General features: G+C 39.2%; 1 protein-coding gene across 1 annotated transcript; it reads right to left on the minus strand.

Moving 5' to 3' along the window:
* Positions 1-16,757: 16,757 nt before the first annotated feature.
* Positions 16,758-86,720, minus strand: CD96 (CD96 molecule). Its single transcript, XM_040980913.1, has 13 exons — positions 86,660-86,720; positions 84,406-84,762; positions 77,910-78,031; positions 66,360-66,567; positions 61,326-61,381; positions 53,788-53,878; positions 51,352-51,540; positions 48,803-48,892; positions 30,116-30,187; positions 21,828-21,893; positions 20,993-21,082; positions 18,791-18,914; positions 16,758-16,914 (listed from the first exon to the last, which is right to left on the minus strand). Exons 1-13 carry the CDS (start codon positions 86,718-86,720, stop codon positions 16,758-16,760), a joined length of 1,683 nt encoding a protein of 560 aa, XP_040836847.1.
* Between the last annotated feature and the right edge of the window lie 57,459 nt (positions 86,721-144,179).

Here is a 144,179-nt window from a genome sequence, read left to right on the forward strand (position 1 = left end):
AGATAATCTCCAAAAGACAACAAAAAATCCTGACTAATAATTTCTAAGTATGAGAGAATAACTTTTCTGTCATGTTGTGTAGTGGAAACCAATATCACTGATATTTTTCTGCTGTGCCACAGATATTTCTTGAAAAATGATTTTAAAATAAAAATCAATGGGACATAGTACATTTATGGGCACCAGTTGGATTCCACTTACATTCCAGCTTCCTGTAATGGCTTGGAAAAGCAGCAGAGGACGGCTCAAGTTCCTGGGCCCTGGCACTTACGTGGAGACCTAGAGCAAGCTCCTGGATCCTGGCACCTACGTGGAGACCTGAAGCAAGCTCCTGGGCCCTGGCACCTATGTGGAGACCTGGAGCAAGCTCCTGGACCCTGGCACCTATGTGGAGACCTGGAGCAAGCTCCTGGATCCTGGCACCTACGTGGAGACCTGGAGCAAGCTCCTGGGCCCTGGCACCTACGTGGAGACCTGGAGCAAGCTGCTGGATCCTGGCTTTGAATCTGTCCAAGTCCAGCCTTTGCAGCCTTTTAGGGAGTGAACCAGTGGGTGTCTTCCCTTCCCTCCGTAACTCTGCCTTTCAAATAATCCCTAAAACAAAGCATGTGGTAACTTTAAGACATTCTTTGAAAATGGAAATGAAAACTGAACACTAGAAGATATAAGCTTTGTTTCTCAACACAGCTCTAACAACTGGAGGGCCCTTCTGCAAATGATGACATCAATCTTGTCATGTAAAGAGAATTGCAGGCCAATGACATCCTCCTCTTCATATTAGCTGGAGAAAAACCGGTTGCTCTTTACAGACATTTTAAGACTGAGAAACAAAAAGAAACTAGAAGATGTTAAATCAGAACTGTACAGTGAATGTCTAGTGATTTTCCCTCAAAACTCAAATTGTCTTTGTTTGATGAGAGGAGTGAGTGGGATCGTCATTGCCCAGGATGCTTGAGAACTTTCCAGGAATCTCTCTCTCTCTCTCTCTTTTTCTGAAGAGCTGGATAACTTTCCTAAAGCACTCTTATAATAAGCAGTGTTATGATTCCTTGATCCCCCAGACAGTAAGAAAAACAATTGCCTTGAACATTCCAAAATACTGTTGCTGCAACGTTTGGTCTTAACAAGCCCGTCTCTGCTAGAGATGGCCCATTCCTGCCCCTTGGCAGCCGCTGCTTTGATTACACTGTGTCTCCAAATTATACTGATGAGTCCATGTTTCATCAGTTATAATTCTGAAGAAACATTTCAAGATCTGATCCCACTTGTTTAAAAGATTTATGTTGAAATTTCTGCTGTTGTCTACTGCTGATCTCTATGCCAATTTTGGCACCTGTTGAGGAGAAAGTTTACTTCAAATTAATTATTCTTTCAAAATAGTAAAAGCTGGGCCTGGCGTGGTAGCCTAGCAGCTGAAGTCTTTGCCTTTAATGCGCCTGGATCCCAAATGGGCACCATTCTAATCCTGGCAGTCCCGTTTTATTCCTGCTCCCTGCTTGTGGCCTGGCAAAGCAGTGGAGAACGGCTCAAAGCCTTAGAATCCTGCTCCCATGTAGGAGATCTGGAAGAAGCTCCTGGCTTCTGGTTTTGGATTGGCTCAGCTCCAGCTGTTGCGGCCACTTGGTAAGTAAATTATCAGATGGAAGATTTTCCTCTTTGTCTCTCCTCCTCTCTGTATGTCTAGCTTTCCAGTAAAAATAAAATTAAATCTTTGAAAAAAATGAAATGGTAAAAGCTGTCTATGATGGCAGGTCTTGTTCCTGCTGTTGGTGATTTCCCCTTCCGGTTAGGACACAATGAAGATTCATTTCTTCCCCCACACGTTGATGGTCTTCTGCCGTAGGCTTTATTTCACCATCATCTCACTCTTCTTAAAATGAGTTACTAAGTGTAAGCTTTCATCATTGTTCCAGCCAAGCTTAATATTTGCTCTTGCTTAAATGTTCAGAGTATTTATGTTGTTCTGACAAATGCTCTGACCAAATTGATGTCTTACATTTCTTAGTGTCTCAAACTGAATCCTGCTTAGAGATAGTTTAACAAATTAGCACTTTTTTTGATGAAAAATTGTTTTATAATCCATGCAATTTTTTCACGATGGATATGTTTCATGAGCATTTTGAAGATCTCTGGTATTTAGGACTTAACATTTCCCTATATACTACATTGCAAATTTATCAAAGGAAGAGGAGTCTAAATTCATAGGAGCAAACACTGAAATCATGTGATTTTTAATAAATAATTACAATCAGATGAAGTGCTTACTACGTATAGATCATTGTGCAATAAGCAAGGAACGAAAGAAAAAGTAAGCACCCCCCCCCAGATTATCTATAATCCAGCATAAAGATAGTCAAACAAATGCATCATACATTGCAATCTGAGACTGAATTAAGGAGTTACTGGTTCATGCAAATAGAGAAGAATACATCTTGCTGGGGGAAGAGCCAAGTCATGGCACTTAAGCAGATCTTGAATTTTGAAAAAGTTTTCTGCTCATGGGAAAGGATGGAAAACTTGGCTTGGGAAGGAGCTGTGCATCTGATGAAAGAGGCAGAGCTACGACAATGAGCAGTAGGCATGAGACACCAAAATTATACTAGAGTGACACATGGGGTAAGTGGAAAATATGCCATGTGGACTCCTGTTTAACTTTTAAGAGAATTCGACGTGTTAGCATAGCGAATTATTATTCCCATTTCCATAGGATACCAGGGTCCAGCGAATGCATAAACCTGCACAAGATCAGGACTAGTTAGTAAAGACACATGACCCCAAATAGCTCCATCACTGTGCCGGTGACTTCCTATTTTAGGTTCTCTATTATTATGGTTAATTAAGTGAAGGCCTTTATAACCAAAGCATATTAAAAGAGTTTGAACTGGAGGTTTCTGCAAAGTGAGGTGAGAACAATCTTCGTGTTTTAGGTGGAAGACTGTGGAAGGATGGAGAGTGACTGAGGAAAACAAGAGTCAGGAAAATCATTGGAATGAATCATCCATGCAAGGAAAAATGAGAAGGCGTGCTAATAATGAGTACCCCGAAACTGAGGGCATGACCTTTCTCAGCCCTGGCACTTGTCTCAACCATTGCCTCTGAGGATCTCTAATTCCGAGGCCTGAGTGGGCAGCTTGATTGCGCTGGAATTCGTTTTTACCCCTGGAGAGCTTCACCAAGCTGTTCATCTCTGTTCATTACGTATAATCGAATCTGTTTCTATGACTTCATCTACGTGTTTTGTTTTCATTTCTGGACATTATTGTTCCGCTCTTGATGTTTCTTCTACTTGATCAGGGATCCCCTGGATTCTTGTAGAGTTCCCTGCGGCATCTGTCTCTCCTTGGAAACTACATTGCATTTTGAAGTGTCTGTGATTTGAAAAGAGTTAGTTTTATTTGGATTCAAGTCATAAATGAGTAATGAGGGCCCCAGAGCAGGCGCCTAAACAGTTTACCATTCATGCATGTCTGGTTGTCAGGGTAAGCTGGCCTGAGTTTGCAATCCATTAGAGTACACTCAAAGAACCTCAAAGGAAACATAAGCTTAATGATGTTTGGGCTGGGCCTGGGGCTGAGGCTGGGGCTAGGGCTGTACCCAGAGCTAAGACCCAAGACACTTTACCCCCCAGGTTGTATGCTGGATAAGAAAGAAATAAACATTAAACAGAATCAAAGGACTCAGGCACCTCTGGTCAAGGGACTCAGCCTGGAAGGGAGTTAGGATATAGGATGCTCTGAATTCCACAGTCATGTCTCATCCACAATGCTTTAGTTTTATTTTCTGACTTGGGCTGGAGTGGGTGGAGAGATGGGAGAAGAGATGGAAATGAGGAGTCCGTAACTGAAAGCTGAGGACAAACTGCTTTGTTCTGTGGTTCCTCAGCAGTGTTTATTGCTAGACATCTCCATTTGCCCACCCCCAGTTCATAGAGCAAAACTGTGATAAGGATGGTGCTGTGGACATGATGCCAGCAGCAGTTACCTCCAAGAAGCATGACACTGTTGCGGTTCCTAGGGAGCTTCAGGGCCTCTCAGGGAAGACAGGCATCCAGGGGGTGCTGTCTTGTGAAGGGATGACTCATGGCACAGGTGACTCACATCTGAGCCAGGGGATTGGGTCCCCTGTATGTTGCTGATGAGGAGCCAGGGACCATTGTGTTGTCATTGTTACTGTGACACACTCCTTGCCCACATTCAGATTGTATCCTTGAGAATCTGAGAGGCAAACCAGCAGCAGTGACAGCAGGAAGTAGTGACACTGATGTTGCTTCATATCCACCTGCATTTGTGGTGAATTCCTTGATTCCCACAACTGGAATTCTGCTGAGACAGCTATGAACCTGCAGCGACCAGCCAGAAGTGTTTCTTTGAGATACGAAAGTGCAGTGTCCATGAAGACCCTAGTCACCTCTTTGCCTCTTAAATGAGTTGAGTCTCAACTTCTCCTGCCACTCATTGGAGACACATGTGTTGAAGACACAACACAACACATCCTTAAACAACACAATAGTACTCTACAATGCTTCACATAGAGCTACTGACAAATGATTATAAAATTCATTTTAATATTCATTTACTCCTTCTTGCCACAGCACAATCCTCTTCTCCAACCACTCTGGCTTCCCCTCCCACTTCTATCCACCAAAAAAGTATGTAAGCGAAAATAAAAACCTTATTTTCCAGCTTCTCAGGCAACTGTAGACTCTGATTTAAGATGTTATGATGCCACCTGCTGGTAATAATGGCACACTTCAGGCACACAGGAAATTGCCTTTCAGTTTTATTTGTCTTAAAAATATCTGTACAAAAACCAGCAGGAGAAACAAGTAGGAGCTTATGCAAAATACAGATTCCTCAGTCAAAATCTAGCCTAAAACCAAAAGCTAATATTACTAAATCAGGTCCTCTAGAGCGAATCTTTTAAAAATAAACTTCCCAGTGGATTTTTAGGTCTGCAATAATTTAAAAGGGGGTTTTAAAATGTCCATTTGTTTCCATAAAAAGTTAAGCTAGGTAGAATATTACAGTAAGCAACTCTTTCTTGTGTTATACATTTATTAAACTCTAGAAGACTGTTTTGGCAGAAACAGTTGGCCTCCACTCAACTGTCAGGAAAGCCAGCAGCTCTGCTCTTTTCAACAATTTTTTTTTCCAAGACACTACAAGTTTGCTTAACTTACGAAAATTAAATCAATCACTATGAGACCTCAATGTACTGATGTGCCTTTGTAATCACTTGAACTTAATTCACAACTAGAATGACCGCCATGCATTTGTTTTTAGCTACCAAATTTAATCTTGAAGAGGAATGCTTTCTGTTCTTTAAAGATTTATTTATTTATTTACTTATTTAAGAATAGAGCAATTCCTCCATCTGCTGGTTCATTGTCCAGATGGATGAATAGGCAAGGGCTGTGCCAGCCTGCAGCCAGGAGCAAGGAACTTTTTCGAGATCTCCCACGTGGGTAGCAGGAGTTCTTGGACCATCTGCTGCTGCTGCTTTTCTCGGGGACATTAGCAAGGAGTTGGGTTTGAAGTGGAGCAGCTGGGACACAAACTTTAGCTCATTTTGGATGCTGAAATTGCAAGCTGTTGCTGTACCCACTGTGCCACAGAGTTGACTTTGTTTCAAGGTTGATATTGTTAGGTAAACCACAAATTTGACCTTGTTACGTCAAACTAACAGTGTCATGGAGTATCAAGGTAACTGATTATATATATATATATATTTTATTGTTTCTCAACTTTTCAAAAAATACTTCATTTTATTTGAAGGCACAGAGACAGAGAAAAGGAGCAGAGAGAGATTCTCTAAATCCGAAATGACTGAAATAGCTAGGTCTGAGCTAGGCAAAGGCCAGGAGCAAGGAACACGATCTTGCTGACTCATGTGAGTAACGGGGAAGGATTCAAGTCCTGGGAATACCACTTGTTCTATTAAAGCGCTCACCAGGAGGGCACCGGAGCCAGAGATCCAGGAACTGAATCAGATACTCCAGCACAGCATGTATTCTGCTAGACCAAACACCCATTTCCTACCAACATTTTATATGTTACAATATAAGTTTGTGCAAACAACTTTGAGCTTTTGAAAATGAAGTGAATTCATTTCAACGTACATGGAGATGTTGAGTCGTTCGTGTTAGGTTGGGGCCGATAGAAACTAACATATTGACTTTGCTGATTGTGACTTTAAGGAATTCTGATCTGCTATGTCTCTGCGGCTACCCACCCAACCCAGCCACAAGGCCGGTACTATTGTTTCCCAAACTATGACAGGTTCTCAGGAAGGAAGTCATGGCTTATCTCAGGGACCTATTCGCACTCTCAACTTCCTCATCTTCTGGGTGGTGTGAGCAGAATCTCCAGGAGTCAGTGTAGGCAGCATATTGAAGCAGAGCAGCAAGTATGTTCCTGTTGCTGGAAGCATTCAAGACAAGCTGCGCAACAAGACAGCAATACGGGAGCAGGAGCAGGTGCTTTAGTGGAACACTAAATCAGATGAGCTTTGAGAGCTCCTCCACCATATCGCTTTTCCTCTCTGCCTGCTGTAGACACGCTGTATCTCCACTTGGTTAAAAATTTCTTTCCTTGCCTTTTTTTTACCTTTCCTCACTCAACCCTGTGACTCCTTTTGTTGGGACTGAGACGATTAGAAGTACTTTATATATATATGTAAGAATATAATATATTCTATAAGTATATAACATATAGAATATATATTAGAACATGTGTCCTAATTATATATACATACACATATATGTATATATAAGCACACACAAATATATAAAATATGTACATATGCATATATAAATATATGTGCACATATAAAGTATATACATATATGTAAATATATAGAGAAGTCTATTTTTTATTTGAAAGGCATATTTATATAGAGAAGAGGAAAGATAGAGGGAGAGAGATTTTCCATCTGGTGGTTTAGTCCCTAAATGGTCACAATGGCTGGAACTGGACCAGTGCTAAATAAAGATCCAGAAGCTTCCTCTGAGTCTCCCAGTGGGTGCGCGGGTTCAGGAACTTGGACCTTTTCCTGCTGCTTTCCCAGACTGTAAGCAGGGTGCTGGATTTGGAGCAGAGCAGCTGGGACATGAACTGACATCCACAGGGGATGTCAGCACCACAGGCAGAAGCCTAATCTACCACGCCAGCCCTGAAGAGCTGAAATACGAACACGGACCTGAGGGCGTGAGATGCTGCCACCCAAGTTTCTGGTTCCTTTTGTTGTTACACATTTTGGCTTCTGTGAACATCTTGCAGTTTTCTCTACCTTCTACCTCTATTCAGTGCTCAGGCTGAGACAGCTTATCTTCCAGAATGTAGCCTGGGAGTGTAAATTATGAATTGATTGGAGACAGTCATACTCAGGGCTTCCATACCATGAGAGTGTGGGACTAGCATGTGAGTGGCCCTGTCGTAGAGATCCGCAGCTCTTCCATCAGCGAGCCCCTGACTGGAGAGGAGCACGTACGTGTTATGCAGAGCTCAGTATGGCAAGCTTAGATCACATCATTTCCCTCAGCAACTTGAAGGAGGTTGTTGTTTTGCATAAATGTCTTGTTTTTACAAAATCATTCCAATTCTGTTAGCTATGTGAATGTGTGTGTTGCATAATAATGCAACCACTGTCACCGTGAGCGTGATGATGTTCTAGATGTGCTGTGTTTGCTTAGTAGCTTTGGGTATTTATGTGCAATACGTTGGTTAGGCATGAAAAAGTTCTCTTGGATCACTCATGATCTCACCAGTTACAGAAAGGAGAAAGACAAAAGGTGGGTTCAGATGAAGACTTGAAATAATATCCTTTTGCTCAAAACAGGTGACAAGGGGCAACTGCAAGTGAAGAATGAAAGATACAAGAGAAATTTCCTCCCATCTGAAGCATAACCACCTGCTTGAACAGAGCAGAAGATGCAAGAGTTTCCACTCAGGCTTATTTCTCTGCTCCTAACTCCACCAGGAGGAAGTTTAGCTGCGGGTTCTGTCTGTCCTCCTGGTACCATATGTACAATATTACAGCTGGATCAAGTCACAGGAAGGGGCAGGACATCAGAGGCCTCTGTTCTGGGTTCCTGGCTCCCAATGGCTTCTCTTTGACGTGCCAGACCTGCCCTTGCTCTTAGAGCTGTAGATCTCAGTTTCTTACCCGGCTAGGCTTGTGCTCTGCACCTACTGACTTCAGTTCTTCAATGCCTTGGCTCTGGATGTTTCTTTGCCCCTCTGGATGGTTTCCTGATTCTACCAATCCTTGCTAAACGTGGGAACTGATCCAGCAGCCTGTTCAAACCAGCTGCCAAACCTCCTAGATTCAAGCCCTGGCCTTTCCCCTAGCCTGACTGGCTGCTGCAATGAGGAGATTCTGAAATCGAAAATGGAAATAGAAGAGATGTATTGGTCAATGACATGAAGTCAGAAGATGCCTAACTCACTTGACTAGAGATTGTCACCACTGGCTTTTTGTTTGTTTGTTTGTTTCTTTGTTTCTTTGTTTTGGTGGTTAATGCTCTGTTCTGTGGTGTGTTTGCTGTGTTCTCTTTACTCATCCTTTATCATGCCGTGCTTAACCACTCACTTGTGCTGAGGGTGCTGATGTGCGAAAGACAACTTACCACCTGTAAGAATATTTGGGTCTCAAAGAGTTCACAGAGTACAAGTTTTTATTTAAACATATTCAAAACAACAATAGCAAATTAAAAACTTTCCTTGTTGTCATTTTATCTTTAACTGCTTATAGAACAAACAAATAGTCATGAAGCCATGTGTAAGAAACATGAAGTAATGGATAAATTGCTCCAGGAAAAGGGGAAGTGATTAGGGGGCATGCTGCCCCAGCTCCTGCTGTAAGCAGGGATACTAAATGGGCCCCTGCAACTGCCAGTGCTGAATATGTAGGATCCCACAAAGGGACTGATGTTAACCTCAAGTTTCCACACTTGCTGCAACAGTGGCACTGAGTCACACTGCCCCAGGGACTGAGGGAGGAACAGAGGTCTGCATCTTGGCAAAGTCTGGAAAGACACAGCTTAGCTGTCTTTGATAAGAAGTGGTTTAATAGTGAGAGGAAGTTTGCCCTGGAGTTTTAAGAAAAGTATTCATTTCTTAAGAAAAAAAATGATTAAAGTTTTGAAGGATTCCATCCAGTACCTAAGGCAAGACAAGATCTAGAAATAAAACAAAACAAAAACTTGCAGGACAAATCCCCCTTTACTTCCTTCTGAAATGTCGGATTAAGCAATGCTCAGAGAAGAGAGAAGGAATGCTTGCTCCAAAGAAACAGATCTTGGCATTTTGTCACAGCAAACGCTGCAATATTAATTAGTCTGGTTTTGAGTCCAATTTATGATCTTTAAATAAGCCTTGCTTAAGCAGTTTTTAAAAAAGATTTATTTTAATTTTTATTGTAAAGTCAGATATACAGAGAGGGGGAGAGAGAGAGAGGAAGATCTTCTGTCCAATGATTCACTCCCCAAGTGGACGCAATGGTGGAGCTGAGCCAATCCAAAGCCAGGAGCCAGGAGCTCTTCCAGGTCTCCCACGCAGGTGCTGGGTCCCAAGGCTTTGGGCCATCCTCAACTGCTTTCCCAGTCCACAATCAGGGAGCAGGATGGGAAGTGGAGCCTCTGGGGTTAGAACTGGTGCCCATATGGGATCTCAGCATGTTCAATGCGAGAACATTAGTCACTAGACTATTGCACCAGGCCCGCTTAAGCATTTTTAATTTGAACTTCCAATTTGGTAATAATTTAAAACTCAAAGAGACTGAAAAAGCAAAAAAAAAAAAACAAACTTCCCATCCATTTCTTTTCACCTAGACCCATCTGTTTTGAGCAGTTCACCCTCTTTATCTTCTCCATCCCTATTTATCTATAAGTGTGTGCACATATGTAAGTGTATAAACGATGAACAGAGGGTCTGAGCCTGAGAAAGACGCTGTGCTATTCCATGTACACACACACACACACACACACACACACACACACACACACACACACATCTATTGAAGAAATCCCCAACATACATTCAGATTTTCAATTTGAATACATGCCAGCATTCTTTGCTGTCTTCCTTAATTGTATACTTCTACAAGGGGTCTTAGATAAGTTCATAGAGACAGTGTATTATAAATAAGGCTAGGCACAGGATTTCCAAAATTTTTTTGTCCCCAAATAAATTTACCCTCTAATTCCAATTTTCAACAAACTTTTCAAAGTACCTTCATATATCTTGGCCTTATATTGCTAAATATCTCCATTTATATTTCATGGGAATATTATGTAATAAAAATGGGTTATCAACACTTTTATCAAATCTTTTCACACTTTTCAATGTTGTCAGAGGATCTACTGATGTCCTGTATAGCATTTTTTCGCTTCCAGTACAGGATCCCGTCTAGAGTCAGGCATTGCGATTAATTGTATTGTCTCTTTAGCTTCCTTTAACCTAAAATAACTTTAGAGCTTTGTCTTTCAGAAGCTGATGTTTTGGGAAAATGAACTGCCTTTATTTTTTCTAATTTTAATTTTATTTTATTTTTAATGTTATTTACATTGTTTAAAGGGTTCAGTTTTTTTTTTTTTCTGTGTCTCATGGGGAGGAGAGGGCAGGGCCTCTCCTTGCTGTGAAACTACATCAGCACCTGGGACCGGGGAACAATCATTTGATGAAGCCTTAGAGACACGGACATGGAGAAGAATGTTCCAAGATTGTCACTAGACTAGTTTTGTTACTTTTCAGAATTTCTTGGTTATGTTGCTCCAGGGTTGAGAAAACATTTCCAAGGTCAGCCAATTGACGAAATCCACCTTCGTGAATTCACAGACGACCCAGGAACATGCTTCAAAGCTTTGCCAGAATTGTCCAACTGTTCTGCTTCTCATCCTCTGAGGAGGCACTCAACATCTCCTGCTGGCCTGGATGAGCAGGCTGTCCTATATCCCATGTGCATCTGGGCAGCATGCTTTTCATCGCACAGGCATCAGCAACTGAGCAGGCCTGGTCCCGATACATGCACTCCAAGGCAGGGCCAAATAGTTTGTGATTTTCCCTGTGACCAGGTTTTGAGTCCAGTAGTCTAGTAGTGCAGTCCCCCAAGAAACCTCTCCTGGGTGACCTCAGACTTGATTCTTGTTGTGTGCCAGTCAGTGCAGGGTCAGGCTTAGTTTCTCACTTGCACCAGCCAACATATACAGTGGTGGATGCACGCTGCTTAGTCAGTCCTGCCTCAGCCCCACATCCCATGTGAACCAGCATGTGCTGTGGGCCAGCTCATACAGTTCACCACAGACCCAATCCTCATCTTACAAGTGGGTGCCGAGGCCGAGCCAGGGTGACCTCCAGTAACTCCACCAGACCTGCTCCTAGACCTGGCTTTTTATGCTGCAGCCCAGTCTGCATCCCATCTGAATCTCGTGCACACCCACAGATGCAGCAGCTTAGCTCAGTCTGACCCTCCCCCAGACCTGGGTTTCACATCTGCCGATGGGTGCCACTGTCTTGTCCAGCCTGGCACAACCCCAGCCCTGGTTTTCATGCTCACTAGGGATAGGTACAGCCGAACATGAGAGTGCCCCTTGTACCTGCCAGAGGGTATTGTGGCCTAGCCCGACATGACTCACATTAGATGTGCCTGCACCTAGCTTGTCTGGCCTGTACCCATTCTAGTTCTTGTGCATGCCACTCTTCAGTACGATGATTAGAAATTAGTATTTTCTGAATGTCAGCCCTTTCTCCATATTCCCTTGTTTGCTGAGCATCCCTGCTTGCCCTGCTTCTCCCTTTTCTCTCTCTCCCTCATGGTCTATCTACATACTTGTATTTCTATCAGGTATTGCTGGTTAGGGCTCATGAACTCCTATTTTTTCTTGGTTGTTTCTATTTATAGTATTTGTATTGTATTGTTTCTATTTCTTTGTTGTACCAGTGATATTTGGCATTCGAATTACGATAGATTTATTCAGTGGACGTCTCTCTAATCTGATTCTTGCATTTTTCAGACTTACCTGCTGGACCACATGGCCCGTGTTCTTATTTTTCCGAGGTAACAAGGTATACAAAGGCCATTTTAAAATAATTTTGCCCCTAACCGGGCATTTCTGGGAGAAGTAATGGTTGCTTCTGCCAGGGAATTGTGAGACTGACATCTGGATACTAGATGTATTCATTACCACTAGGAGATCTTTGCATCTTGATTCTTTGAAGACCCAGATCTAGGCAATCCAGGCATATGTATGTACAATGTAACATATACACATGCACACACATGTGTAGACTCAGAGACGATAGAAATTATTATCATCGGGGACAGATGAACATCATAGACCTCCAGATGTGATACTTGAGATGGATGCCACTTTAACCCATGCATATGTACACACACACACATGAGAAACCATGAGTTCACTGTGATACTTCTGGTAGGAATCCATCCCTGCATCCATTCAAGGTCATTCCTATACTTCAATATTCCACATTATTACAAAAGCTTTCCAGAAATGTCATTTAAAATATGTGCTGTGAAAAGACTGCATGAATTTCTTGGCACCAAAATAAACCACCTTTAATGCCATTTTTCTATCAATTGTTAAAGCTCCTTCTTGTAGAGTAAGAGTAACTGGTATTTGTATAGGTAGGCAAGCACAAATCAGGGATACACAGGTACTTAAGAAAATATGCCATTTTCTCTGAAGTTTTTTTTATAAGGAATATATTGTGCCAAAGCATCTTTGGAGGTTAATCTGCTTTTCCTTTTTTTTTTTTGGCCTCATCACATAAACAATAAAATATTCTTCTACCACTGATTTTTTGCCTTCCTGGTGAAATCATTGTGCAGGGTTTCCCATTCACAGGGGCTCTGCCGTGTGTCCTAGCCTCTCACGGCAGCTCCCTCGCTGCAGTCTTTTAAAGTCGTTCCTATACTCCCTCTTAGATGATACCCTTAATAAAAAACTTACTTCTTCATTTTAAAGTCAGGGCGAGGAAGAGAGAAAGACAGAGAATCTTCCATCTAATGGCTCACTTTCTAGATGGCTGCAAGGGCCAGGTCTGGGCTAGGCCAAAGCCAGGGGCCAGAAGCTTCATCCAGGTCTCCCATGTGGGTGGCAGGGAAAGGAATTGAAAATGGAGCAGCCAGGACAGGAATGATGCCCATAACAGGTGTTTGCGTTGTGATAGCTTTAACCAATATACTATGCCAGCCCCAACACTCTGTTTCTAAAATTCTGTTCTTTCTGAATATGCTTTTCTCTTTATTTGTATCACTCTAGCAGTTCTTAGATTTTTTTTTTAAAATCAGTTGTTGAATGTGGTCTTTCAAACCGTAAACTGGCCACCCATAAAAGCGTTCTTTTCTATTTTTCACTCCTCAAATAGCCAGATTTCTCTCTCTCTTAAATCTGCCTTCCAAATAAAATTAAATAAGGTGGTTTTCATTTTTTTTTTTTTAAGTAAGTGAATTCTTGTGCATGGGTCTTGGGTTCTCAGGCCCACTGAGTCCATTGCATTCATTTCTGTCTTCTTCGGACAGTGTATGAGAAACAGTGTGACAAAACTCCGAGCACACGGGAAGAGGTCTCTGTACATGGACCCTGTCATGTTCTTTTCTTCATGATGTGAGGCATCTTTCATGCAGTCACACCCTCACACAGCCTTTGAGCAAACTTGGGGAGCCTGGCTGAGCGGGGCCAGCAAAGAAGATCAAAGAGACAGAAAGGTGTGAAATGCCAGCTGGGGAGAAATATTTTAGATATTACTTTTCCCATTTCTCTGGTGACATGTGCCCAATGAATGTCAAGACTCCTCACTGACAAACTGGATCAGAATTAAGATTAATTCTGAACCTGTTCCTTGATCCTGACGTCACCTGAGGTCTTGCTCTGCTCTCTGCTATGCCTTCCTGGATGCAGCAGGCGGCTTGTAAGTAATCACCAAGTCCAAGAAGACAGTCCCTTTGCAGATGACAGGACATAAGTTGTTCTACTCCTACCATGTGTTTCCGGCTAGAACAATAGTCCCTCTTTGTCAGTTCATGTGCCGAGTGTCCCTGGTGGCAGCTTCTGTTCACTGTGTCTGTATTTCCTGCTGGATACTCACCCTTTAACTTTTGGTATAACTTTAATTGTTATTGCTAAAACCTTCATCATACTCAGTATTTTAGCCCTCATCTCAGATATATCGGGGGTCCTCCCGTCCCGCGGAAGAAATCACCCGACACTTGAGAGAGTCTCCAAGGCGCTTTTATTCTGCTCCTCCGTCCCGTCGTGACCGTTGTCCGTTGACCGTTATCACCGTTATATCCGTTACGCTCCAGCCCCTCCCCCGCCAAGCCCCCCGCTTAACTGTCAAACTTGACCAATCAACTTAAAGAGAACCAAGGCATACCAATCAGGGCAAAGGGCCAATCACAGGGCAGGAAATGGTCAGTGCCCCCAACAAGATAGAGCAAAGTGTTTGTGTCTCTGCAGGTTGAACCCCCAGGATGAAGCCAAACACACTCCCTACTTGCTGGTGCCAAGAGCAGTGCCTCCAGAACCTGCTCCCCAGCGCAGAGCCTCTGGGCACCCTTCTCTTCACTGCCTGCCCTTGTTACATTTCTCTGAATTTTATTGGCTAATTCTGAATTATTCCATTCTTTTTTCATTTTATAGTCTTTTTTTTCTCAACATTTTCTAGGTCATCACATCTCTAGGGGCCAGTCATTTCTACTTTTCTTTGTTTTCTGTCAAAAATTTTGGAAAGTACTATCTGAGCATTAAAAAAATCAATACTTATTTAAATACATGCGAGACAGCTCTTGTCTATAAAAAAAGCGACGCTAAAATAATTAGAGGGCCTGATGAGGTAGCCTAGTGACTAAAGTCCTTGCCTTGAATGTGCCTGGATATCATATGGATGCCAGTTCTAATCCAGGTGGTCCCACTTACTTTCTAACTCCCTGCTTGCAGCCTGGGAAAGCAGTCTAGAATGGCCCAAACCTTGGGACCCAGAACCCACGTGGGGGAACCAGAACCCATGTGGGAGATCCGGAAGAGGCTCCATCACTAAAGACTTAAGTCCCTAAGATTCTGATCAATAAGTAGGGACTTCCACTGTGTCAGTAATTCTTATTTTCAACTGAACATGAGTCATCTGAGAGTGCTTATGCCTGTCTTGTACCTCTGAGATTCTGACTGAATTGATCAAGAGAAGAGCAGCCATGGTAAATAAAAAATGTATTTAAACTTCTGCTCATGTGCAGTCAGAGGGAGTTGTGCTACAAGTGAGCTAAGGATTCTTTTGCAGACCGAAATCCATGCAAAAGTTGCCTATCATTTCCGCTGTCCATAACATCTGTTTTCCCTTCCTGTGGAAGAGTGCTTGGGGCTAGGGAGACAAGAGTGAGCAGTAATTTATTCACTGACAAACTATTGCTGAATACAGGGAATATCTAAGTTTCTCTGTCACTTGTACATTTTGCTTGAATTGCTTTGTGAAAAATCGGTTGGAGCAGGATTAATTTATCGGTGTTAGTCTCCTTTGAGTTTATCTGTTTCAAGACAGACCAAAACAGGCATGTTGGATGAACAGTGAAGTCCCCAGATGGGGAAAAAAAAAGAGTAATGGAAATTAAATAGATGCATTGAAATGCGGTTAGGACACCTGCTTGCTAACATAACAATTTGTTGCTAGTGTGATGCACATCACAAACATACAGTCCTACATACACAGAGGCTAAGCTGAGAATGAACTCACTCTTAGCTCATACAATTTTATTTTATTTTTTAAAAAAGTATTTATTTATTTTTATTGGAAAGTCAGATATACAGAGAGGAGGAGAAACAGAGAGGAAGATCTTCCATCTGATGATTCACTCCCCAAGCAGCCACAATGGCTGGAGCTGAGCCAATCCAAAGCCAGGAGCCAGGAACTTCTTCCAGGTTCTCCCACGCGGGTGCAGGGTCCCAAGGCTTTGGGCCTTCATCAACTGCTTTCCCAGGCCACAAGCAGGGAGCAGGATGGGAAGCAGGGCTGCCGGGATTAGAACTGGTGCCCATATGGGATCCAGGGTGTGCAAGGCTAGGACCTTAACCACTACGCTTTCACGCCAGGCCCGAGCTCATACAATTTAGAAACCAGCAAAATGTTGTATCTTCCAGGCTACTTCATTGTTGACTAGCTATCTCTTTTGCTCCTCCTTATTCTGGTCTGTGAGGTAGGAGACTGGACTGAGCACAATGGAAGAAAAAGTGAAAGGAGACTCAGAATATGGTTTTTGTCTGATGCATTCTATTTTCCTCTAGTGGCAATAAACAACAAAATCTCTGTTGAAATATTGACTGTACTGTTTCATTATTGGTAACTCTTGCTGGAAGTTTCAGATTTTTTCTTCTTGTAATTCTCTTGTGGAGTGCAACAAAGTTCCAAGATGATCATAATTTCACAAAATAATTTAGAATGCTGGAAGATGTTTGAGGCGGGTTGAGTAAAGCCATATAATTGAAACTATAATTGTTCCTTTAACTAGAAAAGTAAGTAAATCACTGCAGGCATTTTTAAATTGCAGCAGCCTAACATGCAGCTTTTACAAAAGCAAGGAAATTCATACAGATGGCTTTGGGTGTGAACATGACAGAGCCGCTCAATGCTGTTGGAATTTCAGGCCTATGCAGGTACAAGAGCAGATTATTCAGCTCTGAAATGGATTTCATCTGCAGCAGAGGCTTGGCTGGAGGGTGATTATGTTTATGTAACATAAAACACACCTTCTCAGTTGGATTGCAGGAGAGCTCCACTACATGGTGAAGTCTCAAAGGGGTAGAGCAGCTCCATCTCATGACAAGGCAGACCAAAGCTAATGGACTCTTGAATGCAGGTGTACTTGACAGGAGGTGGAGGTGGCTTGAATGGAGGAGGTCTTTCCATGCTAGGAACAAAATATAGCTGTTTGAATGCTAAATGAATTGAATGTGAAGTGTTATTTATTTTCTAAAAGTAGGAGATTGGTGAAAAACAGATATCCTTCCTAGTTCTTGCAGAATTAAGCTTCACACTACAGTCCTACCAGCCATTTGAATATCCTTATCATATCACTAATTGATACTGATACCCATTTTATGGTTTGAACATATTTATATAATATTTATTTTGCATTTGAGAATTGAGTATCACTGTCCTCATTCTACAGATAAAACTGAGGTTGAGCAGCAAAAACAACAAGTCTAAGAGAATCAGCCCAGCAACTGAAATTTCTCAACCTGTACCATTATTCTCCATGTAAGTGCCTCCTAATATCAGATGTTTTTCTCTTATACAAGAAAATATTTGGTTTTCCTTCACAGACCAAATTTTAAAGTCATTTAAGACTGAAGCTTTATAAATAGCCCCTTTGCCAAACCTATCACCAGCCTTGACCTACATGCTTGCTGTGTACTTCTAGGAGCTGGTACAGGCTGGAAGCAAAGCTCTGCTGAGTCTCCATTGAGTTGGTTGCTACTGGTGCAATAGTGCCAGAATCTCTTTTATCTGGATTAGAGAATATTCTCAAAATCATCATTGTATAAAATGCCATTCTTAACACAACTTATCTTTGTTGGATATGCACCTAGCACACAAGTTAGTATTAAACTTAGTTGTACAAATTATCCAGATGTCTTTTTCAAGGAGTATGATTTTATATGTGAGCATCTTACATCAATGACTCAAGCACCTATATGCCCTGACAGTTCAAAGTATTAATTTTGACAGAGAGAAAGAGAGAGAAAGAGATCTTCAGTTGGTATGTAGTACAGTTGAATACAGAACAATTCACAAACATCAATTGAAATAGTCGGATTCCCATTTGCCCATTTTAATATAAAGACCCTCTAAACTTGATCACTTTGTTTTGATGCTTTCACAGAGATTGGACACAGGGCAAAATGTGGATGAAAGTCTGAGAACTTGCACTCTTGTCTTTTTTGTCTTGTAGAGAAATAATGATTTTCATAAATGGTGACCAAAATGTAGTCCTTGGACAAGAATCCAGAATTTCCAATTTCTAACTCAGTGTCTTATTCACCAGAAACACTGCACATAGTTGCAGAATCCTCAAGGATACGTTCTAAAAGGCAGAAGTATTATTGTACAAGGTTAAGTGTTGTCTTAGTAATGTTAAGACGTGGACAATCATGTCTGTGTAATGTGGGCGCTCCTGTGAACATAGCCTAATCCAGACTAATCCACAATAGAGAGTCAGAAAAGTGAGTTTAACCTTACAAGCCATTTCTAAATGCTGAGTGGAGAAGAGTTTTGGAAAACAATTTAGTAAGACAAGCAGAATGGCGGTAAGTGAATGTTTAATTGCTTTACTTCTTGGAAAAAAGGGAAAAAAGTACAACAGAAGACCACTTTGATGAAAAATATGTTGGAAATCTCTTAAAATTACCTTTCTTACTCAATTTCACACTTGAGCATCTAAGCTTAGCTCAGCCAGAGCAGTTCAAAGATGCACGAAAATGAAAAAGATAATGAAGATTAAAAGAATAATTAGTTTTAGTTTTGAGGTAAGGTGAGGCTCAGTTCTCATTTCACACCCGCTGACTTGCTCTGCATTTTGAGTATTACAGCTCAGGCAGCCCAGTGCGGGCAGGACTTGTGCATTTCATCCAGACTGTGTGATGTGGGGCAAGCTAGAAGACCTCTCTGAGAGCCTTCTGAGAACATTGTTTTAAGGACAGCATAAGAGGATCTCACATTTTCTGCTCAGAAAACACTTTGTAATACAAATGATCAGTTCCTACGTATCTTATTGTTATACTCACATTTCTTTTTGGTATTGGCACCATTTTCTTATCCCAAGACCAAACAATGATATGCAGACAAAGAGCAGAACTGCGACAATCGCCGGCCAGGACATCCCATCATTAGGCCTATCAATCACAATGCCTGCAAAGACATTAAGAGAGTGAACTCATCAGGGTGGGCTGCTCATTGCCCACCATCATGCTCTGAGGGTATGCATCAGCCTTGTCAATGAAGTGTCTCACCAGAAATTTTTATAAATATAAGGTATCTAAATGTTTTGGGACCATTTTGTATCTATTTTCTTATAAATTGGAACATACTATTGATGCTGTTTTGCTCCTGGCCTCTTCAAAAAAGAATTATTGGAATATTATCCACAGCAATGCCTACAGATTTACAGCATTTATTCAATAATTGGATAATTTCCTAATGGATCCACCATAGGATTAAATTGTTTCCTAGATTTTGTTATTTCTAACTACACTCCAGTGAAACTTCTAAGGGCATTACAGACAAATCAAATCTGTAGATACTTAATTTACATAGACCATTTGGACAAATTTTATTTGGATTATCTTCATCACTATGTTAAATGGTAAGGTTTATGTATGGAGAGACAAGGTTTTGATTCTCTTTTACTCAGTTGTAATTTTTTATTATTAATTTGCTTATTTATTTAATGGAGGGAGAGTGAAAAACATACAGGAGAACAATATTACAGTCTGTTGATTCACTCCTCATATGTCCACACTGGCTGGGACGCAAGAGCCTAGACCTGAGAGCTGATCCTACATCCAAGCATGTGTTAGCAGGAAACTGGAGTCAAGACATGGAGCTGGGGAAAGATCTCCAGCACTCTGATGTGGAATATGCTTAGAAAGTTATTTGTTACACCAAATGCTCCACCCTGCCCAATTTTTATTATATTGTTTCTCATTACCAAAAAAAAAAAAAAGAAAAGAAAAGAAAGAAAGGTAAATAACTATTTTGGAGTATGTCTGTTTTTCGCCTGGTTTGTGTAGTTTAGATTGCAGCTATTTCTGGTTAGTGAGTGCTGAGGATCTTTTCTTTACTACAACACACATCCAGGGATTCATGGCCATTTTGTGTGCTTATCCTAACCCAATTCTAAGTAGATATCCATTTAAGTTCATGTAGTCCTGTTACACAACCATATGGCATTCTCATCAAAACACGAGGCTAGAGAGTTTACAGCTCAAGCCTCTAGAGTAGCGTGATTACACACACAAACATACATACACAAGCACATATCACACAGATGGTCATCACAAGAGTAAGTCTGATTTTTGGCAAGTCAACATTTCACTAGGCTCCACACTGCAAATGTGCTAAGATATAACATGTTGTCTCCAACACTCTAGAGAAAGTGAAGAAACAAAAGGTTTAAATTGATCTTGAGTCAATGCCTGTATTTGTCTTCCAATCAAATGAAAAAAGAGAAACATCGGCTTCTGGAATGTTCAGTGGGAGAAGTATACCTCCAGAGTTGCTTCCCCTCTAAATTGGACAGCTCTTTAATGCATGAGTATCTTAACTATGTTGGTAGGCCAATAGAGCCTTGGTTTGCAACTCAATTGTCAAGATGTGTGCACCAGAATGTCAGTGATCTGAAGCCCCTAAAAGGTGGGAATTTCATCACCTGATAGTGAGATTCCTATCCCTGAAATGAGAGCTAATTATGCCTGTAAGTTTATAATGCTGACCTGCATAACTTACCCAGTTCTTTGCTTTCTTATTGTAAAAAACAAAGAACTACATTATGCATCAGCAAATTTTATTAGTTAAATCGTAGGAATATATTTTTTCCCCAACAGTATCTTCCTTGTTTTGCTGTGATTTCTTGCTGCTTTTCAGATGGCTAATTGCTATTTATTTTTCAGATTTTAATTTGAATAACATATCCTCAGATAGTCCTTTCTCAGGCTTGAATTACAATCAAATCTTTCTGTTTGACTGTCAACACCTTATCATAATGATTGTCAAAAATAAACTTAGTTGTATGGTAATTTACAAGTAAATTTAATTATGTGATGATTGACTTATTATCATCTATAGTAGATTATACTCTTCAGAAGGTCAATGTTATTGCTGTACACCCGTTAAATAACAGAGTGTCTGGCAAGCGGTAGATAATCAATGAATAATTTTTGAGTAAGCAAAACATCACAATGGCAAAATAAACCTAATAAATAATTTACCAGTTATATGGGTGTGATTATTTTTAGTAGATCCACTGGCAGTTGTGGGAACTTCCGTAAATGGTCTGGTTGTGCTGGTGAAGATATCATCTGGGAATAGAGAGGGAATGGTTGAAGATCTGAAGAACATATCGCCTGGTCTAGTTCTATAAGGAGATGATTGGGTTTCCTGTGATGTTAGCAAGCACTGTATTGGAATGGCTAGAGGGTGTCTAAGATGTAAGTAAAATTTACTAAGGACACGTTTATATCAAGGCTGGTAGATAACAGCAAACTGAATGAAAGAAGTTTTATATTAGTTTAGAGAAATAGATAAGCTGCCAACTTCCAAACAATGCAGTTATATCATTAAAGGATCTTCATGGTACCGGATGATGCCACAAGTTTGAGTAATTGAAATGTAAGGCTAATCTATTCTCTATCAGAGTATCAGAGATACAGCTGAACAAAAACACTTGATCTTCCTGTCTCAGTGTGTTTGATATGACCCTTAAAGACTCCTTTGCAGTGTCAGATCAGACATGTCTACAGTGACTAATTGCTCCATTTTCTAAGAGATAACTAAAAATTGAAATTTCTTTTACAGATGTAATGTAAAAAGTGCTATCTGCTACATTTCATTTTGAAAAAGAATGGAGAAAACTCTAAGGCTTATTCTTTTTTTTCTTTGAATAGCTGGGAAGAATTCTGATTTTCATTGTCATTTCAACCATCAAGATACACTTTTAAATACCCATCCGATATTTGGATTATCATTGATTATTGCTTTATTACCTGGCCCAAATAGAAAAGATCATTGCTCTCAATGTCCCCAAATCTTACCCCAAGTACTCACCCTGAAGAGTTGATCCTGTGCTGGAGGAGGATGAACTGTGTGTTTCACTGGATAGCCAAGAAACTGCTAAAGGAATAAGAATGGAAGATTCAAACTAAGTAATGCTAGCTTTTTCATTTTATCTTCATGATCCCAAGTTGACCCTAATAAGTATGAAGATATTAATAAAGGCTCACAGCAAGATCATCAACTCAACTGTCTTGTGGCATACATTGCAATGTTCCACAAATGAGTGGTGGTAAAGGTGATACTGTGTTTCCAGATGTCTTTACATGGAAGGTTTCTGAATATGCTATGATTTGAAGGTATCTCCTCTATAATTCTGATAGTTTTGAGAAGTAGTTCTTTGTAAGAGGTTATTAGAACATAAGGACTCCTTTCATGAATGGTATAAAAGTTTCTACAGAAAATTATTTATTCTTATTAGAGAGGCAGATCAGATTTACAGAGAGAAGGAGAGACAGAGAAAGATCTTCCATCTGCTGGTTCACTTCCCAAATGGCCACAACAGCTGGAGCTGTGCTGTTCCGATGCCAGGAGCAGGTCTCCCATGCAGGTGCAGGGTCCCAGGCCACAAGCAGGATGCTGGAAGGGAAGTGGAGCAGTTGGGATACGAACCAGCTCCCATGTAGGATCTTGTCACTTGCAATGTGAAAATTTAACCATTTAATCCTCATGCTGGGCCATGAAAATTCCTGTAAAAGAGAATTTTTGTGGCATTTGGTGTCGGCTTTCTACCTTCCACGCTGTGAGGAAGCAACAAGAAGGCACTCGCCAGTTGCCAGATGCTCAACCTTCAGAACCGTTAGAAACAAATCTTTTCTGAAGAAACAGCACATATACACTAAGAAACTGGTACCAGGAGTGACTGCTGCTACAACAAATACCTAGCAATGTTGCCTGGTAGGTAGGTGCATGCTGAAACAGTGTTGAAGTGAATTCTGAAAAAGGTCTGTATTGCAGAGTGCATAGTAAGTGATTCTGGTGAGGGCTCAGAAGGAGAGAAGAGCTATCAACAGTGTTATTGGTGAGTAAGTGGTCAAGCCCAGAAGTTCTGGGCTTCAGCCTGGCCCAGCCCTGGTCTTTGTGGCCATTTGGGGAGTGAACCAGAAGGTAGAGAATGCACTCTCTTTGCTTCTCTATAACTCCACCTTTTAAATAAATAAGCAAAAATTAAAAAAAAAAAGAGAGAAAGCAAGGTGCTAATCAAACAAACATATGCTATGGAGATACCATGAAAAGAGGCAGCTAGGGGCTGCTCATCACAACAATAAAATAATGATACTGAATTCATTCTATAGATCGTCCAGGCTACGGCACACATCACAGACCCAAACTGGCAGGGCTTTAGCCCCAGGCATATTTCAGACTTCACATTGCTCCTTGGCAGCCCCAACTGTGACAACATTTGAAGTGTTTGAAGGCAATACATACATATTGAAGTATTTGAATGCAAACATATATAATGTAAGAAAGACATGAATCTGTGGGCCAGGGGTGGAATTCTATAGCTTGAATATGCCTCCTCCAAAATTCAGGTGTTGCTAATGGGATGGCGTTAAGAAGTGGGACTTTTGAAAGATTATCTGACCACTAGGGTTAAGAAATGGAAGAGTCTTCATAGAGCATTTATGCATTCCTTTCTGCTTTCTGCTGTGTGAGGAGGCAGTAAGAATGCCTTCCCCAGATTCCAGGGCCTTGATCTCAGCTCCAGAACTCTGAAAAAATAAATATCCCTTCTTCACTGATGATACAGTTTGAGATATTCTCTTTTAGTACTAATGGACTAAGGTAGCCACTTGGAAACAAGAATGACTGGATGACTAACACACAGAGACAGCATGTTCTAACTGTTGTCATGCATACCCCATAGATGAGCCAGCAGGATGAGCTGATGAAGGCTCAGGTGTCTGATGGCAGGCTTGAGTCGAGAAAGACATACCAACAGCATTTTGAAGCACTTGTTAGAACACCCATGAGAGGAAGGCAGTTCTGCCTGTAGGTCAGTTGGCATTCTTGCTGGACTATCAATACTGAACTGTGTCTGCAGTGAATTGTTAGAGCTCTGGGAAGCTAATGAGTTAATTTTTTGAAGCATTACGAGGCGAATCTTGAATTGATGGTAACAAACTCAGGCAATACATACGGCTTTCGAAACAATCCTGTCAGCTCGCATATTGCCTTATTTCAGCAAGAAAGTCCCACTTCTAGGCAGGTCACATATATATGTTTTTGATAATAGGCATCCAATGCAATACAAAGCAATGTAATTCTAGTATTTGACAGCAATCAGAAGAACGATATCGTGTTTTCTTATTTAAAACATTAGCATACATGATTTTCCTGGTTGAATACTTTCTTGATATCTTGAGTGTCAAGACAAAAAATGGAGGTGCAAAGCCAAGATGAAGCTCACACACACACACACACACACACACACACATACTTAAAAAAGTTCTTCTTTCTTGTTACATAATTCATTCAGGTTACCAAAGGCACAATAATTAAAAGTGTGTAAATTTTATCCCAAATTATTAAATTGTGCAAATTTAATAAAAAAAAGATTCTATAATCCTTTCTTCAAGCTTTTGTGGGGCAAGCTTTTGGTGCTGTGATTGAGACACTGATTGGAACATGTGCATCCCATGTCAGGAGCAAAGGTTCAAGTTTCTGCTCTACTTCTGATTTAAGATGCTTATTAACGATTGTCCTGGGAAGCAGCAGGTGTGGCTCAGGAGGTTGGATCCTGCTGCCTACATGAGATTTAGATTGAATTATGGGCTCCTAGCTTTGGCTGGAACCAGGCCTGGCTGTCCGGGGAGAGTGAACTAAAAAGCTTTTAATTTCTCTCAAATTTCTCTCTCTCTCTCTCTCTCTCTCTCTCTATCCCGATCTCTATCTCTCATTCTCTCTCAGTCTCCCCTCTCCACCTTTCACATGAATAAAACACATGAAAATGTAAAGAATCAGTTCCTAGTTAATGGATTCAACATATCTAAAAGTATGTGAAAGAAATATTCAATACCAAAAATATATCCAAAATAAGAGTTGTCAAGACAAAGAAATGTGCACTTTTTGTACCAGTTGCTCACATAGGAGAGATATTCCTGTGGAATACTGTCTAGAATCCTCTAAAATAGAGTTAGCTTTCTCCAGTGATCCATCTTCCATTAAAGCAACACTCTTCTAAAACCTCTCTACTCTTCCATTCAGATATCTAATTTTAGAAGGTGCTCAAAATTGCCATCTGCTATTCTTCAGTGTCAATTGGGGGGGGGGGTCTCATCAGAATTATGTTGTTCTTGCCTTTTATCTAATTGAAATGTTCTGTGCTCTTCAAGGTATTGTCATATTTTTCAAATACATAGGCTAGTTTTTTCACTCTTTCGAGTGCTCATTTTCATCAAAAGTGATGAATGAGACAAACTTTGTCATTTGGGTGGGAAACACCATTTCACTAACGACACCCCATAGAACATCATCAAAATCACCTGAAAATATGAACACGAGGAATTTTGTGCTGTTGGAGTTTCCTGATAATAATTTTGTATCCTTCCTTAAGCATAATTTCAGATCCTGTCAGAATTGCTTTACATTTAACTTTTGATAAAGCTCATCCAACAAAGAAGCAAATTATGTTACTGAAAAAAAATTTCTCTTGTATCGTAAAAGCGGGATGAATTTCAATAATCTGTTTTTCCTTTAGTTGCAATAACTTCTTAAACATTTATCTGTGACCACTTTTATCACTGCCAGTGATGTTATAACATGTTAGAAATCATCTTAGGTAAGAAAATTTCCTTGAGTGTCATATCAAAGTCCGTTACTATCTGACGTTTGGCTACTCTTCCCCTTTTAAAATCACAGATGATTTCTCATCCTTGTAGCATTCTTGAAGTGAACTGAATTTTCCTGGATTTCTGAGACTGGTTTTCTATAGCAGTGATCTTTATGTAAGCTTGTATTACGTGCAGTACTGTGTAGTATCCAATCAGGAATAGTATATTAATCCTTGCAAACACTGAACGTCTCTTTATTATGAAAACATCCAACATCTTAGAAGCTAGAACTTGAAGTCAGATGGATACGTCTTGAATTTGAAATCCACCTAACAGAAATCAGGTTAACAGAATGAGAGAACAGTATTTTAGAGATGAAGGAAATGAGGCAGATGTAAGCCAAGCCATGAGACTTTAGAAGCTGAGGACAAATATAGCAAATTAAAAGAAGCCATTTGAGACAACAAGCAGCAGTACTACAGGGATTATCATAAAGCCCTGAATGGACACAGTGGCCAGCACTGCTTTGCTGAGTTTTGGCTAGGACTCTTACCCTCTGCTTCAGCCTCTCACTGTCCTTCCACCTATGAAAATTACATGGGGTTTTAATGAAATTATTAGGCACATCTTTCCAAAGCCTGAGAAGAACCAGCCAGGATTAGGGACAGAATGATAAACTCATTTTTAGAATTTAAGAAGCAGGGTACATAAAATAAGGTATGCAGGGTCAAATAACAGAATAAATTTCCCTTGTGATGTCATAAATTGCATTGTGACGTGTGTGTGTGTGTGTGTGTGTGTGTGTGTGTGTGTGTGTGTGTATTGGTAGTGAATCTGAGCTGCTCAAATTGGGTAATGAGGTGAGCTGGAGTCATCGTGGCTTATGAACACACACCATTTTTCTGCTTGCTTAACGTAAATATATTGACTGGTTTGAATGCGGTTTTAGGCTTACTGGACTAGGTGAATGGCAAGGCAAATCAGAAAGGAAAAACGTAATTAAGACCCAATTTTCTGCTCCTTGGCCTGATCACCTGAATGTCAGGGTGAAATGTGTCCCAGGGTGGCATTAACTTTATGCATTTTGAGTATTTATGTAGTGAGACTGAACACACCATTTCAAAGGTGATTAAATTAAATTATCCATTTGCGTGTTTCAGATTGTAGTGAACTCAGGAAGCTGAATTAGGATGTAGATTCCGATATTCCCGAGCCCTAGTTTAAATCTCAAGTTGATTACACAAATGACAATGAAAGAATACACCAACACATATGCTCATAAATGTAGAAAAACACAATATGTTCAGACCTATGCACCAGTATACAGATATGAGTGAGGTGTGCAAAATGTGTGCAGCAAATTTCATAGAACATACTCACAAATAGCAATGGCCCCTAGAAACACTGATGGTGGGTATGTCTCACTAGAAAACCATTATCATGTTTTTGCTGCCTTTGAATATTTCATAACTACTGAAATAAAAAGACCAAGGGAAAATATCATTATCAATGCCTGTCAGGTACCTTGCCAAAAGCATCATCCAATATTGGGTGTCACATTGTAGACTAAGTCAACAAGTAGCAACATGTTTCAGAAACAACTTTAGAGTAGCAGTGAATACTAACTTGTATCCTAATGTGTTTTTGTGAACCACTAAAAATAGGATGATGAACTACTGGGGGGTTTCTTCCACCAAGCTTGTGGAGAAAAAGTGATGATGAGTTAATGAGCTCTTCTGATCCTTGCCTAAGCAAGCATGCATGTCCACCCTGTGAAGGAAAAATCCTTTGTTGGGCTTAAGCCTCCTCTCTTGGATTTCACTATGTCTAAAGCTACTGTTACAATAAGGATGGTAGACATGTCTAAGTGAAACTCTCACATGGTAAAGGAAGAAATGTGAAGGCCCACAGGCAATTTATTACATTATGATGGCTATCAATAAAACCAAAGCCATCCTGTGTACGCAATAAGCCCAAACCCTTTCAATTACAGAATTTTGGCAAGAAAAATACTTTGAGTAATCTCAAAGCCCCCGTGTTGACACACAGGATGGCAAACATTAATTTTGTCATTTGCAATACAAACAACATTGAAAGTTATACATAGTTTTTCATAATAAAAATATCCATTAACTTTTTGAAGATCTCCTCATGCATGGATTTCATTTTGATATGCACAAAATGAACATCCCTTAATTCTGTTTTCCAATAATTTTTGAAGCACCTTGTGTTATAACGTCAGTTTTTAATGAGATAAACAAGCCCAAAGTTCAAAAAAATTCCAACTAAACGTATCATTTTTTTCTCACTGTGTGAACTAGGACTCAAATTTAGACACTTCAGTGTGGGGAATGGTTGTCCCACTGAGAGACTTAATTGATAGGCAAATATCTGCTAGGATATTTACCTGTTTTAAACTCAAAGCAATGATATCAAAATTCATTTATATACTTATGTGTGGTTGTTATCTATTCTTCGTTGCTCTACCTTATACTATTTTTTGAGCAACACAATTTATTCTCCTGAACATAGTCATTTTGGTTATTTAGGAGTTTTTCTAAAATTGAGTGTTTTCCCCCAATATTTGTGCACATATGTTCTGTATACATTGTGTGTGTGTATAATTTTTGAGCTCTAAGTTAGGCACAGGTACAGCTTTACAATATAACACGAAGTGATGGGAAGCATGGTAATAATTCTGACTCCCACCAGCAACATGCAATGCATCATGTTGGTAGGACGATGAATAACTTCTACTCATCAGTTGCAAATACCAAAATTCTTACTTTTTGCCAAATGATTATGGGTAGAATGACTTTCTGATTCTGGTCCCTGTCTACAATTTATGATTAGAAGAGTGGCTGGACACAGATTTATTTTCTTATCAATTTACAGTTCATGAATTACTTTTGTACATTTCCTATTTTTTCATATTTTTGTTATAGATGTGTAGGAATTCTTTGTAAACTCTTGGTTTGACTATTTCTCAATTTTGTCTTCTTTTCAAAATTTTTGTGATATAAGCAGATTTCCATGTGCTTCATAGCTATAGTTCTAATAACCATATTTACTCCTTTCTCTTCTTCTTCACTCAGTACTCCTCCTTCTTTCTTTTTGTTTTATCTCTTTATTTTCTGTGAAAAAAAGAATTTCAATCCACTCTGTACTCACAGGATTAATTTACCACTAACTGTAATATTCAAAAAGTAAAATCCAGGACAGCCACAGTTCCGCAGGAATATAAACACAAATTATATGTGTGGCAAATTTCTTCTTGTAGGTTTTAATTTCCTTTCAGTCTTTTCTTTAATATGTCTTTATAAGCACAGATATTTTAATTCTGTTCTAATTTTTAAATCTTTTTGCTTGATGCTTGTGTCTTTGTTAAAATCCTTCCCTGTTCTAAATCCAGGATGAGATTCACCTTTATTTTATTAACACATTTTGCTGTTTTCTGTTGATATAACAATCTTAAAATATACGGAGTTTACTTTTATATAATGTGCACAGTGAGGACGCATTTTAATGTATTTTTTCTTATAAATAGCTAATATTTTCAGGTTTACTGCTCCAAAACTCCTTCAGCAACCTGTTGAACCACTGTTAATATACATTTCTGATCCATCAATATACAATGAAAAAGTACATGACAAATTTTAGATTAAGATAAATTCAACCCTTTGAGCCTGACGTCTGCCAAAGGAATAAGATTAATAATGTCACAAAAAACAGTATTAGACATGTGTGTTTTCTCCATCTCCCAAGGACGGGTTCCCTGTGGTGAGATGACTAGGCCAGTAGGTATAAAGTTTTTTTGATGGTCTTAAGTGCGTGACTTCAATGCTTTCCAAAGGGACAGATGCATTTCTTTATGACAAAAGGCTTAGCTGTTAGATTCTAACATCTACGCATCTGGCAGGAGGCATGCTGTGTCCTTTTTGCTACAAATTCCTCACTGTTTATGCATCACACAGAGCATTTTCTCATTACCATGAACAGGCAGACTATTTTCTCTTCGGACCTTAACCATTCCTGTGACCACAACATCCACAGACCTGATGGCTAGTTGGCCAATCACAGCATCAACAAAACCATTTTTGTCTTCCATTGGGCTCCCTCTTCCCATTTTCATTACTGTTTTCACTTTACCCTCTCCACACTTAGAGTTTACTCTTTGTGTTTCATTGCTTATATCTTTGCTCATACAGGAATGCTTGTCAGGAAGACTTTGAAAGACCATTCCATTTAAAATGATGACCTACTCCTCACCTTTGTTACCACCCACCTTCCCAATTTTGCTTTCCCTCATCACTATTTACCATTTGTTAGTCCTTCCTCCTCTAGCATTTGGAACTTGGATCTGTCATGCTCAGTGTTTTGCATGGATAGCTGTTTCCTCAGTATCAGCCCATTTGAATATGTACAAGACACATAGTGATTGTTCAGCACATGTGCTGAGTGAATGAATGTGACGCAGAAGACGCTGCAGGGCCCACGCTTATACTTAACATTTCTTGGCATCTGTCCCACTGGAGGTCCAGGAGTGGCTGATGTCTTGGGTAGTGACATGGGAATTGCTGGCTGAAAGACAAAATTATTTTCAGAAGCCAACTTTTTATACAGCTGTGATTTAACATTGCCTTGATGTGCTGAATTTTTAATCTATATGACTTTGGGGAAATCTGAAATTGAAAATGTCCTTCTCAAGCAGGAATGCTCTGTGGCATATTAATATCGAGCAAAAGCTCTGTAGTTTATGTTTAATGCCAGCTTGCTTCCCGATTTGCTCTCTTTCTCTGTTCTTGTCACCATCTCAGATCATTGGGAATACTGTGAAAATTACTTTCTTATTACCTAAAAACCCCTTGACAAATGAAAGGGACTGTGCAATAACAAACCAGCAACTCTTATTTTTAAGATCACAGGAATTGTCATATCAATATGTAGTCACTATAAAGTAATTTAAAGCAAAATATCAGCATAGAATGAACAAATACATCCTTTGCCCAAATCTTAATATTGTAGAAGGTAAAGATTGTGTTTCTGTCTCTTTGATTTTTTTACAAATATATTTTCATATTATTTGCAAAGGTGAAAGATTCTTCATATGTTCATTCACCCCCGCGAATGTCTACAACAGCAAGACCAGAAACAGTTCAAAGCCAGGAGTCTAAAATTCCACTGGGGTCTCCCACATGAATGACAGGAATGAAAGCATGTGTTCCATTTTTGCTGGTTTTAGGATGTGCCTCAACAAGACGCTGGATTGGAACTCAAGGAGCTGGGAAATTGGACCAGGTACTACAATATGGATGTGAGCATTCTCAGCAGTGGCTTAATTTCTGACACATACAACCAGCCATGTTTTGTCTTTGGTGAACCATGGGAAACAAGGTTTGTTATACTCACTATGAGAGATGGTAGATGCACTCATGTCTAATGGGGTCTTTGAAGATGTAGCCGGATATCCTATTTCAAAAATGAAATTGTTATAAGTACTTACATTCCCATGTTCACACTATGAGATTCAACAGGAACATGAATTATTAGGGTTGGAAAGAATTTTAATGGATTTATAATATCATAGCATCACTTTATAACTGATGAAACTGAATCCAAAAGGTATATGCTTGTGATTATCTACCAATATTCAAGACTATTCCTTTGCTATTAATCTATTTCTCTTAACTCCTAATTTGTTGCAGTGGCACTTTCATACTTTTTTCCTCCAGTGTACCACCCTTTACATGTTGGAGATTTTGCAATAAACAAAGTCCTTGTCCTCATTAAACTTACCTCACAGTGAGTTAATAATATAAAATAGACAGACACCAAATGCAGCTTTTCTTATTTATTTCTGTTCCTTCCCCTAGACGTTTTTGTAGAGTCAGATAGAGAAATCATTTACCTGATGGTTCACTGCTCAAATGCCCACAACAACCTAGTGTTGGCCAGGCCCAGGTCAGGTGCCATGAATTCAAATTGTGCATCCCATATGGGTGGCAGGGAGCCAACTATTTGAGCAATAATCCACTGCCTTCCAGGGTTTACATTACCAGGAAGCTAGACTCAGAAGCAGAGCTGGGACTCTGGTGTGCCGTGCAGATGTCCCCCAAAATGACTTAATTATTGTGCCAAATGCATACCCCTACTTTTTAGCTTGTAAAGTTATCTCTATATTTATACTATCCATAATTTTCCAGTCTCTTCCTTTTCCCACTCAAAACGAAATGCAAGTTTATGTTCATTTGAAATTTTCTTGGAGATAAACCAAGTTAGATAATTAAGAAGAAAAATATACAACTACATTCATCGTTTGAGTCTCCTCAAATGGCCATTTTTGGGTATATTTTATCTATATGTATCCTCTCCAAAGCACATTTAGGTTATCTTACATAAATATGCAACACAAGAATTTAAAGACACTGAATAGAAAGGGGAAACAAGGACAAGAAAAATAATTGGAAAAATGCTGAGTCCTGTTGCAATTAAGTGGGGACAGTATATAAAACGCATTTGTTGATGTTCTTTATTTTTTTCAGTGTGTATGGCCCCACATTTCTAGCAGTAAATACTGTGAAATAAGGAGTACATATTGTGTGTTTATGATCATCATAAAATAAAAGCAGTCATTTTTCGTTTTTTCCTTTTTCATTGCTAAAGCAGTTATTTTTCAAACCTATTTTTAGTGCAATTAAAAGCAATATTTTCCTTTGTCTATAAAAACAAGACTGTATGTGTGTTCAATGTCCTCAACAATCCCCTTTGAGAATGATAGGCATTATGCCTATTAATTTTCGAGTTTCAGTTAGTTCATGGTATCCCGCCTTACCCGGTTCGTGAATTCTTGGAAAAGGTATATCTTAAATTGCAAGCACATAGTTAAAAAATGTCCTAAATACATATGCATGGTAAATAAGTGAATTGGCATTGTGGTTTATGCTTCCACAAGCAGTTCCCTTCCAGAGACAATCACAATCATTGCTTTTGCAAAGCAGCCCCATAATGAACTCCAAAGAGACACTTTCACTCCACCATGACTCCATGAGAAATGTCAGATACGGAACATGAGTTAGAAGCTGCCTCATAAGCTGGAGAGGAGATATATAAATGGTAGACAGCAGAGGGAAAGAAAAAAGAGAAGTTATGTACAGTGATATGCATGAAGTCATGTATTCAACAAATACTTATTGAGCGCCTACTATATACTAGTTGAAGAGCAACAGAAATTTTGTTCCTGCCTTCACAGAGTTTATAGTTTAGTGAGAATTAAGAGTCACTGGGGCAGATGACAGGCTGATCACCAAACCCATTCCATTCTGGCACAGATAAATGTCCGTGTTCAGAATCACATGCTACTGGGTATGGTATGTGCTGTGTTCTATTTAATGGAATGTGAGTGGGTGTGGTGGTTTTCATTTTATGATCTGGCCATGAAATCTCCCTTAAATGACCCTACCAGTTACTCTAGCAGGGACTGCCATGGAGGGTGATTGGAAAGTCACAGCTTGAAGATGACAACGCTTCTTGAATGACCAGATGGCACAGAGCAGTCACCCACTGGCCTAGTTTTGACTGGTTCTTTCATTTAAGGATAAATTAGATTATATCTAAGTGCAATGAACAAAATGAATCATTATTGTAGTCTGCTTTTATTCCCTTACAAACATTAAAAAGTATAATTACAGCACAAGTGCCATAGTGGAGAAATTAGAAGTTTTGTGGCATTCCAAAGAAGGTGAGCTCAGCCAAGATATGGGAACCTTAGGAATGTTTTTCTGGCAGAAATGACAGTCCAATAGTACCTGATTGATAATCAGATAAAGAAAACTTGGGAATGGGAAATAAAACTTGGGAAGAGGGAAATAAACAGGGGGATATAAAAGATGGAAGGAAACAGTAATCCAGAGATTTCAGGCATGCTGAGGAAAGTAAAAGGGCAATTGAAGGTGAGAAGTAAAGAGAAGTGGTATTCCACGGACTCTGTGGAGAAAATGCCACAGGTAAGTCAGGAGAGGATCTGAACCTCACTGAAAACCATGGGAATGAACATAGGTAAACAAGCCATTAAAATTATGAAATTAACAGGCTTACAGGATGGTTAGATTTGAAAAATAAGGTGGAAAGTGATTTCCAGTTTTCTGACTTGGGAGGCTTTTCAGAGAAAGGTAATATTGATAGGGAAAATAAACAGAGAATAAGTTCTGGAAGGAGCTGGGAGAAACAAATTGACCTAAATAAACAGAATGGTTTTGGGGCATATGAGAATTCAACACAAACTTGACCATGGGAGTTTAAATCTTAGGAGTGCAAACTGGCCTCAAATAGTGTGAGGCAACAGAATGTAGGTGCTAATCACAGTAGTTGATAGATCCATGGAATTTGGGTATAGGGAGAAGAGAAATGGGCCTAAGATCAAACAACCAAGAGCTAAATTTCAGTGTAAAGAATGTGTGGAGACACAAGTTGAAAAGAGCAAGCAAGGGAAGTAAGAAGATAACCAGGGGTATACAGGGTTATGAAGTCAAAGTGACTCAGGACAAGTCAGTCCAATTCAATCAACACTTGCTGGTGAATGGTATGTACTCTATGGTGGGTCAATGCGGTCCAACGCTACCAAGGAGGCATCTCCACGTAGCTCTTGATTACCAGAAACCCACCTAATGAGTCCAGCCTGGAGCCAGTCTAGGAGACAGATTTCTAAGCCACTCGAAGCTTTGCAAAAGCAATACAGCTTAGCTATTAAAAACATGGATTTCAGAGCCAGATTTCTTTTGTTTGAACCCTGGTTTATTAAATTTGCTGTGACATTTGTTGACATTTTCTCTTCCTCAAATTCCTCTTTAAAAACTAACTTTTGTTTTTTACTGGGTGATACTCATGACTAAAAGAACCATATATTCGAAATATTTACAAGACTGTTTGGCATGAGATAAATGCTAAAAAGAATATCTTAAAAGCTGCTAAAGAGATCATCTGTAATTTAGGTCTGTATTGAAAATGTAAGTACATCCTAATAAAAGGCAACTTGAATCTCATTTTTTTTTCATGTAAGCTATTGATAGTTTATTTTTCAAATAATGATTGAGTACTTCTTTTTGGCTGGACACTGAGGAGAGCAGTATCAAAGACAAAGCCCCTGTCCACATGCAGTTTACCCTTCATTAGACAGACATTAAACACGGAGCTCAGCCACAGAATGGCAGATGATGTATGTAATATGGAAAACTAACAGGATAGAGGAAAGAGAGTGAAGCCTTGCCGGAGAACATTTTAAAGCTCAGTGCCAACCATGCTATGTGCACTGATGATTTTCACACTTAACTCCATTTCCCTCGGTTTTTGTAGGAGGAACCTGATCTAAAGTAACCAAATCCTCTTTCCTCAGGCTAGCCTGTGTTGAGAATGACATTCAAAGATGCTCTACTGGAAAGAGGCTAATTGTCAGGAATGAATTAAAAATAGCTTGCTGGAACTTTTGATATATGCTGGGATAGTTGCTTCTTGCTGGCAGTCACCTATCAATCTCCCTTTTCTTTTAAATGAGCCAATAGTACCAGATTCTTAAGAAATAATTGTAGCTTTCATCTTAATGTCTTTCACTACTCATCAAGGACTCCAATAGGAAAAAAGAAAGAAAAAACTGCACAAGATCAGCAACTTATGGATATAGGATGCAATTGCAGATTAACGGAGTGTTGGGATCACATTCCTCACCACTGCATAATGGCTTCTACAGCCTTCAGCACTGTCTTTCCCCACGGATGCACACTGCATTACAGCCTGGTTGCCTGGATACTGGGGCAGCCACTCTCCACTTGGGTGAGACTGTTGCTGGGGCTGTGCTCAACCACAGCCACAGAGGAAGACCCACACAGTCTCTGCACTAGAAGCAGCTGGGTTTGGGGATGACCAGCTTATGTCACAAAACTGTTGGATCATGGAAATGAATTTGACTTATGTCTCTCATTGAGATAGTTTTATTATTGTCTCTCTGTAGCAGTTGCTTTAGTTAAAATTTTTCTTGTTGCATATTTTAAAAGTTTTTTTTTTAAAAGTTATCCACATTTGTTATAGAGACAAGACAAGGGAGAAAAACCGCAGAAGAAAATAAACAACCCAATCATAAGCAATGTTTGGACACAGAGGCACTGAGAGACGTGATATGCTCATCATTGGTAGAGAGCAGGGTTTTCTCCTCTAGTTTTTTCTTTCCCTGAATGTCTTCAACAATATCTACTGCCTTAGGGAGTGCATGCAAGCAAATGGTTTCAACAGCTCTGAGATGATAAGGTTGGTCTTTGCCACAACAAAGAAAAATCTGGGAAACACATATGAGGACTTTGTGTTATTCACAATGATACTGTGACCGAGGAGTCTCAGTCTCACCCGTGTGTGGCTTCGGAGATTTCTCTTACCTAGAAGCCACAGATACTTCCCTTGGCACTGCAGTCACTCACACCGGGTGCCAGCCCTCACTGGCACCGTGTGATTTAAGTCTGGCAGGAGTCACATGAATCCTGAGGAAATTATATACAATTTGGGCATTTCATTTGTGCTAAAACAACGGATTAAATGTTCTCTTTTGGAGGTCGGAGAAGAATATGACATAAATCCTCACTCAAGGTTTACTACAGGGGAAGGAGCATTCATTATTTGGTTCATTTAACATGTTGTTGAGGGACCCCGTAGGGGGCACACCTCATGCATGCATGCTTCCTTGTCTGTTCCCAGCTAGACATCTGGGATGTGGTACCCGACAGCCCCTGGCAGGACTGTGCAGTGTGCTGAGGGCTGAGAGCATCCCAGCTGCTGGTAACAAAAAGATCAATGACACCCAGTCCGTCTCCAGGGAATGCCAGGTTATTTTGATTTTATTGAACTGTGGCTGAATTTTTTTTTTAGAATTTGACTTAAGGGTCTGTACCAACTTACATAGGTTATTGGCAGACCGATTCCTGTGCTATGGAACCTCATTCGTCATGCAGAAAAGTTGAAGCCACTGAGAGAATTATTAGTTCCCAGGTAAATCAGATCCATCCTTGCCAGTCCCATGACCCTTTTACCTTGTTTCAAGGTCAAGGCCCCTCCACATTCTATGGCCTGACCTCTAACAGTCTGTGTCATCGTCTTTTGTGACTCCCTACATCTTTTATTTGCAGGGTCATCATCTGGGAAACTGTTTTTCAGGTGTTGTGTTTAGCACTGGGAATACTGCTCTGCTGCAAGTTCGGTTCATACAGGCAAAGGACATCAAGCACAGAATTGTATATTCCCATCCAAATGTGAGAACATACACAAGGGAGGAAGGCCACTTCAGAGTCCCAGGAAGGCTTTGCCATGGGGTATAGTGGGAGAATAGGGGCAGGAGGGGGAGAAGTGGCAGTTGCCAGAAAGAGGACACTCAAAGTACAAAGAACCTGAGTGTGACCTCAGGCACAGTGGGTTAGAATGAGTCACAGCTGGCAGCTGTCCATCCCAGGGCTGGGCCTTTCTAAGTCCTGGGTGTTGAACTGAGCTGGGTATGCTCTGTGGGGCATTACCTGTCATGGTGAATTTCCATGACATCAGCAGTAACAGGAGAACAAGCAGGGATCAAACTGTGGCATGTTGGTGGCAGTAACATGGGCTGTTTATTAAGGACTTTTTTTCTTTGTAAAAAGAATTCTTTCCTAGAACTTAACTGGGAGATTCTGAATCTGCAAGAGAACAATCAGCCTGTCTCTTGATAACAAGTAGGCGATTTTAAAAGAATATTCTATTTCTGTTAGTTAAGTTTTTGAAATGTCAATACTGGCCATATATTTCATCATGTTCATAAGAAACTTTGCTTTTTGTCTTTTTGGATTCAAGGATATTTCTATTTTTTAAAAAGATTTATTTATTTTTATTACAAAATCAGATATACAGAGAGGAGGAGAGACAGAGAGGAAGATCTTCTGTCCAATGATTCACTCCTCAAGTGAGCGCAACGGCCGATGCTAGGCTGATCTGAAGCCGGGAACCAGGAACCTCTTCCAGGTCTCCCACGGGGGTGCAGGGTCCCAAGGCTTTGGGGCCGTCCTCGACTGCTTTCCCAGTCCAACAGCAGGGAGCTGGATAGGAAGTGGGGCTGCCGGGATTAGAACCGGCGCCCATATGGGATCTCGTTGTGTTCAAGGCTAGGACTTAAGCTGCTAAGCCACACCTCTGGGCCCCAAGGATGTTTCTATTTTGTAACACAGAAAAGTTTCTGCAATTTTACTAGCTACTGTTATATCATGGGATACTGTTATATAGGAAAGTAACATATGCTAGATCCATTAGAGAAGAGCTTGCTTGTTTGCTAGTTGGTTGTTCATCAATGAAACATTGTTGCAAGCATTAAGAAATAGAGTATAAGGATCCTATATCCTCAAAAAAAAATGCTTTAGGGTCAGTTGTTCTAGTGCAACAGGTTAAGCTGTCGCATAATTTACTCTCCAGGTGGCTGCAATAGCTGGGGCTGGGCCAGGCCAAAGCCAGGAACCAGGAGCTTCATCTGGGTCTCCATGTGGGTAACAGAGTCAAGTTCTCAGGCCATCTTCTATTGCTTTACCTGGGCCATTAGCAGGGAGTTCACTGGAAGTCTATCAGCTGGGACTCAAACCAGCACCCATATGCAATGCTGGTATTTCAGGAAGTGGCTTTATCTACTATGCTACAGCACCGGTCCCTAACACTAGTTATTAAATGAAGTTGAAATTAAGCTGAGTCAATCTTGACTTTATAACGGGGGAAAGCAAAGATCTATATGAGACAATTACTGTCGTCTCCACAAGACTGCTGATCAGAATCAAGTGTCTCTCGCTCCTTTCTAAAGGTTTGTTTATTTTTATTGGAAAGGCAGATTTACAGAAAGGAGAGAAGAAAAGGATAATAATAAGAAGAATAAAAAGGAGGAGGAGAGGGTGAGGAAGAAGGAGAAGAATGGGAGGGAGAATAGAGAGAAATCTTCCATCCACTGGTTCACTTTCCAGCTGACCCCAAAAAACCAGAGTTGAACTAATCTGAAGCCAGCAGCCAGGAGCTTCTTCTGGATCTCACGTGTGGGAGCAGGGACTTGAACCATTCTTTGCTGCTTTCCTAGGACATAAGCTGGGAGCTAGATGGGAAGAGGAACAGCCTAGACATGAACTGATGCCCATATGGGATGCCAGCCTTTGGAGGTGGAGGATTAGCCTATTGAGCTATTGTGTCAGCCCCCAGAATCAGATATTTTAATATACACTTTGCGCATCCTCCCAGTAACTGTCTGGCTACATTGGCAGACAGAGCCAAAAGCAGAGCCAAAAATCCGAATGGATCCGAACACAGGTGTCTTAACCACTGGGACAAATGCTCATCCTTTGGGTGTGTCATGGCTTTGCAGATGCTCTTTACGAAATTTCACATTGACTAAAAACCTTATGAAATAAATATTACTCCCATTTTTGTAAGATTAAGGAACAATATTAGAGAAGTAATATAAACTGTTCTGAGTTACATTTCTAGTAGCTGGCAGAAAGAGATTCCGAACCCACGCCTATTTATTCCTTTCTGGAAACCTGATAGACTTAGCCTTGGTGCACTGGCATCTTCAGAATCAGAGGTAGCCATGAAACTAACACGCAACCCACCCAAACAGAGGATGTCTGATAGCCTTTGTGCCTGCCCTCCTCCTGTCATCTCATCTCAAGATTCCAGCTGTAAGACTACACAGCCAGGAAAAGAGTGTCATTGAGGAACAAGAAACGCAGCAGCCCCCAAAAGGAGCTGACCTCCAGCAGCCGAGGCTGCCAAAGGGAAGTAAGAGGAAGACTGCTGGAGAGGCGTGGTTTGCATCAGAGATAGCAGCCCAGGGAGAGTCAGGGATCTCTGAGAACTCTGTCACCTGTCTCAGGAAGTCAAGGCAACCAGTTGCATTTTCCTCATAAAGAGGGCACCTAATTTGATTTACAGCCAACCTGTCAAGTAGGTCACACCTCACCTGCCCCTCTCCTCATGCTTCCTACCACATGCACCTCAAAAATGGCCCCAACAATCACTTGAGAGTGGAGGAGAGGATGGCACCAGGCTGGGGAATCATTCTGATTTGCTGTTTCCTCTCCACTTTGCCCACCACTGCATTGCTTCCTTTAGACACAGAACACAGAGCTTCACATGCCACAGCCATCTGAGATGAGACAGACCCACTCGTGGCTGGAGAGACATACAGGAAAGTTCCTGAACTGAATTAACTTTTGTGAGTTACATTGCATTTGACAAGCCTTTAAATTATTGACATAAGTCTGTTCTAGTGCCTAAAATAGACCAGACATTTATTATATGAAAATCACCCCAAATGTCAAGTAATCTGTCTGTAATTTCTTTCAGAGGCCAAGAAGAAACTATTCAATAGAGCTCATTTGAACAGGGCATGATGAGGAAAAGTAAAATTACTTTTTGCTGACCTTCCCAGTTCAGCTGATTTAATCAACTGAGTATGAAGGTAAAAGTCATTTGTAAGTTCAGGATGCTCTTTGAGTGATCTGGTTACCCAGGCCTCATTATAGAAAACTGCCTGTAAAATTGAGCCTCTTAATTTAGCTTGTTTTAGCAATATTTTCACTTGGCCTTCTGCTGTATCACTGTAACATACATTGATTGGCTTATCTTATCAAGACTTATCTACTCACTGTCCTTGACAAATGTGAAATTGCTTTCCATCAATCCATTTGCGCCATAAAAAAGTATTTAGAAGCTATAGTGAGGTGACCGCGTTGTGGTATAGAGGGTAAACCTGCCATCTGCATTCCATATGAATGCTGATTTGTGTGATGCTTAATTCACTTCTAATCCAGCTCCTGGCTAATGCTCCTGCCTAGGTAGTGGAGTATGACCTGTCTGGAGCTCTATCGCCTATGTGGGAGACCTAGGTGAAGCTTTTCATTTCCTCCTGACTCAGCCTTGGCCATTGTGGCCATTTGGCAGTGAATCAGCAGATGGAAGATCTCTTTCTGTCTCTCTTTAGCTCTTTTGAAATAAATCAATCAATCTTAGAGAAACCCTGTGATGATGTTAACTGGAGCTGTACTTACAAGAGGAAAGACAAGTGACTATTAAACACATTCTAATCAGGCTCATCAATTCCATGTGTAGCACAAGCTAACGATAGACTTTTGACTCAGCATAAAAGAGTTACATGGTGTGAAATCCTTCTCTGTTCAGGTGGGAGACAGATTGTTTGGGACCTGTTCTGGCTGAATGGGTAAGAGAAATGGGTTTCAGAGGGTTAGTGGTCGAGAAAATGTTTCAGGACTCTTGGGAATGAAGATCACAGTAAACAGGAGGTGGCTAATCATCCATCATGTAGCACATCTATAGACACACATTAATTATTACAGAAATGAAAAACAACTCATCTGATACTTTTACCCAGAGGTACCTCTTCCCAAGGGGGGAAAACTGAATAAACAAATGCCCAAAGTTAACTCATCCTCAAGAAGGCTACCACTGATTTATGAATGATGGGATGGGATAAAATGAGAAATTCTTTCAGTGTGTAATTGTACATTCCAGGTGAACATTTGTGGGAAAGCCATAAGGAACAAACTCTCCTGGGATTCAAAAGCAGTGCTGTTTTATATGGTCTCTGTGGATTCCTATCTACACAGACAATTATCATTTTGTTGATGGTGGGAATAGTAATGAAGGGAGGAGTGTCCCTTTCTCTAATCTACTTCCAGCTGAGGAAATGTGAGTCCTACACTCAGCGGTTGCATTGCTCAGGAATGCATTAAAAAAAATTTAAAAATTAGCATTTTTCCCCAAAATTCCCTGTGTAAACTTTATTACCTTGATTCCAATACATGTTGACTTTTTTTTTTCCTTTTGCCTATCTGGATATGCATTTCAAAGGCAGAAAGTATGACCAAGCAACTGAGCTGTCCTGCAGGCACCTGGAGACAGGCATGGTATGACCAGCAAGTGGGTCAGAAGCTGCTGTCATCAAATCGCCAGAGACTTCTCATGCCTTTGCAGTGTCTCTTTGGGTTCCCCCTCTTAACTCTAGAACCAAAAGTTTGAGCTATCATTGATCTTCTGATTGGTTTATTCTCCACTTTCTCTAGGGACTTCTTCCAGATTGGCTTGCCACCCATTTCTGACATGCTTATTCATAAGACAAAAATTTTACTGTATTCAAAGGGCAGTTACTTCCTTTACTTTGTCCCCTTCAGTGTCTGACTATCCACTTGCCAGGCATAAACTGTATTCACCCAGGGAGAAGTCAAAGCTAGAGTCTTATAGGACCTGATGTTTTACTCAAAGTGTTCAGATGCATTCTAAATGCAGCCAGTTTAACTATTAAAATAGTAAATCTTTGGATGATTATTATACTCAAGATTGGCATTTGTGAGGCCTGTTCTCTTAGGTTACATAACTAGCAGTCAACTCATAGTGAATTGAAAGGCTCAGGGCTCTCTCTAAGGGCAACTGCAGTACCACCCCACCTGAAATGTGTCAGATGTCTGGTTGTTCCATGTGAGTTTGTCTCATCTCGCCACTGAGCATGTCAGCCTCCTGTCTTGTCTCAGAACAGAGCTGAGAGTGCAGCTGGGACTCAGCAAACACTAATTGGTTCTGGTTGGTTTGAGCGAGGTCTCCCTGGATAACTCTTGGCAGTCTGTTATGAGTTATAAAGTTCTCCTCCTGTAGTTAAGGAATATTCATATGTCTTCCCTGACCATCTACATTTGTTTAAAAATATTCTTTCAGTAAAGATGAAAGAAAAAGAATTTGATGCAGCAAGATATATAGTTTAATAGTTACGACTGAATAGTCAACTTTTTGCATTCTAAAATTTGGAATGAAACCCTGGTCTTTTGAAGTTGGTTACCATAACATGTTCCATCAAGCTTCCTTTAATAAAGAAACGTGCAAAAGTGAATGTTACCAGCTTCTCAGGAGGCAAGTCACTGTGTGACTTTACAATTACCCTGTGCATTGCCTAGACAAAAATACGGATTTTTTTTAAGCAGCAATTCAGATAAACCTTATTTAGATACAAGCACCCATTCAGTTAGTATTATTTCTTTTTTTAAACATACAAATTCAGGCAAAGAATTGTCCCCAAAATGTAAGCTGCTGTGACCATCTTGACAGAGATTCAGATATGATTTTTTTAAAGTGGAAGCGGCACTTGATCTGCAACAGGATTCAGCATAATTAACATTTTGGACCATAAAATTCATTGCTGTCAGGACTGTCCTGTACTGTGCTATATGTTGTTTAGAAGCTTCCTGACCCCACATCTGCTAGATGCCAGTGGGACCATCTAACCTTCATTGTGACAACCAAAAATGTCAACAGACACTGTCAAATGTCCCCAAGGAGGAATATATTGCTCTGGGTGGAAACTTCTAACCTAAAATTTCCTTAGGTTCAATGCAGCAGCACCTTGTTTTAGAGTCTTATTTCAGAAACTTCCAAATTGTGTGCTATGTATGTTAATATGACAGTTGATTCAGTAGCATTTTTTTCCATATTTTACGCATTTTATTTACTTAAATACGTTTTCTTTCTCATATAATACTGGACCCATAGGAAGTTGTAAGCTACTTAAAGATGACAACTATACTTCCTGTTGCTTTGTATTTCCCCACAGAAATAAGAAAGATGTTTGGTCTAATGGACAGGCTAGTTTCATAGGAAATTCAACCACAAGACATTTGTATTTGTTTTCAATTAGCTGAATGTGCTGTTCATGAGGACATTTCCTCCCTTTTTTGTTCACCACTGACACCAAGTATCTCCAAGAGCACCTGATACAAGTTGATGCCCAACAGACAGCTGCTAAATGAAAGTTATCACTTTGTTTCTAAAACCCTGTTCACTGGGAGTCCTGCCCCATAGCCAAAGGTAACATAATAGTCCTCAGACATTTTTAAGACTTTCTTTATTCCACACTTTCCAATATTAATCCCGTCCCTGATACAGTTCTGCTTCTCAGAGCCAAATTTATCTATAATTGTTTTCTCAAATGCCCATGGGAAAATTGGTCTATGCACAAATGCTTGTTTTTTTGTTTAGCATTTTCTTGTCTCCCTGAGCCAATGACCACATACACTCTCCAGATCAGGCATCTCTCTTTTAGGTAGCATTTTTTGACTTTACAAATCCATAAAGCCTTTCCTAATGCAAACTTTTAACACTTTCTTATAAATACATCTTCTAGGGCATTGTAATTCTATAAAGCATTCTACCTTTACCCTTACCATTTTGAATTGTTATGTTTGATTGCATGCTATTTCTTTCAAATAAACTGAAATCTTTTGAAGGTAGAAAAAAACCTCATTGCCTTTTCATTCAATGTCATAGTGTACATTAAATGACATCTACATAGTGAGAAAATATTATCCCCATTCATTTTTAAAATCATTCATTTGTTCAGCTAATTTTTTTTGACTACACACTTTGTGTTAAGCATTTGCTTGGAGGCAAAATAAATATGGTTTATGACATGTTCAGACAAGTTGAGAATATGTTATCTAGATCAGTGAAAACCAGATTTATGGTCAGGGAACTTGAGCGTAAATGCTGACTTTGTACTTATTAGTTGTGCCATAATTTAAGGTATTAGTGTCTCATCCAGAAAATGGAACTGGCAATGCTCTGTCTACCGCTCAGAACAAAGGAGATAAAAGCACATGATACTTTATTTGCAGACATCTCTAAATGAAAAAATATAGTGACTTAATGACTTTAATTCATCTGCAAATTATTTGTTCCTTTTCCTTTTAATGGATGAACTCTAATTCCCCTCCACTTGCAGATAAATAGGACCAAATGACATCACTAGTGAATAAAGCAGAAGTGCTGGTGTAGAGTTTTGGAAATTAAGTAATAAAAATGCACCTGGCTTTCATCTTTGTCATTGTGCTTCTGTAATTGTTTGGAAAAAGCCACTTGTATTTTCTATGTGAACTTAGCAAAAGCCCCAAATGGTGAGGAATTATGGAGCCCTTAAGGTCAGGAAAAGAGTCCTCACCTTGGGTCCAGTCTTCAAATGACTGAAGCTTCAGCGAGAGATTGGCCTCCCCTAAGAAAGAACCTGCGTTAATGCCACTCAGCTAAGCTGTTCCTGAGATCCTGATCTCCAGAAGACATATGATTGAGTGTGTATCTTAAATATTGCTAAGAGTTGATGCTATTTAATGAATTATACAGAGTTATTTAGAGATTTGAGGTATTTTCATAGAGCATGCTACTTGTTGAATGAAGAATGCCATATTTGGTCTAGAATGTGCCGGGCTGGGCTAGACCCCAACACCTACTGCTGCTCGTGAGGACCAGGGTAGGTGTATGATGGGCTAGGCTAGGTTTTTGCCCTTGCTGAGCTGAGTGTGAGTTGTATCTGTGTGTGGACCAAGCTAGAATTGGCTGCAGCACCCAGCAACAAGAACCAGAATGGGTGAGGGCCAATCAGGAAAAGTCACTGTTCCTGTGGGTCAGGAGGTGGACTAAGTAGGGCTGGCCCATGGATGCACCAGTTTGGGTGAGATCTGGCACTGGGAGAGATCCTGATGGAGGAGCTTGAGTAACTTCTCTGACATGCTCTTTGCAGGTGAATGTAAGACCAAGATGGGAGCAACCCAAGCCAGGCCAAAATACAGTACCCACCAGCATACATTTGGTCAGGGGCAGGCCAAGCTGGATCAGTTTACATCACCTGCTTGTAAATCTGAGTGCCAGAATGGAGTGTGGGTCATGCCAGGTCGGGATGCAATACCAGCTAGTTCACATTAAAGTGGGGACTGGGGGCTGGCATGACTGGGCTAGGCTGTAGCCCCCACTAGTGTGAGCTGGAACTGGGGGTGGGCCTGGCCTGGACAGGCTAGAGCACCCACTGGAAAATGCTGAGGTGAGGCAGGCTGTGCCAGACTGGGCTGCAGCACCCAACCAGCACATGTGAAACCCATGGGGGCAGTGGAGATGAATCTAGTGGGTTGGCTGAGGGGACCCCTCTATTGTTCCACTACTCCCACTGGTGAGCATGAGAGCTGGGATGGGGACAGACCAGGCCAGATAGGGCTACAACATCTGATAGCCTACCTGTGATCTGGATCAGTGAAATCCAGGCTGGGCTGACTGTGCTTTCTGGTGCATGTGTAAGCCAGAGTGGGTGAGGGTGGCTTAAGCTTTGCTGCAGCATCAGCTGGCAGGTGCTGGCATGGGGGGGGGCAAATTCTGTCAGGCACAAGCATGGCTAGATTGGTAGTGATACCTGCTGGCACCGGCGTGGACTGGATAGTGGGGCTGGTTGGGATGAACTGGGCTTCAATGCCCATTGACATGTACAAGACCTAAATTGGATTTGGGACAGAACAGACCAATCTGCTGCACATATTGGCAAGCATGAGAACCAGAGTAGGGGGTGGGCCTGGTGGGGGTTATTGCTGGTTGCTCCAAGTAGGCTGCTGCTCCCACTGGTTTGCATGAAGGCTGAGTATGTGGTGAGCAGGATAGGGCTAGACTCCAACACCTTTCGGTTTGCATAAAACATGGTCCTGGAGGTAGAACTGACCCAGCAATTGCACACACCAATGTGTGCATAGGCTGATTTGGTTGATGGATTGTGCTGGACTCTGTATTGGCAAACACACACAAAAATTGTATCTGGGATGGCCTCAGATGTGCTTTCTTTGGTGATTCCATACCAACTGAACTGCTGGACGCAGAACCTAACCATGGAGAGATGGGCTGACTGTGGAGTGCATGTGTCAGAGCTGGGCCTCTTTAGTGGCTCAGATGGCACAGTGGACAGCATATCCAAATGCACATGGAAGATATGGCAGTACATTGGAGCCCCTAGAGGATACCTGGTACCATGGCAGAGGATGGAGGACAGAACAAATTGATCAGCTACTCCAACCAAGCATTGGCAGTGAATATCCAGGCAGATGGAGACTCTAAGGTGGACCATAGCAGCCAGTGGATTCTGGAGAGATTTCATTGTGACTGGAGTGGTGGAATCGACAACAATTCAGGACTGTTGAACTATCAAAACCTCTTGAGAATTTCATGGCATTATAAATTTGTTTTTCTTCCTGTTGTTGATTTTGTACTGTGGCTTTTCATTTAAGGGTATGTGTGGTAACTGTGTAATGGAGACTATCATATCCAGATTTGAGGATGCAATGCAGTCTGCATTTCTGCTTCCAGATGAAAGAAGGGCTACCAATGAAGCTGTTAATTATATCTTGACAAAAGGATGATAGACTCTCTGCCATTTGTCCATGCCCGCAATGATGGACATATGACTGTTCAGGAAGAACAATAATATAATAATAATATAGGGAAACTCAGGGGGAGGGGACTTGGGGTGTGGGTAAGGGAAATCCCATGGCCTATGGAACTGTATAATAAAATAATAATAGCAATAATAAATAAATTAAAAAGGAATGCCACAATCAGTTGTGACTTATTACTGAATGATGAATTAGAGTGGCAGAAAAATACACTTCAGAAAAACAGCAGTTAAAGAAAAATTACAAAACACTAACACCATAGTAAAATCAGGGGGATGTAAAACTTCTGATGAGTGACTTTCCACCTTTTGTGTGTGTGTTGTTGCCACTTGTCTTGTTTTCCAAGAGCTATCCACTTGTGACAGTGACAGCCAGATATACCCCAAAGGCTACCTGCTGAAAGGAATTGCTCATTTCTACACACTTCTTTAGTTTTATTTCATTTTCATTTCTGATTTTGAGCTAAAAAGGATGGTTTTAATAAAATAAATGAAAACCACACTATGCTCTACATAGAATGGAGAATTTTTATATTAGAGATGTCACCATGGTTCTTCATTAACACAAAGGCCATTGCCTGGGAATTTATGATTTGTTGGCATGAGCACCAAGTTCTGAGAGCAGTGCTGTTTCTTTGCCATAGCAACACTAACCCAGGCTGACCTCCATTATTAATGATACCACAAATGAGAGGTTTGAATTCATCATCCTTACCAGTCAACTTTGTCAAAATTAATTTGAGCCAGAGCTAATTTAAATTTAAAATGATCTAACTACATTTGGCACACAAGATCCCTACTTACAACTGAATTCTTAACCTCCCTAGTGAGAATATAGTTATAGAGGAAGACTGTCAATTTATTAATCTGTTTAATAATGGATACAGAATTTAAATTATTTACTGAATATTTATTTACCCTGATTTTCCTAGGGTTCCAAGTGAAGGAATTTAGGTAGCTATAAAAATGGCATTTAATATGTTTATCTAAAATGTTTTGGCAAAGAAAAGGTTAAGATAACTAAAAAAAATAGCTATCTGCTTAGTTAAAAGATTAATATCTCAGAAAAAGAAAAATGTTCAAAGCAGCATGTCCATGACCCATGGTTTTGCCTTTCACTCCAACCCAGCAAGAGCAGAACTTCCAGCTGTAAAGTTTTTAGTTATACTCTCAGGGTACATCATCCCCACATTGCCTTTTTCCTTTTTGGTGATCAATCACGACTTCTCAGATTGGTCTGAATTACTCTCCTGGGGCCTCCGTGGGCCATTTGCATTAGTGAACCTCTTGTGCACTCTGTCTCCTGGTATCTGTAGCAGACCGGAAGATGTTCAGCACCTCTTCCATGAGTTGTCAGAGGAGAGGATCCAGGATACACACAGCATCTCTTGAAAATGCAGAATCAGTACACCAGCTGTATCCTCTTCCCAGATGCCCTGGAGCTATCTCAAGATCAATAGGTCAAACCATGATACAAAGACACCACTGTAGCCTTAAAGAAGAACCTGAACCAGGCCTGTTATCATGCTCTGATTTCTGTTTGTTCAACCCCCATGTCTATGCCTTCCTGGAGAGCCATTCCACAAATGAAAGAACAAAACTCATCAAGAAGATGATAACTAACTGACTGGCCTCTGAACTAGTAGCCCCCAAGAGCAGCTGGATAAGTGCCTTTTGGGAAGGTTCACCCTATAGCCTGATTAGGGATTGACAGAACCCAGTGTGTTTTAGTGGGTGTTGAATGGCAGCTCTGAACTTTCAGGTATCAATTTTCTGCCCGAGTTGCTCACTCCAGCTACTTGACAGCTTTTAAAACTATCCTGGATCCTTCTCCCAAAACTTGCAATGGAAATAAAGGTATTTGCAGCAGCAGGGAAACATGGATAAAAAAATTATGGAAACATTCTTACCTGTAGGAGCTATGCTGTTGGTAGATTCTGTAACACTGAATGTGACACTGTAATTCTGTAACACTGATTCTGCTGGGGAAGTTGTAGACTCTAAAAGGAAAGCACATTTATAGTGAACAAAAAACTAAAAGAAGGATATTGAATTAGTTCCTTACTTTGACTTATACATCATCAAATACCAGTTATGGGCAAGGCAGTGGAATAGGATGGTGAATGAGACAGACATGGGCTCTCTGTAAAGACATAGATCTGAGTGTGACCACATTGTGAGCTACTAATTATGGTACCAACCCTTCAACATATATTGCTTTTTAATATGTCTTCATAAATAATAAAATATGCTTGGTAGTTTAAATTTAATCAGCTGCTCAGATCTTAAAATATGAAGGGGTTTCCTATAAAATTATGTGATAGACAAAAATATTTGAAAATAAGAGGATGGTCACTATGATTTGTTAAGGAGTTTCCTTTTGAACTCATGCAGATATCAAAGTTTAAGCCATAAGTAGTGAGTCAATGGCACTAACAGGGTGTAAGTTAAGCCAGTTATATCTAGAAGGTGCACCAACTGAGAAGTTTTAAGATCAGTAGGGATGTGCCTTCAGAATAGTTTTCATGAGGGTCAGTTACGAGTTGAACTCACTGCTCTGTTCTTTCTTCCTGGCTTCCCTTAAAATATTTGGGCATTGCACCATCCTTCACCAGACATGGATGTTTGATCTCAGGCTATGAATCTCCAAAATCAAGAGCTCAAGCTTTCCCTCAGTTTTGCAATGATAGCTTGTAATAGGTATTTTGTTATAGTAATCAAAATCTAACACAACAGTGGTCTGAGAGGTTGATTGGCCTGTGAAGCTGTAATACTGCCTTGCAAATCTATTGAGACTTTATAAGATTACTATACAACTATTAAATATGCAATATAGATGTCTTTTTGTGAGTATATATGCAGTCACTGTGTTTGTTGAAAGACTTCTTCTGATATTGTTAGTAAATCTCCATTATTTGATCTGGTTGTAGACAATCACTGCTGTGATTAGTCAAATGTTTTAATAACCAGATTGATCCTGTGTATCAATTTTTAATTCATAAAAATCTATGTGCCAGATATAGTGATTCAAGCTAGGAGTACTGATATTATTAAGATATAGTCCCTATAATTATGATACTTATATTGCATACATAATTTAGCCACTTAAAAAAGAATTATTTGAAAGGCAGAGTGACACAAAGAGAAAGTTAGAAAGCTTTCGATTCTGGTTCATTCTCCAAAAGGCTGCAGTAACTGAGGCTGGGTCAGGTTAAAGCCCAGAGGCCAGAACTCCATCCATGTTTCTCTTGTGGTTGGTATTTTACACTGCTTTTTCAGGCACATTATCAGGGAGTTGTACAGGAAATGGATTGGCAAGGAATTGAGTTGGCACTCTGTTATAGAATGCTGGCACTGGAAAAAACTGGCTTAATTCAATTTGGTACAGTGCTTGCTCTTATCCATTTTTTTAAAAAAGGATTTATTTATTTTTATTGGAAAGGAAAATTAACAGACAGAATGAGAGACAAAGATCTTCCATCCACTGGTTCACTCCCCAAGTGGCCACAATAGCCAGAGCTCCGCTGACTCAAGGCCAGAAGACAGGAGTTTCTTCTGCATCTCCCATATGGATGCAGAGTCCCAAGGCTTTGGGTCATCCTCTACTAGTTTCCCAGGCCACAAAAAAGTAGTTGGAAGGAAAGTGGAGCATCCAGGACATGAACTGGTACCCATATGGGAACCCAACTCATGCAAAGTAAGAATTTTAGTCACTAGGTTGCCACGCTGAGCTCTCTCAACCATTTTTAAGTATTACAATGATGCATTCTCTATATAATTTAACATTTTTAATGAATCCAAAGAAATTTTAAGTTAATTTTAATCTCTTGATTATCAGCGTTAAGTGCCATTATGTGATAGATGAGCAAAACCATTAGTTAATTACGAGTTATGGAGGAAGCATTTGGTGCAGTGACTGTCACACCATTTAGGATGCTTACATCTCATCTCAGATACCCTTGGCCAAGTAGTGGCTCTGCTTCCAATTCGAGTCTCTTGTTAACGTGTATCCATGGGAGGCAGCAGATGATGGGTTAACAACAAGGATCACTCCTGTGGGAGACTCTGATGGATTCCTGGCTACTGGCTTCAGCCTACTCCAACTCTAGTTATTGTAAGCACTTGTGGGAGTGAAGTATTGTATGAAAGATGTTGTTCTCTTTGTTTCTGTCTGTCTTTCAAATATCTAAGATGAAAACTCAATGGAACTTGAAAAACTTTGTTCAACAGAAATTCTCTGTGGAAACAGGAATCATCTGCTTTTTATTGAAGAAATCGTCTTCAGTAGAGTCATAATTTGTCAAAAGTATCTTATCTTTTGAGGTTTACAAATTTTGGGTTAAGTACAGAATTTTGTAAATTAAAACACTGTAGCAGTAATGGGTGCTTTCTAAGATGTGTTTTAAATGTATGACAAGTTTCACAAAACTTTGTTGACATTTTTAAGTAGAGAACTCACCCCAGGAAAAAGTAATCTTTTCTGAAGAGAGGTTGTATACACTATTGCCACGGGCTGAAGACAGAGCTTCACACCAAATGGTCAGGTTGTTGGACTGGGTTGATTGGTTACCATGCATAATTTTTAAAATAGACGTTAGTTCTAAAAGTTTATCTTTGCCTTTTCTCTCTTCATTAGTGATGTATATTCCTACAAGACAGAGAAGAACATGAGTAGTCATCAACATTTATGGTCAAACTATGAAACATACTGATTAATCATGCTACTTTGTACAAAAGGTTTTGGTGCAGATTGTCTCATTTCCTCAGCTTTGTTTATTGATAAGAGTGAAGAGTGACAATTCACACCATGTCTGAGTTCGACTCTGGGAAGTCTCTTCTGGGGACGGTGGTTAAGTATGTCCCTAAATGACACAAAATATTAAACAACCTTGATCAATGTACATTTGGGGCTTCCTACCTGGGAGCCTCCCTGTGCACATACTGGTGGTTCCTAATCTGAAAGACAACAGACCTCAGACAACGTGGACCTCACAGAGGGAGGACAACGGCGTCTCATTTGACTTCTCAGGACTCCTGGCCATAAGTGTAATATAGAAAATGTTATTTTATTTATGCTGCTACATTGTATCTTCTCCTGGAATTAGCAATAGATTTGTAAACATTGTCATGGAGGTTTTGTGACTTTTTAGACATCAGATCCTGTCTAATTGTCATTGTTAGTAAAATCTACAAATCACATATGTGACATCAGGTAATTAATGTAAATCCTTCTACCAGCATAAGCCAGAACCTTCTGAATTCTATAAGTTTCTTCACATTAAGGGCCATTTTGGCTGGCATTATGGCTCAGCAGGTTAGCCTACTGCCTGTGAAGCCGGCATCCCATATGAAAGCTGAATGAGTAATTGTTGCTCCACTTCCAATCCAGCTCTCTGCTGTTGCTCTTGGGAATGCTGCAAAAGACGGTTCGGGCATTTGTACCCTGTTTTCCATACTGGAGAACTGCATGGTGTTCCAGGTTACTGGCTTGAGCCTGGCGAGCTCTAACTGCTGTGGCCTTTTGGGGAGTGAACTTGTACGTGAAAATTTCTCCCTCTCTCTTTAATTCTTTCAAATAAGTAAATCTTAAAAAAAAAACCCTCAAGGCTTTTTTTTTTTTGCATTTCTGTTTTGCCAATGTATTATCCATAGTTATGTTCTAGTGGAATTTTGAACTCCGTGTCTGACTTATTGGTTGGGAGTGCAAAGGGGACATTCAATTTGGGTGCCTCAGCCCAACACTGTTCATTTGTCTAGAGAATACATTTGTAACCCATTTAACAGAGAGTTTAGACCTGGAGTGTGTCACTGTTGTAGGAAAATGTTTTTTATTTTTTAAGTGAACTAGTAATAAGGCCAATAAACAAAACCATCAGGTGATTATTGCAATTATTCTTCAATACAAGCTTTTAATTATAACAATTAAAAATAGTCTTGCAGCAAGAACTGTCTAACTCAGTCATTGTTGGAAATGAACTGACTCAGGAGAAAGGCTGTTGTTCTGGCAGGTGATCACTGTAATTTTCCTGTAGAAGCTGTCATGGTTACCACCTGTGAAAAACATGGCTTTGTGAGTTATCAGCTGAGCGGTGTGCTTTGATTCTCCCAGTGAGTATGTCCTATGTTATAGAGCCAAGTTATTCACAACCACTTCCCCTAGGGCGCCTCTCAACACTTGTCCCCCAATTTTTTTTTTAACCAAAAAGATAGAAATCCCTTAAAGACTGATTTAAAGCAGAGATGCTAAGTTAACTGATCACATTACAGTGAAATAAGACAGCAATGAGAATAGTTACATTCCAAAATCCTGGATATTAGTAATTGTATATTGAATTAAACATTTTTACTTTCATTTATAATATCTATCTAAGTCTTAAAAAATTTTGTTTGAGAGTCAGAGAGAATGACAGGAAGAGATTGCCCACTCAATGATTCATTTCTTAAGTTTCCAGGATAACCTAAGAGTAGGGAAGAAGCAGCAGGTGGAAGGAACTCAGTTATCTGAGTTCTTGCCAACTGTCTCTCAGGGTCTGCATTAGCAGGAACTAGAAAGAGAATCCAAGCTAGAACTGGAGCCAGACATCAAACTCACATTACCCAGGTGCATAGCTATGATCATCTTAACCATTAACCCACTCCAGGATACCTGCTTTCACAAGCAACAAAATGAAACTGTGTGGTTTCATGAAGTCAACTTTATTCTCTCATTCTGAGAATTGTTATCCTTCACTCCCTTGCAGGAGCCAGATGAAGTATTAGAAAATGGCATCTGGTGGGTAAGATGATATTTTTCTTGGAATGAGAAGTGTTCTTAGCTGCAAAGATCAATCTGGAAGATGATAATTGCCCAAGTTCTTTCTTTGTTAAACCAGTTTCCATTGATTTGTTTTCTTACCTTCTTTTTCAGCTTCCAGAGATCTTCCATCTATAAACCATGTGAGATTTGCTTTGGGAAATACATTCTTTAACAAGCACGTAAATGTTCTCTGAAGTAAATCGGATAGAGAAAGAATTATTTGAAAATCCAAAAGAAATTAATATTTTTCTATCTCATCACTATTCAGAAGAAAAATTGACAAAAATTAATTTATCCACTTGAGAGTATAATGCACATCTTTATTGAAAGACAGACGCACAGAAGGCAGAGAAATGAAGGAAAGAAGGAACAGATGGGGAGGGTAGGAGAGGGCAAAGGCAAGGGAGGGAGGGGGAGAGAGAGAGAAAGGGGGAGAGAGAGAGAGAGAGAGAGAGCTGCCTTCTGATTGGCTTCTGAAATGCCCATGATAATAGCTGCTGAGCCAGGCTAAATGTAGGAGATGTGAATTCAATCTGGGTCTCTCCAAAGGTATTTATTTGTAGACATGAAGCTGAAATTGGAAGCAGAGCCTCAACTCAAAGTCTAGCGCTGTGATTTGGGATGCAAGGATTTCAAATGCTGCCTTGACCTCTGTGCCAAGCTCCCTGTCAAACAGGATATCTTCAAGGTTTACCTTCAAGAGAGGTTATGTTCACATGTGGATTATAAATGTGTTATCTGCTCTAGAGATGCTGAGAGTGTATTGCTAGAATCCTACATTAATAATTTAGGACTATCTTGGTACTAAAATGTAGATCCTCAGCTATAGAAAAGGAAAATTATAAGTCCTTATAGTTTGAATAAAAGAGTACTGTGAAAACAAAAGAAAAAAATAGAAAGAAGGAATCAAAGAGGGTGGAGTTCAGAGGAGAATACTTGTTTAGATTAAATGCTGAAAGAAACCCACACATGAGTTCTTTCTCAAATGATGCTAAATACTACTTGTAAAAAGAACCATGGAAACTACTTAGTATAAATAACCCACTCCAGTTATTAAACTTTTATCATCTTGTTCCTATAGAAAAGATACAACATGACATCTTGCTATGCCTTATTATTGTTTCTTGACAACTAGAAAATTCTAGGTAGCAAAAGAAATGAAAAATAGTTAATGACACAATTAGGAACTATGTCCCCCTCAATCCTAGTCCAAGATATTTTCTGATAAAAACATATTGTTCTGAAATAAAAAGGAAATGGAAGAACAGGTATAAGCACTGAGATATTTATAGAGTTGGTTATTATTTTGTTTTTAAATCAGGACACCAAACAACCACCCCACAGTTATATTTTATTTCTATGTATGTATTATATATTGAAGTGCAGGTGTCCTTGAGGCCTGTGATTTCCTTTTTGTATTTCAGTCTCTCGCTCTCTAAATATCTTTGTTTAAGAGGACAGCTAATCTAGTCATGGGGCTTGACTGATTTTTTGGTTGCATGGCATTTGCAAGGAATACTTTTTTGACTATGGAAGGGATGAGGGAATGATTTATATTGTGTCTAAATATTGCAGAAAAACCCAACAGAGGCACATCCACTTGGAGAGGAACTCTTCTGGAAGTAAGAGGAAATAGGGATTGGAGGCACCCTGTCCTGGAGTTAGAAGCCAGTGAAGAGCCTTCGAGGATGTGCTGCAGCTCATTCAGGCTGCAGCAGAAGGATCGAAGACAAGTTCAGAGGTTTGCTTGCCTGCAAATACTCATTTGTGGCTAGGGGATAATTTTCTAACTGGGGTTGCAAAGCCTGATGGATAAAGTTTGCATTGACTGAATAACTGATGTTAGAAGGAGGGAAAATTGGCTTTTTTTTTTTAATATGCAGGGTAATTGTCCATTTGCATGTTTATTTTCAAAATGGAACAAATAAGCCACAAATCGGTCCTTAAACGGTTTCAGCAAGATTGCCTTGGTTCTTGGCTTTACAGGTGGTTGTGCCTGGAAGGTGGTGAAGGGTGAGCTGTCTGCTGAGCACAAAGCAGCAACACCAGGCCTGCTGCTAGGATTTCTTAGAAGGCCAGCTTTAAAGGGACCACTCTGCATATAAAGTGACCTCCCTTTGACTACCGAGCTCCTGGCAGCTTTTATAGCATCTGGACTGATCTTGGGAAGCAAGATTGTTTCCTGCATGAGCATCTCTGTACTCGCTTTTCATTAATCTCAGGAAGACCTACTGAGGCCCAGCCTGAAAGCCTGAACCCCGAGACTGTTTCTCCTTTCTCCAAATCAAGGCACACAGAAAGAACAGGATCAGTAGGAACAGAGCTGCGAGAGCCTCTAAAATGTTCAGTATTCAAAAAGGCATGTTTTGCTGACTGATGTCAGGGGCATTGAGTTCACCAAGGAGCTTTGCAATTGCTCAACACAGAAGATTGTTGCTACAGAAACCGCGTGTGGTTTTCTTTCTGGCTTTGTCAGAACAGGATCAATATGTAGCTGGAGCATGCCCCAAAACAAGGGGACCAGGTTTTCTGAAACACAGGAGTAGTTCCACCTGGCCCCTGCTCAAACTTGGCAGTATACTAACTGATATGCTACCTGTCATCTGTGTAGCAGGCAGGTGAGCCGTGGTCCTTGAGTCAATGTGGGCACCATGACCTTTGTGGAAGCACGGAGGGAAAAGGAGGTGCTTGGGAGAGAGAGGGCAGCTGCAAGGTGGGAAAGAGCAGAGGAGAGGAGGGAGTGAACTCTGGATGAGGCAGAAAGGGCCATCCTGGAGATGAAGTGGAAGGTGAGGGCTGGGAATGAGGCATAACACAAGGACAAAAACATACAAAGCTTGTTCTATGGGACTGCACTGGAAAGACACAGAAGCTTGGGACAGAGAGACTTAGATGCCTTTCCACATGCATTGGTTGCTCCTAGTGCTGCAGTATTGTATCATATGCTTAGATGAAAATTATTTCATCAGTGGAACCAGCCAGAGTTCTGTGAATTTGCTCACTTAATAAAGGCCATGTGAAAGCAAAGGGAAAGTTAAAGATTTAAATTCTTTTGGTTTAATCTTCAAGAAATGGAACTATTAGTGGTCATTTAAATTAATTGTTAGGATGCTGGTTAAGGTATACCTAGCCTATGTCAGAGAACCTGGGTCCTCTTCCCAGCTCTTCTGACTCGGGCTTGCTGCTGATGCAGACTGAGTGGGGCAGCAGTAATGGCTCAGGTGCTTGAGTTCCTATCACTACACGGAAAACCTGGATTGCATTCCTAGCTTGGAGCTTTGATCATTGCCCGACCGCAGCATTTGTAGGACAGCGAATCGCCAGACAGAAGCTCTGCCTTTCTGTCTCACTGCCTCTTTGCTGCCTTAATTAAAAAATAAATAAATAATACAAAAAACCTTAAAAATAGTCTACGTTCATATGGGGATCTGACTTGGGATAAGCGAGTTTGTGCGAAAGCGATGCATAAAGTCCAGCCAAAGTAAAGTAAAGAGATGAGGGTGAGTTAGGGAAGACTAGAGATGAGGAAGTAAAAAGGAGAGAAAAAGAAAGAGATCTGTGAAGATGGGGAAGAGAGACCGTGCCTTGGGAGGGAGGAGATCATAACTGTCTGTGTGAGTGAAGACCAAAGATGATTTCTTAGAGCTGGAGGTCAGCTTTAAATGACTGAAGTTGGATTTGTTTTGTAGCCTCCAACGAGCAGTAGGCTACAGATTTTACTTCTGCCTCGAAATGCTAACTGCAGGAAATTAATTGTTTTCTGACTCTTTTTTTTTAAACTATCCATCTTATCATGTTCAGGTATGCTTTTAAGAATGAGAGTCTAATAGTCCATAGGGAGAGGAAATTTTTCAAGACGTCTGAGGTTATTTTAAAATGTCAAAGAATGGAGCAAAATCTAACTGAAAGTATCTCTGGCCTATGTATGCACTGGCACTGACTTATATTCTGGGATATTGCTCTAGAATCTTTGGCTTTGTTTTTAGCTGAATTGAGAGTGGGTATGTGAGAGGGCGAGGAGGAGATAAAAACAGCCTCCCATATCTTAAGGATTACCCCTGCACCGTATGCGTGCCTGCCTCCCTGCAAGTTGACCCCATCCTGATGTAATAATGGCATCCGGTTTCTTTACTCCTCACCTCTGTGGTTCAGTGTCACTGTTTCTTAGTCACGCCAGGCAGTGCTCCCCGTCAGACTGCTCTCCTCTATAGGCGCTTATGAAACGACATTTGAGAAACCTCAAGCTATGCTGCTGTGCCGCGTGTTCTCTTAGAAATCTGCTGGCTATTGATGTTTTTATTCCCCTTGTTTCTCCCTGCAGGGATATGCTAGCTTTTAGATGCCTCTCCATTTGTAGTGAAAACAGAGGTGCTCACCAGCATAAGTGGTGATGGCTTGCTTGGGGGTCACAGAGTTACAACTTTGGAGTCAGGCCTTCTTGTGACACAAAAGATGCTTTTACAAAGAAGGATGTTATATTTAATACAAAATAAAACTAAACTAAACAAAAACTCACAAAAATGCACATATTTGAAAGGGGGCTGAAGAAAGTCAGGGAATCCACAAGAGTTCAAACTTTGCAAAATCAGAATCAAAGAAATTCAAGTAACTTAACTCTGCAAAAAGTTACCAGAACTTTGCTGTCAGCCTCCGATGCTAACCACACTGTGGTTTTTAGATTAAGGTGTCTGTTAAATGGTTATTATTATACTCTCTTCCTCCTCAGGTATCTTAACCTCAAACCAATTTGTCTACCATGTTTCATTTTAGGTAGTTGTCTTTCGTTTTTATTTCTGTCGTCGTCGTTGTTGATGTTCTAAATTTTGGCAAACATAATAAAAACAGAGTGACAAGGATATTCAAGAAGATTATTAGGGTATAGCATAAAGCACATGCGTGAAATAGAGATGCTTGTGTAAAGGCTGAACTGTTGAATCCACTTTGAAGTTTTTTTTTTTCTCCATGCCTTTGTTATATTATTAGATGTGAACGAGATGCGCTTTGGGCCATCATTTGCTCTAAAACAATAGTCTCATTTGGGGAGAATGTTTAGGTCATTGTCCAGCCCTCGCCTGAATGTTTAGGTCAAAGACTCCCTACCCATCTTAGCTGCAGGAATGAAACTATGTACTGTGGTGGAGTCTTGGTGAAGTCTTGCCCTGACAAATGCACATAAACATGACATGTGCATGTGTGACACTCTCTTTCGGTGTCTTTGGATGTCTCTGGCATGTGAAGTTTGAGAGGCATCATTATTAGAACAAACTCTTTTCCAGAAAATCTAAGTCAGTCATATAAAAAAGCCAGATTAGTCATATACTTTGTAAGTTTAAGAGGCCAGAAAGACAGAGCTTGAAATTGACCATGTTCTCAGACCAGTGAAGGCTGCCAGTGATGCAAGTAAGTAGCGGAAAGGAAGGAAGGGAGGTCCAGGGATGGACCTGTGCGGTTGCCAGGTAGAAGGTACCATGATGCATTTTCTTATTTTATCCTCACATAACTCTGGTGTGGCTGAAATCCCTGACCCCACTCACAGTGAGAAAGATTAGGAACTGAAGTCTCAGGTGCCTGTGAGAATTCAAATCTAGTTCTATCAGAACCCATATTCTGCTCTGGTGTTTTCATTATCACATACTGGCTCCAGAATCAGTGACACAGTAGATTCATGAATGTGTGTATAAAGGAAGCAAGGGATGAAATAGTGTGGGTGAATGACAAATAGAGGAAAGAAAGAAATATCCTTAAGATGTCTAACTGTGTGTCAGAGGCTCCAGTACGATGAATAAATTTAATTCTGAAAGCCCTGTGATATATTTATTTCCATCCCAGTTTTAGAGATGAATTAGCTGGGGCTGGTGGAAGTCAGCTACTTGATGATGATTAGCAAATGGTCAAATTAGGACTTGCCGCTGCTGCTCTCTGATCCCAAAGCAGGGCTTCCGTCTGCCATACCCTCCTGCCTGGTTAGTAGCCACGCAAATTATCAGAGATCCTCCAGGCTGAATTTCCTCATCTGTAAGTGACAGATGCTGCACCTATTTCCAAGGCTCATTGCAAATGCCACAAGATAAAACTCTGTGCAAGAGCTTTGAAGAGTCAGTAAATTATTAAACATAGAAAGGATTACAGGATGTTAAAGTGAAGAGTTATTAACATTTGGCAACATCTTAAAAAACTCAAAGTCAAGTTGTGTCCTGTAGCTGATAGTGCACATCAGGAAGGAGGCTGTTTACTAATCCCCTCGAAGGAAAGTTCTCTGATTTTCCTAGATGGTACTTATGCAGGCACAGGTAGGAAAAAAGAAATTTTATGGCACTTCAAGCAAAATACTTTTAAAAATGGGAGTTCTTGGGTCCCATGTATATTTCTACATATGGATCAAGCCTATTTTACCTTCAAACATTGGCACCAAGAATCTATAAGAATCTGTAGGTAATCCTTTTTAGAAACAATAGCATTGGTCAGAAGTTGCATCATCAGATTTTTTTTTTTTTTAGTTTAAACTATTAAACCAAGTAATAAATTTGGAATCCCAATTTATGAGAAAAATATTAAAATTTTTTTGCATACTCATAATAAAAGCAATAGTTACTTAAGAGACTGATAAATGAAATCAGTGAGACAGAAATATTTGGGCAACAAATATACACTGGAATAAAAAAAAAATCATCCCACAGATCTGAGCTATGATTTGTATGCATCTATTGTATTATGTGGCTGATATTCAGCGGGGCCAGAAATTATAGTTTGCTTTATGCTCTTGAGGTGAAAAGAAACTAAAATAAAATCACCTCTTACCGCATGTAACAAGATATATTTATTAGTTAATGAGGATATTTATGTGAGATTCTGAAACAGTTGGGTAAAGTCATAAGCCTCTTAGACAGCTGATTAAAACATATAATAGTAATAACAAAAGCAGCAACAGTAATGTTTATTGGATACTTAATATATGCCTCACACTCTACTAAGAACTTTAGTACTTCCATTTAAGCAATAATAATATGCAACTACAACTACCCCCTTCACATAGACAAACTGCTGCAATGATGTGAAGTAATTTTCCCAAGTTCAAGCCAGAAATTGAGAGCGGATCTTAATCCTGGTGACCACCTATAAGAAGCTAAAGAAGACTATTTTTTTCTCATTCTTCTCCCGCTTTTTCTTCCACTGACAAAAAATAGCCAGTGTGCTCCAGGAACACAAGAGGGCACCTTTCCTCTTGTCACTTTGAAGCAAAAACAATGGGAGACCAGATGGGAGAAATGGATTTGAGCACATTAAACTTCAGCCAACCTAAAGCTTCAGTCCTGCACCAGAACTCACACTGCTTCCTGCCCTACTTTCTCTTACCACTCATCTCAAATTTTTATTAAAGATGAGTTTAAATAATTGGAACTTTTTTTTTTTTTTTGCAGGGATTTAGGGACTACGGCTGCAGCACTCAAATTCTGAGAGTATACATCTGAAAGTAAGGATTCCTATCGGGTTTCCACAAGCAACTCAGCTTTCTTTTTTTCCTATAATCAATTCATTGGCTGAGGACCAGGGATTAAGGCTCTTTAAGGGAATAATCTTGGTACTAGGCAGCAACACAGCTTGTATTGTAGACTCTTAAAGGATTTATAGCAACTCACCTCTCCCCAAAAGCTCAAGGAGTTGTTTTCCATGATCACAGGCTTTTCTGGCTTAGCTTAAAGGCAAATAGAACAGTTAACAGCACTGAACACCATCCTACTTGGCTATTAACAAGCGTGAGTGTACTCAGGTGCATGTGTGTAAAAAATGTGTCATTCATTTAATGTTTGCCATTAAATACTAGACATATACGAAATAAAGGTAGGCAAATCATATTCACTGTCTTGAAGAAATTTTCTGTGTCATTGAAAGTAAACAACTAGAAGTTATAATACACTCAACGACACACAACCTCAAGGATTAAGGAGGTTTTTGGAAAAATGTGATGTGTACGTGCTGCCTGAGTGATGATCTGTGCTGAGCCAAGTGATATTGGGGTTGTGAAAGTGTGGAGGGGGAGGTGGTAGGGAGACAGTAAATGTGTTGTGCATGCCCATTGGCCTTATAAACATGCCACTATGTTCAGACCCCGAAGGGGACCGGAAAAATAGTTGCTACTCATTTGATTGTTTAGCAGTAGAAATATCAGGGGCTATTTTCCTGCTAGACTGTAAGTGCCACAAAGCCAGAGTATGGGGTCCTTCCCGTTACATTTCCAGCAGTGTCCTGAACAAAGCAGACATTATGTTCACTGAAGCAAATTAGCTTCATCACAATCTTCAATTTTTCTCTATGCTGTTAATATAAAGAGAACAGATTCTATGTATTTAAGTTACAGTTCTAAGATATATCTCACTCTTCCAAATGCCCCCCCTTTCCTCTTTTTATTTAATTAATTTTCACATGCATAATTTTAAACCCACTCTTTAATCACAGTCTTAATTTATCACTAACCATAATCTTTAACAAATAAAAAGTATGAATATCATATTTCCACGGGAGTATAAACAATGGGGCTGGTGACATGGCGCCAAAGGTTGGGACCCGTATGTGCTTCAGTTGGTGCCCGGGCAGCTATACTTCCCTTCCAGCTCTCTATTTATGGCATAGGAAGGCTTTAGGATGGCCCAAGAGCTTTGGGATCTTGCACCTATATAGGGGACCCATAAGAGAATCCTGGCTCCTGGCTTTGGATCACCTCAGATTTCTCCATTGTGACCATTTGGGGAATGAACCAACAGATGGATGACATTTCCCTCTCTGTCTTTCCTTTTCTCTGTAAATCTGCCTTTTATTTAAAAATAAATCTTTGAAAAAGAGTCTAAAAAAGGGCTACCACCAACAACCATATCAGCAGATATCTGTTTCCGTAAGACTTCCTGTCCTGAGGCAGGTGTTGTGGCATGGGGGTTTGTAATAATGGCTTCCTTTGCCAGATTGCGGGTTTCAATCCCCATTATGCTCCTTGTGACCCAGCATCCTTGTTAAGATTTTTGTGTTCTTCACATCGCAAAACAACTAGATGAAAAATCTTTGTCTCTCCCTTTCTGTTGCTCTGCCATTTAAACAAACGACCAGCCAGTAGACCATCTTTGAAAGAGGACTATCTGTCCCATGTGCTGCCATTTGCTATTGCATCCTCTTGGTCTCTACCTCTATACATAGATGGATTACTGTTTTACTGGAATGGGAGCACACAGTGCAAAAGCAGGAAAAAATTGGAAGTCCCATGGAGTTAGTGGTGATGACAGAGGGTACTTGGTGGATGAACACTAGGCTTCGTGCTTTTCGTTTGAATGATTTTGACCAGTATGTGTTCTTTTCCAGTTAAGACTGAGTTCTGTGCCCACACAGTGGTAACTGATAAGTTTTTTCTTTGATTCACTGTCCCACTGCTTTCCTCAAGTTTAATCGGAGGGCCACTCAAATAAACCAATTTACTCAAATTTGTACATCTCTCTTTTATTTCATGGGAATTCAAACTAAGATGCAATCCTGACATACTAAAGGAATGAGGCATATTTTGAGCTCTGCTTAACATACACTGGTAGAAAGAAGGACATCAGAGAGGAAACAATCATGAGAAGTCCCAGGGGTGAGAGAGAGACAGATTTTCAGTGTGGCTCAGGACAAATCCAGATTAGAGTTTCTGAGTGGGAGAACAAAATTTGGATGAATAAGTGTCTCTCTTCCACAGACTAAAAGTAAAAGGAGACCAGAGAAGGACAAGCAAGATGTAGCCATGAAGTGTGTGTAACCTCTGTTGGAGGATGAAGATCTGGGCAAACAGGCAATTTGGGTACGAGAAACTGTTGTGAGGCTGGTACAATTATTCAATTGACTAATTCTCTGCCTGTAAGTGCTGGCATCCCATATTGGATATCAGTTCATGTCCCTGCTGCTCCATTTCCCATCCATCTCCCTGCTTGTGGCCTGGGACAGCAAAGGAGGACCGATCAAGAGCTTTGGGATCCTGCAACTGTATGGGAGACATGGAGAAAATTCCTGGCCCTTGGCTTCTGATTGGTTCATCTCTGGCCACCTCAGTCATTTGGGAGTGAAGCAGTGGATAGAAGGTCATTCTCTCTCTGTTTCTCCTTCTCTCTATAGATCTTTCTTTTCAATTAAAAAAAATCTTTTAAAACTGCTTTAGAGCTTGTAGAATGGAGCTGTAGTACATCTGGGTATTTATTATAAGGCTTTCATGTTTTGTTCTTTGCTACTCCTGTTTGCAGAACAACAACAGTATGCAAAGTGAATACTTGTAGATTATGGATTTTATCTTGTGTCAGGGTCACTGTAAAATATGTCTGGGGCAACACCTAAAAATAGACTAAAGACCGAATGAGACCAACCAAGCACAACCCACTCCATTTATGAATTGGGAAATCCAAGAGGCAGGGAAAATATAATTCAATGAATAATGAGGCAGATACTCTTATTTTTAAGCATCTATTGGCAGATTTCAAAGCAGAAGCAAGAGAGATATAGAGACAGGATGGAGTAGAATCAGATATGGTGATAAGAGTGAAAAGTAAATGAGTAAAAAACATCCAAGAGCAAGATGAAGATGTTCTAATTCAGCAAAGAAACCCAGTACACTGTTTCAATGTTGACAAGGCAATTAGATCATATTAAAGCACAAGCAAAGCTGGTTAAACTGAGACACAACTTGCCTAATGTAAAAGTGATATTTCTTTCCACATTCTGGATGGCTATCTCTGTTGATCTATCAAGGATCAGAAGAGGCAGTTTCATGTTTATGCTAAGACAGTCACACCCTGCTCAATGAGCAAAGGGTAGAGGAGATGAAATCTACGTCCAAATATTCCATATGACAGAATTGAAACTCAGTAATGAACTTGTTGTGTGTGTTGGGTGTTATTAAAACCCAGTCCATCCCTGAGGAGACAGGGAGGTGGGTGGAGGGGAAGAAGGAGAGAGATATTAAGTGCCACGAGTCCAGCCCAGGGAGATTGGCAGGGAAAAGCTGTGAGCGTGAGACTTTGATCTTGGTCAACTTTGGTTGTAGCTGTTGAGATAGATGCTTAGAACAGAGAAAAGATGGGGTGTGAACAAATGAATTTATTAAAGAGGATTAACTTCATCAGGGTCAAGCAACTGCTGGTGTGCAGATAGAGAAGATATATGGCAGTGACGAGTTCCTCCAGTCTACTGAGTCTCATGTACGTTAGAGCATTGAGGGCTTTGGATTAGTGGAGTAAAAGGTGAGGTAGCTTTTCCAAGGCTTTCAAACTAAGTGTGGCTTCCTCTGTTGGTTGGGTGGGGGAGCAGGGAAGAGGGGATGGAGGGCTAGGTAACTGGAAAGGAATGAAGAGTATTATGTAGGGAGCAGTGCAAGGCAAAGGTTAGACTGGTCTTTGGAAATGCAGGGCTAGGATCTCTGTGGAAATTGGGTCTGCTAACAGTCTGGGAGCTGTAATAGCTAGGAACTCAAATGGCTCTTTACAAACAACTTGGTGATTTCTTCAGTTTTTGACCTCTCATAACGATGTGGTAAGATTCTAAATAAAAACATATTTTTGTCTGTTCTGCTATTCAGAGAACTGAGGAACAATCTAGATGTTTGTACCCTCAGGTTTTATGAAGCAATTTTCTTTTTGTATGTCTCATTTGCAGATACAACTTATTGCTCATATATCACTGCTTTTAAAATTTGCCCTTCTTGAAGCATAACCCTGTTATAAATGCTGGTCTTGGTTACACACCGCTCCTCACCCCCCACATCCTAGCCATAGCTGGAGGTCTGTTCATTGATATTTCCTTGTACTGAGGCAAAATAGAATGTCTATATTTCCACCCTGAATTTGCATACTGCAGAGGCTCTGCAGTTTGAATGAAGCCACAGTTGACTTTCCAACTCAGCTTTGCACACTGTGCAGAACGCTGGTCAGAGAGCTAGCCCTGCAGGCTGCTTTGCTGGAGGCAGGCTGTCTCTCACTCCAGCTGGCCTGGCAGGAAGGAGGGGAGCTCCTGCAGTTTCTCTGGGGCTGTGTTTATCACCTTCAGCATTCACACTGGCCTTATACAACCTTGTCTAAGAAAGATAATTAGACAATGAGGCAATTAGATTTTGGCAGTTATAATTAAAGTTATTAAAATTGTGAAAAGGTAGTGGTCACTAAGAAACTGACCCATGTATGATCTTAGTATGCTTTAGCCTATTCAGCTTCCTCTTCCACTTCCTCTCCTCCATTAATAAGAATGACAAATATTAAAACAAACAGACTTCCAGAATATTTTCTCTTTAACTTGAGAGTTAGGAAAAAATACAGACAAGCAGATAGGGGAGAGAGATTTCATCTGTTGGCTCATTTTGCACATGCCCACAAGGACTAGAATCTTGCTAAGCTGAAGCTGGGAGCCAGGAACTCCAGTTGGGTCTCTCACATGGATGGCAGAGTCCCAGCTACTGTAGGACTGCATTAACAAGAAGTTGGAATAGACAGGTGAACTGAGACTCAGACCCAGGTACTCTATTATTGGATATAAGCGTCTTAATCCCAAGCCCATACTTGGCCTTCTGTGGTTCCTCACCCCCTGCATAAAAGGGAAGCTTCTTTTCTGGGGAGAGTGAAGCAAAAATAGTGATGAGAAGGAGATCATGAAATTCATAGAGCAAAAACCCTTACCAAAAATTTTGACTGTGGTGGAGCTCGTTGCTGTTTTGCCGGAACTGAGTCTAACTTGGCAAGAGAATTTCCGGTCATCATCTTGGATTTGGACTGGAGAAAGGTAGAGTCCGTGGTCTGTGTGTAGCTTGACTCTGTCTTTGAATAATGCGGATGTGCTGTTGGGACGTTCTTGGGAGATAAGAGTTTCCTGAGTCCCATTAATTTCCTGGTAAGAAGGAAAAGAGTTCCAGGTTATGAAGCATTTGACTGTTCCAGCCCTGGACTATGTGCTTCACAAGCATTAGTTCATTATTTCTGGTAAAATAGAGAGGAAGAATGAAGAAATGGAAATTAGAGGTGTAAAGTACGTTATCAGAGAAAGAATCATTGCCTTTGATGTTCTGTTAAAACCATAGAAAAAGGCTAGTGCTAGCACTCAGCTCTCAGAAGTTCTGCTATATCCCTGCTAAGACTCCTCCCAGGCTATCTTAGAAAAGGATTCCTTGTGCAATGGAGACTATCAAGTCCAAATGTGAAGATGCAGTGCAGTGTGTATCTCTACTTCCAGACCAAAGATGGACTAGTAATGAAACTATTAGCTATATCTTGACAATGGGAGGCTGGACTCTCTGCCATTGTCCATGCCCACAATGATGAACATGTGGCTGTTTATGAAGAGCTATGTCGTAGTAATTATTTGGGGAATTAGGTGGGGAGAGAGGATTTGGGGAGGGGACAGGGGAAATAAAAATAAATAAATGAACATTTTTTTTTAAAAAGAAAAAGGAAAGAAAAATAAATAAATTTTAAGAAAAAGAAAAGAAAAGGCTTCCTCTATTGTGAGTTGACCAAATCTTTCCCAGAGATGAGGTGGAGGCCGAGGCATCTGTATTTACCAGCCAAAACTGCCAAAAGTGGCAGCCACACAGCAAGATGGTGATAAACTACTGCTCTGAGCTTCCAAAGTGAAGGGTTTTTAAAAGATCAAACCACAAACTGGGTAATAAGAAAACCAGATAAGGCAGTAAAAGCAAGACACTGTTAATCAGATAAGGGCACAGAAGGCACAGGTGGGAGCCATAAGCAGTTTACAGAAACAAAAATAGTATTCTCAGGGTGTTGGGGTTACAACCAAAAACAGTCTTTTAACCAGAACAAACATGAGTCATGGGTCATCATATCTGGGACTTGTCCTTTTTTTTTTTTTAAAGATTTATTCTATTTTTATTGCAAAGTCAGGTAAATAGCGAGGAGGAGAGACAGAGAGGGAGGTCTTTGGTCCTATGATTTACTCCACAAGTGACCACAATGGCTGGAGCTGATCTGATCCAAAGCCAGGAGCCAGGAACGTCCTCCGGGTCTCTCATGTGCGTACAGGATCCAAGGCCTTGGGCTGTCCTTGACTGTCTTCCCAGGCTACAAGCAGGGAGCTGGATGGGAAGCGGGACTGCAGGGACCAGGACTAGTGCCCATATGGGATCCCAGTGTGTTCAAAGTGAGGACATTAGCTGCTAGGCCACCCTACTTGGCCTGGACTTGTCCTTCTTTAACGTCTTGTTCAAGGGGATAAGCCAGGGATTAAGATGGAGTCACAGTTGTTTATAGTTCATTAATGTCCTCTAATGGTGTGGGGCAGGCGTAGGAGTTCAGAGAGGTGGTCCATTACAGTCGTTCCCTTCACAGGGAGGGTACCATGAGGGAAGGAGGCACAACGCATACAAGATTCAAGGATGCACTCCCTCTAGTGCTCTTTGCAAGGGACATCAGCATCTGAGAGTGAGGACCTCCTGCATTTCATGCCTTACTTAACCCCTCGTCTCTATCTTATCTTAATGCAGGTCCTGGCACTTCTTGCCTTGCTTCTGTGTTTGCACAAACTACATAGAGGAAACATGAAAAACAGGTTGTAAATGTGAAGTTGGGTATAAGATGTAATTTCAACTCGACATTCCTCTACTTCATATCCTTCCTTGGGTCTGTGAAGCACAGCCTCTCTTACTGGTGTTCTACGCAGTGTGTTCAAGAATAAGCTCACTGGACTGTAACAGTACTGATTGTATCGGTCAATGTGCTGACCGTGAACACAGTAAGGGGAGGATTACTGGGGTACACTCGAGTGGAGGAGCAGTCTTACATTCCTACATCCCTCTGTAGTGAAATTCACATTCTTAGTCGAGTTGCTCTGAGAATACTCTGCTGCACAAGCTTCTTCTCCAGAGAGCCTAGTCTGACTGCTTGCTCTATTTTATTGCAATGTGTGCAGCAGATCCAGGGCTGAGAAATACCAGGTTAACCATAAGAACCAGCTGGATCATTGTGTGGGTGAAAATGGAGGGAATGAAAAGTAAGAAGGGTCCATCAGAACGCATTTGATGGGGAAAAAGTCACAGAATGATGAAAATAAACATTTGTGACCACTTGTGAATGAGACAGATTCGAGGCAGAAGAAAGGCAGGTAAATGGATGAATGCAAAGATAGGCAGAAACACAAAAGCAGACTTTCAAAGTAGTTTAAATAGACAGGTAGACATGTATGCCACAGAGAGTTTCAGAAAATACTTAGTAGCATGTTCTCTGTAGGACACAGTCCTATAACTTCCTCTGTGTAGGCTCTGAATCAGCTGCACATACAGATGGTGGAGTGCATGCAAAGAATCATACCCTGCTCAACTCTCACCCCAGGGATAATATGTGCAACTCTGTACCCCGCAAACGCTACAAAGGTAAGTAAGAGCATGTGCTACTGTCAGTCTAGCAAAACAGAGCATCAGAAAACCAAAGGAAGAAAAATTGTCTACCTGAGACAGGGCTCCAAGAGGAGCCTTGAGGACTGGGTGGGTGGTTGAGGGAGAAAGAGCTGGGATTTGTTTGGCCCATCCTGGTGAACTTGGAGGCCATAGTTTGGGAAGCAGGCTACCTCTTCAGGTCCTTCAGCACAACATCACACACCTGACAGCCTTGTATGCACTTTTTGTGAGGCTTTTGGAAGCCAAAATTGCCTTAGTCATTTGGTAAAGATTGTCATTTGAACTACTACCATCTGTTAATCTGTTGTGGGAAGAAGGGCAATCCCTGGCACAGGTTTGAAACTGGTGAAACTGCTTTTACCTTGTTAAGTAACAGGAAGTGTCTGGCCCAGCAGTTTAATTGGTAGAGGAAAAGACACATTTTCTCCACTCCTTTCTCCAAATTTAATCAAAGGTTTTATTTTACTGTTTCTGGACAATTGATTATTGCAGAGAAAGGAAGATTTTTCTTCATCAAGAAAGGTGGGAATCAACTGCAAGGAGGATACTAGGCCACAGCATGAGAGCTCCTAGAGTGCAAGGGACAGATATAGATGGTGCTATGTATAAAGGGATCCATGAATTGACTGTTGCAGGTGGCAAAATGAATTGGAACCAACAGTGGCTGGTGCACAAGAGTCAGGTCTGAAGTCACCCCAGGCAAGGTTTCTTATGGGACTTCCCAACTCAAATTCTGGTCACAAGAAAATCATAAGAAATGTGGTTGATCATGGAATGCATGTGTCAGGACTGGGCCTCCTCAGGTTCTGATGCCTGTGCAATGGGCCGCATGACCAGCTGCACACAGGGAACATGGCAGCTAGCTCATCTAGGACAAATGAGGATATTGAGTGCCTTATCAAAGCACGGAAACCAGACTAGGTTGAATGATTTGCCTGTCCAAGCTTTACAGCATGTTCCTGGGTTCTGTGGATGCAGTGGTGGGCTTGGTCAGCCAACAGACCTTGGAAAGATTTTCTTAACCTTGGTGCCATGAAGTCAACAACTTCTCAGAACTATCAAAACCACTCAAGTAACACCCTCAGAACACTCTTCCCTACATCGGGGTCTCTAAGGTGTCATCAATGACTATCCCACATTCCCAGGTGCTGACGGAGTTTGACTGTAGGGGTGGCCCCCTCCCCATCACCCTTTGCAGACACAGGAGAAAAAAAGAAACAATGTCTCACCCACCTACCTTCCTCTATACCTCAACCCTCCCCACCCTAATCAAGGCTTACATGGGTATACAGTCCACTCAATTATGTGAACAATATTAAAAATTAAAAATTAAAAAATAGAAGACAGCATGGCAGGAACCTGCATGTGAATGTTTGCCCTAACAAAACAAAAGTAAAGCAGAGAAGGAACAGATTCCCAAATGTAAACAATAAAAAAATCTAGCAGCTGGGGAGGGAGAAATACTACTAATATGCTATAACCACTTAAAATTTTATGTTCTCATTAGTTACAGCTTAAATTTGTTCACCACCTACTATTTTGTAGGCATTGTACAAAGTTCTTTCAAGTGTTATTTACTCCTTACAATAATTGGAAATAAACTGATGTTAAATAACTCAAAGGCCACACAAAGTAAGTTTAAATGAGAATATAAAAAAGTAAGGATGCTCAGAACCATAAACACCAGAGATTACTTGTGCTAGTAAAAACCAAATCATTAAAAAAAAGTAGTAAAGCAGTTTTCTGGCCTTCTGGTATGAAACAAAGAAGATTGAGAAATCCAAAAATCTTCACAGAAGTTGTGGATTGCAGTGGTGTGGGCAGCTTTTATTTCAGATAGATTGATGATTTCGATAATAAGAGCCATAGAGAATCCTTCAATTCCTTCCTGATGATAACGATGTTAGGTAACTTGGTCTACAGGCAGCAAACAAATAGGGTTCCCGTACAAAGCATTTATTTCTACTTATTTTGCTCTTCTTATTTTCAAACAAATTTCATCACTTTAAAAATATTAGTAAGTATTTCTAAAACGTTGTGTAACATTCAAGGCATCACCTTAGAAGCAGAGAGATTAATCTTGGCCCCAGGATTTAAAATTTCTCAGATTCCAGAATTATTGAAAGCATAATTTTCTGTGATTTATAACCACTCTCAAGCATTCCGGACAAAGAATGGACTAAGTCAGTGATAAAAACCATGCATTACTCAACCTGGTCTCCTATTGCTTCAACTTGTGTATACTTTACTTTTGGTGTCACCATGGCTAATGAAAACTCCTAGGGGGACTGGAAAATACTGTTCCTAGAAAAATCCAAATAAAGCAAGATCTCAAAATAAATAGCACCCTGTCTTACATTCTTGTCTTTATATAATATTTTGATATTTGGGGAGGGGGTTTTAGATTTTTCCTAAATTTTTAATTTAAAATATTTTATTAAAATACTCACTTTGGGGGTTGTCATTGTGTAGTGTAATAAATTGAGCCACTGTCTGTAGCACCACACAGTGTTCTGGTTCATGTCCCAGATGTTCTAGGTCCCTGCTAAGAGCCTGGGAAAAGCAGGAGGAGATGGTCCAACTACGTGGTCCATTACATTTACAGGGGAAACTCAAAGAGGCTCCTGGGTTATGCTTTGGCCTGGCCCAATGCTGGTCATTGTGGTCATTTGGGTTGTGCACCAGGGATGGAAGACCCACTCTGCCTCTTCCTCTCTCTGTGTAGATCTTTCAAATAAATAACTAAATTCACACTTAAATAGCCACAGGCAATTAGTGGCTGCTGTGTCAGACAATATAACATGTGCAAAAACAAAACAAAATGATTGATTACTCATTTTTCTGATGCTCCCCAAAATTTTCATTCAAAGTTGAGGATCTTATTGAACTCACTCTAATCCCTAAGTGGTAGTGTCAGGATTTAAATCAATAATTTTATCCGAAATTCATGCTGTTAATGACTTTGGTATATACAAATACTGCCTTACAAAGTAGTAGAAGAAATGCTCTGCCTGTTCTGCTTACAGTCTACTTGAGAAGAACAAATGTAGAAGAAAAACAAATACAGGAAAATCAGAATTATAGAAGAGAAACAAATGCACGATTCACAAAGGCTTTTATGTAAGAGTTTGATAACTAGTATTATGTGGGCGTAATGACATCCCTTTGATCTTGGAAAGCAGCTGATTTATGACCTTTAAAGACCTGAGAATCCTAAAATCCTTTATTGAGGCTAACTTTGTATCAGAATCAGAATTTCAGTCCAGCAGAATGAGGTTGATACTACTTGATTTAGTGATATTCTCTCATTTTTAACTGATTAAACTGCTTGGAGCCAGCTCCATGTGCAAGCTGGCTGGGTTGACCCTACCACGTGGTGGGGTTGACCATAGCATGTGGCAGGAGATGGGTCACTCAATAGCTGCTGTTAAACACATTGATTGCTACTTCTTTATCTGCACATTGCTTCCTATCCTCATGTTTCCTTCATTTGTTCCCTAGCCAGCCTGTGCCGTCAAAGCTGCCTGCCGGTGCAGCTTCCATGTCCATTTCCTAAAGTACCAGCCTAATATTTTTCTAATCATTATTATTACCAACTCTTAGTAGCTTGTCTAGTACAAAATTGCTTATTTTGGTGAAGACTGCCAGTTTTCCACTGACTTTGGGACTGATATTCCCTGAACAGCTTCCCCAATCCATGCTGCCAACTCAATGTTTGGTTTCAATGTCTTGTGCAGCACTTGCCTGTCTTCTGCCACTGAAAATGTTCTTTCACTATCCAAACACAATCTTTTCTAATAAAGTTTCCTACATCTATCTAGTCAGAATCAAACTATTTTCCTTCTATGTATGGTAACATTTTGTGCATTGTAATTAAAGGTAGGTTGGCTGTTGCCAGCTAAAAGGTTGCAGTTTTGTTTTCTCAATGTGCATAAGCATTGAAAACCAACACTGAATCAGAATTTTTATTTTCCTTTGCTTCTTAATTGTAGAATAGCACAAATATTAAAAAGAGATTATGGAAAAAATACATAGATACATTAGCACTTAAAGATATGCAAGTGGTAGAATTTAGCTATGTGCCCTTCTCACTAACATTGACTTGTTAAAATTGGCAATATTCCTCTCATTCTCCTCATGATTTATGACTTCGAGACAGATATTTCCTCAGCACCTTCCCCAGTCCATATTGCTGACTTGTACTTGTGGTTTCAGTGTCTTGGTTGTGCACATACCTGTCTTTCGTCATCCACAGTGTTCTTTCATTATCCAAACATAACCTTTCCTACTAAGCTTTCCTAGATCTACCTAGTGAGAATAAAACCATTTTACTTGTATGCCAGTATTTCCACATTTCAACTAAAGGTAGGAAATGTGTCCTGGAGAGCATGAACCTTTGCACAATCTAGCATCCATTTACTACAGAACCACTTGCAGAGAGCATAATCTGGGAGTGGGAGTGGCCCAGTAGGGAAAAAGTGGGCACCTCCCTCTTGGGTTAACACTCCCACTGGACAGCATGAAAACCAAGACAGAGCACGGGTGGCTAGACAGAATGGCACCCGCCAGCACATGGGTGTGGGTAGGATAGTAGGGCTAATTGGGTTGAACCAGGTTTCAATGTCCATTGACATGTATGAGAGCTGAATGGGATGTGAGACAGATTGAACAAGTCTGCTGTACATACTGACATGCATGAAGACCAGGGTAGGGGCTAGGCCTAAAGGGATTATTGGGAGTTGCCCTGACTAGGCTACAGCTCCCACTTGTTTGCAAGAGGGCCAAGTGTGTGTTGGGCAGAATCAGGCTTGACTGCAATAACCATTGGTTTGTGTGGAAGACAGGGTTAGAAACAGAACTGACCCAGCAAATGCAACCGCCAGCATATGAATAAGCTGATTGGGGCAACAGACTGTGCCAGATCCTGTACTAGCATTCACATACAAGAATCTGGTCTGAAATCACCTCAGACAAAGTTTCTTTGAAGATCCCTCCAATTGAACTGCTCATCTCAGAACTCTAATCTTGATGAGAATTGCAGGTTCTGTGGTCTAACCATGGAGTGCATGTATCAAAGCTGAGCCTCCTCAGAGGCTCAGATGGAACAGTGGACAGCATATCCAAGTGCACATGGAGGAAATGGCGGTTCATCAGAGCCTGCAGAGGACACTTGGTACCACAACAGAGGATGTAGACAGAACAAATGGTCATCTGCCCCAGGCATGTGTTGGCAGTGAAGATCTGGGCAAATGGAGACTCTAAGGTGGACTATGTCAGCCAGTGGATTCTGGAGAGATTTCATCGTGCTTGGAATGGTGAGATTGGTAGCAATTTAGAACTGTTGAACTATCAAAACCTCTTGAACAGTGTCCTCAGAGCATGCCCCACATCACGGACCTGGGATGGGGTGGGAGGTTGGGTGGGGCTTCTCCCATTATCTCCCTCCTTATCCTAGACACACACACACACACACACACACACACACACACACACACACACACACACACTGTGGAGACAATGACCTTATCCACTTTCCTGTAACCCTTGACCCTTTGTGCCCTAATCAACCATGTAAAGATTTTCAAAATAAAAGAAAAAAATGCATCCATTTATGATATTGGATGGCACTGAAATTTAGACTAAGGGATTAAATGATAATAGGGAGGGAAAATTCAATGTTAGAATGTGTTTTTAAAGCCCTCAAAGCAATACTGCAGATTTTCCTTGATTATCTAGGACATTTAACTGGAAAACTGTCACTTGATCTTATCTATCAACTGCATCTCATCTAAACATACTTACTCTGATTTCTTTTACATCACCACATTATTCATGTAGACCCTGACTTCCCACGGAACAGTTACCTATTTGTTTAGTTAGTCATCTGCCTTGCCAGATAAATTTCATATACACTTCCCTATTCTGTATACTTCAATGTGGTCACAATCCTGAAATGGCTCATCTCTGAAAACAAAGGATTTGTTCCATCAGTGTGTGTTATAATAACAGGAATAAGGTATAGGTAATGAAAGGGTTATTTGTAAAGGTGACTGTATTTCTGGAAGTCGGGAATCTCCAGAGACACCTGAGTCCTGTTACCAGCAAAGCTCCTGTTTCCTGAAAGACCAGGAGGGAGACAGGAGATAGGGAGAATCTTGGAGTTTTGGATTTACGGAAAAAACAGCTACCGTCGAGGCATGTTGATTTAACACTGTCTGCCTTGAAGTGACATGATCAGGACCCCTAATCTATACAATGTAAATTCCTATCACATGCTTTCTGTTTTGTGTCCCTGTTAGCCCCTAATCATATATTTGCTCACGGTCATGTAGCTTTTGATTCTCTTACTATAAAACCCCATGATTATTTTGTTCAGGGCACTTCTTGCTTATGGCAAGAGGTTGCCCCCTGGACTAGAAATTAAAATTATGTCACTTGCCTTGGAGTCTCTCTTGGATTCATTGAACCCCAACAAGGTACCAAATGTTTTTTCCTGGATACTGAAAGTCCCAATAGAATTTTTTATTAGAGTCATAATTGAACAAATTTGGTTATGAATTATAGTTCATAATATTATGCTTATATAAAAATATTATTATTGTCTCCAATACCATAGAGGTTTAGTTTATGAAATTGTTTTCAGGATTTAATGATGCTCTTGGGATTGGAGGCTTTTGAGGGGTCCCAGAATCACTGAAAGCTTAATACATCAGGCTTCTGCCCTTCTGAGCTCTTCTCCATCATTTCTACTTTTTAATCTTTTTGTGTAGTCCACATTATATTATCTGTAGGAATAATTAATGTAACATTATAGTTACTGTTTTTGTATAATAAGAAGTTGAAGATATAATATAGAGATTATAGTAAATATTTCTGTGTTCTGTACACATGTGAAAGTTATAAGAAGGTCTGTAGTATTTTTTTTTCTTAATAAAAAGACATCAGATGATTTATCATCAGACTGGCTTAATCCCAGGACCATCCAAAGTGTAGAAGTAAACCAAAGAAATAAATAAATTTTGACATGTGTAAAGCAAATGCACAATAGGAATTTAATTATGACAATTGCCAACACAATATTGGTTCCCTTTGAGGAGCGCTTTCTTTTCAGAATGACTCCTCAAATTGTCTGTACCATGATGTGCTCTTAAATGTCAGTGTGGCTTGAGATTCTAGCAGGTCCTTAGGCTCAACCTCTCACTATGTGACTTGTTGTATACTGTGGATCTCATTTATCTTAAATTTCCTTTCTGCTTTCATAGATGTAGTCTTTTTCTTTTCTCCCTTTTTTTTAAAGGAAGTTATCATATAACTGGTACCTTATCAATCATTTAATCTTTAATACCTAATAACCTACCAGTCATCATCGATGAAACACATGAATTTAGCAACTGTTCATGAAATATAAGGACAGTGGGAAAGAGGACATATTGAATATATCCATCAATTTCTAACCACGTGTTTATTGTGCATGTTCTACACACCACGTATACTACATGCTGGGGAGTTTTGATGCCAGTCATGGAGTTTCTTTCTTTTCTTTTTTTTTTTCTTTGTAGAAGAGTCATGTAAAAGACTCTTTTAAAAAACTCATGTAAAAGGCTGAAGCTATAAATTTGCTTGGAAAAACAGATTACATATTTGTATCAGTGTGGATTAACTTCTCGGCCAGCTAAGCCTCTATAGTAAGGTGTTAGTAAAACACTTGCCACGGATGATGAGTTTATGATAATTCGGACAGGAACATCATGTTCTCTAGGTGAAAACACTGACACATAAGCAGAGCATAAACTTTCCAATTCTGTGATGTTTGCCAGATTTCTGCTCTCCCAACGTGACCACCACTTTAGCCTTTTTCTAAAAACCGAATTCTATCATGTTTAAGAAATTGATTTACACAGAATTGTATCATATTTAAGAGATTTCTTTACACATTAATAGACATCATATCCATGATGCCTATGTTTTGGAAACCAGATCCTTTAAAGGTGAAACGTATTTTGTGACAAGTGACAAAGAGACCTTGTAGATTACAAAAAAAAAAAAAATTTTTTTTGACAAAGTAATTTTAGGACTTATTTTAAATTTTCTGTTATTTGCTTTTTCAAAAAAGATTTAGACAGTGAAAAATTATCAAGAGATTTTCTGTTAAAATACACTTAGCTTGGATGTAGCACAACCCACAGTAATGTTTCTCAGTGTAGAATTCAGTTTGTAGGACAGTCTGCAAATATCCAGGTAACTTAAAAAAAAAACTTACTTATTTTTATTGGAAAGTCAGATATATAGAGAGGAGCAGAGAAGAGAGGAAGCTATTCTGTTCGCCGATTTTCACTCCCCAGAACCGGCACCCATATGGGATCCCTGCACGCTAAAGGTGAGGACTTTACCACTATGCCACTGCGCCAGGCTCTGTATACAGTTTTAATTGCATAATGATGCTTCCCACCCTTCCTTCTATTCCTCCTTATCCCCATCCTGTCTCTTTATTATATTATTTTAAAAATTCCTACAGTGGCATACTTTCTATTTTTTGGCATTAATTTATAGTTGGAATCTTAGAGTTTTTTTTTTATTTGCTTGGAAACTAGGTAGCAAATCATTATGAATTATAGTCACCACAATCTGGTACATATTTTAATACAGGTTGCATTCACTGACCTGCCCAGTAAGAAGGAAGCTTCATGTGCCTTCTTTCCTCTGCTTTCCCCTCCTTCCATCTCATCCAGGATGCTCCTTTTCCTAGCATTCCATGTTTGCCATTTTACTTCAACAATATTTAAGGGTCAGTGGGCAATGGACTGAAAGGGGCAGCACTTACCACTGACCAGGCAACGGTGAGTTCAGATATTTCTGCAGAGATGTTTTGAAAACATGGTATTTTCAGAGTCTGATTTATGTTTATTTCTATTGTATGGCTGCTCCTCCATTCTTCCTGTGCAACTATTTCAAAACAAATAAAGCAAATATGAATATGTTGAATTAGAACATAAAGTGCTTTAATCAAAAGGACAAGAACCTCTTTTTTACAGAGATCTGTCCTCAGAGTCCACTTATAAAGACAAGAGCCAGAGTCTTTCAATTGTTCTCCTTGCATAAATGGCAAAGCTTAGCCACTTCTACTCATCACTGAAAAATTACAGGGAAGTCCCTCGAACAGGATGTAACTTATAATTTGACATGTGCTTCTGCTTTTGTCTGATCAACAGCCTTGATCTTCAGGTAACATTTCCTTGATAAAATAGAATATAATAATTTATAATCTAGCCTCAATTATCCTCTTTAAAATGTTTTATTTAACAGACTGATTTTAGAATAGCATTGGATTCATAGCAAAATTGAGTATTGAGTTACAGACAGCCCATGTCCTTACGGTTCTGTGCTACCCACCCCGAGGATCTCTCCCTGTTGGTATTCAGCACCAGGACAGCTCGTTTGGAATACCTTGTGAACCTGCGCTGATGTGTCTTCCAAAGTCCACAGTTCATATCAGAGTTTATTCTTTGCATGATGCTTTTTGTTGGATTTTACAAGTGTGTTATGGCCAATAGCCATCACTGAGGTAGTACGGAGTGGTTTCCTGGCCCTAAAATCCTGTGACACTGCTATTCATCCCTCCTGTCCACAACTCAGGACACCTTGACATTTTCACTGAATATGGTTATATTTTTAGAAATTATAAACTATATTCCAACAAGTGAATGAAATGGAAAACACATAAGGAGTTAGTATTACTAACGAATTATTCTGATCACTGAGGTCACATGAGACGAATGTGTATATTATGGGCTCTCCCTTTCAGAAAGTTCTATATATACATAGACATTTGTGAATAAACTATAATGACGTCAAAGCTTGATTTATAAGTGGAAAGCAACTTTTTCATTCTTACACAGTAAACATTTGATATATTTTCTCCCTAATCATGCATATTTGTTTGTATATTTATAGTTTTTATAAAATTCTGTTTACCAATAAATATTAAATATATTCTTATGCAGAAATATTTGATTACTCCTAAGCTTTTTAAAAAATTTCTGGAGAGTTAATGTAATTCCATCATAAAAAACCATAGTAATAGTTTCACTCATTTCTTACTCATTTATTTATTTTTATATTTTTCATGATATAGTTCCATAGGCACAGGGATTTGCCCTGTCAGCCCATCTGTTTCCAGCCTTCCACTGTTTTACTTCTTTGTAATTATTAAATTGTCCACTCTTTCAGTTTTTTTTTGAAAAAAAGTTTTTAAACTTTTCAATGCCATAGCAATGTTCATACTTATGGTAAGTTTAATTCCTCTTAAAATCCCTGACATAGGGCGTGGCACAGTAGCCTAGCAGCTAAAGTGGATGCACCGGGATTGCATATGGGAACCAGTTTGTGTCCTAGCGGCCACGCTTCCCATCCAGCTCCCTGCTTGTGGCCTGGGAAAGCAGTCAAGGATGGCCCAAAGCCTTGGGACGCTGCACCTGGTGGGAGACCCTGAAGAGGCTCCCAGCTTCTTGCTTCAGATCAGCTTAGCTCTGACCGTTGTGGCCAGTTGTTGAGTGGACCGGTGGACAGAAGATCTTCTCTGTCTCCACTCTCTCTGTATATCTGATTTTCATTAAAAAAAAAAAAAAAAAAAAAAAACCGGGCCCGGCGCGATGGTGCAGTGGTTAAGGTTCTTGCCTTGCACGCCTGGGATCCCATATGGGCGCAGGTTCTAATCCCAGCAGCCCCGCTTCCCATCCAGCTCCCTGCCTGTGGCCCAGGAAAACAGTCGAGGACGGCCCAAAGCTTTGGGACCCTGCACCCGCATGGGAGACCCGGAAGAGGCTCCTGGCTTTGGATCGGCATAGTATCGGCCCGTTGGGCTCACTTGGGGAGTGAATCATCGGACGGAAGATCTTCCTCTCTGTCTCTCCTCTCTGTATATCTGCCTTTCCAATAAAAAAATAATAAAAATAAATCTTAAAAAAACCCCAACATAGTACCAAAACTTTGCAGTTATGGTATATCATAATCCCCTCTTAATCACATAGCCTTCGTACATCCACTCTCTTACTGTGAAGCTCTGCCCCTGTTTATGCTCACTGGTCACCTCTCTCTCTTCCTTTATTAAATATATGTTTGTTTTACATTTTTTTTCTATTTTCTGGTTACCTCTTGACTGAGTAGTACTTTTGTAAGAAATTGTTCCTGATATCTCATGCCTCATCATCATTGCAATGCGGCATTTGTTTGCTTATTTGACTGATGTCTGTGTATTCTTATTAGAGTTCATGAGGACAGAACATGCCCATATTCACAATACTGTGTCGTTGATGCCTGACTTTATAAGAACTTAAAAAAAAAATGTCAGATGAAGAGTAACCACAAGAATTGAAGGACAGTCAACACTCAGATTCAATAACAAGCTGATCTCCAGACATTGTATTTGTGTGTCTTAGTATGAGATTGTCACCCTTATATTATCTAGAGTGTATGTCTCGTGTTATTATTGCTTATAATAATTACAAACAATATGAATTTCTTACGATAATTACAAGTAATACACGTTTCTTGTAATAATTATAAGAAATAATTACTGTTATTTATCTTCCTAGTACTCCCAGTAGTGATACTATTTCCAATAACATTAACAAGTCTCTCAGGCTTTTGATGTAATTTGGCAAGTTAAAGTCTTGTAATATCCTTTTTCCTGATTTTTCTGTGTATAACATAATATTTTAAAGTGTTTTTACTTATGTATAAGGTGAACAAGCTTCAACTATTTCATATATAATTTGGAACCATCATGATACTTCTCACCCTTCTCTTCCTTTCCCCTGGATTTTCACTGTCCTTTCTTCCTGTAGTTTTTCTTTGAATTTTTAAAATGGCATATTTTCAGCTTACAATTATATACTTAACCTCCCACTAAGTAAAGAATTCAGCAAATACTTAGGGACAACCAAGGTGCCTTAACAGTATAGACAAGAGCTGTAAGCAATAATTAAATCTCAAGATGTCCATTTTGTTTATATACATTATGTTTTTTTGTAGTCTATTATCACAAATCAGGGCATGTTTTACTTTTAAAGCTGAGCTTAATAGCTACGGATGTCTAAATGCATCAAAATCTTACAACCTTGGGGTGATCCTTTCTTTGGCATAATGGTTAACACGCATCTTGAGATGCCTAAATTCCGTATTAGAGTGACTGGTACAAGTCCTAGCTCCTCTTTCTTTTCCAACTTCCTGATTATGTGTGCTCTAGGATTGAGTAGGAGACTGTTTAGATACTGTGGAAATCTGACACTCATATTGGAGACCCAAATTTGGTTCTTAACTTCTGGCTTTGTTCCAGTCCAGTCTTCGATGTTGTGGGTATTTAGAGAATAAATCATCAGATGAGGTCTTTATCTCTCTGCCTTTCAGATACAGAATCATTTCTTAAAAAAAAAATAGCTACTATACAGTAGCATGCAAATTATAGAAAGGTATGTACAAAGCTAATTCAGAGAAAGGCATTTGATAGAATGAAAATCTCCCAAACCAAGAGGGAACTCTTCCAATTAAAATGAAAAAGAAATAAGCACCAACTTGTTTATATATGGCATTCTTATCCATAGCTTCAGTGTGTTAAGGCACACAAGGTCAAAATACTGTGGAATGAGAACAGAACGCCCTCTCAGCGAGTCCCTGAGAAAAATGGAAGCAAGATTTAGACACACACTGCTTTGTGAGTAGAGAAATGAGAATGATTCAGATGACAACAGAAATAGGAATAGGTGATTCACCCAACGGCCTCTGGTCCCTATTATTTCATGTTGAGATTCTCAAACTTCAGTTTGGATTTGTGCATGTACTTCCTAAGTGTTTGCACTGCATTCATGATTGCTTACCCAATAGCTCATAAACTTAAGGATAACAGGGGCCTAAGAGGAAAGTGTAATGCAAGTGAGTGGGGAAAACTAGTAGAGAACAGGAAGACATGACTGGGGGTGACTCAGAAGGACTCTAACATGGCAGTAGACTCCTATGGGTTAAGTGGTGCTATACTTGATTTACATTTTTTGGTTATTTAGTGGTGAAGATTCTTTCCTCTTTATGTGTTGCTGCTTTCTATTTTTCCCCTTTGTATCCAGATACACAATATTAGAACCATCTCTGTACCACTGAGGCTATTGTTTCTCATTTGATCCAGCTCAACAACAGCACAATTCTCAATAGAACACATAGAATTTTCCAACAACAAAGGATACACTTTCCTTGAAGGAAATAACACCCTTCTTTCTGAAGAATATGTTACCTTCTCTTCATTTCTATCTTCCTTTTGAATGATCATATCTTTTACTTCATATAGAATACAGCAATCCTTGTGTCAATTTTGCAGTGGAGAAACAGTGGGCTGTCAAATATGTAATAGTATAATATACTGATATAGACAGAAAGTATAGGATGCATATCTAAAGCCAAGGACATATGTACTTATATTAATGTATAAAAATATCATATTGGATTCTAAATTAGACCATATTGCAAAAAGAGGGGTCATTTTTAGTAAGAAATGAGAGACACGGTTCACTGAGTATTATCATTACTACTCTTAATGAAAGCTACCACTTTTCATACTGCTAACATTTCACAAAAATTGTACTAAGTGATCTACACAGATGATTTCACTTAATCTTCTAAATAAAACACTGCGCTTAAAGGAGGTTTTATGTAAGAAAATGAAAGCTTAGAGACTTGAAATGACTTGGCAACAGTAATGTACAAACAAGTGACAAGTGACAAAGTTAATGTTCAAATCCAGGTTACTTGATAAAGTTTTTATAGTTAGACATTGCTCTACAGAAATGTACATCCCTCTGCTTCAACTCTACTCCACTACATTACCAATTAAAGGGAAGTTCCGTTTCGCTTTTCAGAAAACAACAAAACAAATGAAAAACAACAAGAGCAACAAACCCAGATCTTTGTCAAGTACTAGTTTATGGGATCCTGGCCCATAGGTGGACTGTTCTAGTCAAATAGATAAGGAACACAGCAACATCTGTTGCTTATCCTGAGTTGCTCCATGCTTCCCCTGGCATGGCTTCATAGATTAGTTTCTGTTGGTTTTTCTTATATTGCCAGGTCACTTTGCCTCTGAGCTTAAAATATCCCATTTTCAGTGTATTCACCATTTGTTGACTTTCATTTTCATCCCATGCCATTAGTAAAAATGGAAATAATTTACTCTAGCATCAAGTAATTTAGGGCAAGCATCATTATCATAATTTTCCAAATGGACTCAGAGAATTTATGCAACAGGACATAAATCAAATTCATTTCTAGCCACAAAGCAGCTAGGACCAAACTGCAGGATCCTGCTTCAAATGCATGCTTCTGAACTGTGTGTAATGTGAATGCCCCATGTGTAGCAAGCTCCTTGACTCCTTTGCCTTTCCTGCACAAAATACATTCATACCACTTCTTATCAGTTCATCCACAAAACGAATGTACTTTGTGTTGTCTCAGAGAATGACGCCATGATATAGGTACGCAGGCTAGCTATTTGGTTGCCATGTTCAGTTTTTATTTCCTCTACTCCAATATCCAGTCTATAACCAAATCATATCTGTCTTATACTGTATATAAAATTTGTCATTTTCCTTCTATGCCTACCCAAACTACCTTCTCTACTCTGGACTACTGAGTCGACCTAACTTCCATCTACCTTCTCCTTATTTACTTTCAACTCATGCTCATCCTAAATTCAACATAACCTTTTGATAACATAACCAGGCTACGAAATGCAATGCCATGATTTTGTTGGAATTGTTCAATGTCTTTCCATGGCTCTTAAATAAAAATTAAACCTCTGACATGACTAGAGGTGGAGCATGATCTGCTGCTTGCCTTATCTCCAGCCTTATCCATTCATCTCTACTACAACCCCATCGGTATTTTCCCGTTTCCTCAATTACTACACATCCAGTTGTTCCCTCTCACTGTATCACCCACAACTCCCACCCCAAATGTATTAACGTTTACTCAGACTTCGATCAAGTATTACTTTCTCAGGAACAAATTTTCTGGCCTCTGTTACATGCTTGTTCACAAGACTGCTGTAATCCTTATGATTAATGCTTGTTGTTACAATGGGTCTATTTTACATTTATTTTACATTTAATTGTGAAATTACTTGATCAATTTCTATCTCCCTTATCAAATGATACCTCTCTCTTCGTGCGCTTGGCACCATGCCAGGCACATGATTGGTTCATAAAGTGTATTTATTGGGTGAGTGAAAGCTGAATGCAAGCATGTGTTTTATCCTTCTGCCAGTTATGCTTACTTACCATGTGTCTGAATAACAAGGTTGTAGATTTTTGTCTGAATGCCCTCTGGAAACATTGTAAAGCTACACTGGTAATTTCCGCTGAATGAGGAAGAGATATTTCTTAAGAAGAGTGTCCAATTTGTCACATTTCCAGGAGCCTCTGTGAAAGCCACAAGAGATTCGGGGGGTCTGCCATGGGGACAGTAGAAACCATGCTCTGGGTGATAGACGGCAATAAGGTCCTCCTCATCAGTGACCTTGGACCACTGTGCCTGCACCAGGTGGTCTGTCTTTAGAATTTGGCATGTCAAGTTGGCATCAGAGCCAGGCAGAGCATAAACGACTTGTCTTGTATTGTATTTTTCTTCCCATATCCCTGAAAAGGAAAGAGAGGAGCTATCAATTTGCATAGTTCACATGGAGCTGACTAGTAATTTGAAACCCTGATCACTTCAGTGAGAAAGGGAGGAAGTGATGAAATTTCCCCCTGGCTGCCTTAGGGATAGCAGAGAGCTGCGCATTATCAAGATCGAAGCATAGACTCATCGTACATGAGGAGGCGTTTACTTAGGGAAACCAGAGGAAATTACTGATTTCTGAATAATTACATTTCTGTTCCAAAATTAAAATGATTTCAGCATTTTGACTGTGAATAAAGTCAAGCCTATTCAAACTAAAGCACATGGGCAAACTTAGTATGACAAGTATTCTTACACTTACTATACTGTGCTTTTTGGTTATATATCAACAGCTGCATATAGTATCCAAGTAATGTTTTCTAAAACTGCAACAATAATGAATATGTGTGAGTAGGTTAAAAATACATAATTTATATGGTACTTTAGTATGTTTTATTGTTTAATATATTGTTTCATATATTGTTTCCACCTTGAGAGTGATGGTGTTAAGCCTCTATAGAGACAGAAATTGAGTTAGAGATCAAGCACTTGCTGAAAGTCACACACCAAGAAAGAGGAATTTGGTTGTTAGAAGTCTGTAATATTTCTCTAGTCTAGATAACCTTCAAAGTGCCTCCCACATTTAATAGTTGATGAGGGCAAGAAATTTGACTTTCTGTATATGAGGATTCCAAAGACTTTTGTTTCTATGCAATTAGATCTTTAGGATGAGAGGAAAGGAAACACCAGGGTTGAGGTTCCACTCACTATCTCTCCGTTAACACTTTGAAATACTAGACACAAAGGATGTGATTCCTGCTCGCCTCAGTAACTGACCCGGTGGTAAAAGGCCGCTTCTACTCTGTCAACCATCGTGCCTTTGGCATGCATCCCATAGTGTTGGCCTCAGTTTTAGAATTAACACGGAACACTGCTACAGAAATGCTATATTGTTGTAACAAATGCCAGCCAAGCTCACAAAAAGAAAAGATTAGCGATGAAGAACAACTGAGTAGAAACAAGGCTCTCCAGAGTACTTGACAAATGGGGATTATTACACTTCTGTGGACGCAAAAGTTTGTGTAGATAGCAGTTAGTACACTGCAACTTCCTGTGAGAGCTCTCCTTTGCTTGATAATATGCCTTTGCTGCTATCTAAAGAATTATACTGCAATGTCTTCGTTCTCTTAGAAAGCTTTCTTAGAATCTGCGTGGCTATACCAAGGACATATGGTTAGCTATTAAGACACTCAAGCTCACTCATGGTGGTATTTATTATGCTACGGAGTGCTGAACTAATCTTTCTTCTTTCTATTTTTAAGTAGGCACTGTAGGTCTGGGTTCCTATTGTCATTAGAAACCCACTTTCTCTCTCAGATTTGTATCACTACATGCCTCATTAAAATTCAACATACATTCAACTCCCAAGAATGTTGATATTGGGAGGAGAAATACTTGCTATATGCAAAATTAAAAGGATATTTGAGGCAAAAAAGATAGTTAAGTAAAGAATCCCTGAGCACTGAGTTTTATTTTTTCAGTTTCCAGGACTGTTCTGTCTTTTGGAGAGCTTTTCATTTGCAAGAAGCACAATCTCCCAACTATTCCAGAGATTCTCTTAAGGAAGAAAAGGGCAGAAAAGCCTCAGTGCAGTGGCCCCGGCCATTCATTCCCTTCTTGTTTGCTTTTTGTCCTTAGTCATCCCTACCACCTGGAACATCTCTGCAATAGCTGCCACTTACATATGTAATTGAAGACCTTAGTAATGACTTGCCCTTTGGTGATCAATTTCAATAGCAGTCACATGGCATTTTAAAGGAACACAGGCCCCTGAAAGCAGCAGATCTGATGAAAAAGGACAACCGAAAGGCTTACCACTGACAAAATGAATCTGAATGATGGAATACACCGCACAGAATGTCCGTCTTTTCTCCATTATCTCCTGAAAACCTCACGCCAGCATTTTCATAATCATCACAGAAGTCAATTGATACCTTAAAGCAAACTCCAGGCACCCTATTCGTGCTAAAAAACAAAAAACACAACAACTCCCCCTCCAAAAAAACCAAAACAAAATAAAAACCCAAACCAGAAATTCACGACATGCCTGTGTCTGTGTGTCACTTGGCAAGCCCCCAGGAAATGATACACAGACAGGACCGCATTGTGGTTCAGGGCTAAGTATAACCTTCAACAGAACAACGTCGAGCTGTTCTCTGAAATCTTGTGTATCACCTTTAAAAGACTTTTCAGCATCCAAAGAGTCTCTCATTCAGAATTTCTTTGTCAGTCAAGCTGCTTCTAAAATCCAAACAAAGGCAATCACGCAGAGCAGTTTCCAATGTGCTTTTTATATATTTTGTCTTGAGAGCGTAAAGTCATCTAACAAATTCACACTTGGTGTTTTTCCATAACAATTCTTTTCTGTTCAGTCTGAAGATACCTTTTCTTTTCAGAGTTGCTCTGTGGTGAAAGAACAAAGAATCGACACCTTTACTTTTTACTAAAAAGTAACAAGGAATAAGTGTAGTCTGCAATCCAGCTGCCTTTATGCTCTCTCCTGCCTTTGTGGGGGTAATGCACAGTTCCTGGGAGTGGAAAAGTGAGGACTCCTTTTCTACCCCTAGCTTGGGATAGGTTGGTGTTAGAGGGGGAAGTCTTCCATCACGCTGGCTGGAGTCCTTTTAACTTGCCAGAAGGCTTAATCTGTGCTTATGCTAAAAACTGTACACAGCAAAGCGACAACAATGAGAATCCAAACACAGATAGTCTCTCAGCTCGGCTAGCTACTCAGCCTGTTGCACCTGCTGGGATACCTCCTCTTATGAAGGACTGCTGTTGTATTTAAGGGAAGCGATCAATGGCAAAACCTTCTTGTTATACATGCAAGCACGTGGTATTTCTTATTGGTCATTTCCCAGTGTGAGGTACAGAAGGCTACCCGCACTCCTCTAATATTAAAAAAATATAAAACAAATTGAAAACTGCAGGATAAATCTAAAGTAAAAAGGAAGACATGAATCGATAAGCGTCAGTGCAACCACATGGACAACTGGGGACATGCTCTGTGGTCCTAATCTTATTGTGAGAACATTGGCACCACCCAGGAAATCTGGAGGCAGGTTGAATTGTGTTCCCAGGAAACATGGTTTGAGGCAGATTGTCACTCCACATGTGCAGGTCTCTCCTATGCTTGCGATGAATAGGGGGAGTACAAAGACATCAAGAATCAACCTTTGCCTTCTGGACCGTAGACCCTACCTGGGGAAAGGGAGATTTGTGCAGGATTAAACAAGGGCTGCTCTTTTTCAGGGTGTTGAGGCTGTTTCCTCACATCATCTCTGCAAATAGTTGATGTGATAAATATATCTATCCCTTCCCACTCAGCTAATTCTAGTTTTTCCAAGTCTTTGTTGCCACCATTCTCTGTAAAAGTCTTGGGCTACTGAGATGTGGAGCCAGGTTGCTTCTGACAATGATGTTTCCAAGAAGGCAAAGGGTTTAGAATCCTGCACTGAAGAACAGAAAAGGACACCACTGTTCTGGGAGCCTTCATTTCTTCCCTTTCCCCTGTAAAGTCTCTCTAATCACAGTAACGTTATCTAACTGCCAAAAGAGGCAGCGATGGATAGTATGAGAACCTTAGTCTGTAAATTGTTTATTTCTATAAAATAGAGACGTATTACAAGCTAGGAAACAGGGTTCTGTCACCCCATTACATTTGGGATATTAGGAAGAATTTACCTAAGAAGAAAGATCTAAATTTATTGGGTAATGCTAGCTTTGGAGTGTTTAGAGGTCCCTTATATTTTATTATGTGAAAGTGAAGTGAATATTTAAAAAAAAAAAGCCTTCACACTCAGAAAAAAAGGGAATTGTCATTTATTTGCCAGAGTTATACACACATTTTCAAATAGAACACTTAACCTGATGCACTGAAACCCTTGCCTCAGAATCCTTGCTTCTTTTGAAGTTGAATGTTCCTGTGTTCTAGACAGGTGGCTACTCAGGAAATCTGTCCTGCCTCCCTCTTTGGGTGTCATTCATGGACCTGTTCTTATACTTAGAAATGTCTATGGCCCAAAGACATCAGATTCGACAAAATTTTCTTTGCTATCTGCTCAGAGTGTGAGTAGAAAAATTTCATTCAACCACAAAATATTATGTGAACACACGGAGCCAGGAGGCAGCCACTCCATGACAACTTGCATACAGCAGGTGGCAGCAGTGCCCTGCACACTAGCACACTGCAAGCGCTGGGACTTGCTCCCATTGTTTTTCAATCCCAGTAGTATTTTCTAAAGGTCCTTTTAGCATGGGATAGGCATTCTTTATACTTAAAAATAACTCTTCTGTGGAAGTCATGTCAATCTCTTCTGTTATCCTTCCTGTTCACCAACTCCCAATTGCACATTTCTTTGCCTTAGAATAATCTAAGACTATAAAGTGTGCTGCATATAAAGAAAAAAAAAACACAAAAATCCAGAAGCAATTGATTTCACACACACACACACACACACACACACACACACACAAATCCTGAACTTCTTGAACTTCAGAGACAAATTCAATTTGTTACAAAGAGAAGCAGCAACACACATTTTTTTTTTTTTTCTTTTTTGCTACAAAGGAAGCCATCATTGTATGTTTTGGACCATTTTTTTTTTAGATGTCTAAACAGAATTAATGAGAAAAAGACAGTTTCAAACATTGGAAGTTGAACAAAAACTCACTTGCTTTTGTGGTTTTGAGTGATTAACTCAGACATTACTGAATTTTTTTCTTAGAATTTATTCTTTACATATATTAAAAAGTAAGAATGTGAAGTATTATACGTTTGCTTGACTTCACCGGAATGCTTAAGAAACATGATGCCTAATGTTTCAAGCAATTAAAAAAAATATATGTTGAGAGACAACTCTCAAGGAGTAGTTTTAGAAGACTTGAAAGTCCATAGGATAAATGGCCCGTGCTTTGAAGTTCAGCTTTGGAGATACCATCCATGTGCCTCAAAAAAGGTCAAGTAACACACAGAAGACCACAAGTGGGCAGGCAACTGACCTTCAGAAAAGGGAGCAGGTGGGTCAGGGCTATCCAAAGTGTGGAATCTACGCTTGGCCTTGCCCTACAGAAAGCCAGCTGGTGCAAGCCACAGTGTAAGTTATCCCAGGTAAAGAACATGGAAAGAAACAACTCCTGGATATGCTGAAGTTCAAGGCCATTGCCATGGGTATGTTTTTATATGAGGGAGAACAAGGTATTGATAGAAAAAACTGTTCAAATTGTAAACTGAGATTATGGGAACCTTTGAACTCCAGGCTAAAGTTTTTTTCTCCCTATCAGAGAGAGATACTATAGTTTTTCAGCATTAGAGTAACAGAATGTTTCTCAGCATAGAGTAGCATGTTAAAAGGATAAGTTGGGTGGACATGTGTAGTTTAACTAGTAAGAAGAAAGAGAGACAGAAGACCTGCTGGGAGTTGGATGTTTCTTTAGGCACCTGAGGAGAAGAGTCTGCTGATTGGAAGTGATTATGATAAAGTATGGTGGGGGCAGGGACTTGAACAAAAGTGAAGGGTGGACACAGAATCAAATCTTCTCTTAAGGTAGCTGGTTATTCTATGGCTGGGAGTCCCTGCTGCATGCATATCGAATTTTTCCTTTATGTAGTCACTGGGATTTTATGATTTTAATAAATAACCATGGAATGAACAAGAAAGAATTCCATGAAACTTTGGCATAGCAATCTGTTTTATTACTGCATTTTCCTATTATGCTCAGTTCCATCCACTGAAGGCTATTTTAGGCTAAAATACTTTCCCAATTACAACATGATAGATAGTTTCTTATTAGAAGAACACATTTTAAAAGAATAACTAAGAAAATAGAAATAAGCTGGAGTTCCAACCATCCAAAGACTATCAGAACCGTCATATACATTCAAGACAGCTTATTTCTAAAATGTGAACACCAACCTAAACTTCCTTCATAATGTGTTGTAGATGTGCACACATGTTAGCAAAATCAATGTCTACCTTTTAAAATAGCTGCGTAACAGTTTACTATGTGGGCATAAAGGAAAATAATTTTAAGCAAGATAAACATAAACTTTCCACCAGATATTTCACTTTGAAATGTAGAAACTTCAGTTGAGTAATTATAAGAAGTAATTTTGGATAATTCTTCCAGTGGCAAACTGAAACAAAGGAAGAAAGAGATAAAAAGGATAAGAGGATAGAAAGTCGGAGAGAAACAGGAAGAAAACCAGTCTTGGGAATCTACTACTGATTTAACAATAATACTCATATGAACTTTTCCAGAAATAAATTTAAGAAATCATTCATATTTCTGAAGATATCATGACCACAATTAGAATAAATACTCCCAAATTGAGAGTCTACCTGGCTTCAAAACATTGAAATTCATTTAAGTTGTCTCATTCTATGGAGAAAAAAAAAGTAACTTGAAAAACTCAAGAAGTGCTGCTTTGATTTTAGAGCTTAAAATGTGTGGGCCTGGCGTAGTCGATTAGTGGCTAAAGTCTTGTCTTGCACATGCTGGGATCACATATGGGCACTGATTAGTGTCCCTCCTGTTACACTTCCCATCCAGCCCCCTGCTATGGCCTGGGGAAACAGTCAAGGATGTCCCAAAGCCTTGGGACCCTGCACCGCTGTGGGAAACCCGGAAGAAGCTCCTGACTCCTGGCTTTGGATCAATTTAGCTATGGCAGCTGCAGTCATTTGGGGAATCAATATACAGAAGATCTTCCTCTCTGTCTCTCCTCACCGTAAATCTGATCTGTCTTTCCAATAAAAATAAATCTTAAAATGAAAAAAAGATGATGTGGAACAAAATCATATACTGTCATTTTTTTTGTAGATTACTAGAATAATGTTCTTAACAATAGTTTTTTTTTTTAACAACTGTAAGTTACATAAAGATAAAATGTTTTTATATGCAGTGAAAGCAATAGACTAATAGGTAATGTCAGCTGGGGATTGAGTCCAGCCTTTTGCCAGCAATCCCAACTAGTTTTTTTTCCCCATCAACAATTCTTTTTAAATGAAATCTTGAGTTTCAAAATGACAAAGAGCAAGAACACACTTTGGAATTTGTTCATTTTAATTGCAACTGAATACAACTTCAGCTAAGTAGTGTTAATAGGGAACAGGAAGCTATAATTATCAGGATTTTATAGTTAACAGAACTAAGACAAATTCTTAGAGGAGGGATAGTAATAGGGACAAGAAATAAATGGTAAGGACAATTAATTCTTGCTTCTGGAAATTCTTTAAAATGTATCGCTTCTCATCTCTAGTTTAATGAAAACCTTACAGTGAACATTGTTTAATTTAATGTATTTAATGATTCAGGATCTTAGAGAGGCCAGGAGCAATGTTCTAATCTCCTGTCCCAGGTGGATCATGAGGCTATAGAAGAGAGGTGGATATAAGAGAAAATCTCCATACAGAAGTCTAACTTTTTAAAAGATTTTCCATTTCTGTGAAAACGCCAGAAAGTGGGCATGTCATATAAGCTGTTTCCTACTAAAATCTGCTGAATCTTGGCATTAGAAGAAAGTGTAATTGATCACCCTGTATGGACAGAGCACTTCATTTTGACCAAAAGAGTCACTGAGACCGTGAGATATGAAAGTGTGTCGCCTAAGATGAAAGGCTTTGTTACAGAGGATCCTCGTAGGCTGAGGCTTATTTTACATTATTTAGCAATTCATTCAGCTATGCAACTAATTCTCAATGGCAATCAAACATTTAAAAAATTAAAACAAAAATGGTCTTCATATGTTCCAAGTTTAATCTAGAAAATATGCACTTATAAATTTTTCATGATATTTATCTCTCTCTAAACTAACCTGTACCTGTGAGTCACAGAAGATGCAACATTTAAGAGTTTTATATATATACATATATTCAAGCATATTTGCATATACCCATTATATATGTGTGTGTGCGTGTGTGTGAGTGAGTGTGCATTTGTTTGAGAAGATTCTCCATTTATTCTCTTACCTTTTATGAAGTTTTAATTCCTGGAGGAATTCCTAATATGGATGAAACAAGATGTGCTATTTTGCAAAAGAGACAGGGACTGAGAACCTTCCATCTGTTGGTTCACTCCCCAAATGGCCACAAAGGCAAGGGCTGAAGGCTGGGCCCAGGAACTCAGTCATGGTGGCAAGGAATGAAGCACATGCGTTCTCCTTTGCTGCCTCCATTAGCAAGAGATTGGGTTGCCAGTGAAGCTGGAGCTTGAACCAGGCACTCCAGTATGGAATGCAGGCATCCAAAGTAACAACTTAACCATTGGATCACATACCTAGCCTGGCATGCTATTTTTAATTGAAAATATGAAGTTAGCTTCTCTCCATGTTTTATAACTCAGTATAAATTTTAATTTAGTTTCACTGTTATTTTGCCATGTATTGTGTATTTTCCCCTTTGTTTTGCTCAGCAAAGATACTGTTGGTCTTCTAAAATATTTATATCTCCATATGATTTCCTTTCTATTTGTGTTCTCTATATCCTCAGTTCACATAAGCAGAGACTTAATGGGAAAGCTGCCCTAAACACCCAACACTCACCTGGGAAGGTTGCTTTAGGGTACTTAGACAATGATAGAAACAAAGGAACAATGGAAAACAATGTGTATGGGATCTTAAGTAATCTGGGGATTCTTCTTTATAAATACCAAATCACACTGAATCTACTGGGCATTTGTCGTATTTGCATCAGTTTCCATCAGAGCTATAATTACAGAGCCATGGAACCTTGGAAGAGTCAACGCTTTTATTTGTAAGTGAGAACTCTATTGTCCCAAAATAGGACCTAATGATCCTGACATTACAGAGTTATTTAATACAAAAGACGGAATGGAAGTCTTTGGCTACATCTTCGACTTGTTTTTTTCTCACCCTCAATTAAGTAAAGGAAGATTAATTACTTCATGATTGCAATTGTGTACATGACTATGAGTAAAAGATGGTAAAAGGCAAGTTAAATTGTGAATGCAGGTTCACTCCCCATCAGAGCAGTTCACTAACACACATGACTCAGATACGTGACTTGGTAAAATAAAATGTCAAAGCACAATGAGTCAGAGATCTTGATGGTTATTCAAGAGAGGTACAAACCTTGGGCGTCAGCTCTGTAAGTGTCTATGCTCTGCCTTTTTGGTATTCTTATGTGCCCCTTCCTCCAATATTGAACGTTCTCCCACTTTCATCATCCCGCCCTCCTGCTCCCTGTTCCTCTGATTCTCTGTGTTTGTAAAACCCCAGGGCCTTTGCGTAGCTGTGCCCGGAATACTCTCGTTAGCTCCTTGGTTCCCCCATCCTGAGGTTGTTACAGCACTCATGCTGCAGGGAGGCTTTTCTCAGTTCCTGTGACTGTCTGAAGAAACCTAACCATGGGTTTCTACCACTTCAATAGATGTGATTTCTTCACAGAATTTATCATTAAGCAAAATTATTTATTTTCTTGTAGGTGTGTGGTCAGTTTATATTAAATGTAATGTAGGAAGCATAGAGCTTTATGCATTAGTCAACTTTTCTGACTTGCCAAGTATCTTCTCAATAAAACTAGGAAAAAAACCAAAGACTTTTTCTGACTCTTGTTTGAAGTCACTCAATGCATCACACTAGACACCAGATGTCAGGGTATTTTCCCCCATGCAGCAAGGAATTCTTCAGTTTTCCACTGAGTACCAGCTGGGTGTCCTGCAATGAAATTCAGCTCTGACATTACCAAGAGATAACATCACATCTCACAGGGTAAGGGGCCAATCCACTGAGACCATCTCTCCTGTTAGATGTCATCTATTCCTCTAATCTGCTAAAAATTGGGTTTCCACATGGCCCATTCCTTGCAGTGTATCTGTTTGCTGGAACAGTTCACAGTACCCAGGGAAACACATCACTTACATTTACCTGTAAAATTATTACAACTGGTACAAATGAACAGCTAGATGGAAAAGATGCACACATAAGGCATCTGAGCAAGAGAACATAGAAGAGCCCAGTTTCCTCCAGGGACATTCATGTGGTCAGTAACCTATGAGATGCATGGACCCTATCCTGTTGGGGTTTTACTGAGGCTAAAATGTGTAAGAAAGATTGATTGAATCATTGGCCGTCGGTGAACACTCCATCCTTCAATCGCATCTCCTCCTTCGAGCTTTGGGAATTAGGATTAAATGTCCGAATCCTCTAATCACCTGGTTGGTTCTTCTAATCATTAGCCCTAAGATGTCAGTTACCTTATCAGCATATGCCAAGAAACTTACAACATGAGAGAGCTATGTACCAAGAGCTAGGCCAGAGGCAAAGCATGCATTTATGTCAACAGTACCAACACTCCCTTCTCACACCAGAATGGGATAGCGGCAACAGGTTGCTCACATGCGCAATCTCAGGGTACCTACCTCTGCTTGCTCTCCCAAAGATCTTCTACTTTTTGTCTTGGCCATCTCTGCCTTCAACATAGGTGGCCTCATCACACTCATCCAAGCAGCAACATGCATGACCCCAGCAGTGCAAAACTTTGTACTCCCACGGGGCAAGCTGTACACAATGTAGAGTAGGAGATGCTGAATAAAGCTGTCATTTTCTGTCACTTGTTCAGTTGGAATAATCGATGGCATATTTTACAGGGCCATTAAGAGGGCACCCACAGGACACAGACACAGCTAATGCTACAGGCTTTCTGACAAAGCACCCTTGGGTTGACTTTCCTCTTTATTTCTACTTGTTTCTGTATCCACTACTGTTCCAGGGAATTCTATTCCACAGTAATTATAGGCAGGGCCTTATTTTTAGGGGATATGAATGTTAATACTACATGCTTCCTCACTGCCATATCTCCTAGCCCCCAGAATGGCATTATGCACATAACAAATACTACACGAATAGTTTTTGGTGAAAATATCATAAGTAACACCATTTCCTGTGATGTAACATGACAGTCTGTTCTTATAGGATCCACCAAATTGATATAAACTAGTAAAAGAGTCCTTTAAAACAAGATGTAGCCTTCATTTTCTGAATTTCTCAAGAAGCATAGCTTCACTCAGTGTTAAGCATCAGAATTGTTCTATGTTGGAAATAAAGATAAAGGGTTAATCTTTCTTCTTATCTGCTGTTAATTCAGCATTATCTGAGAGAGGCTCCCACTGCAACAACTATGAACAGTTCTAGGATTCCTACTGGATCTGTCATCAATTAACAACCATCACATTTGCCATAGAGGATGTAAGTTGAAGATAATTACCTCATAGTAGAGCAGACACTATGCATCTTGGCAAAGTGGTCAAACTGTAAAACATTGCATGAGTATCATTTGAAGTATTAAAATAAACTGTAGAAAAGAAAGAAATGCCCATTCCATGAAAAATGGAGTGAATAGTTATATTTAAGGCAGCCAGAAATGGGGTGACAAGCCTATTCCTACCGCTGAACTGATCTTTGAAAATCAGAGTGTTAGAGGGTTTAATTCTGTAATTATGACAAAATGAGCATTATAAAACTTAGGTTTCTTATATATAGGCACTAGTTTTTTAAAAAAAAATAACTGAGAAACAGGATAATACAACTTTGCACATCACTAGGGGATGAGTATTCACTAAAATTACAGCTCACTGGGAGGCAAACTATTCCCTCTTAGGTCAAGCTGTTCTAGCAGAAAAGAGAAGACATACTCCAAACTGATAATGGAGTCAAGCTTAGTATCAAGCTTATTTATGAAACTATAGTAAGGTTTCTGAGAAACAATAAGGCTGCACTAGTTCTCAGGGGCTGGCAGCATTGGAAGCCATTTCCTCCCACACAATGAAAGGGACAAGGGAGCCAGCCAGACAGAGTCAGGGAGGCATTTTGCAGACAGGAAACATGACCTTCACTATGGGAATGAAGTTAACCCTTGCCAACCTCTCAGGTAGAAAATGGGTGTACAAATATCTTCTAAAAATTATTTTATTTATCTGAAACACAAGATGAAAGAGAGACCGAGGTCTCTAACTTTTAAGATTTTCTTTTATTTATTTATTGTTAGCTGCCAACCACATATGAAAAAATATTCGTAAAACTATGAAATAATAGAGGATAAATAAGATTTTCTTTTATTTATTTATTATTGGCTGCCAATGTGAAAAAAATATTTGTAAACTATGAAATAATAGAGGATAAGCATCCAGGAGCTACAAAGAGCTCAAGAATCTCAGCAATAATGAAACAAGTCATCCAGTTAAGAAATGGGCAAAGGATGTGAACAAGCACTTCTCAAACGGATAAAATTCAAAAGGACAACAGACACATGAAAAAAATTCTCATTATTGAAATCCAAATGAAAAGCACAATAAGGTTTCATCTTACCCCAGTTGAATGGTTATAATCTGAAAATCAAAATTAGTAAGTGCTTGTGAGCATATGGGGAAAAAGTATTCTATTTTAATGTTGATGTAAATGTAAATGTAAACAATATTCATTCTGGAGAGGCTGAAATCAGGAGCCTGGAACTCCATCTGGGTCTTTCACATTGGTTATAGGGGTTCAGCATTTGGACAAAAATTTTCTGTCTTCTCAAGCACATTTGCAGTTTCAGAAGCATGGCAACCAGGACTCAAACCAGTTCCTAAATGTGGGATGATAGCATAGAAGGTGCTGGCTTAACTCACTGCATCCAAATGCTGACACCTAAATATTTTGATTCATTCTCCTTCCTAGCATGTGTTTTAAAACCCTTATGTAGGGTCAGGTGTGGTGGCCTAGCAGCTAAGGTTCATGCTGGGATCCCATATGGATGCTGCTTTAATCCCAGCGGTCTCGCTTCCCATCCAGCAACCTGTTTGTGTCTTGGGAAAGCAGTCTAAGATGGCTCAAAGCCTTGATACTCTGCACCTGCATATGAGACCTGGAGGAGTCTCCTGGCTCCTGGCTTCAGATTGGCTCAGCTTTGGCTATTGCAATCACTTTGGGAGTGAAGCATTGGACCGGGGAATCTTCCTCTCTGTCTCCTAATTTCTATGTATCTGACTTTGGAGTGAAAATGAAATAAGTCTTAAAAGCATTGGCTTGGCAGGGCTTCCTCCAAAAACACCGGGAGCCAGTCTGCCCCTTGGTACCTCCAGTTTCTGGGGCTCTTTGCTCTGCTTCAGTCTTCAAATGGCTTTCTCCTCCTTTCCCTGTGCCATTTCCTCGTGTGCTTCTTATAAGGACATTACTCATTGGATTCAGAGCCCCGGTCTTTTAATTCAGGATGATCTCATCTTATAATACTTAATGTAATTACAATCACTTATTTTTATGTAAAAGGATGATTCTTACAAAGACAGGAGAGATAAAGACATGTCTTCCATTTCCTGATTCACTCTCCAAATGAATCTCCAGTGCTGGGCTGAGCTAAAGCTGAAAACCAGGAGCTTCCTAGCCTCTCATGTGGGTAGAAGACCTCAAGGTGTTGGCACATCCTGTGCTGTTTCCCAGGCCATACGTAGAGAGCTGGATGGGAAGTGGAGCAGCCAGGGAACAAATTGGCACCCATATGGGATGCTGGCACTTGTAGGCAGAGGATTAGCCTGCTATGCCATTGTGCTGGCTCCAAGATCAGAAATTTTTAAAAGTAAGAAATGTTTTTTGAAAATTAATTATAAGTGGATATTAAATAGGAGTAAGAAATTAAACCAAGATCTTATGTAAAATGTTAGTGCATGTGTTTCTTCATTGAGAGGCTGAGTGATAGAAAGAAACACAGAAAAAGAGAATGCTCCATTCTCTTTTACACCTCAAATGCTGAAACAGCCAGTGCTAGGCCAGGCTGGAAGCTGGAATCTGAAAGCTCAATCCAGGTGTTTCAAAGAGGTATTAGGAATCGAATCAGTTGAACCAGGTGATGCATTAGATCTGCATTAACAGGAAACCGGAGTCAGGGGCTAGAGAACTGAACCCAGGTACTCATGTATGGGATGGAGGCCGATTAATTTCTAGGCTAGGCATTTGCCCCAGGAAATGTACTTTTTAAAAAATTATTTGTTTATTTTTATTGGAAAGGCGGATATATAGAGAGGAGGAGGGACAGAGAGGAAGATCTTCTATCCAATGATTCACTCCCCAAGTGGCCGCAACAGCTGGAGCTGAGCCAATTCGAAGCCAGGAACAAGGAACTCTTCCAGGTCTCCCACGTGAGTGCAGGGTCCCAGGCTTTGGGCTGTCCTTGACTGCATTTCCAGGCCACAGAGGGAGCTGGATGGGAAGCGGGGCTGCCGGGATTATAACCAGCGCCCATATGGGATCCTGGAGTGTGCATGGCAAGGATTTTAACCAGTATGCTATTGCGCTGGGTCCCTGGAAATGTACTTTTAAAACAATAAATGAATACAAAAGACCATGGATATTGAGAACAGTGAATAAGAAAAACTTCTAATTGTGTGTGTGTGTGTGTGTGTGTGTGTGTGTGTGTGTGGTGTGTTTTTAAACTGAAAGTGAACAGATATTGATAGTCCATAACATACAGGATACAATAGGTTTTCCAGTGATAAGTTCTGCATTATTACAACAGTAATATGCAGAGTGGGTCCTTTCTCCTTGGACGTTTACCTCAATCACACCCAAGCTTTCCAAAGGCGTGGGTTCTCCACACTGACCACTGAGCACAGAGGACTGAATACCATCCTCCCTGGCCTCTAGACATTTCTGGATTATTCTCCTTGTAGGGGTGGTTGGGTAGTTGGTAAAAGTTCACCAGAAACCTTGCTGCGTGAGATTGGCTGACTGTGTTGGAATCTGAAATTGCTTATGAAAGCCACACTTGAATCTGTGCAGATATAAGGAAAAATATTTTTATGTAGCACATCAAATTGGGCTATTCAGCCTAGATTAAGGCCATCTAGTGTAGAATATGGAGTCTCTGGAGAATTAGAACTGCTTTGATTCTTGGCTCTGTTGCTTCCCAGCAGTGACCTCACACAAGGCAGTTAACTTCTCTGAACCACTGTGTTCTATCATCTGCAAAATGGGGTGGGAGTGAAGATTGATGGCTTGTAAAGTAGCTGGCACTAAAGTCAGCCTACTGAAAAGCTAGCTATCATTAAAAACAAAAGGCCTAAGACTCTTCTATACTTTTCCTAACACTAACTTTTTTCCAAAGGTTAGTTCACATTTATTGCCTGATTCTTTCATCGATGAACCCAAGTTTGAATTTATTTTCTCCCTGTCAACTGTACAGATTCAAAAGAGCTTGGAAGCAGTGGCTTGAATCCTGATTATTATCACTCATTCTTAATGAAGTTTCCAGTTCCAGGTGAAGCTTTATTCAACAGTGATGCATGGAGCAAAAGGTGATCAAAGAGTGGGGGTTTGAGCCCAGCACATAAAAGGAAATCACCCATTGCCCTTAGAGATAAGTTGGGAAAATGGGACAAGTAAAATGGAACATTGTTATATTATATCTCTAAAAACTGTTTTGTATAGCATTCTGCAAGGAGTTTAGGGTGTGAAGGGAAACATACTGTATTTGAAAATCTAGGGGTTCACCCAGGTATTAGTTGAATTATATGCGTCAAGTAACAATGTCTTTAAACCTTACTTTTTTTTCTTTACTTTTAAAATAAGGACGATGGCAATGCTTAAGTGGTTGCTGGGAAAATTCAATAAGATCGTGTATGAGAGCACTTGGTGTTAAATTTGGACCACAGAATAATAAATGGAGACAAGATATAGTGTCTAGAAGTATAAAGGAAGTTGGAGGAGTTAAGAGAAGGAAAGTCTCTGGATATAACTTCTACTCAACTCAGCAACATTTGACAGATAGGTCATTGAACTGGGTTTATATTTCTTCATTAGTACTACAGTAAACTGCTAAAGATTATACACATAGAAATGGCCTTCCAGTTCATTGATTCAAGACAGACTTAACGGTCATTGTTAAATGACTTGACCTGCCATTAAGTTATAAAATTTCTATGAAATATACAGAAGATGATAGGATATGTAAAACACAGAAAATTGCCATAAATTTTATTGGTGAATATGTTAGTTCTGGCACTGAAGTCCAAAATACCTTAATGCTCCTTTTTCCACTGAAATGAGGAAGGATTTTTGGTTCCTAGTCCTTCAAAATTGATGCTGCAGTAAATCAATCACAGCCTGCTGCAGTGATCACATTCATGGGAAGATATTGCTGGTACTTACGTTAGAGCCTAAAGAGCCACCCAATAGACGCAAAAACATAGAAGACATTTGAAATGGGCTAATAAGTGTATTTGTTTTCTAATTTTATTTATTTTTATTTTAAAAACATTTATTTCCTTTTTTTTTTTTTATTGTTCCTTACATTGTATTATGTAGTACAGTTTTATAGGCGCTGGGGATTCCCCCCCCCCCCCCCCTCCCCCCATGGTGGACTTCCTCCACCTTGCTGCATAACCATAGTTCAAGGTCAGTGAGAATCATTGCTTGCAACACATGCCTAGCATAAAGTCCAGCGTCTTATTGTCCAGAAAGAAGTTCAAGCCTCTTGGAGACCTTCTATTGTCTGAAGATAGGTTCTAACAAGTAAAGATCCGTCAGTTAAAAGCCCAACAAGCATCATATCAATATACAACAGTATGGAATTAAATTGACATAGTAATGGGTAGACAATATGTTCAAAAAAATAATGCAAGTTCCAATTCTTCGAACACTGGGTAGACAGTAATCAAAGACAGGTTCAAAAAATAACCAACAACCAAACCAAAAATAACAGTTAAATCAAGGCCAACATGTGGAACAAATCTTTGGATTCACTCATTTCCCTTAGCATTATAGTTTCCAGTTGTGCCCCATTTAGCACACAGAACTGCATTTTGTTTTTTTAAAAGCTGATAGTAATTACAATGGAGTAGATGAACCAAAGCTTTCTTATCCAATCTTCTGCTGATTGCATTTTCGGTTGCTTCCATGTTTTTGCAATTACTGATTGTGCTGCAATGAACATAGGGATGCATGTTGGTTTGTCGTAAAACAGGTGAAAAACATTTATTTCAAAGGCCGAGTTACCACACACACACACACACACACACGCACACAATTTTCCATTCACTGGCTCACTCTCAAAATAGTTACAATGAACAAGGTTTGATAGGCTGAAAGCCAGTAGCCAGGAGCTTCTTGCTGTCTTCCCACATGGGTGCAAGGATCCAAACACTTGGGCTACCTCCTGTTGCTTTCCAAGGCACTTTGGCAGGGGACTGGATCCCAAGTCGGGCAATCAGGACTTGAACTGGAGTCCGTGGGATGCTTACACTGCAGATAGTTGCTTTACGTGCTATACCACAACACTGGCCCCATATCTGCTTTTCATGTATTTATATATATATTTTTAAAAAAACCTAAGATGTTACTAGAAGTAGAGGTTACTTCTAATATTATATATGCTTTTTGCTTTTTAAAAATTTTGTTTAAATCAAATTTAAGTTTTAATAAGAAACACATATTCCATAGATGTTGTAGATAAGGGGTTCCACAATATGGCATACCAGATAAAGCCTCTGTCTGCGACCCACACAGAGGTGCCTGTGTGGGTCCTGACTGCTCCATTTCTGACTTAGCTTCCTGATAATGTGATTGGGAAAGCAGTGGAGGATGGCGCAAATGCTTGTGCCCTGCACTCGGGTGGGAGGCCAAAGGCAGCTCCTGGTTTCTGGCTTTGGCCTGTGCCAGCTCCACTTATCCTGGGAATTTGGGGAGAGAATCAACAGAAGAAAGATTTCTCTTGCTGTGTCTCTCTGTCTCTCTCCCCTCTCCTTTCTCTGTACTCTGCCTTTCAAAGAAACACAAATGAATAAAATTTGAAAAGAAAAAAAAAACAGGTTGTAGGCAAGTTAACCAACACACCTTTCTCAATCACTTCCTAAAGGGAGTGGTCTTGGGACTAGATTTTTACATGTAGATCAGATGGATATCAACATTCCCACAGAACTCACTTAGGAATTTCAATAAGCCGCATTGGGATGTGTTTGGCATAGCTGTTTAGTCTACCTTTGGGAAGCTTGTATCCTTTGTCAGAATGGCTTGTTCTAGTCCTACATCCTTTGTTTTTGGCTCAGCTTCCTGCTGACATAGATCCTGGGAGGCAGTGGAGGATGTCTGACGTACTTGTTCCCTGTTCCCCCTGTGCAATACCTGGCTTACATTCTGGGCTCCTGGCTTTGGCCTGGCCCAGTCATGACTGTCATGTTCAGTTGGTGAGTGGACAGCAGCTGAAAGACCTCTGTCTATGGATCAATCTGTGTTTTAAGTTAATAGCTTACAAAATAAAAAGAGCAATTGAAAAATAAATTGGCCTCAGATCATTCAGCAATTTGAGTCTTTCAAACTTCCACCAGGGTGGAAAGGAAGAAACTCTCTCTCTAATTTACATGATTCGAAATGTTTGCTATAGTTTAGGAAATGATGAGACAATGTGCACTGAGAAGGTGCCGAACTGTGCTTATTTATCACGGGCTTCATTTTCCCTGTAATGCAGGTGACAAAATGAGAGTAAAACAGAATGAATCCATTCTCATTAGGTTGGGTCCACAGTCTCATATTGGGTTTAGTTATTGGGTTTCCTGCCAGCTTCCTGTATTGTCCACTTACTGCTTTTAAGGGAACCAGCAGTGGCCTGGGATAACAGTGTGTCTGTGGGATGAGACATCTTAAATGGATGACACAATTTCCCTGGGCTCTGCTGTCAGCAGAGTTCCCTAAGCAAGTTAGTGTTTATATGTCAGTGCTATTGGAGGCTTGTTGAAGATCAGACAGGACTGAACCTTACCTAGAATAATGATATTACAAAATAAAGTGGGAACACCAAGATGAATATTCTCACAGACAAAATTCGCTCAGGGGCTTATTGTGATACTGAGGGGACATTATTTTCTTTTGCTGAGGAAGACTCGCGGCTTCTTGCTGTGATTTCACCTCTCATTTCCTGTTAGGTTGTTGCTGAGAACACCTGGTTCTGCTAATTCACATATATCCAATCATGGAATATTCTTTCTCCCACAAAATGAGACATGCACCACCTGCCCCACTTCCAAATCCACATGTTGCACAGGTCTTTTGACATTTTCTGACAAATTTGATTTGTCTGGCTCAAGGCTTCAATGTGTCTAAAGAGTAAAGCCCTATTTGAAATGTATGTGAACCTTAGAAATACACTTCACGCTTTTCTTCTTAAAAATTAAGTTTGATAATAGCTGCTGAAATTTGCTAATAGATTGAAGACCAGGAATATTTTCTACTAACTCAAATGAAGACACTATCTGAAATAGGTGCAAAAGAGCAGACATTGAAATCAAAACAAAACCTGGAGAGTAGGAGTGCTTTGCTAGATCTGAAATTCCTGCAGGTAAGAGGTAGATGTGTGACTGGAAAAGGGTAGGGGGTGGGTCACCATATCACACGAACAGGAGATTCCTTCATTCTTCAACAGCTCCATTCAGGACTGTTGACCTCCTGGGCAGCTGACCTATCCCTCCAAAGTCAGTTCTGTTTCTGACTGGGTCTCTCGTTCTTTCCTTCAGCAACACATCTGTGAACTGACCAGGGTAAGGGCTGGAATGCCCATTGGTTGTGCCTGTCCTGATACCCTTTGCTCAGAGGGTGGGGCTCCTATCTACCTTGTTCTGGTTGCCGTGGACAAATCTTAGGCAATGTTTTTCAGTTCCCTCTTCTTCGCCCACATCTTCACTTTTGTAGCTTAGACCTCTTCTGTATTACTTGTAGAATATTCAATATTCCTAATCTTCAATATTATTCTTTCGACAGTTCTGCTTTTATCTACATTTCTTCTCAGTCTACAACTTTTTCTTACCTTACCACTAATAAATTCCAATGGGCAGTGTCAGAGGAACTCTGCACAAAGCCTAAATTTCAAGTTAAAGAAAAGATTCTTGGGAAAGGAAAAAAGTCAACTTGAAGATGAAGCAATTCAGTATTTTTAGGATAGAGTTTTTGGATAAGATAGCATTCACTTCAGACTTTGGGGAAGCAAAGGGTGAAGAAGAAACTAAAAATTCAAGAGAAGAACAACTCACATGAAAGTGCTAGGCTATTAAGATGACAGAGTTCCTGTGCATGGCAGAGTGAGATGGCAACACATGTCTGCAGCATGAAAGAAGGTCATCTATAAACAGGAAGTGGACAATTTGCAAAAATTTGTGAGGAAAGAGCCTGAGGAGAATGGAGCAGAGAGTTTGGACTAGTGACTTGGGGATGGTACCAAGTGTTCAAAAGACACAGACAAGATTTCTGAGCAGTAGCGACAACGTGGCTGCAGATATTGGCTTCACCCTAGACAGGAATTAACTGTACTTGGTGCCAGGGAGAAGGGGAGGACAATGTTTGAAAGAAGTGGTTGAGAAAAGAAGACAATAGGAAGGTTGAAAGGTACAACAGAAATAAAGGAGGAGGACAGGTTTTTAGCCAATGATTGCATAATCTCTACTCTTTATGGTTTTTATTTTAGCCTAATTTCATTAGCATATTTTAAAAAAATGACCACTTGTGTGAGTGAACTGATTTTGCAGGTGACTTGATTGCATGAATCATATGCAATTTAAAATTCAGCTACTTCCTTTACCAATAGTAATTGTCCTAACTAGTAACATACCAGGGGGATTGCATATGGGGATTGTGCATGTTTCTGCCTTCCTGAGAGCATAGTAGCATTCATAGCCTAAAAATAAAACATTCTGGGGATGGTGATGGCCCTTTGCGGAAGCAAAGTACAAGGAATAACCTGGATTCTGCCATTTTTGTCATGTTGTTTCACAGGTGTCTAAGTTGAAATGAAGAACAAAAAATTATGAAATTTTGCTTAACCTCTCACCCAAGATTATATTACTTAAATCAGGACCCATGGACTCGTGGGATGGAAATTGCCTACTCACTCCAAGACAGATCTCCATGTTCAGACAGAAATAAGGCCAGCTCTTAGTCGTCTCTTTGTCTTTAGATAGCTGCCAAATTGCATGTCAAGAGGACTTTATTTTCTTTCAAGAGACCAAAAATCAATTGCTTAATTCTTGATGAGGTTAAGGTGGAAGATTAAAATGGATTAGAGTTGCTCATAAACAAAATCTTTTTGCCATGCTTCCTGGGGACCAACGGAATTCCATCAGACCCCCTCATTAAGACAATTATTCTCCCAAGGCAGTGACATGGAAATTCATTTTCTACTGACCAAACTTCAATCTGCATTTAAAGCAAACTAGAGAACCTAAGAATACAAACAAGAAATAAAGCAGCTGAGGGATATATTAGATCTACCTTGATCCTACTCACAACCAATCTGCCATCTACGTGTAGGTGGGTGTATGTTTATTTTAGATCATGACTGGTGAGTTCTGTTAGCTCCTGCCACTTAGCAATCTAGATGTAAATATTAGAACCATTCTCTGAATTAGAAGATACGAAGGCAATGGTAAGAGGTGAAAAAAAAAAAGAATTGTAGTTAAATGAGAAAATACAATAACCACTGAGACAGCTAAGGCAAGAGATTATAGCTGGTTGGATCAGTGTTGTGCTAGAGCAGGTAATGTTGTCACCTGTGATGCCAGCATCATGAATGGGTGCTAGTTCATGCCTTGGTTGTTCCACTGTGGACCCTGCTCCCTGATAATGGCCTGGGAAAAGCAGCAGAAGATGTGATCATCTGAAGAGCAAGCCAGAATGAAAGATTTTTCTCTCTCCCTCTCTCCCCTGGTTTTCAAGAAAATGTATAAATTTTTAAGAAAATTAAAAATAAATCATGGCTACTACCTTTTCCACATCACTAGCAAATACTTAGCTTTGGTGTTGGGTGAATATTACATCTGCCCAGCTGGCTCCTTTGCTCATAAAAGACACTTCTGTTGTTCAAAAGAATGGCTCCAAGGGTCATACACATGCTGTATAACTACTTGCCAGTGCGAATTTTGGATGTTTGATTAGCTCAAGTCCTTCCTGTGTGTTCTCAGAGCCATTCCAAGCTATCACTGCACTTTTCAGGAATGTTAATGAGTCTCTAATACCTTTAAGTAATTTTTAAAACATTTGGAGTCTGTAATGCTGCTTCATTTTTAATAAAAATTATAAAATGTAGTGAATTTTAAGTGCATTTAATGCAATGTCAAAATTGTAATTTTAGTAACACCAAAAAGAAATGTAAAATCACGGATCTCTATGCTACTACAGTCCAATAGCCTAGAGAATGCTTAAGATATTTTTATTTGCATGTATAGTTCTAGTTCCATTTTTGAAGATACAGTGGAGTCTGCTGTATTTGGAGATTTTAAATGAGATTTTTGCTGGTATTTATATAAATCACAACACAGTATTAATTTTGCCTAAATACTTAGCTGTGCTTTTTAATTTCTTCTCTTTCAAAAAGAATTAATGAGGACAAAAAATGAACAGGGACATTTTTTTGGTAACTTAAACTGTGTTGCTAATGTGAGATTCATGAAAGCCTTGAAGAAAAGCATGAAATGAAGGGTAAATAGCAACGCTCCCTTGTGCTATTACCCAGTTGTTCTCCACTGACTGGACCAGCCAGTTAATTTTCAGAGAAAATCCCACCCACAGGATTGTAATTGAATTTGAGCTGCCAAAAGCATTGGAGTTAGAAACTCTAAACCTGAATTTGAGCCCTAACTCTATCAATTACTAGTTCTGTGAATGTAAGCAGGTTATTATACTCTATGAGTCAGCTTCCTTATCTGAAATGAGAATTTTCCAGGGCCGTCTTTACCAGGAGAGGAATTTTCCTGGGCTTTTAGGGGATAAATAAACTCACAAAAGAAGAAACACACCACACAGTGCCTGCTGTATAGTGGATGTCAAATAAATATTAGGATAATGTTCCTTTTTCCTTTTTAATTAATAAAGAATGGCTTCTGAAGCACTGTTCTGGAAGTTACATTTCCAGGCAGAGATGAGCGTTTTGTAAAGATTTCCAAAGCACCATCATTTGTGCTATCCCATAGGGTAGCACAGCCTTCTAGTTCAGTTCCCTCATTTTATAGACAAGGGAAGGGACCCAGAGAACTCAGACCAGACAGTGAAAGTAACACAGATTCATGTCAGCACATTCAGTACTGGAAGGTGGAGCCCTGGGTGAAGTCGAGCACATCCTCCCTTTGCCATGCTGATATTATCCTAGCTGTGCGAAAGAAGTAGGTGTAGCCAGAGCACAATGTCTGAAGGTCCAAGTGTACTTGCGAAGTTTCGGCAAGTTCATTGGTTTGGGAGAGTGGCTGATCCTGGCATATACTCAAATACCAATGGGAAAAGGAGCATTCGGTCTGACTCTCAAACAAGTACTCAAGGAATTTCAGTAGCAGTGAAGAGCTAACCTGGCTGACTTAGACGTGTCACCATACACTTATCCTCTGGCCCACAGTGGTCTTATTGACTGAGTCCTAAATAGCTCTATCTGATGGTGGCAGATGAAAGTCTAGACGTGACCAACGGGATTGAAATAGACTTGGGAGATTTCCAAGTTTAACATACACCAGCTTTCCCACAGGCGTCTCTTCTTCAGCTTGGGCACACCGCCGGATCTTTAAAAGCAAATAATGTCATGTGGCACACTTCAGGGAATACTCACCCAGCCCATTGATGGCTTGGATAGGATTTTTATTTAAGGCATTTGGAGTATGGTTTTAAGAGGGCAGTCTGGAGCCTGGCTAACTGAACATCTAGGCAGGCCTCTGCAAAGAGAGCTTCATCAGGCCCTTGCTCTGGAGACCCAGTTCAATAAGACAGTGCACGAGGTCTGAGGTCCATGGGTGCTTTTGGGATTTCAGTCATCACAGATCTGGGCAACAGAAAATGGTGCATTCAACTGTTCTACTTGAGCATCTACATTTTTGGAAGTACCTTGAATGTTTTGATGTATCATCATTACACTCCACTGAGAGTGGAATAGATTGGGAGGAGAACAGAAAGGACTGGTACAACTGGCGAGTGTGAGAGTCTTCAAGCCAAAAGCCTTCCTGTATGATGCATGGAAATGTGGTGATGAGTATAGTTAAGGACCCTTACGTGATACTGCTTTGCCATAAATGACATATCCCTTCACAGTGAGGTTAATTGCTCACTAACTAGAAAGCAGGTGTACATCTTGAGTACTCGATTTCATTCTGTTGTGTAGGGGTATCTTCTGTTTCCTGTACTAGGAGGGAGCTCCTTGAATTGAGAATGGAAGCTTATATATACCTTTCAATGACCCCTTTATTTACTGCTATGCCTAGCACATGGTATGAATGCAACTGAAAATGTAAATTAAATACAACCTGTTTGGCAAAAGGAAGTGGCACGATCTCAGCTAAGCATATAACAGAAAGAGAAGCCAGCATGTGGGGAGAACCTCAAATCATTGCTAACTCAGATTTATTTTCCCAGGGAACTTGTAGACTGTCCTTGAGCTCAATTTCCATGAGATAAATTCTAACTTGATGATCGATGTGAAAACTCACAGTGTCACTTCAATAGATGAGCCATGTAGCCCCTGGGCCTTCCACGTGGCTCCCATGATTTTCAGAGTGATTCAGCCAATGACTGTTAAACAAACACAGATGCTGATCTGGGAAGCAAAATGAAGTTAAAAGCTGGTGAACCCACAAGTATACAATAAATCAGTCTCTAATTCAACTGGGATACTTTGGGAAGCATGTAATCTTCTGAAGCAGATTCATTTTCAACTGTATTAAATTAATTTTTGGATTTATAAAATTGGAGTGTCACAATAAGGAAACAATAAAAGCATCATCTTATACTGACACCCTAAGAATTCAAATGTATGAGCAAGAGTTATTGGCCAAGATCCAAGAGATGAGTCTGCTTTTCATTGAAAGTGAGAAGATTGTCAGTCCTATCAGTGGAGATGCCTTCAATAGAGGTTCTTATCTTTATACAAGAAAGAAGTCAGGTGTGAGACAGAGGGAAGTGGTACGTAAGATATCAAGGTTTAATAGCAGAGGGCTGCTAGGAGAATGGATATGAGCCTCTGTAGACAGAATCTTGGACAGAGCACTGAAACATTCAGATTGGAGTAATTGGAGTTGCATTGTTTAATGGGGAAAAGACTTTTGACAGGCCAGGTGGGCATCTCAGCAAAGTGCTTGGGAGCTGAGGAAAATACATCTGCTAGGCCAGGTAAGCGTCTCTGGAAAGAGCTCGGCATGCATGGCGCACATTCAGATTGAGGCTTATAAGGAAATGAGGCCCATGTTTTCCTGCCATTTCTTCTTCTCCCTAGCCTGTTCTCCTAGACAAAAGGTTTGCTTGATATGAATCAGGTGAAATTCATACTATTTATTTTTTTCTTTTTTTATACTTCTTTATCAGACTGGATAGCTCATGGCATGGTGCTGGGCACAGACAATTCTCTTGGGGCTCATTCCTCGGAAGGAAGGTTGGAGGTACCCATAATATTACTGGAAGTATAGGTAGGACTTTGTAGTATAAAATACTGTGCTGCTTCCAAGGCTGCTGGAGGTTGCAACACTCATTTGTCTTCACCAGCCCCCTCTCTCCTGTACACATGATTTCCTACCCAAAGAATTCAGTAGAGATTAAACTCTGCTTTGTCTTAACTGTGGTTCAGGCAAGATGGGGCCATGTTAGCAGACCCAAGAGTGGATGTGTTAGAAGTTTATGGGACTAAGCGAGGTCTTGGGGAGCATTTATGTAGGGGTGGAGGGAGATAATGAGCCATTGATTTGGAGTGAAGCCTGAGACATAGGAAGCAGTGGGGATTCTATACACAGCTGAATGTCTTGTCTTCATCTTTGCATCTTGAACTGGTCCTTATGAATTCATGTCAATCTATGGAGGCAAGGGAGTGGGATGGGAAGTAGTGGCCTGCAGTACATAACTCAAATACCTATATAATGTGTATTTAATTTCTCAAATTTTCTGTAAGTAGAAAAATTTAACAATAGGCATTCTTATGAAAACCCATTGTTCCTTCCAAATTCCCAGATGTCTGGAAACCCCTCTGACTTGTATTCTAACCGAATTCTCCCATCCAATGCTCTTCTCCTCACTGTCTGGTCGATTAGCTCCCCTCTCCCAGAGCACTGAAAACAAGCATCTGTCATAGTGTATTCATCTAACCCCTAGATGGATCTATGTTTCTAATTGGGGATGTGGCTGTTTATTTCATTGCTTTATGCAGACAAATACATTTACTTACACTTTGCCACGATCTTTTCTTAGAGGAGGAAGAAAAAAACCACTTAAATGGAGGAAAAATAAAGGAATAAACTTGTTTATACTTTATTTCATTGCATTTATTTCAGTGAAGAGCTTATAGAGCTTGGAAGCCACCAGCACCTTTAGATTCCTCTAATAAATGAAGGAGCAGAGTTTGGAAAGAAGTGGTCTGTACCGGTTTCACAGAACCTCTTGGGGCTTCGGGCAAGGCTGCTTTAGTGTTTCTGTATGGGAACAGCCCTGGCGTGGGTAGCCAGAGAAGCGGCAGCAGTATGTGGAGGTGACAGTGACAGCCTATAGCTGAAGTACCTGACAGCACTCTCTAAATGATGGAGTGACCATGTGCATGGCAGCACTGCCCTGTGGAGAAGAGAGTGGTGAGTAGGCGAGCAGCAGCACCAGTGTGAGACAGAGTTCCTATGGGTTCTGTCACAGTGTGCAGAGCACCTTCACATGGTCAGCACACACTGGGGGCTGTGGTAGCAGCCCCCCTTGAGCATGCATGCAGCAGAAGCATAAGAAAAGCGAACATTCCTCATGGCTACAAAAGAAATGTGTTAAACACACATGTGGGAACTGATACTAGAAAGCAGAAGACAACATGAGCCAGTGCAAACGATTTTTAAATGTCATTGCATTTCACCTGCTCTGCATTTTTCTAGTGTGTAATGCAGATTCAGTAGTGAAACTGTAGATTGAAGACACACAGATCCTTTAGGACAAAAAGTGGCATTATATGTAAACATCTGGTGCTCTATTATTTAGAGTTTCATAGCAAGATACAGGCAGGAAGCTCCTCTTTTTAAACAGACTTATTTCTGGAAGTCCCCACAGATCTGTAATCAGATACTGTGTATTGTGTATATTTCGATTACTTGGCTTAGTGTTCTTTTAAATATAAGAGCTGGAATGCAAGTCCTTGAAACACCTGCTTTTAGTTTTTAGACTTTGAATACCAGGGAATTTGACTGATTTGTAACCATAAATTGGCTTCTGATATTAGTCAATATTTCTTTAGCTAAAGAGTGATGGATGATTAGATGAATGGATGGTTGCAAAATAATGAAATTTAGTCCTAAAGAAGATGTTTATAGTAGCTAATAACATATAGCCACTTTTCTAGAAGAATTCTCTTCCTCAGTTTTCATTTACTATAGCTATTATAAAATAAAACAGAAGAGTATTTTACTTAAAAGAAGTATATCTATAACTTTCCCCAGCACCAAATAACTTTATTTAAATCAGTTCCTTTACTTTTATATCAATTCTCATTCTCTCTTCTCTTTCCTAAACTATAATCTTGAATTAGCCTATTTTATTTTTCCAGTTTTCATTATTATTATTACCTTATGATATAGTTCCATAGGCGCTGGGATTTTCCTGATCTCTCTCCAAATACCCTCCCCCCACACACTGATTTACCCTATATTATTACCAATAGTATAGTTCTTCATAAACAGGCGTAAGTCCATCATTGTGGGCATGGACAGTAGCAGAAAGTCCAGCATCCTATTGTCAAGATATAATTAACAGTTTTATTGGAGTCCATCTTTGTTCTGAAAGTAAAGATGCATACTGCAACCCCAGATACACACACACACACACACACACACATACACAATGTGAAAACAATAGTCTTATCCACTTTCCTGTGACCCTAACCCTTTGTGCCCTAATCAACTATGTAAAGATTATCAAAATAAAAGAATTTCAAAAAGATGCATACTGCATTGTATCTTCATATCTAAATATGACAGTCTCCATTACACCATTACTATACATCCCTTTAAATGAAAAGCCACAAAACAAAATCAATTAACAGGAAGAAAAAAGAAATTAACAACATCATGAAGTTAAATAATATGCTACTGAATGACGAATGTGTCACTGAAGAAATGAAAAAGAAAATCAAGAACCTTCTTGAAGAAAATGATGCTACTGTATGGTCTATGAGTCAGTGAAGAATATGAGAAAAAAAACATTTTGAAGAAGTTAAAATTTAAAAAAAAAATCAAAATCCATGAGACATAATTTCCATTCGTCTTTGTTGGTGAGATGGTTCTTCTGTAGAGAACAAATAGATGGGTTTTGTTTTTTGATCCAGTCTGTTACTCTAAGCCATTTGCATTCAGGGTTAATATGAATAGTTGGTAATTTGGTCCTGTCCATTTTAGCAGTGGGTTGTTTATTGTTTGATTTATTCATTGGTTGTTATTTCACTGGGATGTTCTTCACATTTGCCTTCAGTTTTGGTGGGTGCTATCCCTCTTCTCTGTCAAAAGAACATCTTTAATTATCATTTGTAAGGCAGGTATGAAAGAGTCATGGAGTGCTTTCTCTGTGTCTCTGCTCTCTGAGAATCTGCCTTTCCAATAAATAAAAAGAAATAAATCTTAAAAAAAAAAAAAAGAAAAAGGAGAGGAGGTGAGAAATGGGAGGGCAGTGTGCTAAGCAGCATCTTACCCAGTTTCCCAAAAGCTCACCCCGGTTGCGTGCATGTTCCTGGTTAGCTTGGGAACCATCTAGAAAGAGCATCATTATTTCAGAGATAGTCTATAGGAGAGGAGAAGGGAGAAATTCCATAAAATCGCAATTTTATTTCCTCTGTGATTCCAAGACCAAATTCGATAAAAGTTATATGTCAAATTCACATTCTTTGAAAAATGAAGACACAAGGAAAGGAACATCCCTGGAGGAGTTTTGAGCAGATAACTTTAACTCAAATTCAGGGGAGGGAAAAAAATATATTTTAAATGTCATCAAGTAGCATGATGCAATGACACTCCAATAACGAATGCCTGTGGTCACATTTAAAAATGATGACTTGGAATTTGTCTGCATTGCCCTCTTCCTTTGCACTCAAAATAAGTGGCAAGTAAGGTTGAGTGAGAAATGTCATTAATGTTTTCCCCATTCTTCTATCTAATTCAGAAATGAAAATAACGCTGGTGCTTTATTTTGGTCACCTTTTGTTAGAAGTCTATCTTCAATCTGTCATGTCTTCTAAAAATATTAGCAATTCTTTTGGCCTAGTAACAGTGAGTTCCAAATTGACTTGCTGACGGGCTAAGTGATAGACTGTGCTACGTTTCAACGATTTAAGGTAAAGCATGTTCTTGACATAACTCGGATGGATGGTAATAAAACACACAATGGGAGAGAGGAGAAAGAACGCAAATTCTCCACCCTCCTTTCTCATCTTGCTTCACACAAGAGAATAATGTGTCAGAGAGACCTTCACCATGAAATTTGTAATTGTTCCTTTATTTAGCACAGCTCGCGGCTGTAATTGACTGTACCACCAGGGACTCTGCAGGAAAACTTGTGGAAACAGTCAGTGAAAATGAAGAATAAAGAACAGAGGAAACAAAGGTGAAATCACCTTGATACCCTCTCTTGCTTCTTCCTTTTATGTCACTCTTTCAAGTTAATACAAAACATAAAATTTAAATTAATACATCTTTTTCTAAGAATAAATTTGCTGCAGGGGTAGGATGACTCAATTGAGTCATTGAGTAAATTGCCTTTCCAATGGAAGTAAATCTTTTAAAAAGTATTTACAAGAATAAATTTGCAGCATCTCTCTAGTCTATTGCTTTACCTTTTTAGCATATCTTGTAAATGTTGGTGATAACCATATAGGATGTATAACTGAGAAGAACTCAGATAATAGACATTCAGTGTGCTATTTTATGTTTATCTGTGTTAGACTGCATTTGTTGCTTTTGTAGCTGTAGGTGTCAGTAGCTAAACTTTTCACCTTTACCTCATTTCTGTGTCTCCTATTATCTTTAGATTTCTCTTAAATAATAAGTAAGGCTTCTGGTTTTCTAGCTGTAATTTTATGACACTCCTATTGATTTGATGCTAACTTTTGAGAGCCACTCGGAATTTTTAAATATTTTGCCTCATTCCCAGTCTTTTAGTGAAATTGTGTCCGTGAGTGTTAATATTGGTAAGAGATTATCAGTGTCCTCTTTCTCCACTTAAGTGATACAAGACAAAGAGTTGGTGTTATTGCTGAATATCTCCAAGTCAGTAGGCTCTAGAAATATCCAAGTAGATTATCCTCTGGGGTAACAGTCTTCCTCGACGGCAGGCAATTGAATGGAGACACTCATCTGTTCCTGAGCTGAATTTCCAGATGTGTTTGAGTCTTTTTTTTCTCTCTGTTTAATGCCATTAGTCTTCATGTCTATTTGTATGTGAGCATCATTGTTTTTCTTATGATGGAGGACTTGGAGCATGTTTTAATTTCTGGTTGGGCTAATCCTACCTTACTGCTTTGTTTAATCTTCTCCTTTATTCCTTTGTTTTTTCACTTCAATATTGAATAGCTCCAGAAAACAACTCACTATTTTATAAGACTGCACTTGTAAGCCAACAATTATATGATATTTAATCATCTTACTAAAGGTCAGAACACATCTTTCTACTCTCTCCAATCTTTTTTATGTATTTTAAGATTCTTCTCAGATTTGCTTTCTACAGTTTTTGCTTATGTGATTTTTAAAAATTGTATGGAATTACAATCAGAATATCACAAATATTTGAAGTGTACAGTTTTCGCAATTTTGACATGTGGAAGCCTGTGAAACAAGGCTGTGATCTAAGTTTAAAATGTTTAAATGTTTAAAATATGATTAAGTTTTAAATGTTTTCACCAACATGCAAAAACTTTTTTTTTCTTTGTAAACCATCATCCTTGTACCTTGGAAACCACTCACTTCTGTCTCTACAGCTTCTGTCTCTAAAGATACACTTGCCTTAAAAAAAAACTATAATGAATTAAATTTGATAGTATGTATTGTTTTCCTTGATTCTGTTACATATTTTAAAGTTTACTCATTTATAAATAGTTTGTCATTTTTACTATTAGGTGGCATTTTATCGTTCAAATAATAACAAGTTTGTTTATTAGTTAATCTGTGAATCAATAATTGAGTTTTTCAGTTACTATTATAAATAAAAGTGCCGTAAAGAAATATTCACAACTTTGTGAGGATGTGTTTTCATTTTTGTTTTCCTGAGTAAATATCTATAAATGGAATGACTGGGCTTTATTCTAGGTGTGGGTTTAATATTTTTGTAATTTCACAGATTATCAGACTGTTTTTCAAAGTAGTTTTACTATTTTACATTCTTGTTAGTGCTGTACAAGATTTCTAATTTCTTTACATTCCTGACAGCTTTTGCTATGGACAATTTTGTTAACTTTCATTATTTTAATAGGTGCGCAATAGAACCTTCCAGCTTTAACTTATAAAATAATTTCAATGATGGCTAATGCTATGTGGTATGTGCTGCCCATTTGAGGGGAGGGCTATTTGTTTTCGTCTTGAGTTACATGAGTTTTTACATATTCAAATACACACACCTTCTGAATCGAATATTCTACCTGTGACTTGATTATATTTCCCCTTTCTGATTTTCAATTTTGAAGTTATCCAAATTACCCTCTATAGCTTCTTATTTCATGTTCTGTTAAGAATTCTTTTTCTACCCTAAAACTGCAAAGAATTTCTACTCTATTTTCTTCAGAGAGTTTTATAAGTTTGACTTTTATGTTTAGATCTATAAGACATGCTTAGTTATTTTGCCATGTGATGGGAAGATTTTATTTTGCAAGTAAATAACTGATATGGGATGAAAATATGAACGGAAATTTCTTTCTCTATAGAATTCTTATAGCACTTTAATGTAAACCAAATGACCATAATTCCTTGTTTTTAGCAAAGACAAGTTTTCTTTACAGTGACTTTTGAAATCGGATGTGGGCAATAAACTAATTTTATTGTTCTCTTGTTAAATGTGGTTATTCTTTACCCAGTATATCTATAGATACATTTTTAATCTGCCTTCAAGTTAAAAAAAAAAAAGCCTGTTAGAATTTTTGATGGAGATTTGAATATAGATCATCTTGGGCATAATTATTAGTTAAACAATTTTAAGTTTTCTTCTCCACGAACATTTTTTTAGGACTTTAAATAGTATTTTTTGGTTTTCAGGGTAGAGGTTTTGTAAGTATTTTAATAAATCTACTTCTGCATATTCTACTTTTTATGATTTTTTCATAGGACTATTTGAATTGCTTATTCCTAGACCATAGACAAATGTTTAATTTTACAAATAAATCTTGTGTACTTATCTCAAAATAACATTACCATTTTCTGGTATTTTACACATTTTCTGAAGAAATAATCACATCATCCTTTGGTAGAGGTTGTTTATGTGATCTTTATGACTTTTCTCCTCTTATTACTATTTCTTTCTTTTTTTTTTTTTTTTTACAATGGTTAGGCCTTGGGTACATTATTGGAAGGATAGGGTAATGTTTTTTGTTTTTTTTTTTGTCTTTTCCTTGTTTCATCTCAGGTGACGTAGTTATGATTTAACATGAAGTATATTTGCTCTCCAGTTTCTATAAATGCCCTTTATACACCTAAGGAACTAGCTATAAATATTCTTCTAGATTTTCTTTTCATCAGTAATAGGTTGTTGAACTTTGTCAAGTGCTTTCTCAGCATCCACTCAAATGACCATTTTTTCCCTTTATTCTGTTAACATTGTGAATTACATTTATTGATTTCTTGATGTTAAATCAGCCTTGTGTTCCTGGGATAAGTCAAATTGAGCATGATCTTTCACATGCTGTTTTCATTTCTTAAAGGTAAATTCCTAAGAGTGGGATGGCTGAATCATGCGCCAAATTTACTTCCAGTTTTCTAGGGAATCTCTATCCTGCCTTCTTTAATGATCCCAGTGGTTACATTCCCACTGTCAGTGGATTAGACTTTCTTTATCCCCACATCTTCATCAGCATTTAGTAATTTGTGACTTGTAGATGTGCTAGTTCCAACTGATGTAAGGTGAAACCTCATTGTGCTTTTCATTTACATTTCTTGATGGCTAGAAATACTGAGTATTTTTCATGTATCTATAGGCTATTTCTATTTCATCCTTTGAAAAATACCTTTTCATGTCCTTTTACCAATTTCTTAACTGGACTGGTTTAGTTGAGTTTCTTGAGCCCTTTATAGATCCTAGATATTAATTCTTTATCAATTACATAATTTGAAAATATTTTCTCCCATCCTGTTGGTTGCTTCTTCACTTTGTTGATGGTTTTCTTTGTAGTGTAAAAGCTTCTTAGCATGATGCAATCTCATTTGTTTTTTTTCTTTTAGTAATTTGATGGCTTAACACATAGATTTAGATATTTGATCCATTGTGAGTTGATTTTTGCTTAAGGTGTAAGGTAGGAATCTTGTTTCATACTTCTGCATAAGTAAGTGCAATATTCACAACACCATTTTTTGAAGATATGATCCTTTCTTCAGGGATGGATTATAGTGTGTTAATCAAAGGTTAGTTTTTAATTGATTTCTAGGATTTCTGTTTTATTCCATTGGTTTACATGTCTATTGTGTCAATATTAGGCTTGTCCAATTAAAACTGTATTGTGTTGAAATCTGGGATTTTGATATCTCTAGTACTGTTTTTACTATTTAAAATTTCTTTAACTATTCAAGGTCTCTTGTGCTTACATATGAATTTTAGCATCATTCTTTCTCAGTTTGAGAAGAATGTCTTGGTATTGAGATTCACTTTACACTGAATCTGCAAATTAACTTGGAATGTGCAGACATTTTAATGATTTGAATTTTTCCAATGCAGAAATATGGAAGATTATTTCATTTTGGTACACTATTTTCTTTCGTTCTTTAATGTTTGTTAATTTTCATTGTAGAGGTCTTTCACATTCTTGGTTAAATTTATTTCAATATATACATATTTTTGCTAACTATTATGAAAGCTACTGATCTTGTAACTTCTTTATCAGCCATTGTACACCAAGACTATTGATTTGTTGTGCCCTGATTTTGTGTGCTGTAATTTTACCAAACTTCCTAAAGAGTTCCAATAATTTCTTAGTGGAGTTCTGGTTCTCCTATATTTGGATCATGTCATCTACAAAATCACCTAATTAACTTCCTTTTATTCTAATTTGCATCCCTTTGATTTCTTTCTCCTGCCTAATGTTTCTGGCTAAAGCTTTCAGAACTATATCGGATAGTACTGCTGAAAGTGGAAATCCTTGTTTGGGTCCAAATCGTAGTGGAAATCCTTCCAAGTTTTCTCACTTTTAAATGATGCTAGGGGCCTGGCATGGTGGTCTACCAGCTAAAGTCCTCACCTTGAACGCATCAGGATGCCATTATGGGTGCTGGTTCTGGTCCCTGTGATCCCACTTCCCATCCAGCTCCCTCTTGTGGCCTGGGAAAGCAGGTGAGGATGACCCCAAACCTTGGGATCCTGCACCTTTATGGGAGACCTGGGTGAAGCTCCTGGCTCCTGGCTTTGGATCGGCTCAGCTCTGGCCGTTTTGGTCACCTGGGGAGTGAATCATCGGGTGGAAGATCTTCCTCTCTATCCTCTTCCTCTCTGTATATATGCCTTTCCAATAAAAATAAATAAATGTTTTAAAAAAGTATGTTGGATGTGGGTTTATTACATATTGACTTGAATGTATTGAGGAATGTTTCTTCTATACCCAATCTGCTTAAGGTTTTTAGCATAAAAGGATGTTATATTTTACCAAATGCTTTTTCTGTGTGCATTTTATTCTTCAATTTGTTAGTGTGATGTATCACATGTTTTTTGATTTGTGTGTTTTTTTATATATTGAATTATATATAATGTTGGTCGTTTCCTCTCTTTTCTTCTTTTCCTTCTTCCCTATTTCTCTCCATCTTTTCATTCTTTCCGTCTTTTCCTCCCTTTCTCCCTAGATTCTACTGATCTGAGATAATCTTTGGTGCTCCTTCTTTGTAGAAGCATTACCTCCAATCTCTGCCTTCATCTTTACAGGACATTCTCCCTGTGAATGACTTTGTCTTCAGATTCTGCCTTTTCATAATGATATAGTTATATTGTGGATTAAAGCTATCCTAATGATCTCATTTTAACATGATTAACTATTAAGATCCTACTTGTCAAAAGAAATCCTATTTTGAAGTATGAGGGATTAGAGCTTCAGTATATGAATATGGAGATAGGATAGCTTACCCCTTAATGTGAGATAATATCATTTCCTCTATATTCTGAAAAAGTGGTGCAATATTGGTTTTATTTCTTCCTTGAATATTTGAAGAGATTCAGTGGTAAATTTCTTCACTGTTTCAGAAACAAGTATCTTCAGAAAGGGAGAATCAAGCACTGTTCCATCCTCATTGAGTCCATCTAGTTTGCTTTGCTACAAAGATTAGCGGATATGTTGTGTAGTTTAAGAATTTATTTCTTAGATTCATCTTCACAGGTAACACAATTAGTTGAAATCCCATCCACATTTGGCATATGGTCTTTTCTCATCTTGAGTTTGCAATGATATTGCCAAGATTATTAAAGACTTTTTTTTTTTGTAATTTTGAGGACGTTTGAAGAATAAGTTAGGAAATCTTATGGAAATGTAAAGGCGGCCACCTGATTAACTGTCATACTCACACAATAAAGCCACAACCTATTTGTGTGTTTTGAAAGGTCCCATATATCACCTGCAAGCTCATTACTAAGTACCCAGTAACCTTATTTTAATTTAGGACTGAGAAAAATCCAAGTCAAGCTATCCTAGATTTTTATTTTAATATGCCAATTTTGAACTTCATTAGCTTAACTTTAGATACTATGAATACATGGTCATTGATGAGACTAACATGTAAAAAGTATATCTGTGCTTTAGATTTTTGGGCACAACTGGAAACTATAATGCTAAGGGAAATGAGTGAATCCCAAAAGATTAGATACCACATGTTTGCCTTGATTTAACCTGTAATTTTTGTATGGTTGTTTGTTATTTTTTGAACCTGTCATTGATACTGTCTCAACCCAGAGGTTTCGAAGAATGGAACTTGCATTATTTTTAACATATTGTTTACCCAATACTATGTCAATTAATTCCATAATGTTGTATATTGATATTGAGGCCTTGTTGGGGCTTTTAACTGACCGGATCTTTACTCTGTTAGACCTATCTTCAGACCATAGAAGGTCTCCCCAAGAGGCCACTGAACTTATCTGGACAATAAGACGCTGAACTTCATGCTAAGCATGTGTTTGCAAGCAATGAATCTCAACTGAACTTGAACTATGGTTATGCAACAAGGTGGAGGAATCCACCATGGGGGGAGGGGGATGGGAGGGGTGGGGGGAATCCCCAGCGCCTATAAAACTGTACTACATAATACAATGTAAGCAACAATAAAAAAAAAAAAGAAATTCTCAATTTCCTAAAAAACATGTATTATAAATGAATAGGGCTTTAAGAAGGCTTAGGAGTTACAGTTTTGAAAACTACAATGGCATTTCTTTAAGTTTAACATACCAACTTACTTATAACATAGAGTAAATCATTCAGCCAGGCCAAATATTGAACAACCAATTAATCACAAAATTTCTATTGTTTCCAAGAAAGACACAGAAGTGATGCTGTCTCTAGATCACATGGCTAATTCAAGGAATTATTTCTTCCCTTTATCAGCCTTTGCTATTCTATCCTCATCGGTGTTTTGGTATTTCCTCAGCAGTATCTGTATCTATCCATTGTCTAGTGACAGTTAGTAGTATGTATGGTCTGTTTCAGAGCATTACACACATTCTGTAGCATCATCAAAATTGTCAGGCCCACTAAACTGAACTATAACTTTTCCCTGATTTCTATCACGATTGTTTGAATAAATGACTAGCAGGTAGTGCAAAAGGGAATATCGGTTTAATTTTGATGCATAAGCAAATGAATAAATTATCAAAGTCAGCATCAGAGGACCTGAATTTGATTACTTAGCTCCGCCATTTATTAGCTGTTTGACACTGGCATGCTATTTACTCTCTCTTATGTTCAGAAGGGTTGTGTAAATGTGTTCATGCATTTACTTGGCAAATCTTGTGCAGCAAAGCAATAAGTTGTGTCAGCTATGTTTAGTTGCTCTTTAGAATAACTTCATCCAACCTGATCAGAATCAGATCAGTGTGGTAGGTGACCATGGTAGTATAAAACACACAGAACGTTAAAAGAGGAAGAATGTATACCAAACGTTTTGGATGAGACTATGTAGGGAGCAGGTCTCCATGTTTTTGAAAACAATACTGTGATAAGCCCCTTAGGGTTGAGGAATAGAACTTCAAATGATATGCTCAAGTATCAGTAGCTGATACTCGACTACTTTCCAAGGAGAATCAAGCAAGCTGTTATTGAACGTGTGCTAGTGAAATACAGCACGTTGAGCTACCAAGCAGGACCTTCTTTCCTTCCTTCACATGCCTGAGCCATCCCTAACATTAGTTCTGAACTGTGATTTAGAAATATATCAGTTTTATGGAGGGTACATTAATAGCCTGTCTATGACAAGCACAGGATGTGATCTAGTTATCTGTATGGTAATATTTAATTGTATAACAAAATGGGAACTACAGTAAATGAGAACCACATGCCTTCAGCACTAAAGTACCTAAAACCCCATCTTATGGACCATGAGAGCTGCTCATATACCCCTGACCGAAGACTGGTCCTCCTCTAGCGGGCATGGTGGTCCTCTTCGACTGAGCACTCAGCTTTGTGAGGGATGCACATGGAGTGGTGAGGGAGGAAGGGAACACCTGCCTAGCCAGCCAGATCAGCCGAATCAACGCTGGCGATCAATGAGTTGACAGACGCAGCCAGATCACCCTCACATCCCCAAATCCCATCTTATGGCGTTACTTCTTTCTGACTTAGATCTCTGTAGTTCAGCATCTAAAATTCTGATCAAGACCCGTTCCCTATGTTTTTTTTAAATCATAGCTCTTGAAATACCTGATAGTGGCGTCCTCCTTTGTTCCGTATTAGGGTTTTCACAGCACCTCGGTGCTACCTTCGAGTGTCCATGTTTGTGACCTGAATAACACCTAGGAATCATTTATATTCATACATAAGAATTAGTTGCATGGACTGCTGACTATTTTGCTTCGTGGCTCACCCTTGATATGTGTGGGTAGTGAGTATAGACCAAAACGGGTACCATAGGTTGGGTCTACATACTGCATTTAATTATTGTAAAAACCATTTCAGTTTTTCCAAAAGTTGTTTTGGTTGTCTGAGCTTCAGTACAAGCCCTTTTTAGAGCAGAAACGATTTGTTTACACAGACTTTGAGGATGATTTATTATATATTCTTCTGAGAAAACTGCAACTCAGGCAATTCAGGTCTTTTAACTTTTTTTTTTCAACCGCAGACAGCAATGGGATATATTTCCAGACAGAAGCAATGTCACTTGACGAACAATTCACTTGTTATTTATCTTTCTGCTTTTTGGAAATAGTACTGAGTCATCCAAGGACAATCTGTGAAGGCATATTATTATCAATATAAATTATATGATGTATAACCCTGACCAGGTTTTAATCAACTATATTCTAAAATGAAGTGAAAATGGTTCAATAGTCCTACAGCCAATATTCGATTTAAGATTTTTGTACATAATTTAATCTATTCTTAGATTATCTTTGCAAAAATTACATTTAGAAAAAAGGAGGAAGGAAAAGGAAGGAAGGAGAAGAGTGTGATTATCTTAAATCTGCACCTGTGAAATACACAAATTACACTCTATTTAAATTGACAAAAAGACATTTACAAACTTTCAAGATTATTCAAACAGATCCTGGTATTAATTTTCTTGATCAGAGAAGATTGCTTTGCTGTGGCTTATGGTTTGAGATGCCCCTCAGGACCTTGGTCTTGTTTATGTAGTTTTAAGTCTGTGGGAAGCATGTAGATATAGAGAAAGGGTAAAACCAGGAACTCCTGTGTATACTGCTCAAGTATAAACATGATTCTATTGTTCTCTTTCTTAAAGCAATTTTTGGATGCATTCTAATCATCAAGACAAAGTCTGGATTGCTTAATGTGCTGTTTATATACAGCCACCATGACCAGACCTTTGATCATTTTAAGACTTTTTAATTGGCTATTTTATTCCAGCTTCCCCTTCAAACACACACACACATGAACCCACACATATATACACACATGATCACACACTGCCCAACTGCAGTTTCTCAAAGATATTTTGTTCTATCATGCTTCCATGTGTTATCTGCCTGGCTGTTTGATTTATCTTGAAGGACTCAACTTTGTTCTAGGAAAGCTTCCCCCTTTTGTGCTTCCTGGCAATTCTGTTTATACACTTGTCATAACACTCATCATCCTGTTTATAAGTACTGAGATACTCATCTGTCTCCTCAACTGAACTGAGAGTTTTTTTGTTGTGGCAAAGACATTAACTTTCCTTGCTGCTTCCTGATCTAAGACAGTATTTGAACTGTGCGAGGTATTCAATGAACTGTTGCATGGTGAATGAATGATCAATCAACTGATCAATAAGGAGTGATTGAATAAAATTACTAGCTGGGTTCCAACCAACATTTGATCTATAAAATGGATCAAAGTAGGATAGGTACTGAAATTAGAGCTCAAAGCAACTTTAGGCTGAAAATTTTGTTTCAGAACACTGTAGCATTAAAAAAAATAGCCTTAGAGTGTTTTTGGCTCTTCCAAGTTGACATTTTCTAATAAATACAAGTGCCAGTTTCTACCCCAGCCCATAGTTTGATCACTCTGTGTAGTTAGATCAGGTAAATCTAGTTGATAGTGGTCTGAGGGTGAGGATTAAGGACAAATATAGACATCTCTCCAGTGCTAATTGGATTATTTTGGTGAACAAAGTCAGTAAATCGACTGTCATTAATGCAAGACAGTAGCATGTCGAAGTTACCATCCCCAGGCATTTTCTGAGAGAATGCAAGTCCAGTCCATCAATTAAACTGGATAATAAGGTGCATATGTTTTGTGGCATAGTTTAAAATGCCAGGTGGGACATCAAAACCCCAGACCGGAATGATTGATGGAGTTCCAGCTCAGCTTCCAAGTCCAGATTCCTACTAATGAGCACCCTGAGAAGCAGAAAACGATGGCTCAAGTACCTGAGTCCTTCTACCCATGTGGAAGACCCAGATTAAATTCCACCCTCCTGGCCTATGCCTGCTCTGCTTTTGGCTGTAGCAGGCATTTGAGGACACTTGTAAAAGCAGTTGTAAGATCTCTTAGTCTGTCTCTGTCTCTACCTTCAAATAAATGAAAGCCAATATTTAAAAAAATTTAAAAAACAACAAATTGGATAGTGACCTCTCAGTCTTGAATGCTTGAAAAAGACACACATATGAACATTTATGTTCACACAATAGAGAATGAATAGTTGATTTTTATTTACTGCTGGGGAAAATGAAAGATTCTATAATTTGTCAGGAATCTCTTGGTCCTGTGTAAACAAAATTCAAATTTGAAGAATTTTTATTAAAAGGACATTAATTCATTCATTTTAAAGCTGACAGGAAGAGAGAAGAGAAGGAGAGACAAAAAAGCAAAGAGAAAGAAAGTAAGTGCAAGAGTGTCACTATGGATGCTTCACTCCCCAAATGGCCACAACAGCCAAAATAATCCACCTCAAAAAGCACTGTCAGTAAACCTTCAAAAATTAATTAGTAACAGGCAGCTCAAGCCATGAAATCCCCAGAGAAGGTAAACAGCTAATTTCTTTTTTTTTTTTCAGATTGTAACATTCATTTATTTTATTTATTTGTTTATTTTTAATAATCTTACTTATTTGATTAGGGTACAAAGGGTCAAGGGCTGTAGAAAAGTGGGTAATACCACTGTTTCCACACTAATATCATCATTTTCCCTTTGTATCTGGGGTCAGGGGAAAAACAAAGGGAAAAGCCCCACCCAGCCTCCCACCCATCCCAGGTCCCCAACGTGAGGCATGCTCTGAAGGTCCTGCCCAAGCAGTTTTGATAGTTCAACAGTTCTGAATTGCTGCCAATCTCACCGTTCCAATCTCAATGAAACCTATTCAGAGTCCACTGGCTGACATAGTCCCTTCATGGTTAGGGTTCTGAGATCAGCAGTTCAGTTGGAGGCTCTCCAAAGAAACTTTATCTGAGATGATCCCAGACCTGATTCTTGTGTGAGTTTGCCAGTACAGGGTCTGGCACAGTCTGTCGCCCCTCTCAGCGTAATGCACATATTGGTGGTTGCAATTACTGGGTCAGTTCTGTTTCCAGCCCTGTCTTCCACGTGAACCTGTGGGTGTTGTAGTCCAGTTCCATCCTGCCCACTTCATACTTGATCCTCATGCAAACCAGTGGGAGATGCAGCCTAGTCGGGGCGACTCCTAAACAGTTAATTTCTATTGGAATTGTTTTTATTTTAAGTGGTTTGTGATAGCTGGGTTAAACAAAGGGACAATTAATGAATAAACCTATGGATGATTAGAAGTAGTCTAAATCTGAATTGGAATTCATTATTTATGGGATTTGTGATTTTGTCCAACAAAATATTGCTTTGCTTCAGTTTGTGCAACTAATATATGAGCTCAATTAGAATATTGACCAATCAAGAGGTACTAGGTTTATTTTTAACCCACTGTAAAAGTTTAGGTCAACATTTCTGGTGGCTAGGAAGGCAGAAAAGGATAAAAGAACTAAATGGGTGTCTTTAAGCTTTTGGAGCACTTTGGCTGTGGAACTGTGTGTCTTGAATATGTTCAAATTTAAAGAAAGGAATCAGAAGATGGCAGTCAGAGCCGAGGGCCAGAGCCCAAGTCCTCCTTAGCAGGAAGAAACAGGATAAAATCATACAAAGTGGAAGGGACCGCTACTTAATACAGATCAATTCAGACATTAAAAACAGATTAACTCATAGGGTGATTTTGAGCATAAGCTGTTAAATGTCATCTAATTTGAAGTCTTTAAAAAACAATACGATTCTAACAGACATGGCTATTTTTATTTTATGGTGCAGTAAAGATGAAAACAACTGCAAAAAAATAAAAAAAATAAAAAAGTAAAAAATCCATTGGAGAGTGACCCAACAGCTACTCTCCCTTTTCCCCAGTGGAACATTCAGCTGCATTGATAGAAAACTTGCCTTTGCTTCTCCTCATGTGCCTGACACTCTATCAGATTCGGGCCATTCACCTTCTGCTTTGATCTCTCTGTGCTTTTAGTGAATCCTCCAATTCCCCATCATAAAGGCTAATGCAATGGCAGGACTTCAGGCATTTTTCATCAAGAAATCTCTGAACTCCTGCTACCTAAAGTTAAAAAATGTACTTCTGAAGGGCACAGTTTTTTTTTTCCCTGCTCTGCTATTTGTTGAGTGCTTTGTCCTGGTGGGCTGATGTGCTTATATTCCATTACCACAAATTCAATTGTTGGAGAATTTGTTCTCAATTTTTGCCCCCTGGATACAAAGCTACTTCAGAATGTGTTGTCTTTAGCAAGTTGCATGTTTTCCTTTTGATGAGTGCTCTGAACTTCTCATTGCCTGTTTGAAATTATTATTCCTTTTTAATAGCTTTGTGTTTTCTCAAACATTACCCACCATTTTGCTATCCAGTGGATATTTTTCTACAAAGAGAAGACATTAAGTTCCAACCACAGAAGGGCTAATATGCTAGAAATCCTTCCATTGTGTATAATTCAAAACATCAATTTGTCATTGCTTTTTCAAATCTAATGCCCTCTGTACCCATGTGTCTTTGTTTCTTTCTCCTCATACTTCAAATCATACATATTCTTGAGCAAACAGATTATGTTGGTTTTCTCTGTTAGGATTAGTCTAATATTAAGTCTCTCATGAAATAGATCTCATTTTAAGGACATTTATCTCAGCCTCATTTGTAAGAAGAGTTATTACACCTTGTGTACTGCAATCAGAGAGAAGTGTTGAGGCAGCAGCCAGCTAAATGCATCTTCTTGGTATGAAATGCAAAGTCCACAGTTTACTATAGACACAATTAAGATTGTTAAAGAATGCCTTGATTTAGAAGTAAGGAAGCATTAATCCCAATTTCATTTTTACACCAAATATAAAATTCATTTTCATTGGACATTTTACCACTTCGGTATTTGTTGAAGCCTTTACCTGGAAAGTTGGAATTTTTTCTGGTTTATCTCTAACCTTCTTAAGGATTTTAGAGCTTGATATTTTCAAGATATGTCTTCAATACATCTGCTTATACTGTCTTCCCATAGTGAGAAAGAAATAGAATAACAAAGGAGGACTTTAAAAAGTGGGCATTTGAGCTGAGATTTGAAAGAAAACTATAACATTTCCAAATAATTGAAAAAAAATCTTAAATAGAAAAAAGTAGGGCCCAGTATAATAGCCTAACTGCTAAAGTCTTCACCTTGCACACGCAGGGATCTCATATAACTGCCGGTGCTAATACTGGCTGCCCCATTTCCCATGCAGCTCCCTGTTTGTGGCCTGGAGAAGCAGTAAGGATGGCCCAAAGCCTTAGGACCCTGCACCTGCCCGGAAGAGGCTCCTGGCTTTGGATCAGTTCAGCTCCGGCTGTTGTGGCCATTGTGGCTGCATGGAGAATGAATCAACAGATGGAAGATGTTCCTCTCTGTCTCTCCTCCTCTCTATATACCTGACTTTGCAATAAAGTTAAATAATAAAGAAAAAGTATTTGCAGAATCAAGAAAGGTAACTCTGTCAGAGTACTTGCTGAAATTGCTGGTTTGGACTCAAAGGAAACTCAAACCAAAATTTACATAATCTAACAACGTTAGCACACTAGCATTGAACAGACATAGAAATCCACAGTTCAAGAATTACTAGTGAATCTTATCTCTTTGCAAAATTATTAAAAGCCAGTGGAGTAAGTAAGCGGGTTTTCACAGATTTCAGGGAAAGGAAACTTTATAATGGGGTCTGTAGTTCCATGCACAGTGATTATTGTTTCCAGGATGTATTGTCATCCTCACCCAATGTAAAGGCCAAGGTGGTGAAGCATTTCTGCAGCAAGAGTTGGATACAGAATTTTTTTAAAAATTTAATGTATCTTATTATTTTATGATACAGTTTCATTGGCTCTTGAATTCCTCTCAGCCTTCACCAAATCACCTGACCCCACTGATTTCCCCTATGTTATTACAGTCGTACAGCCCATAAGAAGAGTCATATGTCCATTACTCTGAATTGCATCCTGAATATGTAAGTATGGAAATGGCAGAGTCCAGAATCCTATAGTCAAATATATGTTTAACAGATTAATTGGGGGTCCTTTTTTGATTTGGAAGTAGAGGTACATGCTGCATTGTATCTCACATCTGAATGTGATAGTCTCTTTTACACAGTTACTATACATTCCCTTATTTGAAAAGCTATAAAACAAAATCAACAACAGGAAGAAAAATAGAAAATGTACAATGCTATGAAGTTAAATAACATGCTACTGAATGACCAATGTGTCATTGAAGAAATGAAAAAAAAAATAATAAACCTTCTTGAAGAAAATGATGCTTCTGCAGGAACTACTTGGCATAGAAGAAATAAATAAGGAAATAGAAATGCTTTGAAGAAAAGACGAAATATTAAAACCCATGAGATGTAGCAAACACAGTATTGAAAATAGCATTTATAACATCAAATGCTTACCCAAAAAAATCTCTAAATGATCTAATTATACATCTCAATTATTAAAAAAAGAAAAGGTGAAAGGAACAAGGAAATGATAAAAATCACAGCAAAAATAAATGGTATTACAACTGAAGAAATTATAAATCACAACAACGAATAGGCATTTCTTTGAGAAGATGAGCAAACTAACTTTTAGGCAGACTAGCAAAGAAAAGCAAGAGAAAAAAACCAAGTAACATTAGAGATGAGAAAGAAAACTGCACAAGCAACTACTGAGTTGAGTTCTTTCCTTTTTTTTTCTGAATGGATCCTTTGATCATTCTATGGTAACCTTCTTCACCTCTTTTAATATTTTTTTGTATCAAAGTCTCTATTATCTGCTATAATAATGGCTATGCCAGCTCATTATTCAGTTCAATAACCAGGAATATCTTTTTCCATCCTTTCACTTTCAGTTTCTGCATCTCTGCTGGGGAGCTTGTCTCTTGAAGGCAACAGATAAATGGGTTTTGTTTCTTAATCCAGACTGCTAATCTATGATGCGTGGTTAATGAATTTAAGCCATTTACATTCAGGACTAATACAAGTCGGTAATAATTTGGCCTTTTATCAATGGATTGGGCATTGTTTGACTTAGTCTTCTTTTATTGTTGTTTTAGTGGGATGTTTTCCATGTTTGCCTTTGGCTTTGACGGCTGCTGTTGCTTTTCTCTGTCAAGAGAACATCTTTAAGTGTCATTTGTAGGGCAGGTCTGAAAGTGGCAAATTCTTTGAGCTTTTCTTCAGTGGGGAAGATTTTTATCTCATTTTCAAAGACAAAGGGAAGCTTTGTTGGGTATGTTATTTTTGGCTGACACTTTTCCTCTTTGAATCTGGAATGTGTCACTCCATTCTCTCTGGCCTGTAGCGTTCCATGTGAGAGGTCATCTGTGAGTCTGATTGCCATTGCTCTATATGTTAGTTGACCCACCAGAGCTGCATCAGAAAGCATTTTGTGTAGGAAGGCAAAGGCTTTGTGATGGTACTGCGCATGCACTAAGCTAGGAGCAAACTAGGCTCAGTGCAATGCACTGACATGACATCCTACAGGTTCCACCTAAAATAGGTCTGGGTGACTAATGGCCAGCAGAACTCTACCAGTGGCACAACAGAAACCAATTTGTACAGTGTGGCAAAGGCTGATATTGGAGGGACAACAGAGAGCTGTGCATGCACTGAGATGGGAGCAAATTCACTTCCAGCTCAGTGCATTGTATTGGTCACACAGAGAGAACAATACAAATTTTGGCATTTTATTGGTCAAAATAGGTATGAGTGACCTTCAGACATAACAGCCGGCAGGTTCTGGCAAAATCAGCACAAACAATAACCTAGTCATTTAGGACACTTTGCGTCTCCCTAATCCTGGAACTGCTCAAAACAGAAGTGGAAGAAAGGTTGTACAGACAATGGTGCAGCTATAGATTGATACCACAGGAGCTGGAGAGTGCCTAACCAGCAGCTGGGGATGTGGAGACTGTGGTAGAAGTTTAACACAAGTGCCCAGACCTTTAACTCACTGGAGGGAATGGCACAACTGACTGTAAACAAGGAATCACGTACAAACGCAATAAATAAAATCGAACTGTAGACCTTGTGGATGACACAGCTTAGAAACCTGCCCTAAGGAGAAGACTCTGCTAACCAGAAGTACAATGACCAAGAGCAAAAGAAGTGGCAGAGGCACAATGAATATTACTGAAGACTCCTCTACAAACGAGCAAAATCTTTTGCCAATCTAAGAGATAACTGAGGAATACATTGAGAAAATGAGGGATACAGAATTCAAAAAACTTATTATTAAGCTTCTTACCGACAACCAGAAGCACATACAAGAGTTCATGGAATTTGAGGAGTATGTCATAAAGAAAATGGCAACACTAAAACAAAATCAAGCTGAATTTTCAGCAATGAAAGACATAATAGACCAAAATTAAAACATCCATGGAAAGTCTCCATAATAGAACAAATGAGACAGAGATAAAAATCTCAGAATTGGAAAAAGAGATTCTACCTGTTGGTTCATTTGGCAAATGGCTGCAATGGAATGACCTAGGCTGAAACTGGAAGCCATGTCTCTCATTTGAATGGCCAGAGCTCAAGCTCTTGACCCTACTTCTGTTGTGTCAACTTCCCAGGTGTAGTAGGGAGCTAGCTGCATAGGAGGTGGAGCTGCTGAGACTTGAGAGCAACATTCATAAGGGATGCTACCATTACAGGCAATGGCTTAACCTGCTGTTCTATGATGTCAGCCTTCACTGCATATGCATTCCACTTTACCCTTTGTCATGAGAATGGGCATAAGCTATAGTAATAAATGATTCAAGCTAGCTAAATGGAGAAAAATTACAGTAAGTAACAATAAAACCAGAGGGGGCTAAAGCAGAAAGAGTTCTAAGAGGGTAATCTTTTTGTGAAGGCTCTGAAAATAAAGCAGACCATCTGTCTGAGCAAACTGGGGCAAATTCAAATTTGTTTCATACATTTGAAAATGAAGCCAATGTCTGAGCCTCCTTCCTATTGTAAAACCTGATACTTGCATTGTGCTACTTACATCTTTGATTAAGTTGGAGTTGCTAGAATGGGAGAGATTTTAGTGAAGTTGGCATTTCAGGAAATATGTCTGTTGCTTTGTGTTTGAACTATAGTATATTTCCTTATGCTATGACTCATTAATGAATGTGGAAACAATCATAGAAACTATGACTTAGGTCATTCCTAATTTTAGGTTTTTCCATAGATTGGCTGCCATTCAGCTAATCCCTTCACTCTATATATTTATGAATTATTTCCAGAATATCTGACTAAATGCAAAGTTTTTCTGGGTTACAGGAGAATTGTTTTACATTGAAATCCAGAGGAGTTCAAATCTGCACAGGTGTCCTAGCAACTGTCTTTACTTGTTTTAGTTCTTTAGTGAAGTACTAGTAGTTTTATATATTATTATATTTTGTAGTTACTTAATATTAACTCATTTATAATTTAATAGCATTAGGAGTTTTCTGTATTTGGTTCATGTGTAAATATATACATATATACACATACACTATTTTGGAAAAGGAAGAATGAATATAACATCACACAATTTAGAATTCATTAAAAATATTAAATGAGGAAAGGTGAGTATATATGCATATTTTATTTGGAAAGCCAGATTTACAGAAAGAAGACAGAGAGAAAGATCTTTCATCTTCTGGTACATTTCCCAAGTAGCCATAACGATAAAAAATGAGGTGATTTGGAGCGAGGAGCCAGGAGCTTCTTGCGGGTCTCCCATGTGAGTTCAGGGTCCCAAGGCATTGCGCCATCTTCGATTGCTTTCCCAGGCAACAAGCAGGGAGTTGGAAGGGAAGTGGAGCAGCTGGGATACAATCCTGCATCCATATGGGGTCTTGGCATATACAAACTCAAGACTTTAGCTACTAGGCCTCTGTGCCTAGATGAGTGTATTTTAATGGAAGGGGTGTAATTCAAGAAGATAGCAAATGTGAGTATATGTATACAAAATATGGGGCTTACACATTTAAAATCTATCTTTCTAAAAACAGATTTCTGCATACAAGAGAAAACATTTTGTATTTTTGTGTATGTGTCAAACTTACTTCACATTTTTAGCATAATGGTATCCATGTGCCTCCACTTACTTGTGAATATCAAGATTTTATTCTTTTTTCATTGCTGAGTAATGGTTGATTGTGTATATGCATGTGTATTTGTGTGCTGTGTGTGTAAAATCTTTGATGCTGTGACTCATGGTGTGGGAGCATAGGAGTGCTGGTATTTCTTTCATATAATGACTTCATATCTTCTAGATTCATTCCCAGGTGAAGTAGCAGGGTCGTATGAGGGAAACTCTGTACTCTTTGAAGATTTGCTATTCTACCAAGAGTGAAACAGCATTTCTTTTTCTCCACATTCTTGTCAATATATTTTTTTGACATTTATATAATGTCTATTTTAACTGAAGTAAAAAGATACCTCATTGTGCTTTCATTTGCAGTTCCCTGATACTTAGAGTTACTGAGCATATTTTTTTATGTGTTTGCTGGCCATTTATATGTTTTCTTCTAAAAAAAACTATTAAAAACTTTTGCCCTGGGTTTTTTTTTCTTTCTTTCTTTCTTTTTTTAATATTTTGATAATCTTTACATAGTTAAATAGGGTAAAATGGTTCAAGGGCTACAGGAAAGTGGGTAAGACTAGTATTTTTCCCACATTGTTTCCTTCATGTTTAAAGGGGAGTATTAAGGGAGAAAGCCCACCCAATTTCCCACCCTCCCCAGGTCCCAGATGCAGGGTATGCTCTGAGGTTCTTGCTCAAGTGGTTTTGATATTTCAACAGTTATGAATCGCTGCCAATCTTGCCACTCCAAGCACTATGAGGTCCTTGAAGAATCCACTGATTGACATAGTCCATCATAGAGTCTCTTTTTGCCCCATATTTTGCTGCCAAGATATAGCTGAGATGGTTGGTTGACCTGTTGTGTCTTCTCTCTTTTCTTGGTTAGGATTCTGAGTCCAGCATTTTGATTGGGGAGATCTCCCAAAGAAACTTTGTCTGCGGTGTTCTCAAACCAGATTCTTGTATGTGCTAGCAAGTACAGGGCCTGGCACAGTCCATCGTCCCGATCAGCTGGTGGTTGCAATTGCTGGGTTGGTTCTGTTTTCACTCCTGACTTCCACTGGAACCAATGGGTATTGCAGTCCAGCCGGGTTCTGCCTAGCACATATTTGGCCCTTGCATAAACCAGTGGAGCTGCAGCCTAGTTGGAGTGACCCGCAATAACCCCCACCAGGACTGCCCGCTGTCCTGGTTTGCCAGTATGTGTAGCAGTAGTTTAGTCTGTCCCACACCCCATTCCACCCCAGCCCCTGTCCTGGTTTTTGTGCCTCCCATGGAAGTGGTAACCCAAGAAGGAGGAGCCCACTATTTCCCTCCCAGGCCTCTCCCACTCCCAGATTATGCACTCTCCAGATTGTTCTGTGTTTTGACTTGACAGAACTAGCGCCCAGTGCCAGCTTCTGCCAGCTGATGCTGTGGCTAAGCCCAAACAACCCTCACCCACTCTAATTTTGAGTGCACCAGTAGGAATAATCAGCCCGGCCTGGCTTTTCCCTGATCTAGTCCACATGAGGCGTACAGGTGTTGTAGCCCTGCCTAGTCTGGTCTGCCCCCATCCCAGCCTATGCTCTCCAACGGGAGTAGCTGTCCAGCAAAGGAACCCTCCCTTATTGCCCTGCTGACTCTGTCCCCTCCCTTCCTTGTTCTCATGCTTGCAGGTTGGGTGCTGAGGTCCCTTCTGGTACAGGCAACCTCACCTTGGCATTCTGTGTTGTGGACTAGTCTGTTGCAACCAAACCTGGCTCGACCCACACTGTTCTGGTGCTTGGATTTGCCAGTGGGTGACTTGGGCAGATTCAGCCTGGTCTTCCCCAAGCCCCTGGCAATTGTATGCCAGTGGGTAACTTTCCATGGCCTGTTCTGGGCTGTTTCCTATCATGTTTCTTGTGCTTACCTTGCAGGTCTGTGTTCTGCCAGAGGAGTTGCCCAGGCTCCTCCATCAGAACCTCTCCCAATGCCAGGTTTCACGCTTACCAGTGGGTCCATGAACCAGCCCTACTCAGTTCACCTCCTGTCATAGCAGGAACAGTGGCTTTTCCTGACTGGCCCTCCATCCAAACTGGTCCTTGCTGTTGGATGTTTCAGCCCAGCCATGGTTGGTCCATACCTACATAAGGCTCACACATGGCTCAGTAGGGGTTTGAGACCTTGCCTAGTCCATTGCACATCTATCCCAGTCCTCCAGAACACCCGAGGGTGTTGGGGTCTGGCCCTTCAGTGCATCTTGTCCCAGTCCACACTTGTGCCAAGGGAGATTACAACTGTATCAGATCAGAACGCAGCCCCTATTCCAGGCCATATGTCCCTTGGTGGGAACCTCAACCCAACTATGGTTGTCCCCTTGGCTCCCCAAGTGGGCCTGTTCCCAGCCATAGATCACATGCATGCCAGTGGTTGCTCTGACTCAGCTTGGCACAGCTGCTCACCTGTCCTGACCTCTGCCTTAGCACTGTGGTTTAGCATTCCTGGCTCACGCAGACCAGTAGGTGCAAATCCTGGTCTCTAGTTTTGCTTGTGGGCTAAGGTTTGCTCAGTCCTGCCTGATCTATCCTGTTCTATTACCAATTGACACATTTGCCAGCTGTTGGAGCTGCTTTGCCCAGCTTGTCCAACCCCCAGGTCTGGACCACATGTTCACCATCGGGAGCTATGACTCGCCAAGGGAGTTTCCCAAGTTCCTCCACTTAATACACTCCCAGACCCAGTTCTCATACATGCCCTTGGTTTTAGGCCAGTGCCCGGCGCAGTCTAGCCTTCCATTTGGCCTTGTATGAGCTGGTGAATGTTGCAGCCCGGCCCATCCCACACCCTAATCAGGATGCACATTCAGGTGCTTCTGCCCTGACCAGTCCAGACTATTGGGGGTTCCTTTACCTGTGATTGATGGCAGGGTCCTTGGTCACACCTAGCTTAGTCCATCACCACCCCAACTCTCGAGATAACCAGTGGGGCTAGAATTTACACAGGATGTGGTCCACTCATCCCTCACAGAATTTACCCCTGATTATGGTTCTCGATTGCTAGTTAATGTAATGGCCCTGCTTAATGTGACCCTTCTCCGGATCCATCATCATGTCAGGTAACAGGATATAATCCTGCAGGACAAGCCCCAAGCCATAGCTTTTGTGTGGACTGGTATTTGGTGGTCAGCATTGTTCAGTGATTACAAGTTTTACAAAGGAAGAGTTACTGCCAATGGGAATCTTTATGAATGCTTCACGTCCTAGAAGCACAATGGGTTCAACGTGGAGCTAACTAAGCAGCAGCTCAAAGAACCAAAACCAGGAGGCTGTTGGAACTTTAAACTCTCAAGCCCAAGGTTGCGCCCCTCCCCAATCCCATTCACTGCCCAATGAAGGTGGTGGGTGAGTACCAGACCTGCCCAGTCTCGGAGACCGCCCCCTCTCGGTGTACCCTCCCCTAAAGTGAGCAGCCCCTGGAGCCCAGGCAAGCCCTGAGATAGCTCACCACGTGCACATGGTGGCTGTTGTGTGGGATCCAGGCATGAGACGCCCCCTCCTGAGACCCACTTACCCTGGGTCTTAATCATTTTTGCATGTTGCTGAATTTCTTGAGCTCTTCATATATTCAGGAAATTAAACTCTTACCCAATTTGTAGTTTCTCAGTGTTGGTTTTATCTTCATTCCACTTGTTTGTTTTTCTCTTAGTTTGCTGCAATCCAGTTGTCCATGTTGCTTTTTAGCCTATGATTCTAGGCTCTATCAAAATTTTTTTTTTCGTGGTTGCCAATGTATTACATTAGTAGTTTTATAGTTTGGGGCCTTTGATTAATATTGGATTAATTTTTATATAGTGTATAAAGCAGAGATCTATTCCAAACTCCTGTATGTCAAAATTCATCTTCTCCAGCATTGTTTATCGAAGAGATTTTCCTTTCGATGGGAAGTGTTTTCCTCAACATCTCTATCAAAGATAAATGAAATGTAGATTATGGTATGTTTCTATGGCTTGAAGTATGTGTTTATTTTCATTTTAGTATTATGCTGTTTCAGGTATAGTAGCACTGGAATATGCTTTGAAATCTGGAATTTAATGCCTCCAGCTTTATTCGGATTAATTACGTTTGCCTTGGGTATTTGACAACTTTTGTGTTTGCACATAAGTATTAAAACTTCTTCATTTTTTCTTTTAACTTTGTGAAGAACATTATTGTGATCAGGATTGCATTGCATTTGCAATTGTACTAAGTAGTACAGACATTTTTATGATATTCACTCTTTTTATTCATAAATATAGGAAAGTTTTTCATTTTTGTGTATTTTCTTCATTTGTTTCATTAGTGTTTCATAATTTTTATGATAGAACCTTTCACATCCTTGGTTAAATGTATCCCAGGTACTTGATTATTGTAACCATTGTGAATGGGGTTGCTCTTGTTTGTTCATAGCATGATTATTGCTGTTGTATAAAAATCCCTTGGTTTCTGTGCGTTGATTTTTTTGTTCTTCATTTTGCTGAATCCACTTATTAATTCTAATGGTCTCTTGATGCCATATTTCACTTGCCCTATAAATAGAATTATATCATATGCAAATGGCATAGTCAGATATTTCACATTACACAAAAGAAGCTCTCCCTGAGTGTGGTTCTGGTAGAGATTGATAGAAGTCTTGAAAAGAGATGAAGCAGTTGGTAAGAGTATGACTCCTCCTGATACCATTATCATTATTACTAGGAACAACATTTCCTCCTCCACCTTTCCAGTTTCCATGGAGGTAAATACATTATAAGTGATAGGACAGAATGCAAAATTAGCCAGTGTTGTCCATTGAGAGTATGAAACAAGGTTATCAGAAATTTCTTTCAATAACACAAAAGCAGAAATTTGAGGAAAATACATTTTGATGAATTGAATTTTGAAGGCTGGTCTGGTTTATCATGTTCAAAAATACTCATGTCAGTTCCTTTCGTATTATGTTTTTAGTGTCATGTGTCCAGCTAGTATGTCCTGATAGTATAATTAAGAAAAAAAGTACTAAAACTGCTGACTTTTTTTTTATCATTTCCAAAGCAATTTATCATTAAAGAAAACATATTGCAGCACTAACTCAGAATACACTGCATCGTGGGAATAAGAAGATTATTAAGAAAAATAACATTTTATAAACTTTTCAGTATTGGGATATTGTACAATGAGATATTTTGAAGTGGGAGTTAGGAGCAAAGTCAATATATTTAGGGAAGTTGTGATAATATTCTACAGAAATAAATGGATTAAACAAAGAAGAGATTCAGAGAAAAATGTGATCTCCTAAAAATACTGCTTTAGCTTGTCTTTTTCCACCTTGACAATCAATTTTCTCTCCTTTTTGTATTCACAAGATCAGGGAAGTGGCAATACATCATTACTTTCCCTAGTTGTGCTCATATTGTGCACAGTATATTTTAGAGACACACCCACTTTTTTCTAATTACAGCAAAAGATTATAAATCTATCAGCAGAGTGGTTCCCAGAGCATATGGATCAAGAGGAAAAATAGCTTGCAGTTAGCTCTGGCCAGCTGTCCAGAGCTCAACAATGCTGGGAACATTTTTCAGGGCAAATAAACTAGGAATTATATTTAGAAAGTGCAAGCTAGGAAATGTACACCAGTCTCCTCTATTTGATTCAGAAGCATAAATTGCTATTAGCTATTTCCTAGAGACTAAATTAAATCATCCTTGATCACCACAGCCCTGATTCACAGGAATAATCTTTACCATTTTAGATTTTGTATAGGTGGCAGCCATCCAGTTAAAACACTAACAATAAGCTTTTGATAACTGATAAATCATTCAATTGTATGTCAGACATGATTTCTGATATTGTGAAAGTTAAAAGAGGAAGGAAAACCACTTGCATAAAATGATCCATCTGCAAATTTGCACAAGCTTTCAAAGGCTTAAGTGAAAATAAATCTCATTTTTAAGATTCAGAGTTCATGAATTAAAAATTACTGTGTTAAAAGAGCTCCTTGGAGATATGTCTCTTAGGATGGCAGGAAATATATATGAAAGGCCTAGAGCATCTTGTAACGCCAGAATGAGATAAAGTGCTTAAAAGAAGACAGAATGAAAACAAGAAAAGGATAAGCATATGTCAATAGGACACAGGAGCTAACCTGATAGATCTTCCAAAGCCAGTGCTGGGAAAATCTGAGAAACAAAGCATGCAAAGAAGCATTGGATTAAACCTTAAAGGACCAAACTAATGCCTGTGCGTCCACTCTGACATGGAAGAAACAGATGGGAGAAAGTAAAATCTTTCGTATGCAAGAATTCCAAGTATTATAAGTAAATATTTACAGACAGTCCACAACTGTGGCAATGGAATGTAATTTTCCATTCTGTTAGTATGGGTATGGGCTGGAGTTAATTATTCACTTTCAAAGTATGTGGCATAAAACAGAAATATTATAAGTACACAGTGAAGAGACAGACCAGAAACTATTTCAGCCAAATTATCAAGCTTAATATCACCAATGGTACTCACTTTGATAATATGTGTCCAAAAGAATATGATATAATAAAAATTTGCTTTACATCTCTGAAATGTTTATTTAAAGCCTATAACTCTGGTCTTTCGATGGAATACCATTAAATAAAACTAGAAAACCAAAAATGTTACTAGAAAGGCATTCAATATTTGCCAAACATTTAGTATATAAAAAAAGTAGGGGAAGATTAAGAAACTATTACAGTCCAAAAGTTTCTAAGATGGTATGATGACTAAACACAATGTGGTACCGTTTCAGATAATTTAATAAAATAGCATCAGTGAGAGAGCTGATAAAATGCAACGAAAATCTATAGCTTAGTTAAATGCATTCAAATAAGGTCAATTTCTCAGTTTTGACAAATGTATGATACATAAGATACTAACATTGGGGAAGTTGGAAGGTATAGTACTGAATTTTAATTTAAAAAAACATTTAGGCTCCATTTTCAAATGTAGATGTTTAAGATAAAGCAGTATTTCGTATTTCTAAAAAGAAAATTGAGTCTATCCACAGATGTTCCATCTGACAACGTCTGAGAGAGCTGGGATGGCATTCTATTCAAGAATCTGTTCTTTAGGTCTTTGATTTTGTAAAATGGTATTCATTACTTATCTAACGGAAAGAAAATATAATCTTTGTATAAAAATCATCATATTATTGAATTTGAAGAGGATCCAGAAAGAATAATGACAAATTCATTATTTCTTGTTTCTTGCTCAAATGATATTCAATTTGGGGCTGGTATGGTGATAGCATGTGTTAAGCTGCTGCTTGCAGTGCTGGCATCCCAGTTAGAATTCTGGGTGCTCCATTTTCAGTTCAGCCCCTTACTGATGCATCTGAAAGCAGTGGTAGATGATCCAAGTGCTTGGGCCCTGTACTCTGTGAGAGACCTGGGTAAAGCTCCTTCGTCATGGCTTTGGCCTGGGCAAACCCTAGCCATTACCACCAACTGGGGAGTGAATAGAGGATGGAAGAGTCCCTCCACTCTCTGTTTCTCCCTTTCTCTATTACCCTCTCAATTGCATAGAATCAGTCTTAAAAAATAGTCATTGTATCCATTCTGCTCAGCTCTCTGAAATGTAGGTAAAATTATTTGGCAAAACTCCATTAATCAGAATTGGGAGGAGAACAGACCATTCTATGAAACTTATCATTATGCTTTCTAGATGAATGTTGTTAGAGTTATGCAGTCCAAGAACAGGATATTTCTTAAGTTCCAATTTAATGTGTTTCTCTTGAGATGTAAACTTACCTTTCACTATGAATCTTTTGGGTTGTAAAAATAGTATGTATTCTTTTCTTAGAGGAGATGCAAGAAATCTCATAAATTTTATGTGATCTTGTATGTTTGTTTCATTTTAGAGCATGCATTTCAAACATTAATATTACTTTGATATCATTTAAGTGTTCTTTTTTATCTTTGTATGTATTATTTATATCATAGTATTTAAATGTATTTATGATTGAAAAATTTATATTGAAGATAACTTTTTTAAATGAAAGGTTACTTCGTCACTTAGATAATCATTGTTATCATATTGAAATATGAGCATATAAACATCTAGATTTACTTCTGCCATGTTGTATTTCATTACTAATTTTAGGTTACTTTAATCTCTTATTTTGGGAAGGGAGTACTTATTAAGGTATAAGTTAAAGTACTGATACAACATATTTAACCTCCTGGTCTTGTTCTGGCTGCCTTAGACATTATTAACACGTTGAGGTTAATCCAGTGTGTGCCTTCATCCATTCACTGAGAATCTCATTTCACAGGACTATACCTGTAGTGACTGATTTATTTATAAGTAATAAGAAAGCTTGAAACACAGTTTTGTCAATGTGTTATAAAGCGACCAATCAGTCAGTGCTCTTAATAAAGATCTAGAACATAAGTATTCTAAATTTTCTCGTGATTGAAACTGGGTATCAATTCATCTTGTCCCTCTTACGTGAAGAATGGCAACAATCACTGAGTGGTTCCTTTTAAATTAAAAGCACATGTGTTTGTCGTGTACAGCATGGTATAATGGCTCAATTAAGCTAATTAATAGATGCATTACCTCACATACTTACACTTATTTTTGGTACATGGGAGTGAATCTAGAAGAATACATTTTAGTCAGCGGAACCTTTGCAATGTTCTGCTCATCTCTCTATAGGGACGTGAAGTAGGTATTTGGAGAATACTTTTCTTTTTTTTAAAAAAGGAAATATTTACTTTTATTGGAAAGGCGGATATACAGAGAAGAGGAGAGACAGAAAGGAAGACCATAACAGCTGGAGCGCAGCCAATCTGAAGCTAGGAACCAGGAGCTCTTCCAGGTCTCCCACGTGAGTGCAGGGTCCCAGCTTTGGGCCATCCTCAACTGCTTTCCCAGGCCACAAGCAAGGAGCTGGATGGGAAGCAGGTCAGCCAGGATTAGAACCGGTGACCATATGGGATCCTGGCGCGTTCAAGGTGAGGACTTTAACCACTATGCTATTGCACCAGGCTGGAGAATACTTTTCATGTACAAGGCTTTGTGGCAGCATTAGTGTTTTAATAATGATCATGACAACAAGCGATATCTATGTTTTTAAAACATAGTAAAAGAGATATAAGAAGGAACCATGCAAAAAAAGGGAATGGACAAATTTTGTACCTAGTTTTTACCATGGCACTCATGGTATTTTTTCAAATATATGATTGCTTAAGATCAAGGAGGAAAAGAAGAAAGAGGAGAGTTTTTACTAACAAAAGGAAATTACTGGAGACAAGTTGAACAATTTTCATACAGAAGAGAACAAAATATCTCATTCAAAAAAGATATTAAAGATATTCAATGATCACAGAAAATATTCATTTACTTATGGTGATGGACTGTTAGAACTGGTATGATATCACTATAAAACCCTCTCTCTGCTCCTTTTTCTCACTTCACCCTCCCCACAACTTGCATGAGTCTTTGGAAGAAGGAATATTAAACATCTAGACCTGTTACTTCTACCCTAATTTCACTTTTACTTAAATGTGTTGTAAAGAATAATATAGCAATGCCACACCAAGGTGTCATCCTGTTTTTGTCTTGATGCCATATATTATGTATAAAACTTCCCACAGTCATAGCAATAACTTCAGATTTCCAGTTGGTAGATTCAGGACAAACGTGTAATTAAATTTTCTTGTTATCATAATCCTCCTTTAAAAAATTATTTGAGGTCTTCCCATGATATAATATTCTTGTCCCTCAGCCTAGCCTCTAAAATTTCCACTGAAATTCACATTTCTAATCTCACAACTTTTTTTTTCCTTTAAAGATTTATTTATTTTCATTTGAAAGCCAGATATATAGAGAAAGGACATCCAGGGAGAAAGATCTTTCACTTTCTGGCTCACTTCTTAAATGGCCACAATGGTTGAAGCTGAGCCAATGCAAAGCCAGGAGCCAGTAGCTTCTTCTGTACTGGTTCAGAGTCCCAAGGCTTTGGACCATCCTTCACTACCCTCCCAGACCACAAGCAGGGAGCTGGATGGGAAGTAGAGCAGCTGGGACAAAAAGCAGCACCCACATTTGATCCTGGCACATGTCAAGCCGTAGGTCATTGTACCATGCTGTAATCTCACATCTTTTATGCACAAAAATGTACCTCTCTACCAGAATTGTCCACTCAGACCTGCCATGTGTACTTTCCAACATTCTTGTGTATGTCTCCTGTCTTTTATTTCCTTTCTCTCCCTTTTTTGTTATTACTGTTTTCCATGTCTTCCTTTCTACATTATGTCAATCAAATAAACCAGTCCTACTTTACTCAAATTTCAATGCAAAAAACAAATGCTTTTAAATAAAATTCAGCACTTATGACTCACTGAAACCTTTAAGAAGGACCAAGTAGATGTTTCTCTAACTTGATAGCAGACCTTATTTTCACCAATAGTAATTTTCATATTTAATGCTAAAATTCACAAGTATTTGTATTAAAAGGCAGAAAAAATGTGGCTGCTATGTATAAATAATACTATTTAATGCTGTGTTTGGTAACACAATGATAAAATATCTGTTTCATAAAAGAGAGGAACAAATAATATCTTAACTATCAGATATTGTGATTATTGCCTATGCTAATAAATCCAACAAACAAAATGGGAAAAGTAGAACTAGAAAGAGAACTCTCCAAGGTTACTTGCTATAAATAGAAGTTAATATCTTGCCTGTCTACTTTCAATGACCAATTCAAGAAGCCACAGTGAAAAAAAGTCATTCTATTTCAATGATATGAATATTATATTTCCACATAATCTATGATAAATTTTAAGTGGATGATTGCAAAATTTTGATATAGCATGCAAAGTCATATTCACTACTCTGTACTTAATTCTGCTGCCTTCTGCTGCCTTCAGGTTTCTCAAACCAAGTTCAAAATATTTTCTCTCACATGACCTCCTGTTTTTATTGATAACAGCCATCTGATTCTTTTTGTTTTAAAGATTTAT

This window comes from Ochotona curzoniae, unplaced genomic scaffold, assembly GCF_017591425.1.
Source record: "Ochotona curzoniae isolate NIBS_2020 unplaced genomic scaffold, NIBS_Ocur_1.0 contig_3498, whole genome shotgun sequence".
Taxonomy (NCBI): Eukaryota; Metazoa; Chordata; class Mammalia; order Lagomorpha; family Ochotonidae; genus Ochotona; species Ochotona curzoniae.

Excerpts from the sequence above, each read along its gene's own strand:
- CD96 (XM_040980913.1), bottom strand. The coding sequence starts at position 86,720 with ATGGAGAAAAGACGGACATTCTGTGCGGTGTATTCCATCATTCAGATT. Across the intron at positions 21,894-30,115 it reads TGGGACAGATGCCAAGAAAT|CAGTTTCTTGGCTATCCAGT; the intron begins GTTAAGTATAAG and ends TTATTCCTTTAG. Across the intron at positions 16,915-18,790 it reads TGCCAATACCAAAAAGAAAT|CATGGAAAGACCTCCTCCAT; the intron begins GTGAGTATAACA and ends TTTTGTTCCTAG.